Source organism: Lolium perenne, chromosome 1, assembly GCF_019359855.2.
Source record: "Lolium perenne isolate Kyuss_39 chromosome 1, Kyuss_2.0, whole genome shotgun sequence".
Classification (NCBI taxonomy): Eukaryota; Viridiplantae; Streptophyta; class Magnoliopsida; order Poales; family Poaceae; genus Lolium; species Lolium perenne.
The window spans coordinates 210228906-210373084 of NC_067244.2; the positions used below are offsets into that span (position 1 = coordinate 210228906).

Sequence of the window (144179 nt, forward strand, 5' to 3'; positions counted from 1 at the left end):
AAAAATCAAGGCACATAGTCTTCTTATGTCATATAGTAAGCATTCAATTAAGTTGATAAACAAGGTATAGACATATTCAAACGAGAGAAATCATGTATCTACCCCCTAACCCTAAACTCTGTCTTATGAAGTCAAGCATGCATGAAGAGAAGTGGTTTTTGGTTTCAAGCATGGAAATTTCAAAAACCCTCCCAAGGGCTTCATTTTGGAGTGACTAAGAAGCATACGTACGTGCTTACTTTTTCATATTCATGTTTTTAACTTGTTCAAATCTTGGTCAAACCTATGATTTGACCAAGATTCAAATGGGTATAAAAAATGAAAACCAAGGTCTTCTTATGTCATATAGTAAGCATTCAATTAAGTTGATAAATAAGGTCTAGACATATTCAAACCAGAAAAATCATGTATCAAGCTACCCCTAACCCCTAATTAACTCTGTCTTATGAAGTCAAGCATGAAGATAAGTATGTGGTTTTTTGGTTTCAAACATGGAAATTTCAAAAACCCTCTCAAGATCGAGCTTCATTTTGGAGTGACTACGAAGGATACATGCTTACTTTTTCATATTCATGTTTTAAACTTGTTTAAATCATGGTCAAACCTAGGATTTGACCAAGATTCAAATGGGCATAATTTAAAAAAAACAAAAAATGAAAAACCAAGGCACATAGTCTTCTTATGTTATATTGTAAGCATTCAATTAAGTTGATAAACAAGGTCTAGACATATTCAAACCAGAGAAATCATGTATCTACCCCCTAACCTAAACTCTGTCTCATGAATTCAAGCATGATGATATGTGGTTTTTGGTTTCAAACATGGAAATTTCAAAAACCCTCCCAAGAGCTTCATTTTGAAGTGATTAATTATGAAGCATACATGCATGCTTACTTTTTCATATTCATGTTTTAAACTTATTCAAATCTTGGTGAAACCTAGGATTTGACCAAGATTCAAATCCGTATAAAAATTAAAAAACAAAATAAAAAAACAAGGTCTTCTTATGTTATATAGTAAGCATTCAATTAAGTTGATAAATAAGGTCTAGACATATTCAAACCAGAAAAATCATGTATCTACCCCTAACCCTAAGCATGTATCTCGTTGTTTGCTCTATGATACAATATCTACCTATGTTACACTAATCTCCTCTCTCCTACTTAATTAGCTGCTACATCAGCAGTTTTGTGGGACCAATGTGTATGATACTAGCTATGATACTAGCACTATCATGTGGGTACCTAAATCTCGAGTCAAAGTTTGACACGAGACCGATGTGGACTTTATTAATGGTGGATGGGAGTAACAATCATAAGCACATTATTATTATTGATTGAACAACATTTTATTTGATGTGCCATAAGAAGTTTAGAAACTCCTAGCCCCTGGAGGTGGCGTTTTGGCACACACGTGCATATGCACCGATTATTGGAAATAATAAAAAAACAATTATATAAATGTTAAAAAAATCTGATATAAATTTTTTTGTATACATTGTGACATCCTATGTTCGTTCATAAGTTTTCGTGGAAAAACAACATTTTGTGTGGTGTGTACAAAAAAGGCAAAAAATGTACGTAGTCGTGTTACAGCATCAAAATTTGTCTTTTTTTACAGGAGCCACATATTTTTTTAAAAAACTTATGTACCAACATAAAATGTCTAGATATACATGTAAAATTTCAGTTTAGAATTTTTGGACACTTTGAAATGTGGATTCACATAATGGATTCCTCTACCTCGCCCCCTTGGATTACTGAACAGACTTACAGTACTACTAGTAGGGCCTACTATTTATTATTATTACCTACTGTAAGCAAAATTTAATCTCATCGAGCGGTAAAATTCCCCGCCAACGCCCAAATATCTCGCGCCGCAAAGTTTCAGATCTGCGAATATTTTTTTTTCCCTCAAAAGAAGGACTGCGAAATTCCCTTTTTCTCCTCTATCGCCCAGCTTCGCCCTAGTTTCGCCCGCAAGCCCTCAGAGAAACCGCTCCTCTTACCTACCTCCCACCTTCACGGCCGCCGCACCGGAAAATCACCGCCGCACTTCGCCGTTCAAGCTGCCACGGCTTCAAACCTCGAGGCTGCCCTATCCGCTTGATCTGCACCTACTCCGGCGTCCACCGCACCGTATCTCGTTCGCCGACTCTATCGACCACCGCACCTGACCAGCTTCGCCGACACCGACGTCCCCGTGCACTGCACATCATCTGCTTCACCGACCTTCTACTTCGTCCGGCGCGCTGAACACTTCATCGACCGCCCAGCATGTCCTTCTCCGACCCCCCAAGATCTGCTTCCCCGGCACCCACCGCAACAGCAGTCCCCTCGCCGACCTCCACGTCACCCGTAAGAACGCGGAACACGTCTAAACGCCGCCCAGAAATAGGTAATCAGACATCCCTGCGCGTTTTGTTCTGTTAGGAGTATTGCAGCTGACTGTATTTCTGAATTCGTGCTAGTATATTTTTAACTTACAAGTGCTTTCGTTTGTAACCACCTCATCCTTTAGATTTAAACACGACGCATAAGTATTTTTTTTCCGTGACCTAACCCACCCATTTGCTGAAACTCTACATGGTATCAGAGCCTAGGTTTCCTTCCCGCTAGTGCTAGCCGCCCCAAACAAGTACCATACAAGTTCTTCCTTTGACCACAAAAACCACCGTTGAGATGTAGAAATCCAGGCGGCGGGAGGCCGCATCGTGTGCTCGCGTGGGTTGCGGCTATCACACACAGCGATGCGAGTTGTGTGAGATCGGCGGCTGCTCGCGCGGGGACAAAGAAGAGGGTCAAGATCGTTTTGGTTTAGAAAGGAGAGAAGAGGAAGTGAATCCGTGGCAGAGAGATCTGGATCCGTGCGAGGGGGAGATGTTGGAGGCGTGCGGAGTGGGCCGAGCCTTTGAGCGCAGGACGGAGCCGGAGGTTGGTGCTGGACGTTGACCAGCGCGAGCCAGTCGATGTGGCCAGGTGCGGTCTGCCAAGTTGGCCAGGGCGCGCAGACGAGGCGCCATCCGAGTGGAAGTGAGGAGAAAATGGAGATGTGAGGCTGTGAGGATATGTTGTGATGGAGTTGATGAGGCTGCGATTGAGTCGTGATGGAGTTGATGAGGCTGCGGTTTAGTGGTGATGGTGATGGTTGTGGATATGTCCAGGGGAAAGGCATGCGTGCCTGAGGTGAGGCTGGTTGAGGCCTGACCGGGGGATAGGCATGGGTGCTTGAGGAGTGGATGGTTGAGGCAGGAGTTGGCTGGGGGTTTGTGGGAGAGACGGAAGAGGTCAGTGGCTGGCAGAGTGGAGAAGAGAGGCTGAGGACATTGAGGCGAGTGTGGATGGTTCTGCGGAACTTGTGTGGTGAGGCAGCCGGGGTTGTTGAGGATGTGTATGGTTAGGAGTTGTGCGTATCCCAGATGGTTGAAGCTGGATGTCTTCGCTGCTGATGAAGAGATGAATCGAGATGACAAGATGATGGAAAGTGCAATGCTGTCATGTATCCTAGGAGTTATGCTGAAAGTTCATTACTTGTAGTTGTCATATGTGTCATGTTGTTGCAAGATGGCCATGGTGGTTTACCCATGATCATCTTGAGGGGGTGTGTTGGACCATGAGTGAGTTTAGTAGTAGCGCTGTAGTAATATTGTATCCAGTGTGAGGCCCATAGAGGCCCATGTCCAGTGGTATTGTAACCCTAACTCAGATGATATAAATACAGAGTGTCGTGGTCTGAGTGACCTAACCCACCCATTCGCTGAAACTCTACAAAATATGAGCCACCAATCATGAGCCGTTGAATGCTCTACATGTCCACGATTGACAACAACAACAACACCACCAACAACAAAGCTTTATTCCCAAACAAGTTGGGGTAGGCTATACAAGTCCACCATTGACACGATTACAATTTCTCACTATTTGGCCGTAGGCTACTGCTCTAGTTACATCATGTTTGATATCTTTCTGCGATCCTGTATTACATGTTTATGCATGTCATAATGTTTCTACTACTGTTTGGTGTCAATTTAATTATAGCAAATCCTTGACTCGTAACTGTTTGTTGTTATTACACGTGCAGCAGGCACATCTTACACTCAGAAACGTAGAGTAAAGCTCGCCTATAATCATGTAAGTACCTGCTGTTTTTTTTTTATATTGCTTAATGCAAACTTCTATATCTTGGATCCTGTTTCTGTTTACAATTGGCCTCTCCTTCATGCAGAGGAGAAACAGTGTGGCACCAGGTTCTTCTGCCCAAGTACCTGATGAGGTCCGTGTGACTCAAAAAAAAAAGCTCACGTAAGTTCCCTGTTTTTTTTTGGAATGTTAATTTACCTCCTGTGCGTAGTTCAATTGCATCATTTTCTGTATGTTGCACTACCTAAGTTGCCAAATGGAATCTAATAAAATATAAACAATGACCATATGGAACATTGCACACTGCCTTTGACCCATCTGGCATCCGGCATGCCTGGGTATAAGTTACATGATTTGGCTATGTTAAACAAGTCCTAAAATTCTATTATGTTAATTTTTTGCCTGTTGCTTCATTGAGTTTGCCTGTTGTTCCATGGCTAGTGCATGAAGTTTGATAGAAATGATCCTAGCTGAAATGATGCACTTCGTGTTTTTTTATTGCTTTATTCCTAACCTAGCTTCCTATTCTACTTGAAACATGATTGCTTTATTCCTAACCTAGCTTCCTATTCTACTTGAAACATGATTGCTTTATTCCTAACCTAGCTTCCTATTCTACTTGAAACATTGTGAAAAAATAGTTATATTACTTGTTTAAATGTCTAGCTTTGTTTTTCTGAGTCCCATTGACATGATGTGGTATATCCATATTCAAATGATCTGGCTGTTTATATAATACGCTCCATGTTCAATTGCTTCATTCATTTTCTAGTAATCTACTAGTAAGTAGCACGTTTTGACTGTATTTGGCTATTTGCTAGATTTCTTCTGTGCAGTGACCTGGCTTCGTTATTGGGCACATGATGTCTAGTTGCTTGGTTCATTGTATACATCATCGCCATGATCTAGTTTGGTTTGTTCTAAGAGGCATGTGGCTTAACTGGTTTCTTTGTTATATCTGCCCATGGTTCTTTCAAAATTATGTCAACAGTGTTGTTTGTTTGCCGTGTATTGTATTGCATTTGAACTTGTTTTGTCTTAGTTTCAGCCTGCAAACAAAGCTGTAATGTCAGTAGGGACAATCCATTTATCAAGTGTTGCGGTCATTTCACAGAGCAACAGTGACAGTGGCACGTGCTCTCATTGGTCCACTGAGTCCAGTACACCAACCGTTCTAGAAGAAATAGATGTACGAGTCTCTATTTTGGATTGCTTGCTATGTTATATCAGCTCAATGATGCTCTTGAAATTGGAGGTCTTTTATTGCATCATATGATGTTGTAACTTGTTTTATCTAAATTTCAGGCTTCAAATAAAGCTACAAAGCCAGAAGCAAGGGCCAATGCCTCAAGTATTGATGTTTCACAAAGCAGCAGTGAGAGTGCATATTGCTCGCATAGGCCCATGGTATCTATTGCTCAACTTAATCCGGCACAAAGAGATTTGGGGGATGCACTCCAAGAGGCGATTGATATATTTGGGCGGGAAAACAAAGATGCTGATGAAATAATTGCCAACACACGCCAAGAGATACATGAATTGAAAAATAGGCAAACTTTGACAGAAAATGTTCTAAAGAATCTCCTATGCACTTGTCATGGTAAGCCAGTTGTGATGTGTCTGGGAATTGAAGGTGTCTAAATAAACTTTGATTAGTTGTTCACCAAGTGGACTCGATGCCAATGCTGTAATTAATTACTGCTCAAAATTTCGTTCAAAATTTCCTGGTCTATAATAATTGCAAATTTTGTTGTTGTACTAAAATTAGATATGTTCCATGTGGCTGCTGTATTTTGTGTGAAATAATATAATGATGTGTACTTCAATTGAACCATAAATCGGCTGCATGCTGAAAATTTGAATCTGAGCGCACGTGTGAACTGTTTTCTGCTCGTAATGCAATAAAGGCTGTTTCTTCGAAGACTATGAACATGGTAGCCCATTAATAATACCTTAATAATTATGCCTGCTAGCAAGATAGACGGTCCTTATTATAGTCAGGCATGCCAACTTGTATGATTAAAAGTAGTTCGTACACATTAAATCTACCATCTGCATTTTTCTTTGTAATAACTTTTCTTTTTACACAACTCAAAACTTGTCATGCTAATATGAAATTCGAGATGGCAAAACATGGGAAAGATAAAGATATCTCTTTCCTGCGAAATGCTGGGTTTTGAAGCCCAAGTCCAAGTCTTTCTCTGCTCAAGTTTTGGAGGAACAACTCCAAGTAGAACGAGTTGCAACAGCTATGCTAAGAACAAAAGTTAACATGTTGAGATCGAGATTAGAAGCATGTGATGCCCTATTGCACGAGGCCAATCAAGTTCGTTATAATCCTCCAAAGACTTAGAAAATGCCATAGATAATTGGAGATGAACACTACATAGTGAGTACATTGGTCTTGTGAAATGTTTCCTTAGAATAAGGCACCGTTCCTACTATTGTTGGTGGATGCATTTATCTGCGGTTGGGATCAACTTGGTAGTTGTTCCTGTGGATGTTATATAAATTAATTGCATAGCCTTTTTCAATCAGTTCGAACTTAAATGGTATCATAGCCTTGGTCTCAAGTTTGAATTGTCGAACGCGTGGTTTAATTTAATCTCAGTCGGGCGGCAAAATCTCCCACCAATCCTGAAATATTTCAAACACATTTTTGATTGGGATTAAGAAGATAGGGACATAGATCCAGTGCCCCCACGTTCATAGGGCACATCAAACTTGAGATTAAATTATGCGTTCTAGTTCTATACAAAACCCAGTAGGAGGTTGAGCGGCAGCGGCTAGGGTTTAGTGTGGGAGGAGATGATATGCGTACGCTCCTGTTTATATAGGTCGGAGGCACGCGACGGCCGCTGCACGCGTGGCATTGCCATTCGCAGAGGTAGGTGACGACGCGTGCCACCCGAGGCATCGCCATTTTACGCGACCGCAGACTGCCGAAGTGGCGCCGCTGAGAAGACGCATCGACGCTGGGTCACTGCCAAGCGGGCCCGACGAAACGTTCTCCAGACGCGAGCGGACACTTTACGCGTCCACGCAGCGTCCGCGCAACGGATCCGAGACACATATTTGGGCATGTTTGCGTCGCTGCGAACGGCCCAGTCACTATGCGTCGTCCCGCTGGAGTTTGTACCAGATACATTTTTGGCCCGGACAGATGCGCTCGGAACCGAAATCATCTTCTGTTCCCTTCTCTATTTCTTCAGGTTCGAGAGAACACAGCAGCTCTTCAGCTCAGCAGAAATTAATCGGGTCACGCTATTGCTTTCCTTGCCGTTGGATTGAAACGAATGGTGGATGGGAAGCCTCAGGTCACGTTGTGCCCTGTGAACGTGGGGGCACTGGATCTCTGTCCAGAAGATAGATCATGATCATGGTAGTGACCTATATTCAACGTGATGATGATTTGATTTTGCACTCGGCCTTGAACAGAGGTACTAGTACGGTGTCATAATTTTTTATCATTATACTTGGACGGTGGCCAAATTCAAAATCTCATAGCGGCAAAACTTCCCGCCCACAAAATACAAAAATTTCACACGCTTCCAAATTCCTATTCTACCCCTGTGGAGATGGCAAAGAAAGTCGGTTGGTGGGGGTCTGCTCGTCATTTTTTGGATCACCACCTCCCTAGCCCAGGAAACCCTCCCAAAAAAAATACATTTCCTTCAGACCACCCACCGGAACTTCCAAGTCCCTCTCTCCCACCTCCACGACCACCGCACCGGAACATCCCCGCCGGACTTCCCTGGCCTACCCGAGCCCTCGCGATCCTCGTCATCCGCTGCTGCCGGAGCCGCTTCATCGACGCCGTCATCAACCGGACCGGATCATCCCCGCCGAACCTCGAAACCATATGCTCATCCAGCAGTCTACCGCAGTCGCTTCAGCTGCGGTATCGTCCACCCCACCGGAGCCGCTTCGCCGGATCCGTCGTCCACCGCATCGTATCTTGCTCACCGACACCGCTGTGCATGAACCGGATCTGCTTCACCGGCGCCGTGCATGATCTAAACTCTTAATCTTGGGGGAACCTGTTTGTGCTAACGACGCGCCGTTACGTTTTTGCAGATGAGATGAGTAACCATGAAGTGTAATGGCCGTCTCTCCAACCCCAAGTAGCACATGTAGCGTACTTCATCACCGGATCTATCAACCCTGTGAAGATCTGCTGTGACTCCCACAGAGTGCTTCTCCTAATGTACGTCCCTTGTTTTAGCGCCATGTTCTGGGTTCAGATGCTTGTTTGTCCGAAGCTCTTTTAGTTCATTCCTAGCTATGACCGTAACACGTTGCTATTTTCTACTTCATTGCTAACTTTAAGCGATTGAACATTTTGGTTTGCATTCCCTCGCTTCGTAGATGTAGCCATCATAACTTCTATCTTGCTCGATCGTTGTTACAAAAATTATAGGTATTATAGTAACATCCTCGCTATTATTTAGTTCACGTCCAATTTTAAGTAATTGCACATGTTGGTTCGCATTCCCTGCTCTATAGCTTTTGGCATCGTAACTTCTATATTTGGTTTACATTCCCCGCTCTGTAGATCTAGCCATCATAACTTTATCTTACTCGATCGTTGTTACAAAAATTATGGCCTGCTACTATGTTGTTTGTGCCAATTTTTTACTCCATGAACATGTTGGCTTGCATTCCCTGTACTACAGGTGATGCCATTGTTTTGTATCTAGTTCATTGTAAGCTAACAAAGTAAGGACTTAGTTTGGCATGCTATCACTGCTATCTAGCCCGTAGTACAAATAAACTTGTCATACTACTAGATAATAATTTTGCGTGCCATCTTGTTCTTCAAAAGCTGCATTATTGACTTGTTTCTCGACTTGGCATGACGCTCACATATGGAAAGCTGAACATATTGGTTTGCATTCCCTCTTATACAAGTTCACGTGTGATCCCACTATATTCTCAGATCTGGTCCATCCTAAGCTCCAAAGATTAACTATCCTCTATGTGTTGCTCATTACAAGTTTATATCCCGAAACATCTTGATTTGCATCCCCTTCACTATAAGTTCAGGAGTATTATTTAGTTCACGGCCAAAATGAAGTAATTGCACTTGGCACATGTTGGTTCACATTCCCTCCTCTTTAGCTTTTGCCATCGTAATTTCTATTTTTGGTTTACATTCCCTGCTCTGTAGATGTAGCCATCATAACTTCATCTTGCTCGATCGTTGTTACAAAATTTATAGCTTTGCTACTATGTTGTTCATGCCAATTTTGTACTCCCTGAACATGTTCGTTTGCATGGGACTCGACAGTAGTAAGTCTGCTGTTTCATTCTAACATGCTCTGTTATATTGGCTGTTGGTATGCGGCATGCACTCTTTGTTTGCTTATTGTGCGCATTACAATGATCTTGTTATAACGACGAAATGATGAGTTCCAAATTCTTTGGCAAACAATATTGTAGTGTCTTTGCCTTTCCATTGTTGCTGTCTTAACTTGTAATGTCTTTGTTTCGATATAGGTGCTGCATGGACAACTTAAAAGATTGCCGGATCCCTTCATTGTATTGCTAGGTTTAATTACCATTCAATTTCTCTGGGTTCTGTAATATTTTTTTCAATGCCTTGCAGCTGATGTAATATTTAGTTAGTTTTTATAGTTCTTTCGCGCATTTTTTCTTTGGTGCTTGTGGTAAGTGAGGCTATCCGACAGAAATCAATGCTGCGTAAATATTCTCAATATCTAAATCACGAATTCCCATCCCTTAAACGGCCCAATTAAGCGAAATCACATATGTGCCGGCCCGCAAAATCCTAAAGCGCCTATTACGCCGGCATATAAACAGCAACTAAACGGTCTGGCCCACTTACTTATTGGGCCAGCCCACTTGATTTACTGTGGACCCCACACTTTTATTGGGCCGGCCCACTTGCTTTAAGGCGGACCCCACCCACTACTGGGCCGGCCCACTAACTAGTTGGGCCAGCCCAATTGCTTTTGTGGTGGCCCCCACATACTAAATGGGCCGGCCCTTTAAGACGAAAGTGGGACCCACCTGTGTTTTTGGCCCGCCCACTATCTTGTTGGGCCGCCCACTTGCTATATGGTGGACCCCACATACTAAATGGGCCGGCCCTTTAACCGAAAAAGTGGGACCCACTGTGTTTACGGCCCGGCCCACTAGCGTGTTGGGCCGCCCACTTGCTATATGGTGGACCCCACATACTAAATGGGCCGCCTTTACAGGAAAGTGGGACCCACTGCTGTTTTGGCCCGCCCACTATCTTGTTGGGCCGCCACTTGCTATATGGTGGACCCCACATACTAAATGGGCCAGCCCTTTAACCGGAAAGTGGGACCCACTCGTGTTTTTGGCCCGCCCACTATCTTGTTGGGCCGCCCACTTGCTATATGGTGGACCCCACATACTAAATGGGCGGCCCTTTAACAGAAAGTGGGACCCACCGGTGCTTTTGGCCCGCCCATCGGCTTGTTGGGCCACCCATTCGATCAAATGTGGACCCCACGTACTAAATGGGCACTGATAGCAGGAAAGTGGGACCCACATGCTTATTGGGCCCCAATAACTTCTTGGGCCGCCTGTGTTCTTTAATGTGGACCCCACTTTTTGTAAATGGGCCGCCCGATAGCGAGAAAGTGGGTCCCACATGTCTTGTGGGCCGGCCCTTTTGCCTCGTTGACCGGTCAAACGAGTGCATTCGGCCCGCCCATATACTTAGTGGGTCGGCCCTTTAAAGTTTTGACCGACCAACCTTAGAGGTTAGGCCCGGCCCACGTAACTAATTGACCAGCCTATATAGTTGACCGTCAAACTAAGTCACCGGCCCGGCCCGCAAACTTAATGGGCCGGCCCGCTTAAGACGTGGCAGGCCTCGTGTGGGCCTACCATCTACCACGGGTTTCAGCTGGTTAACGCCGTTAATCGCGCCGATTAACGGCGTCTGCCACGTGTCAGTTTGCATGACGTCAGCAGTCAACGGGCTCCCGGAAACACTTGGGCAACGGTCCGATTTTCCGTGGCGGAAGGGCGCCCAAATGCGACGGACCGAAAAAATCGTCGTAGGACTTTGCCTGACGCAGTTTCCACAACAGAACCCATATCGTCGGGTTAGGCCCATAGGCGACGAAAAATACCCCTTAGCGGACGATTTTGAGACGTTGTCTATCAGAACTTTTCTTGTAGTGCATGCATGCAGAACTTTCCCTCAATAGCCTGCACCAGGTTGATAATTTTATACATTCACCGTTGATCACTTAAGTACGGAGGGGTTGATTATTCAAACAGAGAGGGTTGATAACTTTTAGCTCAAAAAAAAGTTTCTCGAAACATATCAACATGGGTGCTAGTTTTGAAGATCTCGTCGAGACGGATTATTGGTGAAAGCGAATCTTAATTTGGAGTTGTCGTTTGAAAGTTAAAATATTTTGAATTTTCAAATTTGGAAAAGATTCCACTGACATCAGCAGATTCGTCTTTTTGTGCATGCATGCAGAACTTTCCCTCAATAGTCTGCACCAGGTTGATAATTTTATACATTCACCGTTGATCACTTAAGTACGGACGGGTTGATTATTCAAACAGAGAGGGTTGATAACTTTTAGCCCGAAAAAAAGTTTCTCAAAATATATCAACATGGGTGCTAGTTTTGAAGATCTCGTCGAGACGGATTTATTGGTGAAAACGGATCTTAATTTAGAGTTGTCGTTTGAAAGTTAAAATGTTTTGAATTTTCAAATTTGGAAAAGATTTCGCTGACATCAGCAGATTCTTCTATTTGTGTATGCATGCAGAACTTTTCCCTCAATAGCCTGCACCAGGTTGATAATTTTATACATTTACCATTGATCACTCAAGTACGGAGGGGTTGATTATTTAAATATAGAGGGTGTGGTGACCCGACATACCACTGCATGGTGTAGTATGCAAGTCTGATATAACACCAATGAAACACCGTTCCACTAGTATTATATCGCTCAGAGTGGTACAACAGAAACATATGCGGGTCCAAGGCATGTCTATAGAATTACATACAGACTCTGTTACATAAGATCAGCATAGCCTCCTACTTTACAATGAGGTAAATCTGCAATAAACTCCAGAAGAACGACTCGTAGTCTAATCCTATCACGAACTCTATTTGTAGAGTATTTTACTAGCTATAGGGCTATGAATAGATTCTAGCTAAATAGGAGCTAGGTTTAGGAAGCTAGTTCCCTTCTATGGCTAAACTAGGTTTTCTCCTTGTTGGATGTGGTGTCTGACTCCTCTGACAGGGTCCTGTCTCTTGAAGTAGTTGTTGACTCCTCGGTCTTCGAGTTGCACTGTAGATCCTCCTTCGATGCCTCCATATCTAAGCAGGGGATTTAAGAGTGGGATGAGTACGAGCGTACTCAACAAGTTCATTATAGGAAAGAGGTGTTTAATGCACTAGCTACGGCATTAGACCAGAAAGTCTAATACCAATGCAAGTTTTCATAACCATTTCTTCAAAAGGTTGCTTTTATTCAGAAGAACTATGTCCGTCAGCCTTCACCGGTTTACTAGAACTTCATGGAGCTCCTTTCCGTCCGCGTTCGCAGTTCCATATCCCGGAACAGGGAGTGACAGGTCACGGTTCTTTACACTCTGCAGAGGTGTGTTGCTTTACCCATAAGAGATCTTAACCTTGGTGCCAACCGAGCAATAGTTCTCGTCCACACTTCCTTTGGTGTGAGGCCCGGTATAAGGTCTAGCCAATCATGTTCCTCCGCTACCTCGAACACCCACCCTTTGTTGCATGCCCCAACCCCGGGTCCTCGCCGGTCCCATTATTCCCACTCACGGGTGGACCCCGACCACGACGACAGTCTGGGATCGAACCAAACTCCTTCGCCGGTAGCTGCAACCCATCATAGACCGCAATACCGTGGGGACTTAAGGCTTCCCCAGCCAACCGCTTGTTCTTCGAGCGACAAGTGTCTACGGACTATGCCGTGGGGACTTAAGGCTTCCCCAGCCAACCGCTTGCCCTGACAGTTACAAGTGTCTACGGTAAAGCGCATCCGTTGATGAACGAGAGGTGGAAACACTTTTGACTACTCCGTCCCACTCCGGATCTTATGGTTAACACTGGTATTACGACACAAGAATCACTGGACGACATTTGTTGTTTAATCCTAGATGGATATAAACCCTTGCAATGGAACCTCCACCATATCAACACAATCCATGGTTCCATTGCCCACCACATAGTCATATTCATAGTTATGAAAATAGTGGTTTTGGTTTTTATGCAATAGTGATAATCATAGTACTTTGCAAGTAATTTGATAAAGATACTCAAATGACATGAGCAAGTGATGAACTTGCCTTTCTTGACTGCAAGATTATGCAGGCAAGGTCTTCGATACGCAATAACTCCAAATTCTGAAATAGCATCATCGTCCGGTAAGGACGATGTTTAAAAGATTGGCAAGGATGCAATAATGCATAAGAATGAGATGCAATCGCTCTAAGCGTGACCTAACCCCGATGATTTAGGATCAGTGAGTTGGAATGATTGGTTTAGGGTGTGTTGCACTTTTAGAGTGATTTACATACAAGGTTCTTATTCAGGTGTGATTACTTGGTATTCTAAACAGGTAGATACTAAAGCATAATAATCAATTGAGCACACAAAGAATGATAATTGGCATAATGTTAACAAGTAAAGAACAGTGGTCAGTTTTAGACTATATGGCATGGTTAATGATTGATTATCATATACTTTAAAAGAATAACTTTTGAAGAACATGTTCTTTGATAAAGAACAAGTATGGTAATTAGGTTGGTGGGGTTCTATGGTTAACTAGGGTTCTCATTAGTTTCTAGAGTAAGTAGTAGATGGATCACAACATAGTTGGATTCATCAAAGGCTAGAATTTGTAAGGTGGAGCTAAGCTTAAGCCTCTCAAGCCATTAATTATACATGGTTGCTATTAAGGTTGATTCATCTTGTTGGTGATTGCTAGCTAGGGTTTATAGGTTCTTATAAGCAGGGTTGATGATGATTCTTTATTACTTCAAAAGAATAACTTTTGAAGAACATACTTCTTAAGTAATAAGAAGTGTATCAATTAGGTTGAGGTTGTTTAGGTTTGTTATTAAATTCCCTAAGTAAAGAATGATTGGTTCCTAAATAGGATGTTTCATAAGTATCTAACACTAGTAGGGTTTTAGTGGAACAGGGTATGTAGTGCAAAATAATAGGTATGGTTGCTATTAGGGTTCATCACAATGGTGTGATGTTAAATAGGTAGGAGTAAGGTTGATAATTTTGATGATAGGAACTAGGGTTTAGACTTGGTTGATCCTACTTGATCATCTTGGTTTAAGTACTAGGTTTGATTAGGATAAACACATGGGATGCTAATTAGTAGTGTTAGGGTCCCCATATTTTATGTGGATTCGAATGAGCATTGAGTTGCTAAAGATGAATCTATGATTACTAATGAAGTAACATGATCACATGTGACTTGGGTTTTAGGTTTAGGAACAATTTAAGGTTCACAGGTAATAATGGAACTAGGGTTCCTAATTAATTTAGGGTTTTAGGAGTCACATGAAATGATGAGTTCCTAGTTTTCTACCATATGGAATTAGGGTTGCATAATTACTATTTAGTTCATAAGTTAATAACTTCATTAATAAAGTTGAAGTTATTAATAACTTCAAAAAAAATTAATATTCAATTTGGCTTTTTATTATTTTTAAATAATTTAATTATTAGGGTAATTATTAATTAGGGTTTAAATCCTCCTATTAAGGATTTAATAAGTAATAAGTAAAGGAAAATTAGTTTTAATATTTACCTGATTTACTTACTGGTTTTTGTTAAATTTAGAAGTTTTTCTTAATTATTGAATTTTATTTGAATTTAGAATTAAAATTAAAGGCTTAAATAACAAGTATTAAATAATTGAATTTTTATTAAAAGTAAAAACTCCATTTTATATTTTTATTGGATAGAGTTTTCTTTTCTAAGAATTTTAATATCTTATTTGCATTTTTCTGACTTAAATTGAATTTTCTAGATTTGTTTGAAGTTGCAGCAATTTTCTGATTTAAATTTAAACAGGAAATGACTAAATGTACCGGTTAGGCTACCCGCAGGGGCACTTACCAGTGGGCCTGTGGCCAGGTCAGACGCCACGTCGGCGTGGACTGGGTCAAAATCGAAGAAATGGCGCGGGAGCTCACTGCCGGCGGGGATTTGACGACGGCGGCGAGTCTCCAGACGATCTACGGGCGCGAGTGGATGCTCTTGCTACTCTACACGTCACGGGGAAGCTAACGGTGGTGGTGCCGCCCATTATTGGTCGCCGGTGTTTGCCCGACGGTGATGCCGAGTGGCGGAGCTTGCAGGTCTACGGCGACGGCATGATACAGAGAGCTAGGGAGGGTGCGAAGTGGTCCACGAGGAGCAGAAGCTCACCCTGATCGCGTAGGAAGGCTCAGGCGCTGCAGAGGTGGCCGGACGGCGACTCCACCGTCGACGAAGACGATGGCCGGGAGCGGAGAAGAAATGGTCGGGGCTGTCGATTCCGAGCTTCCGCCGATGATTCCTTGGTTGAGGATGATCACGGCATCGAGGCGAAGCTACAGAGACTCTCGCCGGAGCCAGGGGTGGCGGGGAACGGTGAGGCGAGGCGGGCACCGGCGAGCTAGGGTTTCCTAAATTCGTGCGATTGGAACAAAGAGGGGTCAAGTTGAGAGCTTCTATGCGTTTTATAGCCTCGCCGGCGTGTGCTGGCAGTCAACTTCGGCGGCGGCGACCGCGGGACGTGGAGGTTGGCCGGCGCCGTGGCGCTCTCCCGTGCGTGCAGAGACGAAGACGAAGATGGCGTCCTCGTCCTTGGTCTTATCCAGTGAAGCGGTAAGTGGGCTGGGTTGGGCTGCTGCTGGGCTGCGCTGTTGGGCCGCATTGGTGGACTCCTGCTGGGCTTCTTCGGCTGGCAAGGTCCAGGTAAGTCCTTCTCCTCTCCTTTTCTATTTTCTTTTTATTTTCTGTTTTCATTTTGCCCATTTGAATTCATATTTGAATTCTGTTATATTTGCAGGTGTTTTATATGTTAATTCCATTTTGATGTTGTGTGGTGAATACCACATTATTATTCTATTTGAAACAAGTATTTCACATTGGATTATATTACATACTAATGGGTGATTCAAAATAGCCATTAGGCATGATGTTATGTGATGTTATATCCCCATTTTAAATGTTATTTTCTTCTTTTGTATCCATCTGTTTGTATTGTTAGGTTTTGGTACTTTTTAACTCAAGGTATTTTAGGGGTTGTTCATAAGGCTTGGTTTCTATTTAAGATGGAATGACTTACATATAATTTATGTGTGCCCAACTTATTAGGGTTTAATAGTTTCTATTTTAACCCCCCTCCGAGATTAACATTATCCTTATCCTTGAAAGTATCTGATATGAGTATTGTTTCAATCATGATTTTGTATTACTTATATAAGGATAAGTGGTTGATATCCACACATGGTTTTAATTATATTCACCTTCTGGCAACTGGTTTGGAACTCAAATGTGAACTATGTTTATAGTGGTGATCACCCAAGTGATGCACAACTAGTGTTAGGATATAGATTAGGGTTTTACTTGTGATCACCAAGTAATTCACAAGTTAATTTGAGACATGGAGATAGGTTCTATGTGGGGTTCAACACCACCTTACCTTGGCTAGGATTGCTCTTCCCTACCACACCTAGGATGATGCAATCCAAGATCATTTGGATTAAGTTAGGGCTGGACTAGACAAATGTTTGTTACTATTCAGTTGTCTCTCTAATTATCAGATGAGAAATAGTTTTAGGGTTACTAGTTCCCCTATGATTGTATGTGTAGGATAAAATCTGTTTAACCCCTAGGATTTAACTGATAAATATTTATTTCCAAGGTATGATCATGGATTAGACATGATCAACTTGTTCTTAATATCTTCTATCCCAAGTTCTTAGGTTTATGATCATTACTCAATTTATAATGGTCAAGGTTTGGCTTCCTAGGTTATCTCTTATGAAATGAGGTTCTCACTTCTATGATCAAACATTGTCTTGATCAATTATGGTATAGTAACTTCTATTTTATTTTCTAGGATGGACATGGTCAGGATTGTCTTAATGGTTTTATATCCCAGGGAAATGCCTGAGATATTCTATTAGGGTTTTACTTAAGTAATGTTGATATACTCATCTGGGTACATGGATAGTTCTCTCCCTCTAATTCAAGTGTTGCCTCAACTAACTTGAGTGTAATACCATAGCTTGGGATCTCTTATAAAGGAATGGTTATTCTAGGGTTTATGGTGTATGATACGTCTCCGACGTATCGATAATTTCTTATGTTCCATGCCACATTATTGATGATATCTACATGTTTTATGCATACTTTATGTCATATTTATGCATTTTCCGGCACTAACCTATTAACGAGATGCCGAAGAGCCAGTTGTTGTTTTCTGCTGTTTTTGGTTTCAGATATCCTAGTAAGGAAATATTCTCGGAATTGGACGAAATCAACGCCCAGGGGCCTATTTTCACACGAAGCTTCCAGAAGACCGAAGAGAAGACGAAGTGGGGCCACGAGGCGGCGCCACAGTAGGGCGGCGCGGCCCAAGCCCTGGCCGCGCCACCCTAGCGTGTGGGCCCCTCGTGACTCTCCCGACTCTGCCCTTCCGCCTACAAATAGCCTTCGTCGCGAAACCCCCAGTACCGAGAGCCACGATACGGAAAACCTTCCAGAGACGCCGCCGCCGCCAATCCCATCTCGGGGGATTCAGGAGATCGCCTCCGGCACCCTGCCGAAGAGGGGATTCATCTCCCGGAGGACTCTACACCGCCATGGTCGCCTCCGGAGTGATGAGTGAGTAGTTCACCCCTGGACTATGGGTCCATAGCAGTAGCTAGATGGTTGTCTTCTCCTTATGTGTTTCATTGTCGGATCTTGTGAGCTGCCTAAGATGATCAAGATCATCTATCTGTAATGCTATATGTTGTGTTTGTTGGGATCCGATGAATAGTGAATACTATGTTATGTTGATTATCAATCTATGTGTTGTTTATGATCTTGCATGCTCTCCGTTACTAGTAGATGCTTTGGCCAAGTTGATGCTTGTAACTCCAAGAGGGAGTATTTATGCTCGATAGTGGGTTCATGTCTCCGTGAATCTGGGGGAGTGAGAGAAACCTCTAAGGTTATGGATGTGCTGTTGCCACTAGGTATAAAACATTGATGCTATGTCCGAGGATGTAGTTATTGATTACATTACGCACCATACTTAATGCAATTGTCTGTTGTTTGCAACTTAATACTGGAAGGGGTTCGGATGATAACCTGAAGGTGGACTTTTTAGGCATAGATGCATGCTGGATAGCGGTCTATGTACTTTGTCATAATGCCCAATTAAATCTCACAATACTCATCATATCGTGTATGTGCATGGTCATGCCCTCTCTATTTGTCAATTGCCCAACTGTAATTTGTTCACCCAACATGCTATTTATCTTATGGGAGAGACACCACTAGTGAACTGTGGACCCCGGTCCATTCTTTTACATTGATACAATCCATTGCAATACTTGTTCTACTGTTCTCTGCAAACAATCATCATCCACACTATACATCTAATCCTTTGTTACAGCAAGCCGGTGAGATTGACAACCTCACTGTTTCGTTGGGGCAAAGTACTTTGGTTGTGTTGTGCAGTTTCCACGTTGGCGCCGGAATCCCTGGTGTTGCACCGCACTACATCTCGCCGCTATCGACCTTCAACGTGCTTCTTGGCTCCTACTGGTTCGATAAACCTTGGTTTCTTACTGAGGGAAAACTTGCCGCTGTACGCATCACACCTTCCTCTTGGGGTTCCCAACGGAAGCGTGCTGTACGCGTATCAAGCAGATTTTCTGGCGCCGTTGCCGGGGAGATCAAGACACGCTGCAAGGGGAGTCTCCACAATCCAATCTCTTTACTTTGTTTTTGTCTTGCTTTATTTTATTTAGTACTTTGTTTGCTGCACTAAAACAAAACACGAAAAAATTAGTTGCTAGTTTTACTTTATTTGCTATCTTGTTTGCTATATCAAAAACACAAAAAAAAATTAGTTACTTGCATTTACTTTATCTAGTTTGCTTCATTTACTATTGCTAAAATGGGTACTCCTGAAAATACTAAGTTGTGTTACTTCACAACCACAAATAATAATGATTTCTTATGCACACCTATTGCTCCACCTGCTACTACAGCGGAATTCTTTGAAATTAAACCTGCTTTACTAAATCTTGTTATGCGAGAGCAATTTTCTGGTGTTAGTTCTGATGATGCTGCTTCCCATCTCAATAACTTTGTTGAACTATGTGAAATGCAAAAGTATAAAGATGTAGATGGTGACATAATAAAATTAAAATTGTTCCCTTTCTCATTAAGAGGAAGAGCTAAAGATTGGTTGCTATCTCTGCCTAAGAATAGTATTGATTCATGGACTAAATGCAAGGATGCTTTTATTGGTAGATATTATCCCCCTGCTAAAATTATATCTTTGAGGAGTAGCATAATGTATTTTAAACAATTGGATACTGAGCATGTTGCACAAGCATGGGAAAGAATGAAATCTTTGGTTAAAAATTGCCAAACCCATGGACTGACTACTTGGATGATCATCCAAACCTTTTATGCAGGACTGAATTTTTCTTCACGGAACCTATTGGATTCAGCTGCTGGAGGTACTTTTATGTCCATCACTCTTGGTGAAGCAACAAAGCTTCTTGATAATATGATGATTAATTACTCTGAATGGCACACGGAAAGAGCTCCACAAGGTAAGAAGGTAAATTCTGTCGAAGAAACCTCTTCCTTGAATGATAAGATTGATGCTATTATGTCTATGCTTGTGAATGATAGGACAAATATTGATCCTAATAATGTTCCGTTAGCTTCATTGGTTGCTCAAGAAGAACATGTTGATGTAAACTACATTAAAAATAATAATTTCAACAACAATGCTTACCGGAACAATTCTAGTAACAACTATAGGCCATATCCTTATAATAATGGCAACGGCTATGGTAATTCTTATGGGAATTCTTACAACAGTAATAGGAATTCACCCCCTGGACTTGAAGCCATGCTTAAAGAATTTATTAGTACACAAACTGCTTTTAACAAATCTGTTGAAGAAAAGCTTGGAAAAATTGATATACTTGCTTCTAAAGTCGATAGTCTTGCTGCTGATGTTGATCTTTTGAAATCGAAAGTTATGCCTCATGAGAATCATAATAATAAAATTGTTACTACAGCAAATGCCATCCAAGTTAGAATTAATGAGAATATAAGATTGATGGCCGAATTGCGTGCTAGGTGGGAGAAAGAAGAAAATGAAAAAGAAGATAATATAGCTAAAGTCTGGACTATTACCACCACTAGTAATGCTAATGCTACACATGTTGCTGCACCTCCTACTAATAATGGTAAAAGAATTGGTGTTGGCAATTGAAAGAACATCTCTCACATTATGTTTTGTGTGTTTGATGTCAATATATATGATACACTAATGTTTGTTTAAGTGGTACAGAGATTACATAGATATTTATTCATGTGTGTTGGATTTGATCGTCTGTCAAAAGGATTCAGAAAAAGTTGGCCAGGCCGGATAATCCGGGCCGGATATTGTTGAAATATCCGGCCCCCTGGTTTTGGCTAAGTCTTCGAGGAAATGCGGCTCTGTATGGGGGCCGGACATTTGCCCGGATAATGTCCCGGTATTGTACCAGGGCCGGATTATCCGGGCCGGATATTTTGGAAATATCCGGCCCCCCCGTTTTTGGCTAAGGACTGGAAGAAAAGCTTCTCTGGCTATGGGCCGGACATTTGGCCAGAGAATGTCACTCTTTTGCCCCGAAGACCGGATTATCCGGGGGGGGGGGCGGATTATCCGGCCCTTACTTAGGCCGGATTATCCAGCCCCCCGGAAACAGCAACGGCTCCTTTTTGAGAGGGGGTATAAATACCCCCCTTCTTCCTCCTTGGTTGCTTGCTCAATCATTACACAAGAATTCTGCCAAGCCACCTCCATTAGAGCCACCTCAAGAAAGTCAAGATTTACAAGATCTCCTTCCTCCCCCAACCAAATCTCTTGATCTTTGGAGATTCGAAGGAGAAGACACCAATCTACATCCTCACCGAAGCGTTCTTCATTTCCCCCTCTCTTGTTTGAGGGATCTCATGCTAGTGTTCCTATTTGGTTCCCTAGTTGATTTGTGTTGATGTATTGTTGTTGATTGTTGTGTTGTAACAGATTTGGGAGCCTCCAATTAGGTTGTGGATGTGTGCCCCAAGAACCTTGTAAAGGCCCGGTTTTCGCCTCGAGGAAATCCCTTAGTGGAAGTGGGCTAGGCCTTCGTGGCGTTGCTCACCGGAGATCTGAGTGAAGCCTTCGTGGCTGTTGGTTTGGCTTTCGTAGCAACCACACTCTTCCAAACGTAGACGTACCTTCTTGCAAAGGAAGGGAACTACGGGAATCATCTCCGTGTCATCGCGTGCTCCACTCTCGGTTACCTCTATCCTATTCTATCTCTATATCTTGCTTAGTTGTTATCCTTGTCATATAGGTAAATTCACTTAGTTGCATATCTAGAGAATTTACCTTTTGTGTCAAGCCTAAATTGAAAAAGGACTAAAAATTGGTTAGCACCTATTCACCCCCCCTCTAGGTGCGGCATACGATCCTTTCAATTGGTATCAGAGCCTCGGCTCTTATTTCGGGCTTAACCGCCTAAGAGTATGCCGGACGAGGAGTCCTCGGAAGGGGCCGCCAAGATGGTCTCCGTGGAAGACTTCAATTCGTTGAAGTCCTCCGTGGAAGCCCAAATGGAAAGCATGAAAAAGATGATTGCCGAGCTTTTGGCTCCGGCCCTTCCCAAGGCTCCTAGTGTAGAGGTAAAAGACACGGGTGTGTTAGATGAGGGAGAGGCTTCGGACTTACCCTCATCTACCAAACCCGTGGAAGGTGATAACTTAAACACTATCAAATCCCCCATTGCATCTCCCAAGGGAACTATTGAAAGTGAGAGCTACAATCGAGTACCTCCACCTTTCCAATCACCCGATATACCGGTTCCCCATCCCCATTTGAACATTCGGGGCGACCCACCTAAGTTTTCTATTGAAAATTTCGATACTTGGCGATTTGAGTTCCGCTCTCATGTTTGTAGTGCCTCCAATGAATTATGGAGAATCATCATGGAGGGCTTCAAGCCATACAACCCCGACAAGTTGACTAGAAGAGAAGCGGTTGATAGTCAACTCAACGTCACCGCCTTGTACATGATTCAAACTAGTGTGGGGACAAAGGAATTGCATCGTGTCCGGAACTACACCACCGCCAAGGAAGCTTGGGATGGTTTGACCTCGAGTTGCATTGGAAGTGAGAGCACAAGGAGGAACAAGTATAATGCTCTCAAGAATAAAGCCAAAGGGTTCATGAGGCTACCGGATGAAGATCATGAAGACATGTATGGAAGACTTCTCACCGTTGCCGATGCCTTCCGGCTTGTTGGTGCCACCCACATCAATGATTCTTGGATCAAGGAGAAGTACATTGAATGCATGATGCCATTTGTACCCATTGATGTCAAGACTCTTGTGAGAAGGGAATGCTATTCCTCTTTCACCTCTCAACAAGTCGTGCACGAGTTGCAAGCTCTCAAGGTGCTTGAGGAAACCTCTCATGATTCTCGCAATCGTGCTATTGGGATGGCAAAAGGTTCCAACCTTGCCTTGGTGGTCAACTCCGTTGAAGAAGTGGTTCCTCAAGAATCTTATAGAGCATCTTGGAGTATGACCTATCCGGAAGATTTGCAATGCCACTACCATGATCACATGGCCTTCCATGCAAAATCCTTTTGGGTTGATCCCTCCAAGGCCAAGGAAGACAACATCAAGAGGAACAACAAAAATGGGTTCACTAGCTTTGGTCCAAAGACAAGATCATGCTACAATTGTGATGACAAGCGCCACTTCATTGCCGAATGCCCCTATGAGAATAGAGAGCTTCATAATGGGAGGCTCATTCCCAAGGACAAGAGCAAAGACTCAAAGGGCAAATATTCAAAGCCCCTCAACAAGAAGTTCTACAACAACAAGACCAAGAAGGGCAAGAGGCCCTCAAGAGTTGTGCTAGTAACAAGGGAAGAATATTCTACCGATGAAGTTGAAAGTTCTAGTGGTGATGAAGATGAAGAAAGCTCAAAGGAATTAGCCACCATCGTCACCACCAACACACCCTCTTCATCTCTCTTTGAATCTCCCAATGAGAACCCTCAAATCAAGAATGCACATTGCTTCATGGCAAGGTCCTCCTTGGACACACCTATTGTGCTATCAACTCAAGAAGAGTATACCTCCGGAGATGATGATGTTGATGATGAAGAAGATGCAACCTCTAATGGATTGGTCGCTCTTGCCTCCCTCTCCACCAACGCTTCATCACCAAGTGAATCCCCCAATGAGGTCATTCATGTGGAGGAAGAAAGTTGCCTTATGGCTAAATCCTCCGAGGTATCATCCCCTAACCCCTCTATGCCTAACTTATCTAGTGATCTAGGGGTTGATGATGCTAGTCTAAAAGTGAAACAAGAAATGCTAGAGTTTGATGATTTCATTCTTAACCTACAAGGTAACACTAAGAAGCATGTTTCTAGCCTCATGGTTCGTATAGCTCAACAAAGTGATATGCTTGAGAAAAAGGGTCAAATAGAGAGAGAAGACTCTCTTGAAATCCATGCTCTTAAAAATGCACTTGAGGAAAGTCAAGAAACTATAGCTTCTCTTGAGGAGAGGCTAGAAAATCTTGAAGAGCCTCAAGATAAAATTAACAAGCTCACTAAAGCTAGAGATCTTGCTAGGGCTAAGTATAAAGTGCTTAAAAAGGAAAAGGCCCAATTTGAGGTTGATCATGAGAAACTTGTGAAAGATCTAGATGAACTAGACAAAGCTCACAAAGCTTTGAAGAGTGAATACACTCTCTTATCCAAGTCTTATGAGCAACTTCAAATTAGGCTTGCCTCTTATGATGTGCCTAGCTCCTCTACTCCTTCATGTGATCATGCAAATGTTATTGAGGAAAATGCTAGGTTGAAAGATGAACTTGCTAGGACCTCCTCTCCCCAAAGTAAACTTTCCTTGGATGATCTTTTGAGTAAGCAAAGGTCAAACAATGGGAAGGAGGGACTTGGTTTTAATTCCAAGGCTAAAAAGGCAAACAAGAAAAAGACCAAGCCCGCACATGAGAAAGCTAATGGTGAACCCCGAAAGGGCAACACCATTAATGATGATGGTGCGGGAATAGATAATCCTCACTATGTTCTCTTTAAAGATTATTATGGTGATGTTTATGCTAAATATGTTGGTCCATATGATGGTTATGTTGCTTGGTCTATTTGGGTTCCAAAGACCCTTGTTGCTAACAAAAGAGGACCCATTGAAAAATGGGTACCTAAATCCAAGAATTGATCTCATGTAGGACTATGCCGCCGGAGGTTCAAAATGGGTACTTGATAGTGGATGTACAAGTCATATGACCGGCGGCAAGAACCTCGTCAAGGAGTTGAGGCCTAACATAAATGATATCACCGTCTCCTTTGGCGATAATTCTACATCCGAGGTATTGGGTTTTGGCAAGGTTGTGGTTGCACACAACATTACGCTTGTGGATGTCATGCTTGTCAAAACCCTTGGTTACAATTTGCTTTCCGTTTCCGCCCTTGGCAAGATGGGTTTCGCCGTCTTTATTGATAATGATATTGTGGTCCTCTTGTGGACAAGACTCTAAAAGTCGCATTCGTTGGGTATCGCGAACACAACTTGTATGTGGTGGACTTTTCAGGGACCACCACGTCAAGTGCGATGTGCCTATTCGGAAAGGCGGACGTGGGTTGGTTGTGGCATCGCCGCCTAGCCCATGTCAACATGAGAACTTTGCAAAGTCTTCACAAGGGGAACCATATTGTGGGACTAATGGAAAATGTGTCTTTTGCCAAAGATCGTGTTTGTAGGGCTTGTGTTGAAGGCAAAATGCATGACTCTCCGCATCCAAGCAAGACCATCATCTCTTCCAAGAGGATCTTGGAGCTCCTTCATGTGGATCTCTTTGGTCCCGTTACTCATGCAAGTCTTGGTGCGAAGAAACATTGCTTGGTGATTGTCGATGACTACTCAAGATACACTTGGGTTTACTTTCTCAAGACGAAAGATGAGACTCAACAAGTATTCATTGATTTTGCTACCGAGGTGCAACGCCAACACAACCTCCTCATTATGGCAATAAGAAGTGACAACGGCTCCGAGTTCAAGAACTACACACTCAATGATTTTCTTAGTGATGAGGGGATTCGTCATCAATATTCCGCTGCTTACACCCCTCAACAAAATGGTGTTGCGGAGAGGAAGAACCGGACTCTTATGGATATGGCAAGGTCTATGATGGCGGAGTATAAATCCCGCTATAACTTTTGGGCCGAAGCCATCTCCACCGCTTGTCACTCCTCCAACCGGCTCTATCTCCGCAAGGGCTTGAACAAGACTCCATATGAAATACTCACCGGGAACAAGCCTAATATCTCATACTTCAAGGTGTTCGGGTGTAAGTGTTTCTACAAAATCAAAGGGGTTCGTTTGTCTAAATTTGCTCCTAAAGCTTTGGAGGGTATATTTGTTGGTTACGGTGCCGAATCTCACACTTATAGAATCTTTGATGTATCCTCCGGGATTATCATTGAATCTTGTAGTGTGAAGTTCGAAGAAAATGATGGCTCCCAAGTGGGGCAAGTTGATGTTTGTGCAGGTGGTGAAATACCTCAAGATGCCATAGTAAGAATGGGTGTGGGATTTTTCCGCCCCATTGAGGGACACGGTGTGGCGTCTCGGGAAGGACTATGCTCTACCACGGTGGAGCCCTCATCTTCTCAACATCAACAAACCCCATCAAGTGAAGCAAATGATGCACCAACCCAAGAACAAGAACAAAACCCTCCCCCTTGTGTGCAAGATCAAGGACAAGATCAAGGACAAGATCAACCACGGATTCATGATGGATCCGATGAATATCCTTTCAACATTCTACTCTCACCGGATAATATCCAAGATCAAGCACATGAGGATGAGCGACCTCAAGTACTTGAGGAAGCTCAAGTTGAAGGTCAAGACGGGGACCCAAATGATCAAGTTGATCAAGTGACACCTCCAAGGCCAAGAAGAACCAAGGAGGAGATCGAGGCCCGTCGTTTAGCAAGAAGAGAAAGGACCCTTGAAATTCGTGGACACACTCATGACAAGGTCCTTGGTGATGTTCGAGCAAAAGTCTCCACAAGAAGGCAATTGGCTAACTTTAGCAATCATCATGCCTATATCTCCGTAGTGGAACCCAAGAAAGTATTTGAAGCCCTTGAAGATTCGGATTGGGTGGAAGCTATGCATGAGGAACTCAACAACTTCAAGCGCAACAAAGTGTGGACCTTAGTAGAGAAGCCAAAGGAGTGCCGCAATGTTATAGGCACTAAATGGATATTCAAGAACAAGCAAGATGAGTTTGGAAATATTGTGAGGAACAAGGCAAGATTGGTGGCTCAAGGTTTCTCTCAAGTTGAAGGGATTGACTTTGGAGAGACCTATGCTCCCGTGGCTCGTCTTGAGTCCATCCGTATCCTTCTTGCTTATGCATCGCATCATAACTTTAAGCTACAACAAATGGATGTGAAAAGTGCTTTTCTTAATGGTCCTTTGCATGAAGAGGTGTATGTTAAGCAACCCCCGGGGTTCGAGGATCTCAACTTTCCTAACCATGTCTACAAGCTTGATAAAGCACTTTATGGTCTCAAACAAGCTCCTAGAGCTTGGTATGAGCACCTTAAGGAATTGTTGGTAGACCGTGGGTTTGATGTTGGGCTAATCGACCCCACTCTTTTTACTAAGAGGGTCAATGGGGAGCTTTTCGTTTGCCAATTATATGTTGATGATATTATATTTGGCTCTACTAACAAAGCTTTCAATGATGAATTCTCAAAGCTTATGACCGATAGGTTTGAGATGTCTATGATGGGAGAGATGAAGTTTTTCCTTGGTTTTGAGATCAAGCAATTGAGAGAAGGAACCTTCATCAATCAAGCAAAATATCTCCAAGACATGCTCAAGAGGTTCAAGATGACCGAGTTGAAGGGTGTGGCCACTCCTATGGTTACCAAATGTCATCTTGCTCTAGATCCCAATGGTAAAGAGGTGGATCAAAAGGTATATCGCTCCATGATTGGATCCTTGCTTTACCTTTGTGCATCTAGACCGGACATAGTGTTGAGTGTTGGTGTGTGTGCAAGGTATCAAGCTTCTCCTAAGGAGAGCCACATGATAGCTCTCAAGAGAATCTTTCGATATTTGGTTGATACCCCAAGATATGGTATTTGGTACCCCAAAGGCTCAAGTTTTAATCTCAATGGGTACACCGATGCGGATTGGGCGGGTGACAAGGATGATAGGAAATCAACTTCCGGGGCTTGCCAATTTCTTGGTAGGTCCTTGGTGTGTTGGTCTTCTAAGAAGCAAAATTGCATATCTCTCTCCACCGCCGAAGCCGAATATGTTGCCGCCGCAAATGGATGCACTCAATTGTTATGGATGAGGCAAACTTTAAAGGAATACGGTGTCATTTGTGACAAAGTGCCTCTATTATGTGACAATGAAAGTGCTATCAAGATTGCCTATAATCCGGTGCAACATTCAAGAACGAAGCATATTGAGATCCGGAATCACTTCATTAGGGATCATGTTGCCCGTGGTGATATTGAGCTTATCTATGTTCCTACCAAAGATCAACTTGCCGATATATTCACGAAGCCTCTTGATGAAGCAAGGTTTTCTTATTTGAGGAATGAGCTAAATATCATCGATTCAAGGAGTATAGCTTGACCATCTTGCAAACACACCTTCGTCTCAAAACTTGATTTGGTTTAGATGTGGGCATGGAAATAGGGGGAGTGCGGTTTAAATTATTGAGCTATCCCTCCCCCCATAATGCCAACATTAAAGATTTCATTCTCGTTATATCATATGTTGATATGTGAGCTTAAATGATGAGTATTGGTTTGGACCCAAGATATATCTTCGCGGTGCCATACCATAACACTCATATATGGTGGCCTAGGCCACCACACTCTTCTTCGTGAAGAGTTGGAGTTGTTTGGTTTTTCATTGGATTTTATTGACATCTCCATGTTCTTATGGGAAATCACTCTAGTTTGGCCTTATTTGCTCATATCTTGCAAACTTGAGTGACCATGTACCATTGACAGTTTGTATCTTCTAAAACCTAAGCCAACCCTCTCCTATAAGCCATTTCCATCTTGCTCATTTGTCATGTTTGGTAAAAACTTGGAGTTTGAGGTTTTTCGGTCGGATGATCTAGGGTGCTCCATCTTATTGGTAAATTTGCACCTTATATGTGACGTGATACTTTATTACATCATATATGGGTGTTGCAAATAACCAATGAAAGATGGGCCGGATTCCCGGTGATTCTGGAATTTTCCAGAACCCCGGATAATCCGGCCCCAGGCGACCCCGGAATATCCGGCCCGGCCGGATTATCCGCCCTAAGCTAGGGCCGGATTATCCGGCCTGGGCAGATCTTGAAAGGGTTGAGGTGGAGGCCGTGGGGGGCAAAACGGTTCATACCTTCCTCCCCCACGCGCCTCTCTCCTCTTTCTCCTTCCTAGACCGCCGGATCTCCTCCTCCTCGCCGGAGACGCTCCGTCCGCCCCCTCTCGGAGCTCTTGGGTGGATCGGGCGCATCTCCTCCCTAGCTACCTTCTCCTCCAAGCGGTTTCCACAATGGATGTGGGTATGATTCACAATCTCTAACCCTAGATGTTGTGTTTTATATGTACTATTTTCTTGGTGGAATTGGTGTCTAGTTGTTCCAAATCACGTGTAGTGTACTCCTCTTGCATGCTATGAGGCCGATCTAGTCTTAGACAAGTTTTTGATTGGAAATCTGCACATCTCGCAGGGCCGGATTATCCGCCCCCCGAGCAGGCCGGATTATCCGGCCGGGCCGGATTATCCGCCCCCAGGGAACACCAGATTATCCGGCCTGGAGCTTTATCGCCGCTGCAGTTTTGCTTCAATCTATCATGTCTAGATGTGTACCGACTTATAGCATGTTTCTCGAGTATATTACTATATCTTACATGACTTATGAGCATTACCTTCTCTTTGCTTCCCGCCTTTGCTTCTCACAGGTGGTGCTTCTCGGGGTGGTCGGAGACGCCAAAGGCATGACCGATCTAGTGACGAGTTTGCACCCAATGCACCTCGCAAGTCCGTCACCTCAAGGAGGAAGAACAAGGAAGTGAGGGAGAACTACAAGACCATGGATCCAGTGTCTTATTCTGCTATTCGCTTGAAGAACTGGTATGAAGATGTTCCAAGGGATGAAGAGATAGAGGGCAGGAGATTCTGGTGCATGGAGCAAGTGTTCATCTACAAGGACATCTATGAGCCTATGAAGAATCTGAGACCCATGCAAGCTATCAATGTGGACATCCTGGCTGAGAACAACCACTTTGAAGATGCTATCTGGGTTGCTGGAAGAATGGGCTTGAAAGATATCATGAAGATTCAATGTGACTATAGCCCAGAGTTGGTGAAGCAATTCTTTGCCACTTTGGCAATCAAGACCGATGAGGAACGCACTATGGAATGGATGTCTGGCTCCACTCACTGCACTGCCACTCTGCGCCGCTTTGCTGGTATTCTTGGAGTTCCTATTGATGAGGGTCGTCGTCTTCATGGACCACAACAGACTGACAAGAATGCTCTTGCGAATCTCTATACCTCAGCAGGAAGGATTGGTTATACTAAGGGGCTGCTCCTCATATACAGTCAGTTGCTCCGGTTCTTTCGGGCAACCATTTGCCCAAGTGGTGGTAATAATGATGCTATCCGGGGAGTCCTTGTGGATCTTATGCACCTCAGCTTTAAGTGTGCTCGTGATGGTAATGAGGTGCGGGACTACACTCTTGATATCATGGACTTTATCTTCCATGAGATCCGTGATGCCATGGTCTCCCGGACCACCATACCTTATGCCCCCTACATCCAGCTTCTCATCAACAACTCTGTGTCTGTGAGTGAAGATTTGAGTGGGTATCCGTTGGTGAAGCACCATGTCAAGAAGGCCTACAAGCTTAAGCCAGTCTCTTCAGCTGTACCTGCACCTGACTCTTTCATGCATGATGCTCGTTCTAGTGGTGTTGCTCCTGCTCGTCATCCTGATGTCCCGGCTATGAGGAAGGAAGTGACTCGGCTTAGTTGGTTTCAGCGTCACATCCTTTGCATGAACATTGAGATTCACAAGGAGAACTATGCAGCTAGCCGTGAGCGTTCTGAGATTAAGCATACTCAGGCGGTTATCCTACACAAGCTCAGTGGTGATCAAGGTCCCCCGCCTCAGCCTCCAGCTCACCAGGGTTACAGTGGATGGCACTCTGCATAGGTTCCATGGAGTGATCTTGATGATTGCCTTCACAGGTCCAACACCTCTCGTCGTTCTCCGGATGCTCCTGACACTGATGAAGAGGAAGAAGAAGAAGAAGAAGAAGAGGCGCAAGAGTCTGATGATGAATATGCCTCCGAGTGATTCCCATGGGACGTGTAGCATCGCGCTTGTCCCCTTTTTGGCGTCTCGATGCCAAAGGGGGAGAAGTGTTCTATTAGGATTCTCGGGGATTTGCATGGTTTGGGCACAAGCATATGCGTTTATCATTCTTATATTGCTTGTGTTCCCGCTTATTTGAACTATTTGGTTTGTTTGTGTGCCGTTCAAAACTATGTGCTATGTGGTGTGAGACATTGGTATGGTTTTCGGATTTCTATTAGTTGAGATCAAGGATATTACATTATGTGTGATGCTATATCTCCGTATTATATATCTACACATGGTTATGACTTCTTACATCCTATCTCAACTTCATATGTGTCAATGTCTTTTGTTAGAGCTCATGTTGGATATCACTTGTGTTGAGGCACCATACTCCTATGTGTTGTGTATTTGTATTCAAATGCAAATTACTTATATGCACACATGTAGGGGGAGTGCCTCTATGTTTTGCCATCATGCTTGTCTCTATAGTGATTCTCTTGCAAATCCGTATATTGTCATCAAACACCAAAAAGGGGGAGATTGAAAGAACATCTCTCACATTATGTTTTGTGTGTTTGATGTCAATATATATGATACACTAATGTTTGTTTAAGTGGTACAGAGATTACATAGATATTTATTCATGTGTGTTGGATTTGATCGTCTGTCAAAAGGATTCAGAAAAAGTTGGCCAGGCCGGATAATCCGGGCCGGATATTGTTGAAATATCCGGCCCCCTGGTTTTGGCTAAGTCTTCGAGGAAATGCGGCTCTGTATGGGGGCCGGACATTTGCCCGGATAATGTCCCGGTATTGTACCAGGGCCGGATTATCCGGGCCGGATATTTTGGAAATATCCGGCCCCCCCGTTTTTGACTAAGGACTGGAAGAAAAGCTTCTCTGGCTATGGGCCGGACATTTGGCCGGACAATGTCACTCTTTTGCCCCAAAGACCGGATTATCCGGGGGGGGGGGGCGGATTATCCGGCCCTTACTTAGGCCGGATTATCCGGCCCCCCGGAAACAGCAACGGCTCCTTTTTGAGAGGGGGTATAAATACCCCCCTTCTTCCTCCTTGGTTGCTTGCTCAATCATTACACAAGAATTCTGCCAAGCCACCTCCATTAGAGCCACCTCAAGAAAGTCAAGATTTACAAGATCTCCTTCCTCCCCCAACCAAATCTCTTGATCTTTGGAGATTCGAAGGAGAAGACACCGATCTACATCCTCACCGAAGCGTTCTTCATTTCCCTCTCTCTTGTTTGAGGGATCTCATGCTAGTGTTCCTATTTGGTTCCCTAGTTGATTTGTGTTGATGTATTGTTGTTGATTGTTGTGTTGTAACAGATTTGGGAGCCTCCAATTAGGTTGTGGATGTGTGCCCCAAGAACCTTGTAAAGGCCCGGTTTCCGCCTCGAGGAAATCCCTTAGTGGAAGTGGGCTAGGCCTTCGTGGCGTTGCTCACCGGAGATCTGAGTGAAGCCTTCGTGGCTGTTGGTTTGGCTTTCGTAGCAACCACACTCCTCCAAACGTAGACGTACCTTCTTGCAAAGGAAGGGAACTACGGGAATCATCTCCGTGTCATCGCGTGCTCCACTCTCGGTTACCTCTATCCTATTCTATCTCTATATCTTGCTTAGTTGTTATCCTTGTCATATAGGTAAATTCACTTAGTTGCATATCTAGAGAATTTACCTTTTGTGTCAAGCCTAAATTGAAAAAGGACTAAAAATTGGTTAGCACCTATTCACCCCCCCCTCTAGGTGCGGCATACGATCCTTTCAGCAATGTTCCCACTTCTAATGCAAAGCGCGAAAAACTGCCTGAAACTGCTAAAACTGCTGAAACTGCCTGTGATAAAACTGCTGAAATTTTTTCCAACATTGGGGATGATGATCCCATTGCTTTAGATTATAATGGTTTGGATTTTGATGATTGCCATATCTCTGAAGTTATAAAGTTCTTACAAAAACTTGCTAAGAGTCCTAATGCTAGTGCTATAAACTTGGCTTTCACGAAACATATTACAAATGCTCTCATAAAAGCTAGAGAAGAGAAACTAGAACGCGAAACTTCTATTCCTAGGAAGCTAGGGGATGGTTGGGAGCCCATCATTAAGATGAAGGTCAATGACTTTGATTGTAATGCTTTATGTGATCTTGGTGCAAGTACTTCCGTCATGCCTAAGAAAATCTATAATATGCTTGACTTGCCACCATTGAAAAATTGTTATTTGGATGTTAATCTTGCTGATAATTCTACAAAGAAACCTTTGGGGAGAGTTGATAATGTTCGCATTACCGTTAACAATAACCTTGTCCCCATTGATTTTGTTGTTTTGGATATTGAATGCAATGCATCTTGCCCCATTATATTGGGAAGACCTTTTCTTCGAACTGTTGGTGCTATCATTGATATGAAGGAAGGCAATATTAAATATCAATTTCCTCTCAAGAAAGGTATGGAACACTTCCCTAGAAAGAGAATGAAGTTACCTTTTGATTCTATTATTAGAACAAATTATGATGTTGACACATCGTCTCTTGATAACACTTGATATACACTTTCTGCGCCTAGCTGAAAGGCGTTAAAGAAAAGCGCTTATGGGAGACAACCCATGTTTTTACTACAGTACCTTTATTTTATATTTGAGTCTTGGAAGTTGTTACTACTGTAGCAACCTCTCCTTATCTTAGTTTTGTGCATTGTTGTGCCAAGTAAAGTCGTTGATAGTAAGGTTCATACTAGATTTGGATTACTGCGCAGAAACAGATTTCTTTGCTGTCACGAATCTGAGCCTAATTCTCTGTAGGTAACTCAGAAAATTATGCCAATTTATGTGAGTGATCCTAAGATATGTACGCAACTTTCATTCAATTCGAGAATTTTCATTTGAGCAAGTCTGGTGCCTCAATAAAATTCGTCTTTACGAACTGTTCTGTTTTGACAGATTCTGCCTTTTATTTCGCATTGCCTGTTTTGCTATGCTTGATGGATTTTTCGATTCCATTGACTTTCAGTAGCTTTCTGCAATGTCCAGAAGTGTTAAGAATGATCATGTCTCCTCTGAACATGTAAATTTTGATTGTGCACTTGTATGATAACGTTGCATAGAAAACAAAAAATTTCCTACCGCGAGAACGCAATCCAAGCCAAGATGCAATCTAGAAGACAGGAGCAACGAGGGGATGATCAAGACTAACCCTTGAAGATTTCCAAAGCCTATAAGAGTAGGCTCTTATTGCTGCGGTAGACGATCACTTGCCGCTTGCAAAAGCGCGTAGAAGATCTTGATCACGGTGCCACAATCGGGCAGCACCTCCGTACTCGGTCACACGTTCGGTGTTGATGAAGACGACGTCCTTCTTCCCGTTCCAGCGGGCAGCGGAAGTAGTAGCTCCTCCTTGAATCCGGCAGGACGACGGCGTGGTGGCGGTGGCGGTGGAGATCTCCGGCAGGGCTTCGCCTATGCGCTGCGGGAGTTTGTATGTGGAGGAGGGGAGGCTAGGGTTTGGGGAGAGGGGGCTATGGGCGCCGGCCTCAAGGGGGCAGGGGTGGTGCGGCCAAAGCCATGGGCTGCCCCCTCCCTCTCCTCCTCATTATATAGGTGGAACCCCAAGGGTTTGCCCAAAGTCTTCGAATAAGACTCCAACAGAAAAACTGCCTTATGGACGAAACCTAGAGGGACAGGGACTCTCCCCTTCCCCCTTTTCTTGGCCGGCCAAGGAGGTGGAGTCCACCATGGCCTCCACCCTCCCATTTGGTTGGCTGGTTAGGGTTTGTGGAGTCCCTCAGGGACTCCTCCTTCCATAGTGATTTATTCCGGATAATTCTAGAAACCACCTTCCGTAAATTCACCGGATCATTTCCAAACTTGGAAAGTGACTTCCTATATATGAATCTTATTCTCCGGACCATTCCGGAACTCCTCGTAATGTCCTGGATCCCATCCGAGATTCCGAACAAAACTTCGAACTCCATTCCATATTCCATATCTACTTAAACGACATCAAACCTTAAGTGTGTCACCCTACGGTTCGCGAACTATGTAGACATGGTTGAGACTTCTCTCCGACCAATAACCAATAGCGGGATCTGGAGATCCATAATGGCTCCCACATATTCAACGATAACTTTAGTGATCGAATGAACCATTCACATACGATACCAATTCCCTTTGTCACGCGATATTTTACTTGTCCGAGGTTTGATCATCGGTATCACTCTATACCTTGTTCAACCTCGTCTCCTGACAAGTACTCTTTACTCCTACTGTGGTATGTGGTCTCTTATGAACTTATTCATATGCTTGCAAGACTTTAGACGACATTCCACCAAGAGGGCTCAGAGTATATCTATCCGTCATCGGGATGGACAAATCCCACTGTTGATCCATATGCCTCAACTCATACTTTCCGGATACTTAATCCCACCTTTATAACTACCCATTTACGCAGTGGCGTTTGATGTAATCAAAGTACCTTTCCGGTATAAGTGATTTACATGATCTCATGGTCATAAGGACTGGGTAACTATGTATCGAAAGCTTATAGCAAATAACTTAATGACGTGATCTTATGCTACGCTTAATTGGGTGTGTCCATTACATCATTCATATAATGACATAACCTTGTTATTAATAACATCCAATGTTCATGATCACGAAACTATGATCATCTATTAATCAACAAACTATGATTACGAAAATTAGACGCCCTTGTTCTATCGCCATTTGGATCTGCTGACGCCACACCCTGCAGTCGTTGGTGGTATGGGTGAACGTGTTATGCCACTTGCAGTATGGCTTTCCGTTCAGTTCCTGTGCCGTGGGGGTCTTGTGGCCTTCGGGTAACTTTAGCTGCTTCTCCTTGAGTAAGAGGTCGAAAATTTGCTCAGCTTTGGTCACGTCGAAGTCAAACCCTCTTGGAGGACCTTGTGGCTTAACCCACTTGCAGGACACGGGGCTTGCCCCCCGAGCCCATTCAGCCACTGCTACCTCTTGATCTCCTGCAGAGCCTTCATCTTCCTCTGTCTCAACCAGGACTACCGCACGCTTGAACTTGTCCTGGTACAACTCTGGGTGGCGATGTTCATATAATGACAGTTTCTGAACCATATGCGCCAATGAAGCGTACTCTGCTTGGGAAGCCATATCCTTGATCGGCGATGCGAGACCCACCACCGCCAACTCGACTGCTTCTTTTTCAGTCAAACGAGCCGAATAGCATCGGTTCCTGATGGTCCTGAAGCGCTGGATGTATTCTGACACTGTTTCTCCACGCTTTTGTCGTACTTGTGCTAGATCGGCAATGCCAGCCTCGGAAGCCTCTGAGTGATACTGCATGTGGAACTGCTCTTCCATCTGCTTCCAAGTCCGGACTGAATACGTGGCAGCGAGGTGTACCACCCGAAAGCCGATCCTGTGAGGGACTGTGCGAAGAACCTCACGCGTAGTGCGTCTGATGCTGAGATCGTGCCCAACTGCACCAAATATCGGCTCACATGCTCGATTGAACTGGAGCCATCTGACCCACTAAACTTGGAGAATTCAGGGAGCCGATATTTGGGTGGTAGTGGGATCAAATCGTACTCGTTGGGGTACGGCTTGGAATAGCCGATTGCCCTCCTTTTCGGCACCATGCCGAACTGGTCTCTCAAGATTGTACTGATCTGATCCGCGGTGCTAGCTGCAGGAGTCGAGCTCTGAAGATTCGCTGGAGTGGCATACTTAACTAGCCACGCTTGCTTATCAAGATCTGAGCTAGCTGCAGGAGTTGAGCTTTGAAGATTTGTTGGAGTGGCATACTTAGCTAGCCACGCCTGCTTCTCAAGATCTGATCCAGAAGCCCCTCCTGCTGTTCCAGAAATCCTCGCTCGTTGCATCGGTTCGTGAGTGCCCAAGCCATCGCAGATCGGGCACATATGTGCACGTGTATCTGTGCGGGATCTCCTTAGGCGCCTCATACAAGAACTGGTAATCACTAGGATCGCCACCGATCTTGTAGACGATGAATGCCGGTGAACTCGGCACTTCTGGTGCTGCCAGCGCGAACGGCAGCGGTGGTCGGGTCTGGAGCTGTATCTCTCCTTGGTGAGTCCCTAGAGCAGGTCCTGACGGAGAGTACTGATGTCTCATGATTTCCTGGATCACCTGAAGCGCGACACGCTCCAAAGCGTTCACCAGGCTCTCAGAATGGCGGTGTAGCGAATGAGCTACCATGTGATTAACCTCCTGACGCAGAGACCTGGTGCGTTCTTCTGAAGGGGTAGATAGATCCACTCCATCGAGCGCGCCTTCAGGTGAGAACCCTTTCCACCTGATGCCGTGTGAGCGGGTCCTCTGGAAAGAGCCGATGAGGTCAGCTTCGAAGATAGCTTTGACATCGTCATACTTCTTCTTGAGCTCCTCAGTCAGATCTTCGTACGTGACTGGATCTTCCGCCATCTCAGATGCAGATGGCGATGCGGTTGATGTCGAAGACTGTCCCACCGGGCGTGCCAGAATGTGTTGGCGTCCGAAACCCACCGGCGAGTAGCGACGGGCAACACGTAGAGCCGGGAGGCTCCCAGAACTGCGGCTGGCCCTGGTCCCTCGAGCGACGGCCCGCAAAGCTCCGGCACGCACGTCCCGATGCTGGTGCAGGGCGTGCCACCTGACCTATACCTGGTCAGGAAGGTGATGGATTGCTTCGCTTAGTTTCCTGCATGGCATACACGTAAACATTAAATACGAGCCTCGATCGGCTCTCAGGTTGTCCTGTGAATCGGCTCAAGGAGCCGATCCACCCATGATTCGTATGAGGTCTACGATCACATGGTGGTCCTGCTTGATCAATATAAAGCTAAAACGACCTACGACGATTTAGGGTTTTCACCGCATAATCGGAACATCCTACACGTGATTGAGCCTGGCAGCCACGCAAGATGATAATAAACCAGTCCTAGATAAGGCCTAAAAACCAACATGGAGTTGATTTTCGGAACATCTTATCTAGGGCTAGCAAACTACACCCTACGTGCTATTGGATCCTTCAACCCGTTTGCAAGGCCTAACTATGCAGATATTAAACTAATCCTTGAAGAACAAGGAGCAATCATAACAGATCGGATCTACTAAACACGGATCAAGCAAGGTGCCGCCCTTACACCTAAGATATGTGTAAAGGCGGCTAGACGTCTAGGGATAGCATGGATAAAAGCATATATCGTGGTAAAGCAATGCTAACCCTAACACATCTATGATAACTACGTTGCTCGCCATCAACAAGGCTTCAGCACGAGCAACGCATGAACAACGAATAAACGTATACTGCCTAGATCGCAAGATGCGATCTAGGCAGCATGATGCTTACCCGGAAGAAACCCTCGAAACAAGGGGTTGGCGATGCGTCTAGATTGGTTTGTTGTGAACGTGATTGTTGTTTTTCTCAATAACCCTAGATACATATTTATAGTCCGTAGACTTTCTAACGTGGGAATAATCCCAACCGTGTACGAGCCAAATTCTACCTAACCGACACGTATCCTACTATATTTACAGATACACGGGCAAACTAGCCCAAACTTTGTGTACAAGGCCGATTCATGTATATCTTCCGTGTATATTCTTCAAGCCCATCTTAATCACGGCCCACCTCTGATCCGGTCAAATTCTGGTGATAACACATGCCCCCCTGGTTTTGGAAGTGATAATTCCAAAACCACTCTGCCTTTCCTTCGTTGGGTCACGTCGTGGCAGGGTAAAACCGCCGCAGTATCCTTCATCATGATGCCTTGCCTTCTCAACTTCTTCGCGTGATTTGACCGTTTTTTTTTTGGCACCACTTCCTCGGAAACTGCTGTGGCATTAAATCCACTATACCCCCTTTTATTTAACCGCGCCGAACAGTTCGCCTCTTCATCCCCTTGCTCTGTTCTAGCCATCGGCACCCAAAAATTCCCCATCTCGTGTAGCGATGTCTTCCTCTTCTTCCTCCTCCGCCTCGTCAGATCTTTCTTCCCAGTCCTTCTCCTCTTCGTCCTCCTCCACCTCATCGGATCTTTCCTCCCAATCTTCTTCATCTCGTGAGACGACGCCGGAGTGGGGCTCGCTAGCGGCGCACGACATCCTCGCCCCAACGGAGTGGAACAACGAGGACCACGAGCCCTTCGTCTGGTCCGAGGACGACAAGTCCTTGACCAGCGGCGACGATGACCTCCAGTTCCTTGCCGATGGGGAACTGGAAGTGACGAGTGAGGACGACTCGTTCTCCTGGGACGGCTACACTTCCTCCGAGGAGGAGGAAGAAGAAGACGACGACGACTCCCTCGAGGACTATCCACCGGCGAAGCGCTTCCGCGCCGGATCGGATGACGACGACGACGACGAGGAGGAGGAAGCTCCCATAGAGGGCTATGGGAGCAGCGACGAGGAGCCCGCCGGCAGCAGCGCCGACGAGAGCTCCGATGGCGACGACGAGGGCAGCGACGGCCCGTAGGGTAGCGTCTACTAGTATAGGTCTAGTAGTAATAGCAGATTGGTCAATAGACCTTTCTTTTGTTCTTCCTCCTTTGAGCAATCGGCTCTTTCTTTGTAAGAAATCTCCTTTATTAATGAAGAAAATATTCCCTTATTGATTTTGTTCTCTCGTCCAATTTGCCGATTGCCAAATGAAGTCAACGCTCAAAAAGCCGATGGCAAGGCATCGGCTTTTACTGAAAAACGCGATTTAAGGCCACAACAGGTCCAATCCGTGTCCACGCCATCCTCCAATCTCAAACGCACAGATTCAACTCCTCAGCAAATCCAATGGGAGAATCATCTCAAATGCCATGGACTCTGGCCTGAAACTGATTTGTTAACCTGCTCCATTGAGCTTATTCCTCTAGAGTCGATGGCTATGCATCGGCTTTTCATTATTCTAAAGTCGATGTCCGAGCATCGGCTGTACTGGTATCCATGTTCCTAAAGTCGATGTCTGTGCATCGGCTGTGATTTGCATATAAATTTTTTTTTACTGGCCGATTTTATACATCGGCCCCCATGTTTCACTGTCCATCGTCCCACATGCTTGGGAAATATTTCTTGAGGTGTTGACCATTGACGGCTACTGGGAATTTAACACCGTCCAGCTGCTCGAGCATGTATGCATTGCCCTTCAATACATGATCGACTTTGTACGGACCGTGCCAATTAGGCGACCATTTGCCATATGCTTTATCCTTAGTTCCCAATGGTAACACGGCTTCCCATACTAGGTCACCAACCTGAAACTCCTTTGGTCTCACCTTCTTATTGTATGCGCGAGCCACCCTGGCTTTGTTCTCTTTAATCTTCTCCAACGACCAAGTCTAAGTTCCGTTGCATCCTCAATAGTATCACTCATCAGGGCTGCATATTCTTCAGCTGTTAGATGATTCTGAAACATGACACGTCTCGATCCAGCCATAATTTCCCAAGGCAATACGGCTTCCTGCCCATAGACGAGCTGGTATGGCGAAGTTTTTATAGCTCCATGGCATGACATGCGATAGGCCCACAAAGCTTCTGACAATGTTTCATGCCAAACCCTAGGGTTCTCGTCAATTTTCCTCTTAATCAGCTTGATCAGGCTCTGATTGGACGCTTCAGCTTGCCCGTTGGCTTGAGCATAGTATGGAGATGATCGGATCAGCTTAATTCCCATGTCATCGCAGAACTTTCTAAATTCTTTAGAGATGAAGACCGAACCTCCATCGGTCGTGATGGTTTGAGGAATCCCGAACCTATGAATGACATGTTCTTTCACAAATTTGATAACATCTTCTGATTTTACCTTCTTCATAGGGACGGCCTCCACCCATTTAGTGAAGTAATCCGTAATGGCCAAAATCCACTCGTGGCCTTTGCTCGACGCAGGATGGATTTTACCGATCATATCCATGCCCCAACCTCGAAATGGCCAAGGCTTGATGATGGGGTTCATTGCTGATGCGGGTACCATCTGAATCTTCCCGAACATCTGACACGCTTGGCATCCTTTGTAGTACTTGAAGCAGTCCTCAAGCATGGTGGGCCAATAAAACCCTGATCGCCTGATCAGCCACTTCATCTTATGAGCCGATTGGTGAGTTCCACAGGCGCCTTCATGCACCTCATGTAAGAGCCGATTAGACTCAGTTGGTCCCAGACATTTGAGTAATAACCCTTCCAACGTCCTGTAGAACATGTCATCTCCTATAAGGACATATTTCATGGCCTTGTACCTTATCCGTTTAGGTGCCCCCCGAGCCGAATCCTTCAAGTAATTGAAGATATCGGCTCTCCAATCATCCTGTTCCAGGAACTGCACCTGAACTTCTGACCCATCTGGTATGTCTTTGTAGCCTGACGCCATCTGTGCGAGATCGTTGGCCTCGGTATTTTGAGATCTTGGGACCCAATTGAAGTTGATGTACCGAAATTGTGCCATCAACTCGCGGCATTCCATCCAATAAGGGAAGAGTGACTCACTCTCGCACTTGTATTCATCCGTGAGCTGGGAGATCACCAACTTCGAGTCTCCAAAAAGTTCCACCGCTTCTGCCCCGGCTTCCAAAAGCAACTCCATTCCCTTGCGTATCGCCTCATACTCAGCGACATTGTTGGTGCAAGGGGTAGATAGCCTGATGGAGAAGGAAAATGTTGCCCCCCGAGGCGACACGAGCAGAATGCCGATGCCACAACCATCGTCACAAGCCGATCCATCGAAGAACATAGCCCATGCACGTACAGATAGTGCTGCTATATTAGTATTGATCCGTTCAGCTATAAGATCGGCCAACGCTTGTCCCTTGACTGCTTTCGCAGGCTGATACCGGAGATCAAACTCCGATAACGCAAACATCCACTTACCAAGTCGGCCTTTCAAAACAGGGGCCGACAGCATGTGCTTGACAATGTCTGACTTGCATATGATGATGATTTCTGCCGTCAAAAGGATGTGATGAAGCTTGGTTCAGGTGAAGAATAGGCAGAGGCATAACTTCTCGACCTCAGGGTACCTTGTCTCTGCATCCAACATCCTTCTGCTGAGGTAGAAAACGACCTTTTCAACACCCTCATAGAGTTGCACCACCACTGAAGAAATGGACGTGTCAGCTACTGATAAGTAGATATAAAACGGCCTGTCTTGCTGAGGTGGAACTAGCACAGGCGGCGTTGTTAGATACCGCTTAATCTCGTCAAACGCTGCTTTCTGCTTCCCTTTGATGAAACTCGTCATCAGATTTGATCTTCACCAACGCCATGAACGGCTCGATTCGTCCTGATAGATTAGAGATGAACCGTCGGACGAAGTTGATCTTGCCGATAAGATGTTGGAGTTCCTTCTTCGTGGTAGGCGGCTGCATGGTACGTACTGCCTCCTGACTTTTCAGGCCGATCTCAATTCCTCGTTCATGAACCAAAAAACCTAGGAACTGACCGGCCGTCACACCAAAGGCACACTTCTTTGGATTCATTCTCAGCCCGAATTTTCGAGTTCGGTCTAGGATGCGTCGCAAATCATCCAAGTGTCCTTCCATGGAGACAGACTTAACCACCACATCGTCGATGTAAATTTCCACCAACTTGCCGATCAGATCATGAAAAATGTAATTCATGGCTCGTTGGTATGTTGCACCGGCATTCTTCAGCCCAAAAGTCATGACCACATATTCAAACAAGCCCACCGATCCTGGTACTCTGAATGCAGTCTTGTGTATATCTTCTGGAGCCATGAAGATTTGGTTGTAGCCGGCATTGCCATCCATGAAGCTTAACACCTTGTGGCCAGCAGCTGCATTGATCAATGTTTCTCGCCATGCATTGGATATTCATCCTTTGGAGTGGCTCTGTTGAGATCTCGGAAATCTATGGCCACACGCCATCGGCCGTCCTTTTTCTCTACAGTACGAGCATCGGGAGATCCATTCAGCGTACCTGCATGGCCTGATGAACCCGGCGGCTAACATTTTCTCGATCTCCTTCTTGACTTCTTCGAGAATTTCGGCCTTCATCTGACGTGCTCGTTGTTGGAATGGCCGAAATCCTTTCTTGAGAGGGAGCCGATGCTCAATGATGCTCCTGTCTAACCCAGGCATCTCTGTGTAATCCCACGCAAAGCAATCTGGGTATTCTTTTAACAGAGCTATCATCTGGCTCCTGAGATATGGATCTAACTTTTTGCTGATGAAAGTTGGTCGTGGCTTATCCCCAGGACCAATGTCGACTTCTTCTAGCTCATCAGCCGATGTAAACCCATACCCTAGCTTTCCGTCACCTGTTAGATCGACGCTGAACACAGGCAAAACGTATGGCGAGGATAATAATATGGGCCGATTGCTGGAATCGGCCCCCATTTTGATTGCATTTCTCAATGAAGGTTTACATCTTGTTCGTGCGTCACTACGACTACGTGGCATGCTTGAGACAAGATCATCACTTTTCATTTTTTTGGGGCCGATCGCTGGGATCGGCCTTGCCACGTACGTCCATAGCCTTTGCTCTTGTTACACGGTCAGGCCGGTGGATAAGACCAGCCTCACCCCGTTTTTTGTCACGTCGATGCGCTCACAGTCGTCCAAAGTGATGCCGGAGAGTGGTTCTTGGCCTGCCGTCTCCCAAACGTTCATGCCAGCCGTTGAGATCTCGGCTGAGTCATCTGCGTGGACGATTTCTACTTCATCTCCATCCCACTGTATTAAGCATTGATGCATCGTGGATGGAATGCAACAGTTGGCGTGGATCCAATCTCTCCCTAGCAGGACAGCGTAGGTGCTCTTGCTATCGACAATGAAGAATGTCGTAGGGATGGTTTTCCTTCCTACGGTCAGATCCACATTCAGAACGCCTTGTGCCTCTGATGCTTGGCCGTTGAAGTCGCTCAATGTGACGTTGGTCTTGATCAGATCCGAGCTAGAGCGTCCCAGACGACGTAGCATGGAGTATGGCATGATGTTGACTGCCGCTCCGGTGTCGACCAGCATCTTGTTGACCGGCTGCCCATTGATATAACCTCGTAAGTACAGGGCCTTCAGGTGTCTGTAACTTCTTTCTCGCGGCTTCTCAAAGATAACCGGCCTTGGGCCGCAGTCAAGTTGTGCCACAGGTGCCTCTTCGGTTCCAGGAGCACAAAACTCCGCTGGAAGGATGAACACCATGTTTGTGCCAGTCGATGTCTCATCATCGGCTTTCTTCTGTTTGGGGCGCCACTCTTTCTTCTGTGGTCGACCCTCCTCGTCCAGAGTTCGCTGAATTTTCGCGGCCAGATCAGGCCGCGCTTTCCTCAACGTATGCAGGTATAACCTTTCGGCTTCCTCCAAGCAACGTAGTCGCTGAACCCTACGTTTTTGGGAGTGGCTGAGTCCATCAGGGAACCACCTTGGACGGTGGTATTTATCTTCTTCTTCTTCTTCTTCGTCTTCTAATTCCTCGAGATCTTCCACCCGAGAGGACTCAGCTTGCTTGTTCCGAGATGGGAGAGGTCCTAGACGCTCGAACACTGACACGTCTCCTGTGCCCTTCTTCTTCTGCCTACATTCTGGGCAGTTGCCGATTGTGGGCAATCGGCTCATTCCTGAATCCCAGCAGTGTTTGAAGAAGGGATGCCCTGCTCGCCCACGTCATCTTGCTCTCTTGGCCTTTCCTTGGCATGGCGCTCATATCCTTCATCGTCCCGATCATGCCGACGGTTTTTCCTGGCGTCCCTGCTAGCCCGATGATCTCTTTCGTCGTCGTCGTTGTATCGCCGGCGTTGGTCGTACTGACGCTCATATTTGTTGAGGAGATGATCAGAGAGAGGTCGCTGATATCGCACATTCTTCACTTCTCCCTCTGTGATGTAGCGCTTGCCATCGTGTCGGGACCGATCGCGTGGAACGGCCTCCTCTTTGTCCTTACCACGAGAGCGGCTGTCCTTGTCTCTGTCCTTACCAGGGTGGTGCACAGGCCCGACCATATTAATGCTGAACGAGAAACCTGGCTGGCACCTCTCGGGGTAAGCGAACTCCACCATGTTAACGGCGGGGAAGGGGTGCGTGTCGACTTTCATGGCGTACTGGCTGAAAATTAGACGCCCTTGTTCTATCGCCATTTGGATCTGCTGACGCCACACCCTGCAGTCGTTGGTGGTATGGGTGAACGTGTTATGCCACTTGCAGTATGGCTTTCCGTTCAGTTCCTGTGCCGTGGGGGTCTTGTGGCCTTCGGGTAACTTTAGCTGCTTCTCCTTGAGTAAGAGGTCGAAAATTTGCTCAGCTTTGGTCACGTCGAAGTCAAACCCTCTTGGAGGACCTTGTGGCTTAACCCACTTGCAGGACACGGGGCTTGCCCCCCGAGCCCATTCAGCCACTGCTACCTCTTGATCTCCTACAGAGCCTTCATCTTCCTCTGTCTCAACCAGGACTACCGCACGCTTGAACTTGTCCTGGTACAACTCTGGGTGGCAATGTTCATATAATGACAGTTTCTGAACCATATGCGCCAATGAAGCGTACTCTGCTTGGGAAGCCATATCCTTGATCGGCGATGCGAGACCCACCACCGCCAACTCGACTGCTTCTTTTTTAGTCAAACGAGCCGAATAGCATCGGTTCCTGATGGTCCTGAAGCGCTGGATGTATTCTGACACTGTTTCTCCGCGCTTTTGTCGTACTTGTGCTAGATCGGCAATGCCAGCCTCGGAAGCCTCTGAGTGATACTGCATGTGGAACTGCTCTTCCATCTTCTTCCAAGTCCGGACTGAATCTGGTGGCAGCGAGGTGTACCACCCGAAAGCCGATCCTGTGAGGGACTGTGCGAAGAACCTCACGCGTAGTGCGTCTGATGCTGAGATCGTGCCCAACTGCACCAAATATCGGCTCACATGCTCGATTGAACTGGAGCCATCTGACCCACTAAACTTGGAGAATTCAGGGAGCCGATATTTGGGTGGTAGTGGGATCAAATCGTACTCGTTGGGGTACGGCTTGGAATAGCCGATTGCCCTCCTTTTCGGCACCATGCCGAACTGGTCTCTCAAGATTGTGCTGATCTGATCCGCGATGCTAGCTGCAGGAGTCGAGCTCTGAAGATTCGCTGGAGTGGCATACTTAACTAGCCATGCTTGCTTATCAAGATCTGAGCTAGCTGCAGGAGTTGAGCTTTGAAGATTTGTTGGAGTGGCATACTTAGCTAGCCACGCCTGCTTCTCAAGATCTGATCCAGAAGCCCCTCCTGCTATTCCAGAAATCCCTGCTGTTGCAGACTGGTTCGTGAGTGCCCAGTTACTGCAGTCTGGCACATATGTGCACGTGTATCCGTGCGGGATCTCCTTAGGCGCCTCATACAAGAACTGGTAATCACTAGGATCGCCACCGATCTTGTAGACGATGAATGCCGGTGAACTCGGCACTTCTGGTGCTGCCAGCGCGAACGGCAGTGGTGGTCGGGTCTGGAGCGGTATCTCTCCTTGGTGAGTCCCTAGAGCAGGTCCTGACGGAGAGTACTGATGTCTCATGATTTCCTGGATCACCCGAAGCGCGACACGCTCAAAAGCGTTCACCAGGCTCTCAGACTGGCGGTGTAGCGAATGAGCTACCATGTGATTAACCTCCTGACGCAGAGACCTGGTGCGTTCTTCTGAAGGGGTAGACAGATCCACTCCATCGAGCGCGCCTTCAGGTGAGAACCCTTTCCACCTGATGTCGTGTGAGCGGGTCCTCTGGAAAGAGCCGATGAGGTCGGCTTCGAAGATAGCTTTGACATCGTCATACTTCTTCTTGAGCTCCTCAGTCAGATCTTCGTACGTGACTGGATCTTCCGCCATCTCAGATGCAGATGGCGATGCGGTTGATGTCGAAGACTGTCCCACCGGGCGTGCCAGAATGTGTTGGCGTCCGAAACCCACCGGCGAGTAGCGACGGGCAACACGTAGAGCTGGGAGGCTCCCAGAACTGCGGCTGGCCCTGGTCCCTCGAGCGACGGCCCGCAAAGCTCCGGCACGCACGTCCCGATGCTGGTGCAGGGCGTGCCACCTGACCTATACCTGGTCAGGAAGGTGATGGATTGCTTCGCTTAGTTTCCTGCATGGCATACACGTAAACATTAAATATGAGCCTCGATCGGCTCTCAGGTTGTCCTGTGAATCGGCTCAAGGAGCCGATCCACCCATGATTCGTATGAGGTCTACGATCACATGGTGGTCCTGCTTGATCAATATAAAGCTAAAACGACCTACGACGATTTAGGGTTTTCACCGCATAATCGGAACATCCTACACGTGATTGAGCCTGGCAGCCACGCAAGATGATAATAAACCAACCCTAGATAAGGCCTAAAAACCAACATGGAGTTGATTCCCGGAACATCTTATCTAGGGCTAGCAAACTACACCCTACGTGCTACTGGATCCTTCAACCCGTTTGCAAGGCCTAACTATGCAGATATTAAACTAATCCTTGAAGAACAAGGAGCAATCATAACAGATCGGATCTACTAAACACGGATCAAGCAAGGTGCCGCCCTTACACCTAAGATAGGTGTAAAGGCGGCTAGACGTCTAGGGATAGCATGGATAAAAGCATATATCGTGGTAAAGCAATGCTAACCCTAACACATCTATGATAACTACGTTGCTCGCCATCAACAAGGCTTCAGCACGAGCAACGCATGAACAACGAATAAACGTATACTGCCTAGATCGCAAGATGCGATCTAGGCAGCATGATGCTTACCCGGAAGAAACCCTCGAAACAAGGGGTTGGCGATGCGCCTAGATTGGTTTGTTGTGAACGTGATTGTTGTTTTTCTCAATAACCCTAGATACATATTTATAGTCCGTAGACTTTCTAACGTGGGAATAATCCCAACCGTGTACGAGCCAAATTCTACCTAACCGACACGTATCCTACTATATTTACAGATACACGGGCAAACTAGCCCAAACTTCGTGTACAAGGCCGATTCATGTATATCTTCCGTGTATATTCTTCAAGCCCATCTTAATCACGGCCAACCTCTGATCCGGTCAAATTCTGGTGATAACAGTAATCAAAGTACCTTTCCGGTATAAGTGATTTACATGATCTCGTGGTCATAAGGACTAGGTAACTATGTATCGAAAGCTTATAGCAAATAACTTAATGACGTGATCTTATGCTACGCTTAATTGGGTGTGTCCATTACATCATTCATATAATGACATAACCTTGTTATTAATAACATCCAATGTTCATGATCACGAAACTATGATCATCTATTAATCAACAAGCTAGTTATACAAGAGGCTTACTAGGGACTCCTTGTTGTTCACATAACATACATGTATCAATGTTTCGGTTAATACAATTATAGCATGGTATGTAAACATTATCATAAACACAAAGATATATAATAACCATTTATTATTGCCTCTTGGGCATATCTCCAACAGTCTCCCACTTGCACTAGAGTCAATAATCTAGTTTACATTTGTAAAGATATAACACCTTGGCCTTCCGGTGTTTAATCATGTATTGCTCACGGGAGAGGTTTTAGTCAACGGATCTGACACGCTCAGAAAACGTATGTATTTTGTAATTCATTTGCGTCTCAACGCATCACTTATTTTACAAATGAGTTGGCATTAAATATGGTTGGTCTTTCGGTGGAACCTTAATTCCGCGGTCTGAAATATGTCACTAATATTGTCACACACAATATAGCTTCAAAGTTCTGACACTATCGGAAGTACACCAAGTTCTTAAAGAACCTCTTGACTTAACATCCTCAGTCATTGTCAAAACAATGACATACTCTGCCTTCATTTGTAGAATCCATCACAATATTTAGAACTCTTCTAAATCTAGCATAGACAACTTCTAGCTCATTGTGCTACCTTTTAAATAACATTTAGTCAAATTTGAGATTGAATGTGTATTTTATATGTGACAAAACCAATATCGGTGCAACACCTTACAACGATTTGTTTGTCATTTCTCCATACAAAATTATATATGTATCCTTGGTTCTTCTAAAGTACTCAAGGATATTCTTACTGTTGTCCAATACTCATCACATGAATCATTCTGGTATATGCTCCTAATCTTTTAGAGCACAAGATATCTGATTTTGTACATATTATTCGTGATCTAAAATCACTCATGTGTTTTTACTCATCGAGTGTGAGATACACTCAAATCTTGTTAAACCTTCACATGAGAAGAACATTTTCTTAATATTTCTATATTGAACTACTTCAATATCCATTCTATGTACTTTGACTTAAACTTATTATGTGTTTCATTCTATCTTCATAGATCTTGACACTAAATATGTTTCAGTCCATATCTTTTCATTGAAGTTTAATTTTCAATGAAACCTTTTAATCAAGTATATAATTACATAATTTATAACCAACTATATGTCATCTACATAAGTATTATAAATATGTCTCAGCGCTCCCACTTAATTTCTTGAAAATGCAAGCCTCTTCATCGTCTCTGATGAAATCAAAAACTCTTTGACTATTTCATCTGGTGAAGATTCCAACTCCGTGATACTCACTTCATCCAATTGAAGTTTGTATACCTATCTAGTATTCCACGGACCAGCAAAACTCTTGGTTGTATCTTGTATACACCTTTAATACACACTTCTGATAAGTAATGTATTTTGCCATCCTACTAACATATCTCATAAAATAAATATGTAGTGATTACTAGAATAATCCACATGGACTATAAGCATTGCTACGGAAGATCTAATCTTATCGTAGTCAACTCTTTGAACTTTGTCGTAAACAACTTTTCGACAAGTCAAGCTTCTTCAAGGATATTTCATCCAAGTCCATCAATTTTATAGATCCATTTACTTTCAAAAAGTATTCATCTATCTTGGATTTAATGGCGTATAGCCATTTTAACGGAGTCAGGGCCCATCATAACTTCTTTGTTTGTAGTTGGTTTATCATTGTTCAAAATCAATCCTTTGTCCACAAATCATTTATTTGATCACAAAGTAAACCATACCTAGAAGGTTCAATATATACTTCGATCTCCATGGCTAAAACACTTTGTAGTCATGGGAGCCATGATCGTCGTGGCCGCTTCCGGAACCAATTCCGATGCTGCGCTACTCTGATCATTATGCTCAGGTTCATAAACCTTATCAAGTTCTATTGTCCTCCCACTCAAATACTTCGCTAGAAACAATTTCTTGGAAATAAATAAGAAACATCGACAAACACTTTTGTCTTTGTATCCATAGTGGAAAGAATTCCCAATCAACACTTTGGGATAACCAACAAAGACATTCATCCGATTTTGGTTGTAAACTCTTAGACCAAAATTTTAAAGAAAAGGACTATTAGGGTTTATACACATGCCATAACTCGTATGGTGTCATTTCAACGGATCATGATGATGCTCTATTTAGTGTAAAAAGCGGTAGTCTCTAAAGCATAATCCACAAAAATATAATGGCGTCACAATATTTTATCTCATCATTAATCCAACAAGGTTTGGATACATCTCTTGGATACTTCATCATCACTAGGATACTCCAAGAAACGTGAGTTGTAGAACAATTTCATAACTCTCTTAGATGTTCGCTAAAACTCGTAATTCAAATATTTCCACCATGATCCAATCATAGATATTTGACTTTTCTATTACGATGATTTCCATTTCATGCTGAAAATTATTTGAATCCATTCAAATGTTTCAAACTTCTTCCTTATCGAATATATCCACATATATATACTCAATTCATTGTTGGAAATTTTCATGAAGTAGAAGAATCTCCCGCACACAACTATGCCCAGTGAACCACATATATCATCATGTATTTTTCCACTAAGTTTGTTGCCCGTTCAACTCTTGGCCTATGAACGGTATTTTAATCATTCTCTTTAGAAAAGATTTGCAAGCGCCAAATGATTTAAAAATCAAATGACTCCAAAAATCCATTTGCATGGAGTTCCTTCATGCGTTCCTTTCTAACATGACCTAAATGGCGGTTCCACAAATACGTGGAATTCAAATCATTTGCCTTATGGCATTTTAACGTCAGTGTTATGTATGTGTGTTTCACCATTAAGATTTATAATAAATTATCCATCGTACATGGAGTAATGTCATAATTTGAACAACTCATTGTTTTCATTTGACCAGAGCAAAATAACAATTATTAAGTTCTTTATTATAAATTCTAAGGGCTAGATAGAATGCCAACGACAAACATAATAACACTTTATTATGTTCTAGACGTGCATTATTACCATATTCCTTATCAGTCACTTAGGCCATTGTATTCTTGTATTGTGTTGTATTGTATGACACTTCATACCAACCAATATGGTACAAATACCCAAGAATTTCATTGTGTGACCAAACTAGGAATACAACCATAACATGTATATCATTTATATACACCTGAGCTGAACTTTCTAGTCTTTTATTTTCTTTCTGCCAAAATATCTTTTGTAGTTTCTCTTTTAGTTTTCCTCATTATTGAGAAAAACACTTCAACATCATTAACTTCTAGGTTTGTTGGTCAAATACCAATAACCTTGAGGTTCTTACTTTAAGTTTGATCATCATATGACAAGTGTTTCAGATTTCACTATTAGTAACTTTGTAATATGATGAACAATTTCACTCATAATTTTATCCATCATATTATGACGACTTTCCGAGACCATGTCTGTACATGCTAGGCTCGTAAAGTTTTAACCTTGGTATTTGCATGTGCAAATCTGGCTTGCACCCGTTGTATGCACACGTAGAATCTATAACATCCGATCATCACGTGATGCTTCGAAACGAGGAGTCATAGCAACGATGCATACTAAGGACGATCACTTCATGGATATGCGAATATCGTTAGTGCCCCAATAGTTGGAGGATTGGGACGCTTTGCGTCTTCAACCTTCGTACATTCCCATAAAACTTATGAGTTTATGTAGTCTCACCAAATTATATTCTATCATCTTGCAATAAGGTCTTAGATATCACATATATCTCATACCTTGATTATTTCTGAAAACTAAATTTTCAGCTCCTTACTTTTCAAACAGATTTGAACTTCAAGTTTCACGGAGACAAGATAACTTTAGGTACTAATTGAAACCATAGCTCTTTGAATCAACAATGTGAGGTTTACTAAAAGTTTGCAATAGAACTTAATCATTTCTTGATTCATTAACAATACGGCACCAGTCCGTAAAGTTATTTGTCAGATTTAACAGTATTTCTATCTCAATTACAAGACTAACGCATAGTAGTAAACGGATGCCAATTCTATAAATTAATTCAAAATACTACTCAGACTATGTTTATGATAATTAGTTCATGTTTTAATCTAATTACTAATGAACTCCCACTTAATACAACATCCCTCATAGTTGTTAAGTGGTACACGATCCAAATCCACTACACCAAAACCGATCATCACATGAGATGATGTAGCTTCAATGGTGAACATCAACATGTTGATCATATCATCCATATGACTCGTGTTCAACCTTTCGGTTTCCGTTGTCCCGAGGCCATGTCTGTACATGCTAGGCTCGTCAAGCAAACCCAAGTATTCCGCGTGTGCAACATGGCTTACACCCGTTGTATATGAACGTTGAATCTATCACATCCGATCATCACGAGATGCTTTGAAACGACGAACTTTGGCAACGGTGCATACGAGGGGAGAACACTTTATTATCTTGATATTAATGTGAGGGATCATCTTATAATGCTACCGCCGCGTTCTAAGCAAAATAAGATGCATAAAGGATTAACATCACAAGCAATTCATATGTGATATGATATGGCCCTTTTGTCTTTGCGCCTTCTATCTTCATCTCCAAAGCACGGACATGACCTCCATCATCAACGGGCATGATCTCCATCATCGTCGGCGTAGCGTCAAGGTTCATGGCGCCGTCTTCATGGTTGTTCACCTCATGTAGCAACTATTACAACTACTTTGAAAAACTAGTCAACATGAAATTTAAAGACAACCATAAGGCTCCTGCCGGTTGCCACAATACAATAATGATCATCTCATACATATTCATCGTCACATTATGGCCATATCACATCACCAAACCCTGCAAAAACAAGTTAGACGTCTCTAATTTGGTTTGCATATTTTACGTGGTTTAGGGTTTTCGAGAGAGATCTAATCTACCTACGAACATGAACCACAACGGTGATACTAATGTTGTCAATATAAGAGTAAATTGAATCTTCACTATAGTAGGAGAGACAGACACCCGCAAAGCCTCTTATGCAATACAAGTTGCATGTCGAACGAGGAACAAGTCTCATGAACGCGGTCATGTAAAGTTAGTCCGAGCCGCTTCATCCCACTATGCCACAAAGATGCAAAGTACTCAAACTAAAGATAACAAGAGCATCAACGCCCACAAAACCATTGTGTTCTACTCGTGCAACCATCTATGCATAGACAAGGCTCTGATACCACTGTATGATAACGTTGCATAGAAAACAATAATTTTCCTACCGCGAGAACGCAATCCAAGCCAAGATGCAATCTAGAAGACAGGAGCAACGAGGGGATGATCAAGACTAACCCTTGAAGATTTCCAAAGCCTATAAGAGTAGGCTCTTATTGCTGCGGTAGACGATCACTTGCCGCTTGCAAAAGCGCGTAGAAGATCTTGATCACGGTGCCACAATCGGGCAGCACCTCCGTACTCGGTCACACGTTCGGTGTTGATGAAGACGATGTCCTTCTCCCCGTTCCAGTGGGCAGCGAAAGTAGTAGCTCCTCCTTGAATCCGGCAGCACGACGGCGTGGTGGCGGTGGCGGTGGAGATCTCCAGCAGGGCTTCGCCTATGCGCTGCGGGAGTTTGTATGTGGAGGAGGGGAGGCTAGGGTTTGGGGAGAGGGGGCTATGGGCGCCGGCCTCAAGGGGGCAGGGGTGGTGCGGCCAAAGCCATGGGCTGCCCCCTCCCTCTCCTCCTCATTATATAGGTGGAACCCCAAGGGTTTGCCCAAAGTCTTCGAATAAGACCCCAACAGAAAAACTGCCTTATGGACGAAACCTAGAGGGACAGGGACTCTCCCCTTCCCCCTTTTCTTGGCCGGCCAAGGAGGTGGAGTCCACCATGGACCATGGACTCCACCCTCCCATTTGGTTGGCTGGTTAGGGTTTGTGGAGTCCCTCAGGGACTCCTCCTTCCATAGTGATTTATTCCGGATAATTCTAGAAACCACCTTCCGTAAATTCACCGGATCATTTCCAAACTTGGAAAGTGACTTCCTATATATGAATCTTATTCTCCGGACCATTCCGGAACTCCTCGTGATGTCCTGGATCCCATCCGAGATTTCGAACAAAACTTCGAACTCCATTCCATATTCCATATCTACTTAAACGACATCAAACCTTAAGTGTGTCACCCTACGGTTCGCGAACTATGTAGACATGGTTGAGACTTCTCTCCGACCAATAACCAATAGCGGGATCTGGAGATCCATAATGGCTCCCACATATTCAACGATAACTTTAGTGATCGAATGAACCATTCACATACGATACCAATTCCCTTTGTCACGCGATATTTTACTTGTCCGAGGTTTGATCATCGGTATCACTCTATACCTTGTTCAACCTCGTCTCCTGACAAGTACTCTTTACTCGTACTGTGGTATGTGGTCTCTTATGAACTTATTCATATGCTTGCAAGACTTTAGACGACATTCCACCGAGAGGGCCCAGAGTATATCTATCCGTCATCGGGATGGACAAATCCCACTGTTGATCCATATGCCTCAACTCATACTTTCCGGATACTTAATCCCACCTTTATAACCACCCATTTACGCAGTGGCGTTTGATGTAATCAAAGTACCTTTCCGGTATAAGTGATTTACATGATCTCATGGTCATAAGGACTAGGTAACTATGTATCGAAAGGTTATAGCAAATAACTTAATGACGTGATCTTATGCTACGCTTAATTGGGTGTGTCCATTACATCATTCATATAATGACATAACCTTGTTATTAATAACATCCAATGTTCATGATCACGAAACTATGATCATCTATTAATCAACAAGCTAGTTATACAAGAGGCTTACTATGGACTCCTTGTTGTTCACATAGCACACATGTATCAATGTTTCGGTTAATACAATTATAGCATGGTATGTAAACATTATCATAAACACAAAGATATATAATAACCATTTATTATTGCCTCTTGGGCATATCTCCAACAGCACTAACCCTCTAATGAGTTGTTTTGAGTTTGGTGTGGAGGAAGTTTTCAAGGATCAAGAGAGGGAGATGATACAACATGATCAAGGAGAGTGAAAGCTCTAAGCTTGGGGATGCCCCGGTGGTTCACCCCTGCATATATCAAGAAGACTCAAGCGTCTAAGCTTGGGGATGCCCAAGGCATCCCCTTCTTCATCGACAACATTATCAGGTTCCTCCCCTGAAACTATATTTTTATTCCATCACATCTTATGTGCTTTGCTTGGAGCGTCGGTTTGTTTTTGTTTTTGTTTTGTTTGAATAAAATGGATCCTAGCATTCTTTGTGTGGGAGAGAGACACGCTCCGCTGTTGCATATGGACAAGTATGTCCTTAGGCTTTACTCATAGTATTCATGGCGAAGTTTCTTCTTCGTTAAATTGTTATATGGTTGGAATTGGAAAATGATACATATAGTAATTGCTATAATGTCTTGGATAATGTGATACTTGGCAATTGTTGTGCTCATGTTTAAGCTCTTGCATCATATACTTTGCACCCATTAATGAAGAAATACATAGAGCATGCTAAAATTTGGTTTGCATAATTGGTCTCTCTAAGGTCTAGATAATTTCTAGTATTGAGTTTGAACAACAAGGAAGACGGTGTAGAGTCTTATAATGTTTACAATATGTCTTTTATGTGAGTTTTGCTGCACCGCATCATCCTTGTATTTGTTTCAAATAAACCTTGCTAGCCTAAACCTTGTATCGAGAGGGAATACTTCTCATGCATCCAAAATCCTTGAGCCAACCACTATGCCATTTGTGTCCACCATACCTACCTACTACATGGTATTTCTCTGCCATTCCAAAGTAAATTGCTTGAGTGCTACCTTTAAAATTTCCATTCTTCACCTTTACAATATATAGCTCATGGGACAAATAGCCTAAAAACTATTGTGGTATTGAATATGTACTTATGCACTTTATTTCTTATTAAGTTGCTTGTTGTGCGATAACCATGTTCCTGGGGACGCCATCAACTACTCTTTATTGAATATCATGTGAGTTGCTATGCATGTTCGTCTTGTCTGAAGTAAGGGAGATTTACCGCTAGAATGGTTAGAGCATTGCATAATGTTAGAGAAGAACATTGTGCCGCTAACTAAAGCCATGATCCATGGTGGAAGTTTCAGTTTTGGACAAATATCCTCAAGCTCATATGAGAAAATTAATTGTTGCTACATGCTTATGCATATAAGAGGAGCCCATTATCTGTTGTCTATGTTGTCCCGGTATGGATGTCTAAGTTGAGAATAATCAATAGCGAGAAATCCGATGCGAGCTTTCTCCTTAGACCTTTGTACAGGCGGCATAGAGGTACCCCTTTGTGACACTTGGTTAAAACATGTGCATTGCGATGATAATCCAGGTAATCCGAGCTAATTAGGACAAGGTGTGGGCACTATTAGTATACTATGCATGAGGCTTGCAACTTGTAAGATATAATTTACATAACACATATGCTTTATTACTACCGTTGACAAAATTGTTTCTTGTTTTCAAAATCAAAGCTCTAGCACAAATATAGCAATCGATGCTTTCCTCTTTGAAGGACCTTTCTTCTACTTTTATTGTTGAGTCAGTTCACCTATTTCTCTCCATCTCAAGAAGCAAACACTTGTGTGAACTGTGCATTGATTCCTACATACTTGCATATTGCACTTGTTATATTACTTTACATTGACAACTATCCATGAGATATACATGTTACAAGTTGAAAGCAACCGCTGAAACTTAATCTTCCTTTGTGTTGCTTCAATACCTCTACTTTGAATTATTGCTTTATGAGTTAACTCTTATGCAAGACTTATTGATGCTTGTCTTGAAGTACTATTCATGAAAAGTCTTTGCTATATGATTCATTTGTTTACTCATTGCATTACCATTGTTTTGATCGCTGCATTCACTACATATGCTTACAATAGTATGATCAAGGTTATGATGGCATGTCACTCCAGAAATTATCTTTGTTATCGTTTACCTGCTCGGGACGAGCAGAAACTAAGCTTGGGGATGCTGATACGTCTCCGACGTATCGATAATTTCTTATGTTCCATGCCATATTATTGATGATATCTACATGTTTTATGCATACTTTATGTCATATTTATGCATTTTCCGGCACTAACCTATTAACGAGATGCCGAAGAGCGAGTTGCTGTTTTCTGCTGTTTTTGGTTTCAGAAATCCTTGTAAGGAAATATTCTCGGAATTGGACGAAATCAACGCCCAGGGGCCTATTTTCACACGAAGCTTCCAGAAGACCGAAGAGAAGACGAAGTGGGGCCACGAGGCGGCGCCACAGTAGGGCGGCGCGGCCCAAGCCCTGGCCGCGCCACCCTAGCGTGTGGGCCCCTCGTGACTCTCCCAACTCTGCCCTTCCGCCTACAAATAGCCTTCATCGCGAAACCCCTAGTACCGAGAGCCACGATACGGAAAACCTTCCAGAGACGCCGCCGCCGCCAATCCCATCTCGGGGGATTCAGGAGATCGCCTCCGGCACCCTGCCGGAGAGGAGATTCATCTCCCGGAGGACTCTACACCGCCATGGTCGCCTCCGGAGTGATGAGTGAGTAGTTCACCCCTGGACTATGGGTCCATAGCAGTAGCTAGATGGTTGTCTTCTCCTTATGTGCTTCATTGTCGGATCTTGTGAGCTGCCTAACATGATCAAGATCATCTATCTGTAATGCTATATGTTGTGTTTGTTGGGATCCGATGAATAGTGAATACTATGTTATGTTGATTATCAATCTATGTGTTGTTTATGATCTTGCATGCTCTCCGTTACTAGTAGATGCTTTGGCCAAGTTGATGCTTGTAACTCCAAGAGGGAGTATTTATGCTCGATAGTGGGTTCATGTCTCCGTGAATCTGGGGGAGTGAGAGAAACCTCTAAGGTTATGGATGTGCTGTTGCCACTAGGGATAAAACATTGATGCTATGTCCGAGGATGTAGTTATTGATTACATTACGCACCATACTTAATGCAATTGTCTGTTGTTTGCAACTTAATACTGGAAGGGGTTCGAATGATAACCTGAAGGTGGACTTTTTAGGCATAGATGCATGCTGGATAGCGGTCTATGTACTTTGTCGTAATGCCCAATTAAATCTCACAATACTCATCATATCATGTATGTGCATGGTCATGTCCTCTCTATTTGTCAATTGCCCAACTGTAATTTGTTCACCCAACATGCTATTTATCTTATGGGAGAGACACCACTAGTGAACTGTGGACCCCGGTCCATTCTTTTACATCGATACAATCCACTGCAATACTTGTTCTACTGTTCTCTGCAAACAATCATCATCCACACTATACATCTAATCCTTTGTTACAGCAAGCCGGTGAGATTGACAACCTCACTGTTTCGTTGGGGCAAAGTACTTTGGTTGTGTTGTGCAGGTTCCACGTTGGCGCCGGAATCCCTGGTGTTGCGCCGCACTACATCTCGCCGCCATCAACCTTCAACGTGCTTCTTGGCTCCTACTGGTTCGATAAACCTTGGTTTCTTACTGAGGGAAAACTTGCCGATGTACGCATCACACCTTCCTCTTGTGGTTCCCAACGGACGCGTGCTGTACGCGTATCAGTGTACTCATAATATCTCAATAGGTATTAAATCTAAAACTCCACTTGGCTATCTTGATTGAGTTAATCTCCTCCTTACTTTATCAATTCATGGATATGGTATTATTCCATGTGATATTAGGTTGTCTCACCACTCCAAGATGAAATGGTTAATCTCCTAATACTTTAGTTCAAGGGTTGTCCTTTATTCTTAAATAGGTAAAGCTAAGTTTGGTATGAGTGGTTTCTCTCTCATTTGGGGAAGGGCTTTAATACTAACCTAAGGTTAGGCTCCATAGAGAATGATGTGGTCACCAATATCTATGGTTAACATAAATGGATTCCCTCTCTAGGAAATATCTTGAATAAGATCCTAAGGTTCCTCTTAAAGATGATGATTTGAATACTTGGATGTATATCCAAGGTTTAACTCAAGGTTTGTTAATGATTCTCTAATATTTATATTAGAACTCTCACCTCTCTAGGTTTGATGCTTAATAATTTGGAATAGAGAAGAATATATATTTCTAGAGTTGATCTCCTTGTTATTTTTCCATGAATGGAGTAAAAGGATTACCATGAGGTTCATGGTAGGATCAAGGATTAGTTTAGAACATGGAAAAGATAAGTGAAGAATGGTTTCTCCATTTGTTGTTACTTGATTTCCAAATAGATGTATGTTCATATGTTATGGCAAGGAATTCCATGTTATTTCCTTTATAATATCAAGCAATTGATCATTGAGTAAAGTGTTGTTGTGTTGATTATTAGTTCCATTTGATCTAACCCCTTAGATCAAATTATCTTTACCCAAAACAAGGTTTTAAACAAAGTCACATTGAGGTTTATAGCGCTTGACTTGATGAGCTACTTCAGTTCCACCAAGGTCAAGTGAAACTTCAGTTACTGTGACTGTTTTACTTTAAAGCGCGAAAATTCCCCAGATTTTCTATGCATGAATGCAATGCACACATCTGTTTCCTCTATTTTTTGTAACCCCAATACCTGGGATATTACAGAGGGTTGATAACTTTTAGCCAGAAAAAAAGTTTGTCGAAACATATTAACATGGGTGCCAGTTTTGAAGATCTCGTCGAGACAAATTTATTGGTGAAAACAGATCTTAATTTGGAGTTGTCGTTTAAAAGTTAAAACGTTTTGAATTTTTGAATTTGGAAAAGATTCCGCTGACATCAGCGAATCTGTCACTAGCGCTTGCATGCAGATCTTTTCCTATATAGTATATTTCGTCAGATTTTTTTTGCCAAATAAGGAAACCTCTGTGGTCCACAACGCGCAAATTACTTCCCTAATTGGGCTGTCAGAAACCGATCGCGCAATATGAACCTGGCGATCGAGCGCCAGCTAGGGGAGTCCCTTTTTAGGGATGGTCTTAGATGGAAACTTTTACGCTTCCTCAACCACCCCCAAACTTACAAGTGTTAAGTTCAACCACGAAAAAAAATCAGATTTTAAGTTCCCCTCCCTCCCTAAAGAATTCGTGTCTAGCTCCGACACTTGTGTGATTTGTGCTGCTTTCTCCTCAACTCCCTCACAAATGGAGCAACTCTAGGAGGTTTTCTCATAGACCGGACCAAGTCACCTCTTAAGGAAAAGCCTAAGTTCTAACTGGTTTCCAAAATAAACTTGGTGATAGATTGGGGCTAACATACTGCTCCCTTCGTTCCAATGAAGAAGACCTAATTTATTTTTTGAAAAGTAAAGCTAAATAAATTTGACCAAACTTTTTTAAAAAATATCAAGAACCACAATATTAAACGAATTGAGCTAGTTCCAATTTTAATAAACAAACTACTTTTTCATGGCTCGAATCACACTCTAACCATTAAATTATACCCGGTTAAAGAGGGTCTTTCTCCTCGTTGAATCCTCTTGATTCTTCAAAGAATATTTTCCTTCTTATATGCCAGTTTTATGGTCTAAACCTGGCCATTTCTCAAGAACACTATCTAAGGGCCTTGATACTATCACTTGGATCTGGAACGACCAATCCTGAAAGGACACTGTTTTGTCTAAGGATGCCTGGGGTGATCAAGGTACTGCTGCAAGACAAGATATAGAAGGTATTGCACGACAGATAGAAGCAGAAGGTAACATACGAAGTACTTTATTGCTTTGTCTAATTTGTATAGAAGTTTTAACAATTTATCAACTAGTTGTGGCACTAGCCCATTTTGTAATAACCCAATCGAATCTATCTATATAAGAGGCAATCGTGTTAGGAAGCGGGTTTTTCTTTGGCCAAAAGAAAATGTACTTCGAACTTCGAACGAGCATGAAGAGATTAACATTATATTCTGATATTGCTGACAAATATATTTCATGATGTGTCTAACAGTGTTAATTTTGTATTGTACATATTAATGATCTTTTATTATATACTAAAAGCCATATAAGAGCTTTTAACGGAGACACTAGGTTAATCCATTTATGCTTAAAATATATACTCCATTTATCTACATTTTAATGGTTCAGATTTAAAGCTTATACGTGTTATGTAAAAAATTCACATAGAACATGTGCCGGAAATACACACCGGCGTACATGGACACATCCCTCTTGCACTTCTAAATCACGTGATAATATTGCAATGGTGTCAATATGATTAGAGATCAACACATTGTTGTTTTATAGCTAGACAATATCACATCAATCTGTATAGATTATATATCATCGTCTTGATCTAAAATTCATTTACACTCAACATAATACCGGAAATAAGAGATATACAAAAATATTCTACTTCCTGCGTCTCACTTTACTAGTCTTCCCCGTATCCCTATGTCGCTAATTTGACCTATATAATTTAAATTATATAATACAAAAATTATAGCATTAGAAAATAGAATATCTAAACTTTCTAGTGATATAATTTTTATAACATATAACTAATGATAACTTGATCAAATTTGCGACTTGGGGGTACGTGCACGTCTAATAAACTGTGAGAGAGGGAGTACTATGAAACATCAAATTAAGAGCCGCCCCCCCCCCCAACCCTAACCCGCCCCCGCGCGGCGGCGCCGCGCCGCCGGGGCGCCCACCTCCGCCCGTCCACTCCAGCCCTCCCCCGGCGTTGCTCCTCTCCGCCGCCGCTGCCGGGAGCGCCGCCAGGCAAAGCCTGGTCGGTGTGGTGGCGGTGGCAGGCATCCTCCTGGCGCCGGGTTGCGATGACGACAGCGCTCGTTGTCCTCTCCCGCGGCGTTGGTGCAGCGAAGTGACGGCGGCCACGGCGGATCCGGGGACCGCAAGATGCAGCGGCGCCTCCTTCCAATCTGATCCGGTCCCCATGGGGATTGAGCGGAAGGGATGGGCGGGCTCCTGCGGGCAGCGGCGTGCGTGTAGGGATTCGTTGCATAGAAAACAAAAATTTTCCTACCGCGAGAACGCAATCCAAGCCAAGATGCAATCTAGAAGACGGGAGCAACGAGGGGATGATCAAGACTAACCCTTGAAGATTTCCAAAGCCTATAAGAGTAGGCTCTTATTGCTGCGGTAGACGATCACTTGCCGCTTGCAAAAGCGCGTAGAAGATCTTGATCACGGTGTCACAATCGGGCAGCACCTCCGTACTCGGTCACACGTTCGGTGTTGATGCAGACGGCGTCCTTCTCCCCGTTCCAGCGGGCAGCGGAAGTAGTAGCTCCTCCTTGAATTCGGCAGCACGACGGCGTGGTGGCGGTGGCGGTGGAGATCTCCGGCGGAGCTTCGCTAAGCGTGCGGGAGAAGAGGAGGAGAGAGGGGGCGGCTAGGGTTTGGGAGAGGGGGTGGCCGGCCACCTATGGGTGCGGCCAAGCTATGGGCTTGTGGTGGTCAGACCCCTCTCCTATGCCCCTCATTATATAGGTGGAAGCCCCAAGTGTTGGACTACAAGTCTTCGAATAAGACCCGAACCAAAAAACCTTCCATGTTTAGGGAAACCTACCCAAGGTGGGAATCCCACTTGGGGTGGGATTCCCCCCTTCCATGAGGGGGATTGGCCGGCCACCCTTGGGGAGTCCAAGGTGGACTCCTCCCCTTTAGGGTTGGCTGGCCATGCAAGGTGGAGTCCCTCCGGGACTCTACTTTCCATGGTGATTTCTTCCGGACTTTTCTAGAACCTTCTAGAACCTGCCATAAATGCACCGGATCATTTCCAAACTTGGAATATGACTTCCTATATATGAATCTTATTCTCCGGACCATTCCGGAGCTCCTCGTGATGTCCGGGATCTCATCCGGGACTCCGAACAAATATTCGAACTCCATTCCATATTCAAGTTCTACCATTTCAACATCAAACCTTAAGTGTGTCACCCTACGGTTCGCGAACTATGTGGACATGGTTAAGTACTTACTCCGACCAATAACCAATAGCGGGATCTGGAGATCCATAATGGCTCCCACATATTCAACGATGACTTCAGTGATCGAATGAACCATTCACATACGATACCAATTCCCTTTGTCACGCGATATTTTACTTGTCCGAGGTTTGATCTTCGGTATCACTCTATACCTTGTTCAACCTCGTCTCCTGACAAGTACTCTTTACTCGTACCGTGGTATGTGGTATCTTATGAACTTATTCATATGCTTGCAAGACATTAGACGACATTCCACCGAGAGGGCCCAGAGTATATCTATCCGTCATCCGGATGGACAAATCCCACTGTTGATCTATATGCCTCAACTCATACTTTCCGGATACTTAATCCCACCTTTATAACCACCCATTTACGCAGTGGCGTTTGGTGTAATCAAAGTACCTTTCCGGTATAAGTGATTTACATGATCTCATGGTCATAAGGACTAGGTAACTATGTATCGAAAGCTTATAGCAAATAACTTAATGACGAGATCTTATGCTACGCTTAATTGGGTGTGTCCATTACATCATTCATATAATGATATAACCTTGTTATTAATAACATCCAATGTTCATGATTATGAAACTAATCATCCATTAATCAACAAGCTAGTTAAGAGGCATACTAGGGACTTCTTTGTTGTTCACATATCACACATGTACTAATGTTTCGGTTAATACAATTATAGCATGATATATAAACATTTATCATAAACATAAAGATATAAATAATAACCACTTTATTATTGCCTCTATGGCATATCTCCTTCAGTCTCCCACTTGCACTAGAGTCAATAATCTAGTTTACATTTGTAAAGATATAACATCTTGGCCTTCTGGTGCTTTATTATGTTTTGCTCACGGGAGAGGTTTTAGTCAACGGATCTGACATGCTCAGAACCGTATGTATTTTGTAATTCATTTGCGTCTCAACGCATCACTCATTTCCAAATGAGTCGGCATTAAATATGTTTGGTCTTCTGGTGGAACCTTAATTTCGCGGTCTGAAATATGTCACTAATATTGTCACACACAATATAGCTTCAAAGTTCTGACACTATCGGAACTACACCAAGTTCTCAAAGAACTTCTTGACTTAACATCCTCAGTCATTGTCAAAACAATGACATACTCTGCCTTTCGTTTGTAGAATCCGTCACAATATTTAGAACTCTTCTAAATCTAGCATAGACAACTTCTAACTCATTGTGCTACCTTTTAAACAACACTTAGTCAAATTTGAGATTGAAATTATATTTTATATGTGACAAAATAAATATCGGTGTAATCACCTTACGGCGATTTGTTTTTCATTTCTCCATACAAAACTATATATATATATCCTTGGTTCTTCTAAAGTACTCAAGAATACTTTTACTGTCGTCCAATGATCATCTCATGAATCATTCTGATATATGCTCATAACATTTTAGAGCACAGGACATCTGATTGTGTACATATTATTCGTGATCTATAATCACTCATGTGTTTTTACTCATTGAGTATCAGATACACTCAAGTCTTGTTAAAACTTCACATGACAATAACATTTTCTTAATTGAACTATTTCAATATCCATTCTATGTACTTTGACTTAAACTTATTTTGTGTTTCAATCTATCTTCATAGATCTTGACACTAGATATGTTTCAGTCCATATCCTTTCATTGACATTAATTTCTCAATGAAACCTTTTAATCAAGTATATAATTACATCATTTATAACCAACTATATGTCACCTACATAAAGTATTATAAATATGTCTTAGCGCTCCCACTTAATTTCTTGCAAATGCAAGCCTCTTCATCGTCTCTGATGAAATCAAAAACTCTTTGACTATTTCATCTGGTGAAGATTCCAACTCCGCGATACTCACTTCATCCAATTGAAGTTTGTATACCTATCTAGTATTCCATGGATCAGCAAAACTCTTGGTTGTATCTTGTATACACCTTTAGTACACACTTTTGATAAGTAATGTATTTTGCCATCCTACTAACATATCTCATAAAAGAAATATGTAGTGATTACTAGAATAATCCACATAGACTATAAGCATTGCTACGGAAGATCTAATCTTATCATAGTCAACTCTTTGAACTTTGTCGTAAATGACTTTTCGACAAGTCAAGCTTTTTGAAGGATATTCCATCCATGTCCATCAATTTTATAGATCCATTTACTTTCAATAAATATTTATCTATCTTGGATTTCATGGCATATAGCCATTTTAACAGAGTCAGGGCCCATCATAACTTCTTTGTTTGTAGTTGGTTTATCATTGTTCAAAATCAATCATTTGTCCACAAATCATTTATTTGATCACAAAGTAAACCATACCTATAAGGTTCAATATGTACTTCGATCTCCATGGCTAAAACACTTTGTAGTCATGGGAGCCATGATCGTTGTGGCCGCTTCCGAAACCAATTCCGATGCTGCGCTACTCTGATCATTATGCTCAGGTTCATAAACCTTATCAAATTATATTGTCCTCCCACTCAAATACTTCACTAGAAACAATTTCTCGGAAATAAGAAACATTGACAAACACTTTTGTCTTTGTCTCGTGGGATGAATTCCCAATTAAATCTCTGGGATAACCAACAAAGACATTCATCCGATTTTGGTTAGACCAAAATTTAAAGAAAAGACTATTAGGGTTTATACCCATACCATAACTTGTATGGTGTCATTTCAACAGATCATGATGATGCTTATTCAGTGTAAAAGCGGTAGTCACTAAAGCATAATTCACAAAAATATAATGGCGTCATAATATTTTATCTCATCATTAATCCAACAAGGTTTGGATACATCTCTCGGATACTATATCATCATTATGATACTCCAAGAAATGTGATTTGTAGAACAATTTCATGACTCTCTTAGATGTTCGCTAAAACTCGTAATTCAAATATTTTCACCATGATCCAATCATAGATATTTGATTTTTCTATTACGATGATTTCCACTTCATGCTGAAATTTATTTGAATCCATTCAAATGTTTCAAACTTCTTCCTTATTGAATATATCCACATATATACTCAATTCATTGTTGAAAGTTTTCATGAAGTAGAAGAATCTCCCGCACACAACTATTCTCAGTGAACCACATACATCATTATGTAGTTTTCCACTAAGTTTGTTGCCCGTTCAACTCTTGGCCTATGAACGGTATTTTAATCATTCTCTTTAGAAAAGATTTGCAAGCGCCAAATGATTCAAAAATCAAATGACTCCAAAAATCCATTTGCATGGAGTTCCTTTATGCGTTCCTTTCTAACATGACCTAAATGGCGGTTCCACAAATAAGTGGAATTCAAATCATTTGCCTTATGGCATTTTAGCGTCAGTGTTATGTATGTGTGTTTCACCATTAAGATTTATAATAACTTATCCATCGTACATGGAGTAATGTCATAATTTGAACAACTCATTGTTTTCATTTGACCAGAGCAAAATAACAATTATTAAGTTCTTTATTATAAATTCTAAGGTCTAGATAGAATGCCAACGATGAACATAATAACACTTTATTTTGTTCCAGACGTGCATTCCTATCATATTCCTTGTCAGTCACTTAGGCCATTGTATTCTTGTATTGCGTTGTTTTGTATGACACTTCATACCAACCAATATAGTACTAATACCCAAGAATTTCATAGTGTGACTTAACTAGGAATACAACCATAACATGTATATCATTTATATACACCTGAGCTAGACTTTCTAGTCTTTTCTTTTCTTTCTGCCAAAATATCTTTTGCAGTTTCTCTTTTAGCTTTCCTCATTATTCAGAAAAACACTTCAACATCAATAACTTCTAGGTTTGTTGGTCAAATACCAATAACCTTGAGGTTCTTACTTTGAAGTTGATCATCATATAACAAGTGTTCCAGATTTCACTATTAGTAACTTTGTAATATGATGAACAATTTCACTCATAATTTTATCCATCATATCATGAAGACTTTCCGAGACCATGTCTGTACATGCTAGGCTCGTAAAGTTTAACCTTAGTATTCGCATGTGCAAATCTGGCTTGTACCCGTTGTAAGCACACGTAGAATCTATAACACCCGATCATCACGTGATGCTTCGAAACGACGAGTCTTAGCAACGGTGCATACTAAGGACAATCACTTCATGGATATGCGAATATCGTTAGTGCCCCAATAGTTGGAGGATTGGGACGCCTTGCGTCTTCAACCTTCGTACATTCCCATAAAACTTATGAGTTTATGTAGTCTCACCAAAATATATTCTATCATCTTGCAATAAGGTCTTAGATATCACATATATCTCATACCTTGATTATTTCTGAAAACTAAATTTTCAGCTCCTTATTTTTCAAACAGATTTGAACTTCAAGTTTTACGGAGACAAGATAACTTTTAGGTACTAATTGAAACCACAACTCTTTGAATCAACAATGTGAGGTTTACTAAAAGTTTGCAATAGGACTTAATTATTTCTTGATTCTTTAACAACATGGTACCAGTCCGTAAAGTTTCTTATCAGACTTAACAGTATTTCTATCTCAATTACAAGACTAGCGCATGGTAGAAAACGGATGCCAATACTACAAAATTAATTCAAAATACTACTCAGACTATGTTTATGATAATTAGTTCATGTTTTAATCTAATTACTAATGAACTCCCACTTAATACAACATCCCTCATAGTTGTTAAGTGGTACACGATCCAAATCCACTACACCAAAACCGATCATCACGTGAGATGATGTAGCTTCAATGGTGAATATCAACATGTTGATCATATCATCCATATGACTCATGTTCAACCTTTCGGTTTCCGTTGTCCTGAGGCCATGTCTGTACATGCTAGGCTCGTCAAGCAAACCCAAGTATTCCGCGTGTGCAACATGGCTTACACCCGTTGTATGTTGAGTTTATCACACCCGATCATCACGAGATGCTTCAAAACGTCAAACAATGCAACGGTGCATACGAGGGGAGAACACTTTATTATCTTGATATTAATGTGAGGGATCATCTTATAATGCTACCGTCACGTTCTAAGCAAAATAAGATGCATAAAAGGATTAACATCACATGCAGTTCATATGTGATATGATATGGCCCTTTTGTCTTTGCGCCTTTGATCTTCATCTCCAAAGCACGGACATGATCTCCATCATCTTCGGGCATGATCTCCATCATCGTCGGCGTAGCGTCAAGGTTCATGGCGCCGTCTTCATGGTTGTTCACCTCATGTAGCAACTATTACAACTACTTTGAAATACTACTCAACATGAAATTTAAAGACAACCATAAGGCTCCTGCCGGTTGCCACAATACAATAATGATCATCACATTATGGCCATATCACATCACCAAACCCTGCAAAAACAAGTTAGACGTCTCTAATTTGGTTTGCATATTTTACGTGGTTTAGGGTTTTCAAGTAAGATCTAATCTACCTACGAACATGAACCACAACGGTGATACTAGTGTTGTCAATAGAAGAGTAAATTGAATCTTCACTATAGTAGGAGAGACAGACACCCGCAAAGCCTCTTATGCAATACAAGTTGCATGTCGAACGGGGAACAAGTCTCATGAACGCGGTCATGTAAAGTTAATCCGAGCCGCTTCATCCCACTATGCCACAAAGATGCAAAGTACTCAAACTAAAGATAACAAGAGCATCAACGCCCACAAAACCATTGTGTTCTACTCGTGCAATCATCTATGCATAGACACGGCCCTGATACCACTGTAGGGATTCGTTGCATAGAAAACAAAAATTTTCCTACCGCAAGAACGCAATCCAAGCCAAGAGGCAATCTAGAAGACGGGAGCAACGAGGGGATGATCAAGACTAACCCTTGAAGATTTCCAAAGCCTATAAGAGTAGGCTCTTATTGCTGCGGTAGACGATCACTTGCCGCTTGCAAAAGCGCGTAGAAGATCTTGATCACGGTGCCACAATCGGGCAGCACCTCCGTAGTCGGTCACACGTTCGGTGTTGATGAAGACGACGTCCTTCTCCCCGTTCCAGCAGGCAGTAGAAGTAGTAGCTCCTCCTTGAATCCGGCAGCACGACGGCGTGGTGGCGGTGGCGGTGGAGATCTCCGGCGGAGCTTCGCTAAGCGTGCGGGAGAAGAGGAGGAGAGAGGGGGCGGCTAGGGTTTGGGAGAGGGGGTGGCCGGCCACCTATGGGTGCGGCCAAGCTATGGGCTTGTGGTGGTCAGACCCCTCTCCTATGCCCCTCATTATATAGGTGGAAGCCCCAAGTGTTGGACTACAAGTCTTCGAATAAGACCCGAACCAAAAAACCTTCCATGTGTAGGGAAACCTACCCAAGGTGGGAATCCCACTTGGGGTGGGATTCCCCCCTTCCATGAGGGGGATTGGCCGGCCACCCTTGGGGAGTCCAAGGTGGACTCCTCCCCTTTAGGGTTGGCTGGCCATGCAAGGTGGAGTCCCTCCGGGACTCTACTTTCCATGGTGATTTCTTCCGGACTTTTCTAGAACCTGCCATAAATGCACCGGATCATTTCCAAACTTGGAATATGACTTCCTATATATGAATCTTATTCTCCGGACCATTCCGAAACTCCTCGTGATGTCCGGGATCTCATCCGGGACTCCGAACAAATATTCGAACTCCATTCCATATTCAAGTTCTACCATTTCAACATCAAACCTTAAGTGTGTCACCCTACGGTTCGCGAACTATGTGGACATGGTTGAGTACTTACTCCGACCAATAACCAATAGCGGGATCTGGAGATCCATAATGGCTCCCACATATTCAACGATGACTTCAGTGATCGAATGAACCATTCACATACGATACCAATTCCCTTTGTCACACGATATTTTACTTGTCCGAGGTTTGATCTTCGGTATCACTCTATACCTTGTTCAACCTCGTCTCCTGACAAGTACTCTTTACTCGTACCGTGGTATGTGGTCTCTTATAAACTTATTCATATGCTTGCAAGACATTAGACGACATTCCACCGAGAGGGCCCAGAGTATATCTATCCGTCATCGGGATGGACAAATCCCACTGTTGATCCATATGCCTCAACTCATACTTTCCGGATACTTAATCCCACCTTTATAACCACCCATTTACGCAGTGGCGTTTGGTGTAATCAAAGTACCTTTCCGGTATAAGTGATTTACATGATCTCATGGTCATAAGGACTAGGTAACTATGTATCGAAAGCTTATAGCAAATAACTTAATGACGAGATCTTATGCTACGCTTAATTGGGTGTGTCCATTACATCATTCATATAATGATATAACCTTGTTATTAATAACATCCAATGTTCATGATTATGAAACTAATCATCCATTAATCAACAAGCTAGTTAAGAGGCTGATACGTCTCCGACGTATCGATAATTTCTTATGTTCCATGCCACATTATTGATGATATCTACATGTTTTATGCATACTTTATGTCATATTTATGCATTTTCTGGAACTAACCTATTAACGAGATGCCGAAGAGCCAGTTGCTGTTTTCTGCTGTTTTTGGTTTCAGAAATCCTAGTAAGGAAATATTCTCGGAATTGGACGAAATCAACGCCCAGGGTCCTATTTTGCCACGAAGCTTCCAGAAGACCGAAGAGTCAACGAAGTGGGGCCACGAGGTGGCCAGGAGGGTGGCCGGCACGGCCCCACCCTTGGCCGCGCCGACCTGTCTCCTGGGCCCCTCGCGACGCCCCCTGACCTACCCTTCCGCCTACAAATAGCCTTCGTCGCGAAACCCCCAGTACCGAGAGCCACGATACGGGAAACCTTCCAGAGACGCCGCCGCCGCCAATCCCATCTCGGGGGATTCAGGAGATCGCCTCCGGCACCCTGCCGGAGAGGGGAATCATCTCTCGGAGGACTCTACGCCGCCATGGTCGCCTCCGGAGTGATGTGTGAGTAGTCTACCCCTGGACTATGGGTCCATAGCAGTAGCTAGATGGTTGTCTTCTCCTCATTGTGCTTAATTGTCGGGTCTTGTGAGCTGCCGAACATGATCAAGATCATCTATCTGTAATTCTATATGTTGTGTTTGTTGGGATCCGATGAATAGAGAATACCATGTTATGTTGATTATCAATTTATGTCTATGTGTTGTTTATGATCTTGCATGCTCTCCGTTATTAGTAGATGCTCTGGCCAAGTTGATGCTAGTAACTCCAAGAGGGAGTATTTATGCTCGATAGTGGGTTCATGTCTCCGTGAATCTGGGGGAGTGAGAGAAACCTCTAAGGTTATGGATGTGCTGTTGCCACTAGGGATAAAACATTGATGCTATGTCCGAGGATGTAGTTATTGATTACATTACGCGCAATACTTAATGCAATTGTCTGTTGTTAGCAACTTAATACTGGAGGGGGTTCGGATGATAACCTGAAGGTGGACTTTTTAGGCATAGATGCATGCTGGATAGCGGTCTATGTACTTTGTCGTAATGCCCAATTAAATCTCACAATACTCATCATAATATGTATGTGCATGGTCATGCCCTCTCTATTTGTCAATTGCCCAACTGTAATTTGTTCACCCAACATGCTATTTATCTTATGGGAGAGACACCTCTAGTGAACTGTGGACCCCGGTCCAATTCTCTATACCGAAATACAATCTACTGCAATACTTGTTCTACTGTTTTCTGCAAACAATCATCATCCACACTATACATCTAATCCTTTGTTACAGCAAGCCGGTGAGATTGACAACCTCACTGTTTCGTTGGGGCAAAGTACTTGGTTTGTGTTGTGCAGGTTCCACGTTGGCGCCGGAATCCCTGGTGTTGCGCCGCACTACATCTCGCCGCCATCAACCTTCAACGTGCTTCTTGGCTCCTACTGGTTCGATTAAACCTTGGTTTCATACTGAGGGAAAACTTGCCGCTGTACGCATCACACCTTCCTCTTGGGGTTCCCAACGGACGCGTGCTGTACGCGTATCAAGCTCTTTTTCTGGCGCCGTTGCCGGGGAGATCAAGACACGCTGCAAGGGGAGTCTCCACATCCCAATCTCTTTACTTTGTTTTTGTCTTGCTTAGTTTTATTTACTACTTTGTTTGCTGCACTAAATCAAAATACAAAAAAATTAGTTGCTAGTTTTACTTTATTTACTATCTTGTTTGCTATATCAAAAACACAAAAAAATTAGTTACTTGTTTTACTTTACTTAATTCCATGCATGCTTTTATTTCACTAGTTAGGCTTAATGGAAAACAACAAAAATATTAGAGATCTTTATAGTATTTATCTTGAGTTAGGACATGAGGTGTTTGAAGAGAAAATTAAAAAACCCATGGAACTTTGTTTGCAAAATAGTTGTAGCAATGTTATCAGCATGAACTCTTTGAACACTATTATTGCTAATGCTATGGAAGAATTTAAGCGTGGGGAAGCTGGTTTTGATGAGCATGATATTTTTAGTCCCCCAAGCATGGAGGAGAAAATTTAATTTGATGACACTTTGCCTCCCATTTATGATGATAGTGGTATTTTGGTGCCACATACTATTGATGATAAAGTTTATTATGATTATACTATGCCTCCTACATTTGATGATTATGGTGATGAGAATAATAATGATAGCTACTTTGTTGAATTTGCTCCCACTACAATTAATAAGAATGACTATGCTTATGTTGGGAGTAGTAATTATTTTATGCATGAGACTCATGATAAGAATGCTTTATGTGATAGTTATATTGTTGAGTTTGTTCATGATGCTACTGGAAATTATTATGAGAGAGGAAAATATGGTTGTAGAAATTTTCATGTTACTAAAATACCTCTCTATATGCTGAAATTTTTGAAGTTACACTTGTTTTGTCTTCCTATGCTATTCACTTTGTTCTTCATTGACTTGTTTATTTACAAGATTCCTTTTCATAGGAAGTGGGTTAGGTTTAAAATTGTTTTGAATTTGTTTTTCGATGCTCTCTTTGCTTCAACTCTCATCCTTATACGAGTACATCATTAAAACTGTTGAGCCCATCTTAATGGCTATAAAGAAAGCGCTTATGGGAGACAACCCATGTTTTTACTACAGTATTTTGTTTTATATTTGTGTCTTGGAAGTTGTTTACTACTGTAGCAACCTCTCCTTATCTTAGTTTAGTGTTTTGTTGTGCCAAGTAAAGTCGTTGATAGTAAGGTTCATACTAGATTTGGATTACTGCACAGAAACAGATTTCTTTGCTGTCACAAATCTGGGCAAAATGCTCTGTAGGTAACTCAGAAAATTATGCCAATTTACGTGAGTGATCCTCAGATATGTACGCAACTTTCATTCAATTTGAGCATTTTCATTTGAGCAAGTCTGGTGCCTCAATAAAATTCGTCATTACGAACTGTTCTGTTTTGACAGATTCTGCCTTTTTATTTCGCATTGCCTGTTTTGTTATGTTCGATGGATTTTTCGATTCCATTGACTTTCAGTAGCTTTGTGCAATGTCCAGAAGTGTTAAGAATGATTATGTCACCTCTGAACATGTATATTTTTATTGTGCACTAACCCTCTAATGAGTTGTTTTGAGTTTGGTGTGGAGGAAGTTTTCAAGGATCAAGAGAGGGAGATGATACAACATGATCAAGGAGAGTGAAAGCTCTAAGCTTGGGGATGCCCCGGCGGTTCACCCCTGCATATATCAAGAATACTCAAGCGTCTAAGCTTGGGGATGCCCAAGGCATCCCCTTCTTCATCGACAACATTATCAGGTTCCTCCCCTGAAACTATATTTTTATTCCGTCACATCTTATGTGCTTTGCTTGGAGCGTCGGTTTGTTTTTGTTTTTGTTTTGTTTGAATAAAATGGATCCTAGCATTCTTTGTGTGGGAGAGAGACACGCTCCGCTGTTGCATATGGACAAGTATGTTCTTAGGCTTTACTCATAATATTCATGGCGAAGTTTCTTCTTCGTTAAATTGTTATATGGTTGGAATTGGAAAATGCTACATGTAGTAATTGCTATAATGTTTTGGATAATGTGATACTTGGCAATTGTTGTGCTCATGTTTAAGCTCTTGTATCATATACTTTGCACCTATTAATGAAGAAATACATAGAGCATGCTAAAATTTGGTTTGCATATTTGGTCTCTCTAAAGTCTAGATAATTTCTAGTATTGAGTTTGAACAACAAGGAATACGGTGTAGAGTCTTATAATGTTTACAATATGTCTTTTATGTGAGCTTTGCTGCACCGCTTCATCCTTGTGTTTGTTTCAAATAGCCTTGCTAGCCTAAACCTTTTATCGAGAGGGAATACTTCTCATGCATCCAAAATCCTTGAGCCAACCACTATGCCATTTGTGTCCACCATACCTACCTACTACATGGTATTTCTCCGCCATTCCAAAGTAAATTGCTTGAGTGCTACCTTTAAAATTTCTATCCTCTACCTTTACAATATATAGCTCATGGGACAAATAGCTTTAAAACTATTGTGGTATTGAATATGTACTTATGCACTTTATCTCTTATTAAGTTGCTTGTTGTGCGATAACCATGTTCCTGGGGACGCCATCAACTACTCTTTGTTGAATATCATGTGAGTTGCTATGCATGTTCGTCTTGTCTGAAGTAAGGGAGATTTACCACCAAAATGGTTAGAGCATTGCATAATGTTAGAGAAGAACATTGGGCCGCTAACTAAAGCCATGATCCATGGTGGAAGTTTCAGTTTTGGACAAATATCCTCAATCTCATATGAGAAAATTAATTGTTGCTACATGCTTATGCATAAAAGAGGAGTCCATTATCTGTTGTCTATGTTGTCCCGGTATGGATGTCTAAGTTGAGAATAATCAATAGCGAGAAATCCAATGCGAGCTTTCTCCTTAGACCTTTGTACAGGCGGCATAGAGGTACCCCTTTGTGACACTTGGTTAAAACATGTGCATTGCGATGATAATCCAGGTAATCCGAGCTAATTAGGACAAGGTGCGGGCACTATTAGTATACTATGCATGAGGCTTGCAACTTGTAAGATATAATTTACATAACACATATGCTTTATTACTACCGTTGACAAAATTGTTTCTTGTTTTCAAAATCAAAGCTCTAGCACAAATATAGCAATCGATGCTTGATGACCCACAAGTATAGGGGATCGCAACAGTCTTCGAGGGAAGTAAAACCCAATTTATTGATTCGACACAAGGGGAGACAAAGAACACTTGGAAGCCTTAACAGCGGAGTTGTCAATTTAGCTGCACCTGGAAACAGACTTGCTCGCAAGAGTTTATCAGTAGTAACAGTTTTATGGCAGTAGCTTGATAGTGAAATAACAAAGCAGAGTAACAGAGACAGCAGTAGTGATTTTAGTAAACAGCAGGATTAAAATACTGTAGGCACGGGGACGGATAACGGGCGTTGCATGGATGAGAGAAACTCATGTAACAATCATAGCAGGGCATTTGCAGATAATAATAAAACGGTGTCCAAGTACAAAGCAATCAATAGGCATGTGTTCCATATGTAGTCGTGTGTGCTCGCAATGAGAAACTTGCACAACATCTTTTGTCCTACCAGCCGGTGGCAGCCGGGCCTCAAGGGAAACTACTGGATATTAAGGTACTCCTTTTAATAGAGTACCGGAGCAAAGCATTAACACTCCGTGAACACATGTGATCCTCACATCGCTACCATCCCCTCCGGTTGTCCCAATTCTTGTCACTTCGGGGCCATTGGTTTCGGACAGCGACATGTGTATACAACTTATAGGTAAGACCATAAACAATGAATATCTTGATGAAACAATAACATGTTCAGATCTGAGATCATGGCACTCGGGCCCTAGTGACAAGCATTAAGCATAACAAGTTGCAACAATATCATCAAAGTACCAATTACAGACACTAGGCACTATGCCCTAACAATCTTATGCTATTACATGACCAATCTCATCCAATCCCTACCATCCCCTTCGGCCTACAGCGGGGGAATTACTCACACATGGATGGGGGAAACATGGCTGGTTGATGTAGAGGCGTTGGCGATGATGGCGGCGATGATCTCCTCCAATTCCCCGTCCCGGCGAAGTGCCAGAACGGAGACTTCTGGCTCCCGCGACGGAGTTTCGCGATGTGGCGGCGTTCTGGAGGGTTTCTGGCGACTTCGACTTCTCTCCGTGCGTTTTTTGGTCGAGGCCGATAAATAGTCCGAAGGAGGGCGTCGGAGGCCGACCGAGGGGGCCACACCACAGGGCCGCGCGGGCCCCCCCTGGGCCGCGCCGCCCTATGGTGTGGGGCCCTCGGGCCTCCACCTCAATTGTCCTTCTGGCTCCGTTAGTTTCCTGGGAAAATAGGGCCTTCTGCATAAATTCCGAGGATTTTCCCAAAAGTTGGATTTCTGCACAAAAACGAGACACCAGAGCAGTTCTGCTGAAAACAGCGTTAGTCCGTGTTAGTTGCATCCAAAATACACAAATTAGAGGCAAAACAATAGCAAAAGTGTTCGGGAAAGTAGATACGTTTTGGACGTATCAACTCCCCCCAAGCTTAGCTTATTGCTTGTCCTCAAGCAATTCAGTTAACAACTGAGCGATAAAAGAACTTTCACGAACATATTTGCTCATATGATGTATATATTCTCATGCTATGGCTAATACTTAAGCAATTCATAATGAGACATATGCAAATAAGATCATCTAACAGCCATGTCAATCATGGAGAGGTACCAACAATTAATAGTAAGCATCATGAATCATGTATATAAGCAGGATTGCAATGTTCATAAGAGAGTATGATAAAGTGGTATCTCGCTTGCCTATATTTGATTGGCAAAACATAAATGCCCGGGCACCTCTGGAGTTCATAGAAAGACTAGAAGTAGTGATTGTCAAAAGATAAATGCATCAAAGTTATACCACAATCAATCATATTTTGAGACAAGCATATTGTACTAAGAATGACAGTTGTGCTCTCAAGATAGTGCTCAAAGAAATAATGGAGACACAACATAAAAGTAAAAGATTGACCCTTCGCAGAGGGAAGCAGGGATTAACATGCGCTAGAGCTTTTCATTTTTATAAAGACAGGAGTAAAATTATTTTGAGAGGTGTTTGTTGTTGTCAACGAATGGTAATGGGTACACTAACTACCTCGCCAACCGGACTTCCAAGAGCGGCTCCCATGAATTATTGCATATTTATTTGGCACTCCTTCCAACCTTTCTTTCACAAACCATGGCTAACCGAATCCTCGGGTGCCTGCCAACAATCTCATACCATGAAGGAGTGCCTTTTTATTTTATTTTTATTATGATGATGACACTCCCCCCAACCTTTGCTTACACAAGCCATGGCTAACCGAATCCTCGGGTGCCGTCCAACAATCACAAACCATGGAGGAGTGTCTATTTAAGTTAATTAATTCGGGACTGGGAATCCCATTGCCAGCTCTTTTTGCAAAATTATTGGATAAGCGGATGTGCCACTAGTCCATATGAGAGTCCGTCAAAAGTAAATGACAAGGTTGAAAGCTAAACACCACATACTTCCTCATGAGCTATGAAACATAAACACAAATTGAGAAACATTTTGAAGGTTTTAAAGGTAGCGCACGAGAATTTACTTGGAATGGTTTGAAATGCCATGCATAGGTATTTATGGTGGACACTTTGGAACAACTTGGTTTTCAGGTGTTTGGAAGCACGAGCAGCGTTCCCGCTCAGTACAAGTGAAGGCTAGCAATAGACTAGGGAGCGACAAATCAAGAGGAAGAATGCTTGTCATAATCATGCTTGCGGCAAAATAAATTAACGGAGGCATAAAAGTGATACAAGAACTCTGAAGCAATATAGATCATCGAGGCTTAATTGACTTTTTGTTCAGTCATATGCATGCGTGAGCATGTGCCAAGTCAATATAAATGAATTATTCAGAGGAGGATACCACAATGCCATACTTACTTACGAATAAAACAATGCAAGCAAACATCCATGACATGCTACTCATATTAATAGATTGGAGCTAAACATGAGAGATCATAAACTACCAGACTTTCTCAAATAACATATACCTCACATGAACCAACTAAGCATGCTCACATGGATGAGTATATGTACAAAAATGAAAACAAATAGAGTTCATACCAGCCTCTCACCACAATCAGATTGTCGTAGATCGTCATTATTGCCCTTTTCACTTGTGTAGCTTGGATAATATGAAATGAAAACCACGCTCCAGCCACCGAAGACCATTGAACTCATAAAGAACTTTACAAAACCAAAGAAGAACAGCAAATATTTTTGGTGTTTTCGAATTAGAAACAAGAGCAAGAGGAAACAAACAAACAAAGCAAAATCTTTTTGGGTTTTCTTGTAGCAAACTAGCAACAGTAAATAAAGCGAAACAAATGCAAGAAACCAAAGCAAACAAATGGTGAAGAGAAACAACAGAAATTTTTTTTTTGTCTTTTTGTGTTTTGGGAAGGAAACAAAGCAAAAACAAGAAATAGCAAACTAGAAGAAACACAGAAAAGCGAGATGGCAGAAATCTGCCAAAACCTGACAGCAGTACAGAAATCGATTTTTACAAAAATCTTACGTTGCTCAGATCGAAAAGTGTTCAACTAATGAAAGTTAGATAACAACCTGGGGAACCTGCACAAAAATTGGCAGCTCAAAATGACGCTCTGGATATTTTTGAGAATTTTTACGGTAACGTTCCAGAATCTGTTTTCAGGCAGCACTTCCCCAAATATCATCTTCCTCTCATTAGAAAACCACTCAAACGAACAAAACAAGTATGTGCAAGTATCCAGCAACCATAATATGCAAAGAATGAGTGATGCCGGTATACCTCCCCCCAAGCTTAGGCTTTTGGCCTAAGTGGAGTTCAATCCCATCGATCCCATGAAGTAGTGTCTCCGTAGTATGACGAAGATGGATCGTATTCTGGGTATGTGCTAGAAGAAGCACCCGGATACGTGACGGTGTGGTCGTAGGAGGCCCCGGCGTCCTCGGAGTCATGTTGCTGGTGGAAGTCTTTTATCTTCAAATGCTCATCCACTTCCTCCTTAGTGCACGACCATGATTGCCTGTCAATACTTAACAAACCTAGTTGGGGAAGAGGAATTTCTTTCTCATCCCCGTCAGAAAACAACATTCTATACACCATATTATCTAAAGTAGAATCAGTGGTAACAAAATGATGACTCTTCATAGCAACAATATCAAGTTTCCTAGGGGCCAATGGTACATCATTAGGATCAATAGGAAGATTTAGATATGTTAAAACACGCAGTGCGATAGTTCCCCCAAAAATAGGCCCCCTGGTAGTCAGGCGGCGAGCAATAAGAGCACCAAGGTGATAGGATGTCTGACCAGTAAGTGCAATATTCAAGAAAGCAAGATGGTAACTAGAAATGTTGCTAGTGTTCTCCCTACCAAGAATGCTAGTAGCAATGTAGTATGCAAAATACTTAATAGCGGGGAGTTGAATGTTCCTTATCTTGCCCCGCTGAATGGTGCGACAATCATCATCGGTGATCCCTCGGTAGAGCTCCAACAAGTCCCGGGGGTTGTCATCAATCCTACTCGATGTACCTACAGGGGCAATATCCAATGCACGACAAAAATCCTTCAACTGCATAGTAACAGGATTACCATAGATCCTGAATGCAACCGTCGGCTCATATTGTTTGTTGTTGAAATGGAAACTCTCGACGAAGATTTTGGTGAGCATATAGTATTGCTCCCTTTCATCTCCCATATAGGTGGTTAACCCTGCCCTGTTGACAAGGGTTAAGAAATCCTCCAATATCCCTGCATTCCTTAGAAAATCATAGCATGGAAAAGTAGAAGCATTAGGAGGCCCGTTGTCCTCTTCGGGCGCGAAGCTAGGCGCGATGATGTCTTCATTGTATGATCGCCTAATCCGGGTGGCGGCCCTAGAAGGCCTCCCGGTGCTGGTTGTCCCTTTCTTGAACAACTCTCCAAAGTTGAACTTCTTCATAGCTTCTCTGAAATTTTCAACAAATGATATAAAAATTTGATTTGGTGACATATAATCAAGGGGAACTACCATAGGAACTTGCGAGAATACTAATCATGCATCAAAACTAGTTTCTACCACTTAGAACAAGCATGCAAACTCACTAAACATGTTACCTACAGCAGCAAAATAATCAAGATATACTCAACCAAACAAAATTCTACTTGGATGGGTGGAGGAGTCACATACCAAGGAGCAAATGTGCCAAATTTCAGCAGGAAATCTGGGCTGAGCAAAGAGATAGAGAAATCTGGAGCTCTGGAGCAAAAACGCGAGAGAGAGGAACCTGGTACGAGTTTTTTCGGGAGAGAGAAGGTGCTGGGAGGAAGAGATGGCAAAGTGGGGCAAAGGGGGGGCCACACCACATGGTGGCGCGGCCACCTCCTTGGCCGCGCCGGCCTGTGGTTTGGCGCCCTCTGGTGCCCCACGGGTCATCCTCTGGTGCTCCCAGGTGCCTCGTCGAAAAATAGGACCAACGGTATAATTTTTGTGAATTTTTGAAAACTTTGAAAAATGCACATTTCTGGGTATTTAGTTTATTATTACTGGCCAGGAAAAATTTCGAAATCTCCAAATAACTAAGGAACTTTGCAAACTAAAAGTGCTACAGCAACTAGAGCAAGTGGAGGAAGAAAGATATGTTGTTTACCTCCTCTATGCATATAAAAAGTATTTGTTAACAAGGTTGATCAAGTCTTGTCATCAAATAACTTTTTCATAGCATAAGAAGAAATAAACCTCAAATCAATCATGTTACCTTGAATTGTATTGATATGGATCCAATCACGAGAGTTTGATATTCTTCCTTAGGCTCATATATAGGACAATCAATAGTTCCCACTTTGATAGTTCTCACATTAGAAATAGTATTAACTCCACACGCTTTCTCAATCCTCTTGGGAAAATAAACGGTATGCTCCCTATCATCAACATTGAAAGTAACCTTTCCTTTATTGCAATCAATAACAGCCCCTGCGGTGTTAAGAAAAGGTCTCCCAAGAATAATAGACATATTATCATCTTCAGGCATTTCCAACACAACAAAATCAGTTAATATCAAGCAGTTAGTAGTAACTTGAACAGGAACATTCTCACATATACCAACAGGAATAGCAGTAGATTTATCAGCCATTTGCAAAGATATATCAGTAGGTATCAACTTATCTAAGTAAAGTCTCTTATAAAGAGAAAAAGGCATAACACTAACACCGGCTCCCAAGTCACATAGAGCAGTTTTAACATAATTATTCTTAATAGAACAAGGAATAGTAGGTATACCTGGGTCGCCCAACTTCTTTGGAACTTTGCCATTGAAAGAGTAATTAGCAAGCATAGTGGAAATTTCCTCATTTGGGATTTTCCTTTTGTTAGTAACAATATCTTTCATATACTTTGAATAAGGAGGCAATTTAATAGCATCAGTCAAAGGGATTTGCAAGAATAGAGGTTTCATCCAATCACAAAATTTATTATAGTGTTCTTCTTCCTTTGATTTTAGTTTCTTAGCAGGAAAAGGCATTTGCTTTTGCACCCAAGGTTCTCTTTCATTACCATGTTTCTCAGCAATAAAGTCTTCTTTAGTGTACTTTTTATTTTTAGCATGCTTTTCAGGTTCTTCTTCAATCTCTTCTTTATCAGGAGTATCATTCTTATCATTATCATTATTATTATCATGTTCATTACCACTTTCAGTTTCAGCATCAGAAATAGAAATACTATTAGGATCATTAACAGGTTCAGAGGATTCTACAACATTTTTATGTTTCTTCTTCTTTTTCTTCCTAGAATGAGCACTAGGTTCAATGTGTTGAGAATCTTGTTCAATTCTTTTGGGATGCCCTTCAGGATATAGAGGATCCTGGGTAGAGACACCACCTCTAGTTGTTACTTCATAAGCATGTTTCTCTTTAGAATTATTCCCTAACAGGTCATTTTGCACTTTAGTGAGTTGATCAATTTGAGTTTGAATCATATGAAAATGTTTAACAAGCATCTTAACATCATTGGAGGTTCTCTCCACAATATCATGCAATTCACTAATAGCTCGAGAATTTTCCATTAAATGATTCTCTACTCTCATATTAAAATTTTCTTGCTTAACAATATAATTATCAAACTCATCTAAGCATTGTGCAGGAGGTTTCGAATACGGAATATCTTCCCTAGTAAAGCGTTGAAGGGAGTTTACCTCAATCATGGATGAAGGGGGAATTATCTCACATATATCTTCTATAGGAGGTAAATTCTTCACATCTTCAGATTTAATACCTTTCTCCTTGAGAGACTTCTTGGCTTCCCTCATATCTTCATCATTCAATTTAATTAAACCCCTCTTCTTCAATATTGGCGTTGGAGTTGGTTCAGGCGTAGTCCAATCATCATGATTCCAGCTTATTTTAGCCAATAATTCTTCAACGTCGTCTAGAGTTCTTTTCCTGAAAACACAACCAGCACAACTATCCAGGTATGCCCTAGACTCAATGGTTAGTCCACTATAAAATATATCAAGTAAATCATGCTTTTCCAGATCATGCTCAGGCCGAGCTCTAATAAGAGAGCAAAATCTCGCCCAAGCCTCAGGCAATTTCTCTTCATCTCCCTGGTCAAAATTATAAATTCTCTGCAAGGCAATATGTTGAGCACTAGCAGGAAAGTATTTGCGGAAGAAAACATCAAGCAATTCTTTCGGACTTTTAATAGAATTAGGTGGCAAATCATTATACCAAGTTTTAGCGTCATCCTTTAATGAGAATGGAAAAATTTTAGCAACAAAGTAAGTACGCATCTTGACATCATCAGAAAACAAGCTACTCAAAGTAGATAACTCAGTCATGTGTTCAACAGCACTTTCTTTTTCAGTACCACAAAAGGGGGTTTTCTCAACAATAGCTATATGAGATAGATCAAGAGAAAAATCATAATCTTTATCCCTAATGTTTACGGGAGATGTGGCAAACTTAGGATCAGGAGACAGTTTATATCTAACAGCATGTTCTGCAAGCAACTTTTTAATTTTTCTTGCATCAGTAGTAGCATTGCATTTTTCAATAAAATCATCATTAAGCTCCACATAATCTTCATCAGGATCATCACTAAAATAATCAAGTTCAGGTGAATTAACAGGTGTAGTAGCATTAGGAGTTTCAGTATTTTCTATTTGTCTAGACCTAGCAATTGTAGCATCTAGAAAGGATCCCAATGAACCACTATCATCAAGCACAGCGGAAACATTATCAATATTATGAGAGTTTTCAGATTCAGCAGAAGTACCCGCATTTGAAGCATGCGGCGGTGAAACAAGTTTATCAATCACAGATGGTGAATCAAGAGCAGCAGAGGTATTCAGAATTGTACCTTTTCTTGTAGTGGATGGTAATATGGCGATCTTAGTATCGCGAGGTTTACCCATGATGGAGAATTTGCAGCGAACAATATTAATCCAAGTGAACTTCCAAATAAAGCTATGCTCCTGCAAGAACGGCGCTTTAAAATAGTCTTGATGACCCACAAGTATAGGGGATCGCAACAGTCTTCGAGGGAAGTAAAACCCAATTTATTGATTCGACACAAGGGGAGACAAAGAACACTTGGAAGCCTTAACAGCGGAGTTGTCAATTCAGCTGCACTGAAACAGACTTGCTCGCAAGAGTTTATCAAGAGTAACAGCTTTTATAGCGATAGCAGTAGTGAAATAACAGCAGACGAGTAATGAGAGACAGCAGTAGTGATTTTAGTAAACAGCAGGATTAAAATACTGTAGGCACGGGGACGGATAACGGGCGTTGCATGGATGAGAGAAACTCATGTAACAATCATAGCAGGGCATTTGCAGATAATAATAAAACGGTGTCCAAGTACAAAGCAATCAATAGGCATGTGTTCCATATGTAGTCGTGCGTGCTCGCAATGAGAAACTTGCACAACATCTTTTGTCCTACCAGCCGGTGGCAGCCGGGCCTCAAGGGAAACTACTGGATATTAAGGTACTCCTTTTAATAGAGTACCGGAGCAAAGCATTAACACTCCGTGAACACATGTGATCCTCACATCGCTACCATCCCCTCCGGTTGTCCCAATTCTTGTCACTTCGGGGCCATTGGTTCCGGACAGCGACATGTGTATACAACTTATAGGTAAGACCATAAACAATGAATATCTTGATGAAACAATAACATGTTCAGATCTGAGATCATGGCACTCGGGCCCTAGTGACAAGCATTAAGCATAACAAGTTGCAACAATATCATCAAAGTACCAATTACAGACACTAGGCACTATGCCCTAACAATCTTATGCTATTACATGACCAATCTCATCCAATCCCTACCATCCCCTTCGGCCTACAGCGGGGGAATTACTCACACATGGATGGGGGAAACATGGCTGGTTGATGTAGAGGCGTTGGCGGTGATGGCGGCGATGATCTCCTCCAATTCCCCGTCCCGGCGAAGTGCCAGAACGGAGACTTCTGGCTCCCGCGACGGAGTTTCGCGATGTGGCAGCGTTCTGGAGGGTTTCTGGCGACTTCGACTTCTCTCCGTGCGTTTTTAGGTCGAGGCCGATAAATAGTCCGAAGGAGGGCGTCGGAGGCCGACCGAGGGGGCCACACCACAGGGCCGCGCGGGCCCCCCCTGGGCCGCGCCGCCCTATGGTGTGGGGCCCTCGGGCCTCCACCTCAATTGTCCTTCTGGCTCCGTTAGTTTCCTGGGAAAATAGGGCCTTCTGCATAAATTCCGAGGATTTTCCCGAAAGTTGGATTTCTGCACAAAAACGAGACACCAGAGCAGTTCTGCTGAAAACAGCGTTAGTCCGTGTTAGTTGCATCCAAAATACACAAATTAGAGGCAAAACAATAGCAAAAGTGTTCGGGAAAGTAGATACGTTTTGGACGTATCAATGCTTTCCTCTTTGAAGGACCATTCTTTTACTTTTATGTTGAGTCAGTTCACCTATCTCTCTCCACCTCAAGAAGCAAACACTTGTGTGAACTGTGCATTGATTCCTACATACTTGCATATTGCACTTGTTATATTACTCTATGTTGACAATATCCATAAGATACACATGTTACAAGTTGAAAGCAACCGCTGAAACTTCATCTTCCTTTGTGTTGCTTCAATACCTTTACTATGAATTATTACTTTGTGAGTTAACTCTTATGCAAGACTTATTGATGCTTGTCTTGAAGTACTATTTATGAAAAGTATTTGCTATATGATTCATTTGTTTACTCATGTCATTTACATTGTTTTGATCGCTGCATTCATTACATATGCTTACAATAGTATGATCAAGGTTATGATGGCATGTCACTCCAGAAATTATCTTTGTTATCGTTTACCTGCTCGGGACGAGCAGAAACTAAGCTTGGGGATGCTGATACGTCTCCGACGTATCAATAATTTCTTATGTTCAATGCCACATTATTGATGATATCTACATGTTTTATGCATACTTTATGTCATATTTATGCATTTTCTGGAACTAACCTATTAACGAGATGCCGAAGAGCCAGTTGTTGTTTTCTGCTGTTTTTGGTTTCAGAAATTCTAGTAAGGAAATATTCTCGGAATTGGACAAAATCAACGCCCAGGGTCCTATTTTGCCACGAAGCTTCCAGAAGACCGAAGAGTCAACGAAGTGGGGCCACGAGGTGGCCAGGAAGGTGGCCGGCGCGGCCCCACCCTTGGCCGCGCCGACCTGTCTCCTGGGCCCCTCGCGACGCCCCCTGACCTACCCTTCCGCCTACAAATAGCCTTCGTCGCGAAACCCCCAGTACCGAGAGCCACGATACGGGAAAGCTTCCAGAGACGCCGCCGCCGCCAATCCCATCTCGGGGGATTCAGGAGATCGCCTCCGGCACCCTGCCGGAGAGGGGAATCATCTCCCGGAAGACTCTACGCCGCCATGGTCGCCTCCGGAGTGATGTGTGAGTAGTCTACCCCTGGACTATGGGTCCATAGCAGTAGCTAGATGGTTGTCTTCTCCTCATTGTGCTTAATTGTCGGGTCTTGTAAGCTGCCGAACATGATCAAGATCATCTATCTGTAATTCTATATGTTGTGTTTGTTGGGATCCGATGAATAGAGAATACCATGTTATGTTGATTATCAATTTATGTCTATGTGTTGTTTATGATCTTGCATGCTCTCCGTTATTAGTAGATGCTCTGGCCAAGTTGATGCTAGTAACTCCAAGAGGGAGTATTTATGCTCGATAGTGGGTTCATGTCTCCGTGAATCTGGGGGAGTGAGAGAAACCTCTGAGGTTATGGATGTGATGTTGCCACTAGGGATAAAACATTGATGCTATGTCCGAGGATGTAGTTATTGATTACATTACGCGCAATACTTAATGCAATTGTCTGTTGTTAGCAACTTAATACTGGAGGGGGTTCGGATGATAACCTGAAGGTGGACTTTTTAGGCATAGATGCATGCTGGATAGCGGTCTATGTACTTTGTCGTAATGCCCAATTAAATCTCACAATACTCATCATAATATGTATGTGCATGGTCATGCCCTCTCTATTTGTCAATTGCCCAACTGTAATTTGTTCACCCAACATGCTATTTATCTTATGGGAGAGACACCTCTAGTGAACTGTGGACCCCGGTCCAATTCTCTATACTGAAATACAATCTACTGCAATACTTGTTCTACTGTTTTCTGCAAACAATCATCATCCACACTATACATCTAATCCTTTGTTACGGCAAGCCGATGAGATTGACAACCTCACTGTTTCGTTGGGGCAAAGTACTTGGTTTGTGTTGTGCAGGTTCCACGTTGGCGCCGGAATCCCTGGTGTTGCGCGGCACTACATCTCGCCGCCATCAACCTTCAACGTGCTTCTTGGCTCCTACTGGTTCGATTAAACCATGGTTTCATACTGAGGGAAAACTTGCCGCTGTACGCATCACACCTTCCTCTTGGGGTTCCCAACGGACGCGTGCTGTACGCGTATCAGAGGCATACTAGGGACTTCTTTGTTGTTCACATATCACACATGTACTAATGTTTCGGTTAATACAATTATAGCATGCAAGGTGGAGTCCCTCCGGGACTCTACTTTCCATGGAGATTTCTTCCGGACTTTTCTAGAACCTTCTAGAACCTGCCATAAATGCACCGGATCATTTCCAAACTTGGAATATGACTTCCTATATATGAATCTTATTCTCCGGACCATTCCGGAACTCCTCGTGATGTCCGGGATCTCATCCGGGACTCCGAACAAATATTCGAACTCCATTCCATATTCAAGTTCTACCATTTCAACATCAAACCTTAAGTGTGTCACCCTACGGTTCGCGAACTATGTGGACATGGTTGAGTACTTACTCCGACCAATAACCAATAGCGGGATCTGGAGATCCATAATGGCTCCCACATATTAAACGATGACTTCAGTGATCGAATGAACCATTCACATACGATACCAATTCCCTTTGTCACGCGATATTTTACTTGTCCGAGGTTTGATCTTCGGTATCACTCTATACCTTGTTCAACCTCGTCTCCTGACAAGTACTCTTTACTCGTACCGTGGTATGTGGTCTCTTATGAACTTATTCATATGCTTGCAAGACATTAGATGACATTCCACCGAGAGGGCCCAGAGTATATCTATCCATCATCGGGATGGACAAATCCCACTGTTGATCCATATGCCTCAACTCATACTTTCCGGATACTTAATCCCACCTTTATAACTACCCATTTACGCAGTGGCGTTTGGTGTAATCAAAGTACCTTTCCGGTATAAGTGATTTACATGATCTCATGGTCATAAGGACTAGGTAACTATGTATCGAAAGCTTATAGCAAATAACTTAATGACGAGATCTTATGCTACGCTTAATTGGGTGTGTCCATTACATCATTCATATAATGATATAACCTTGTTATTAATAACATCCAATGTTCATGATTATGAAACTAATCATCCATTAATCAACACGCTAGTTAAGAGGCATACTAGGGACTTCTTTGTTGTTCACATATCACACATGTACTAATGTTTCGGTTAATACAATTATAGCATGATATATAAACATTTATCATAAACATAAAGATATAAATAATAACCACTTTATTATTGCCTCTATGGCATATCTCCTTCAGTCTCCCACTTGCACTAGAGTTAATAATCTAGTTTACATTTGTAAAGATATAACACCTTGGCCTTCTGGTGCTTTATCATGTTTTGCTCACGGGAGAGGTTTTAGTCAACGGATCTGACATGCTCAGAACCGTATGTATTTTGTAATTCATTTGCGTCTCAACGCATCACTCATTTCCAAATGAGTCGGCATTAAATATGTTTGGTCTTCTGGTGGAACCTTAATTCCGCGGTCTGAAATATGTCACTAATATTGTCACACACAATATAGCTTCAAAGTTCTGACACTATCGGAACTACACCAAGTTCTCAAAGAACTTCTTGACTTAACATCCTCAGTCATTGTCAAAACAATGACATACTCTGCCTTTCGTTTGTAGAATCCGTCACAATATTTAGAACTCTTCTAAATCTAGCATAGACAACTTCTAACTCATTGTGCTACCTTTTAAACAACACTTAGTCAAATTTGAGATTGAAATTATATTTTATATGTGACAAAACAAATATCGGTGTAATCACCTTACAGCGATTTGTTTGTCATTTCTCCATACAAAACTATATATATATCCTTGGTTCTTCTAAAGTACTCAAGAATACTTTTACTGTCGTCCAATGATCATCTCATGAATCATTTTGATATATGCTCATAACATTTTAGAGCACAGGACATCTGATTGTGTACATATTATTCGTGATCTATAATCACTCATGTGTTTTTACTCATTGAGTATCAGATACACTCAAGTCTTGTTAAAACTTCACATGACAATAACATTTTCTTAATTGAACTATTTCAATATCCATTCTATGTACTTTGACTTAAACTTATTTTGTGTTTCAATCTATCTTCATAGATCTTGACACTAGATATGTTTCAGTCCATATCCTTTCATTGAAATTAATTTCTCAATGAAACCTTTTAATCAAGTATATAATTACATCATTTATAACCAACTATATGTCACCTACATAAAGTATTATAAATATGTCTTAGCGCTCCCACTTAATTTCTTGCAAATGCAAGCCTCTTCATCGTCTCTGATGAAATCAAAAACTCTTTGACTATTTCATCTGGTGAAGATTCCAACTCCGCGATACTCACTTCATCCAATTGAAGTTTGTATACCTATCTAGTATTCCATGGATCAGCAAAACTCTTGGTTGTATCTTGTATACACCTTTAGTACACACTTTTGATAAGTAATGTATTTTGCCATCCTACTAACATATCTCATAAAAGAAATATGTAGTGATTACTAGAATAATCCACATAGACTATAAGCATTGCTACGGAAGATCTAATCTTATCATAGTCAACTCTTTGAACTTTGTCGTAAACGACTTTTCGACAAGTCAAGCTTTTTCAAGGATATTCCATCCATGTCCATCAATTTTATAGATCCATTTACTTTCAATAAATATTTATCTATCTTGGATTTCATGGCATATAGCCATTTTAACAGAGTCAGGGCCCATCATAACTTCTTTGTTTGTAGTTGGTTTATCATTGTTCAAAATCAATCCTTTGTCCACAAATCATTTATTTGATCACAAAGTAAACCATACCTACAAGGTTCAATATGTACTTCGATCTCCATGGCTAAAACACTTTGTAGTCATGGGAGCCATGATCGTTGTGGCCGCTTCCGAAACCAATTCCGATGCTGCGCTACTCTGATCATTATGCTCAGGTTCATAAACCTTATCAAATTATATTGTCCTCCCACTCAAATACTTCACTAGAAACAATTTCTCGGAAATAAGAAACATTGACAAACACTTTTGTCTTTGTCTCGTGGGATGAATTCCCAATTAAATCTCTGGGATAACCAACAAAGACATTCATCCGATTTTGGTTAGACCAAAATTTAAAGAAAAGACTATTAGGGTTTATACCCATACCATAACTTGTATGGTGTCATTTCAACAGATCATGATGATGCTTATTCAGTGTAAAAGAGCTTGTCACTAAAGCATAATTCACAAAAATATAATGGCGTCATAATATTTTATCTCATCATTAATCCAACAAGGTTTGGATACATCTCTCGGATACTATATCATCATTATGATACTCCAAGAAATGTGAGTTGTAGAACAATTTCATGACTCTCTTAGATGTTCGCTAAAACTCGTAATTCAAATATTTTCACCATGATCCAATCATAGATATTTGATTTTTCTATTACGATGATTTCCACTTCATGCTGAAATTTATTTGAATCCATTCAAATGTTTCAAACTTCTTCCTTATTGAATATATCCACATATATACTCAATTCATTGTTGAAAGTTTTCATGAAGTAGAAGAATCTCCCGCACACAACTATGCTCAGTGAACCACATACATCATTATGTATTTTTCCACTAAGTTTGTTGCCCGTTCAACTCTTGGCCTATGAACGGTATTTTAATCATTCTCTTTAGAAAAGATTTGCAAGCGCCAAATGATTCAAAAATCAAATGACTCCAAAAATCCATTTGCATGGAGTTCCTTTATGCGTTCCTTTCTAACATGACCTAAATGGCGGTTCCACAAATAAGTGGAATTCAAATCATTTGCCTTATGGCATTTTAGCGTCAGTGTTATGTATGTGTGTTTCACCATTAAGATTTATAATAACTTATCCATCGTACATGGAGTAATGTCATAATTTGAACAACTCATTGTTTTCATTTGACCAGAGCAAAATAACAATTATTAAGTTCTTTATTATAAATTCTAAGGGCTAGATAGAATGCCAACGATGAACATAATAACACTTTACTTTGTTCCAGACGTGCATTCCTATCATATTCCTTGTCAGTCACTTAGGCCATTGTATTCTTGTATTGCGTTGTTTTGTATGACACTTCATACCAACCAATATAGTACTAATACCCAAGAATTTCATAGTGTGACTTAACTAGGAATACAACCATAACATGTATATCATTTATATACACCTGAGCTAGACTTTCTAGTCTTTTCTTTTCTTTCTGCCAAAATATCTTTTGCAGTTTCTCTTTTAGCTTTCCTCATTATTCAGAAAAACACTTCAACATCAATAACTTCTAGGTTTGTTGGTCAAATACCAATAACCTTGAGGTTCTTACTTTGAAGTTGATCATCATATAACAAGTGTTCCAGATTTCACTATTAGTAACTTTGTAATATGATGAACAATTTCACTCATAATTTTATCCATCATATCATGATGATTTTCCGAGACCATGTCTGTACATGCTAGGCTCGTAAAGTTTAACCTTAGTATTCGCATGTGCAAATCTGGCTTGTACCCGTTGTAAGCACACGTAGAATCTATAACACCCGATCATCACGTGATGCTTCGAAACGACGAGTCTTAGCAACGGTGCATACTAAGGACAATCACTTCATGGATATGCGAATATCGTTAGTGCCCCAATAGTTGGAGGATTGGGACGCCTTGCGTCTTCAACCTTCGTACATTCCCATAAAACTTATGAGTTTATGTAGTCTCACCAAAATATATTCTATCATCTTGCAATAAGGTCTTAGATATCACATATATCTCATACCTTGATTATTTCTGAAAACTAAATTTTCAGCTCCTTATTTTTCAAACAGATTTGAACTTCAAGTTTTACGGAGACAAGATAACTTTTAGGTACTAATTGAAACCACAACTCTTTGAATCAACAATGTGAGGTTTACTAAAAGTTTGCAATAGAACTTAATCATTTCTTGATTCTTTAACAACACGGTACCAGTCCGTAAAGTTTCTTATCAGACTTAACAGTATTTCTATCTCAATTACAAGACTAGCGCATGGTAGAAAACGGATGCCAATACTACAAAATTAATTCAAATTACTACTCAGACTATGTTTATGATAATTAGTTCATGTTTTAATCTAATTACTAATGAACTCCCACTTAATACAACATCCCTCATAGTTGTTAAGTGGTACACGATCCAAATCCACTACACCAAAACCGATCATCACGTGAGATGATGTAGCTTCAATGGTGAACATCAACATGTTGATCATATCATCCATATGACTCATGTTCAACCTTTCGGTTTCCGTTGTCCCGAGGCCATGTCTGTACATGCTAGGCTCGTCAAGCAAACCCAAGTATTCCGCGTGTGCAACATGGCTTACACCCGTTGTATGTTGAGTTTATCACACCCGATCATCACGAGATGCTTCAAAACGTCAAACAATGCAACGGTGCATACGAGGGGAGAACACTTTATTATCTTGATATTAATGTGAGGGATCATCTTATAATGCTACCGTCGCGTTCTAAGCAAAATAAGATGCATAAAAGGATTAACATCACATGCAGTTCATATGTGATATGATATGGCCCTTTTGTCTTTGCGCCTTTGATCTTCATCTCCAAAGCACGGACATGATCTCCATCATCTTCGGGCATGATCTCCATCATCGTCGGCGTAGCGTCAAGGTTCATGGCGCCGTCTTCATGGTTGTTCACCTCATGTAGCAACTATTACAACTACTTTGAAATACTACTCAACATGAAATTTAAAGACAACCATAAGGCTCCTGCCGGTTGCCACAATACAATAATGATCATCACATTATGGCCATATCACATCACCAAACCCTGCAAAAACAAGTTAGACGTCTCTAATTTGGTTTGCATATTTTACGTGGTTTAGGGTTTTCGAGTAAGATCTAATCTACCTACGAACATGAACCACAACGGTGATACTAGTGTTGTCAATAGAAGAGTAAATTGAATCTTCACTATAGTAGGAGAGACAGACACCCGCAAAGCCTCTTATGCAATACAAGTTGCATGTCGAACGAGGAACAAGTCTCATGAACGCGGTCATGTAAAGTTAGTCCGAGCCGCTTCATCCCACTATGCCACAAAGATGCAAAGTACTCAAACTAAAGATAACAAGAGCATCAACGCCCACAAAACCATTGTGTTCTACTCGTGCAATCATCTATGCATAGACACGGCTCTGATACCACTGTAGGGATTCGTTGCATAGAAAACAAAAATTTTCCTACCGCGAGAACGCAATCCAAGCCAAGATGCAATCTAGAAGACGGGAGCAACGAGGGGATGATCAAGACTAACCCTTGAAGATTTCCAAAGACTATAAGAGTAGGCTCTTATTGCTGCGGTAGACGATCACTTGCCGCTTGCAAAAGCGCGTAGAAGATCTTGATCACGGTGCCACAATCGGGCAGCACCTCCGTACTCGGTCACACGTTCGGTGTTGATGAAGACGACATCCTTCTCCCCGTTCCAGCGGGCAGCGGAAGTAGTAGCTCCTCCTTGAATCCGGCAGCACGACGGCGTGGTGGCGGTGGCGGTGGAGATCTCCGGCGGAGCTTTGCTAAGCGTGCGGGAGAAGAGGAGGAGAGAGGGGCAGCTAGGGTTTGGGAGAGGGGGTGGCCGGCCACCTATGGGTGCGGCCAAGCTATGGGCTTGTGGTGGTCAGCCACCTATCCTATGCCCCTCATTATATAGGTGGAAGCCCCAAGTGTTGGACTACAAGTCTTCGAATAAGACCCGAACCAAAAAACCTTCCATGTGTAGGTAAACCTACCCAAGGTGGGAATCCCACTTGGGGTGGGATTCCCCCCTTCCATGAGGGGGATTGGCCGGCCACCCTTGGGGAGTCCAAGGTGGACTCCTCCCCTTTAGGGTTGGCTGGCCATGCAAGGTGGAGTCCCTCCGGGACTCTACTTTCCATGGTGATTTCTTCCGGACTTTTCTAGAACCTTCTAGAACCTGCCATAAATGCACCGGATCATTTCCAAACTTGGAATATGACTTCCTATATATGAATCTTATTCTCCGGACCATTCCGGAACTCCTCGTGATGTCCGGGATCTCATCCGGCACTCCGAACAAATATTCGAACTCCATTCCATATTCAAGTTCTACCATTTCAACATCAAACCTTAAGTGTGTCACCCTACGGTTCGCGAACTATGTGGACATGGTTGAGTACTTACTCCGACCAATAACCAATAGCGGGATCTGGAGATCCATAATGGCTCCCACATATTCAACGATGACTTCAGTGATCGAATGAACCATTCACATACGATACCAATTCCCTTTGTCACGCGATATTTTACTTGTCCGAGGTTTGATCTTCGGTATCACTCTATACCTTGTTCAACCTCGTCTCCTGACAAGTACTCTTTACTCGTACCGTGGTATGTGGTCTCTTATGAACTTATTCATATGCTTACAAGACATTAGACGACATTCCACCGAGAGGGCCCAGAGTATATCTATCCGTCATCGGGATGGACAAATCCCACTGTTGATCCATATGCCTCAACTCATACTTTCCGGATACTTAATCCCACCTTTATAACCACCCATTTACACAGTGGCGTTTGGTGTAATCAAAGTACCTTTCCGGTATAAGTGATTTACATGATCTCATGGTCATAAGGACTAGGTAACTATGTATCGAAAGCTTATAGCAAATAACTTAATGACGAGATCTTATGCTACGCTTAATTGGGTGTGTCCATTACATCATTCATATAATGATATAACCTTGTTATTAATAACATCCAATGTTCATGATTATGAAACTAATCATCCATTAATCAACAAGCTAGTTAAGAGGCATACTAGGGACTTCTTTGTTGTTCACATATCACACATGTACTAATGTTTCGGTTAATACAATTATAGCATGATATATAAACATTTATCATAAACATAAAGATATAAATAATAACCACTTTATTATTGCCTCTAGGGCATATCTCCTTCAGTGCGGGCTTCGTTTGTGTCCCTTCCGCTTCACGAGGGCGCCTGGAGTTTCTGCTCTAGGCATGGCGGTGGTGGTCTTCTCTTCCGCCAGAGGAGATCGGCTAGTTGTGTGGCTAGCCGTGGCGGATCTCGCGATCTGTCGCCTAGCTCCCGATGGCGAGGCGCAGCTGCCGGTGAAAGCCGGCCCGGACTTCAGTCATGGCGGATGATGGCGGCGTGTTTCGTCGTTACCTTGTTGAAGGCATTGTCTCTGCAGCCTGCGTTCTTCGCCTGGGCTGCTCCGGGGGAAATCCTAGACCCGGGTCTCCCGGATCGGACGATGGCGGCGTGCAACGCCGTTCTCCCTGTTGGGGGCATCTTTTTTGGAGCAGACAACGGATGGCGGTGGTGCTGAGGTGGAGCGGTGTGCTTTCGCTGTGTCGGCGTCGTCGAGTCGCCGCAGCATGGTGCAGTGGTGTCTCGGGACGGATGTAGTGTGATGGACTCGCGCAGGATGGTGGAGTCGTCTGGCGCCGTGGCGACATCGATGGCAGGCCTGGCATGGTCAATGCGATGATCTCTCTTGAAGATGGAGTCGAGGAAGACGGCGGTAGCAACTTCTATGGCATAGGCGTTGACGTATGCTGGGAGTCTGCTTGACTGGATGTGCTTCCCATCTGCTATTGGGCGGCCTGGGAAGGCATTTGGTTTTTGGTTGATGTGAGTTGGTGAATTGTCACCCCTTCTCTGTAGGTTTAGCGAGATGGCTTCGAGTTTCATTTTTTGTATTGCTCTTGTAAGGTGTTGTGAATAATCTAATAAAAAAAGTCGTGTGCATCCTTTGGATGCAGAAGCTGGGGCGATTTCTCCCCCATTTCGAAAAAAAACACACCATCTGAACTATTGTGATAGCTAAAATTAGTGGCTAAAACTTAATTAAAAATGATTAATTATGTAAGATTGTAGCTTCCTTTTGACAAGTTCAAGATTATATAGTTTTGATACGTGCCCATAGGTTTTCATTTAGACGCGGACTATATAATTGTTTAAACGTGCAAAGAACAAACTCATGCGTGGCAAGATTTCTTTTGGCCGCTGACTCCTATTCCACGGAGAAGAAGATGAAATACAGAGACGGGGCGTAGAATAGAAACCCTTGCTTTTCCGCCTCCTCACTCTTTCTCGATGGGGCGTGGATCCTCTACAGTTATTCAATTACTGTACCGGTACAGTAATTGAGATATCTAACGTCCATTTACATCTGACGTCCATCAGTTGGTGTCCAGTATCTCCACGCCTCCTTAAACATAGGGAATTTGTTCCTAATTATTTCCATCACAAAACGCTGCCGGTTATGGTTAGTACTGAGCCCCGTTAGATCTAAATAGACGTGAGATCTCTACACTACTGTACCCGGTACAGTAATTGAAGAACTGTAGAGGATCCACGCCCGATGGTCAGAAGATTCTTGCCGTTGTTGTCCAGGGCCGAGGAGATACCGCGGCCGCCATGGCGCGGCGTGATCCACCAACGGGACTCCCAAAGTGGATCCGCCCACGGGAATGTCTGTTGCCGTCCCCGCGAAAACGAAGTGGATCCGATCCAGCCAGCGGCAGCGAGCAGCGCTGTTGCGCTGCGGCTCGCGTAGCCCACACCTTTGGGCGTGTGGCGCTGCGGCTCTTCCGACCGGAGGAGGAGGCCCTGCTTTTCGACGGAAAAGGAAGAGCACGACCGCACGAGGAGAGGAGAAGGGCATGTGATGCTGCTCCCTGTTCTCTTCTCATTTTCCTACTTGGGTGGAGGGTGGACCTCCAACTCATTCTGCGCGACTGTTGCCGGCCTGCCTGTGTGCCAGCCACGCCGCCACCGCCATCGGTTGCAAAGTCAGTATAACCTCCGTTCGGACATCGACGTATTTTGGATGTAAATTTTTTTTGTTTAGATTCGTTTTGCAAAATCAGCCGTCTCGCTACCTTTGTCACTTAAGGTCCGGGTTAGCTCAGCGACTCAACGCAATTTTCCGGATAAATTCTTACATTCCAAATTTAATTTACATAGTAGAGAAGGAAATAAAAAAAAAAACAATAGAAGATAAAAGTTAAATTGCCCGAAACCCTAGGCCAAGCTGCTGCTCATCGTCGTTGCCATGTTAAGTCCACGACCACCGGCATTTTCCATGGTCAATTGGGTATCGGTAGAGGAAATGTTGGTGCTGGAGGGGCATGTGCAGCCTCTGGGCACAACTTCCATGGCGACCTTGGCGCAGGGGGTGAGGGGGAACCGGTGCGGGCGCTCGGGGAGCTGGTGCAGTTAGTGCCTGGCTCTATGCGGCGACGAATCATGTAGTTACGTGCCGAGGCCCTGCAACCTGGACACCTCCAGCAGTTTGGAGGCCTTCGCGGCGAGCCTGGACACCTCCTACAGTCCTACTCGTCCAGGTCGGATGGCTTGTGGGGCAACTAGTCCACCATGCCATCTTCTTTGGTCTTCTCCGCCAAGTAGGCGAGGTAGCCCAGGTAATCGACGGTGTCGCCCCGGACCTCCTCGGTGAAGACGAGTTTTCTCTCGATCATCAGCTCTTCCTCCTCGTCCTCCATCTATACGTCCACGGGAGGGACATCGTCGTATTCGTACTGGTAACCGATAGTCGGCTTTTTTCTTTATCGAGATTCTACGAACAAGAATCTTTTTTTTTTACGAATTAAATGGGAAATCCAGGATCTTTATGTTTTCTATCTTACAATTTTGCTAGATACAAAACAATAAAATAAATAATATATATAAAAAAAATACAGATTTTGATGAAATTCCATTTTTTGTGGTACTCAAAGGAACCTAATTCGGCTTCGCGGATCCTACTCCCTGCTGTCGTATGTGTCCCACATCCACGAGTAGAGGCCGTATGTGTGGTCCCCAAGGAGATCATGAGGAAAGATGGCTTTGTGGCGTCTGATCTCCTCGGGCCACACTGAAACCTGCCACGGCACCGGCTGCATAGGAACCCTCCATGCACTGAGGTGCCAGTCGACGGGAAGGTGGATGTCGTCCCAACCTGCCTCATCCAGGAGCGGTGGAGCGCCCACCTCACATTCATGTTGACGCGACTTCTTCGGTTTCGCCCCAAAGAGGACCCAGTCTCGTGGTCGTTCTTGGAATTACTCCACGGCTAGGAACCCTTGCCCATTGTCGTCTAGAGGGGGTGTTGCCGGTGCTATGGGGACAGGAGGGGGTGAGGATGGCAATGGTGGGGGCAGTGTGGCTGTGGGCAGGCGAGGCCGCTCGGCTTAAATAAGAAGTGGACGTGGCCGCCATTAATGTTATCATAGGACTCCAAGCGCTTATGGGTAAAACAAATCACTGTTTTTCTTCCATCTAGGGAGTGAGCCTAGCTTAACTGGTTGGGGGAGTGGATGTACAAACCCAGCACCTGAGTTCAAATCCCCACGGACGCGAATTAAGGTTCCTATTTATACTTAAGGCCCAGGCTGGTCCTGGTACTCATGCAATTTATCTTGAGGACTATGCTTTAATCTTAACCAAGATTAAAAATCTTAGTACTCATGCCAAATGGCTGTGTGCATCCCTGGTTGGTGCAGAGGCCGGGAAGTGAAATTCTCCCCATTTTAAAGTTGGCGAGCGCGGCGTACTCGTGGAGGAGCCGGACTCCTCCACGGGTTCCGAGTTCTATGGGACCACCTATATTGATGACTGAGGCGACGACTGAGGCGACGCCTTGGTCGACATCTCAGGCGCAGGATCCATGGCTGATGCTGGGCAGTTCTTCCCGCCGGCGGTTCCGCCTGCCGCCAATCTCCTCTCAGTCCGTATCATCCTCGTGCTCGGGGAGCCGTTTTGATTCCCTAGTGGATTCGGCGGCGGACGAGGAGCTGTCGGTGGCGGAGGATGTGGCGTGGGAAGGGCTAGGCGACGAGCCGAGGGTTTTGCCGATCGCCAAGGATGGTTCTCAAGATCGGGCAGCGGTGTTGGCAGATTTTTGGGGGAAGATCGGCTACCCTGGAGCGGAAGCCAGGACATGGGAACGGAGGTCTCCGGTGGCGTCGGTCGGGACGAGAGCTCGCTCGGCCTCTCCTTCGCGAATACGTGCGGAGGCGGTTGCCAGAGCTAGCTCCAGCTCGCCGCCGAGGCGGAGGCTCCATCGTCAGCCCGTGAGGATCAAAGGGTGGAAGGGTCCTCTTCCTCCCAAGAGGTTTACGCCGCCGGCGGTGTTCGGCGACTTCATCGGCATCGCGAAGGTGGTTTCGGCTCGGGCGGGCGGCGGATCTTCCTCGCCGGCGAAGGAGGCGCAGGAGGCGGATCCTCCTCGTTTCGAACCTGCAGAGGCGGGATCGTCGGCGCCGGGCGTTGGTGGGCCGCGGAAGTGCTGGGCCGTCCTTTGTAGGGCGTTGGTGGGCTTGCAGAAGGACGATAGGCGGAAGAGATATCCTGCCCTGTTTGATCGACATACGATCATACGATCGTACTCGCCGAAGAACCACGTCGTCGCCGCCTCGCACCCATCTGTGCCGCTGCGACCTCTCCTTCCTTCGATCTCGGCACCTCCCTCCAGCGCCCCTCTCAGCCGATCTTTCGTCGACGTGGTTGCTAGGGGAGCCTCGGCTGGAGGCATGGCCGGGCCGCCTCGTGCCGTGCCGCCAGGGGCACAGCAGCCTCAGGCAGAGCCGCCTCGCGCCGTGCCGCCGTGGGGACCGCAAGCTCCGGCAGTGCCGCCTCCCGTGCGGCCGTTTGATGTGGCGGGCAATGCCACGTACCAGGGTCCGCCGGGATTCCAGGGGTGGCCGGCAGGGGCCCTTATGCCGCCCGCGCCTTCGGTTCCGCCCCGGCCTCAGGTGGGGTTCCGCCCTCCTCCACCGCGGATTCCGGCTGCGCAATTCATGCCGCAGCAGCAGCAGCCGTTTCCGCCGCCACAGCAGTACCCGCCTTACAAGGGGCAATATCTTCAGTATCCTCCTATGCAGCAACCGGTCGCACCTCAGCAGCCGGTTATTCAGCAGCAGCCGGCACAGCCGGGGCAAGCGAAGAAGAGAAGAAAGAAGAAGACCGTGGGCGCGGCTGCAGCGGCGGGAGTAGTGGTTGCCGTGCCGCCGACCGCAGCTCAGGGTGTGGTGCAGCAGCCGCCACCTCCAGGGGGTATGCCGGCCCCCATGCCCATGATGGAGGCGCCTCCTGTACCGCAGCCGATGCCTATAGCTGCTCCTGTCGCCGCAACCCCGCTTGTGAAGCCGAAGAAAGTGGGTCGCTGCTGGAAGTGCGCGGACAATTCTCATGCGACAAAGAACTGCAAGGTGCTTCATTATTGTTTGGTCTGTGACTCCGGGGCACACCCGACCATTCGGTGCCCTGTTCTAAAGATTCCGAGGCCCATGAGTTCTTTTGTTGGATGTGGTAATGATGCTACGCTTGACCTTCAGATCCCTGATTCGCTGTATAAGCCGCAGTTGTCTTACTCTGGAGCACCTACAGCCTTGGTACAAGTGTCAGGGGAGGGGACTGTCGCTGCAGCAGATGTCCAGAGCCTCATGGCTCGCATGTGTCCGGGTAATCCTACTTGGAAGTGGGAGGCGGTGCCTCATGGTAACAACGCTTTCTTGATTGCGCTCCCTACAGCTGAGGACTTGTTGAGGATTGATGGTATGCAGATGAGTGTACCTAAGATTAATGCACAGGTTATTGTATCTTCTTGGGTTCATCAGGATGTTACACCCGAGTTTATCATGGAGCCTGTGTGGGTGCATGTCGAAGGTGTACCAGATTCGCTCCGTCACTTCCTGGGTCTATGGGCTGTTGGTACTTTTATTGGTTCTACTCTTGATGTGGACTTGTATACCCTTCGGAGTCAGGGGATAGTTCGGATTCAGGTGGCCATGAGGAATTTTTCTGTATTGGAGAAGGATAAGTCTCACGACAGACCTCCATGCTTAGAGGTCTTGGCTCGGCTTCAGCTTAATGGTTATAGATTTCGGTTTCGTCGTGAGGCCACGGGGTATAAGCCAGATCCTCGGTTTAGACCTTTCTTCTGGAAGGGTGATGATGATGATGATGCGTCTCATGGATTTGAGGATGAGGGGCTTGATGATCCCGCGGCGGATATGGCACCAGGGTCATCACATATGGAGGTCGATGGTCATGCGCCTAGGCATTCATCTGGCACAGCTTCGGTACCGGTTACTCAGGTGGCTTTGACCCCGTTTAACCACTCGCCGAGGACGGACAGGGGCCGGGAGATTGTGGCTCGAGCCTTGACGGTGTCTCCACATTTGGTGGCCACTCCGCCATCTACGACCAGGGCGTCTTCTCCGTCTCGTGTTCGGTCTTTTATGCAGGGGAGGACTCGTCCCGCTTCGTCGTCTTCACCGATGGTTGCTTCCTCGGTAGTTCCCGCTCCGTCTTCTACATCACCTCAGACGGAGAGGGTACAGCCGAGGACTCCTCTTTCTTCGGCGGTGCACACGGCGGCCCCGGGGCAGCAGCCGGCCGAGGCTGCTTCGGCGAGGCTGCAGGTGCGTGACGCCGCGGAGGAGTAGCTGCAGCCGACCGGAGGCTCCGAGCCATCGGAGGAGCTGGCCTCCAGGCTGGCGGCTCAGCTGCAGCCGGCGACCAGTGGCGGGGGGCAGCAGGGGCCGGCACAGGGCCGGGCGTTACAGCAGCCGCCCCCTGGTCGAGGCGATGAGAGGAAGGGGCAGAGCCGGCCCAACCTCTCTCTCCGGCGGTGGTGCAGGCCGGGTTGGGGAGGAGCCCCAGCCCATCCTTCGCGCCTCCTTCGCCTGGAGGGGCAGTGGCGTCGCGGCTCTCTCCGGCGGTGGTGCAGGTCGGGTTGGGGAGGAGCCCCAGCCCATCCATCGCGCCTCCTTCGCCTGGAGGGGCAGCGGCGTCGCGACCGGGCTCGGTGCAGGGTGCTTCCTCGCCATCTACCCCTGTACCGGCTACTTCACCTTCGATGTCGGCACCGGTACCTGCTTCACCACGTTCGAGTCCGTCTCCGCCACCTGCCGCACCGCAGCCTCAGCCCACGGGTCCTCCACCGGCTATGCAGCCGACGGTGAGGAGGAGTGGGAGGTACGCGGTGGCGGAGGATGGTGCGGGTGTCACGGATGAAGATGTGATGCAGAGAGCTATGCGGCACAAGGCGGAGCTGAACCTCGACACGGCAGGTACTAAACATACAGCCAAGTCGTTTACCTCTTTTTCGGATACTCGGATTTCATCTTATTTATTTAGAGTAAGGGTTTCGTTGGGTAGTCGGTCTGATGAGATTGTAGCTTCGGCTAATGTGTTGAGACAAATGGAGCTTGACCGTTTAACGGTTGCTTCAAATGGATCAACTGAGCCTGCCACCTCTATTATAGACGATGATGAAGATGATGACATCCTAGATGGTCATCTTCTCTCGGCTATAGTTGGGAGTGTTACGGAGGTCGATTTAGAACACTCAGAGCTCAGTTCAGTTTATGATCTAGATGCTTCTGCTCGTGGTTCTCGATCGTCCGCTGGTAAGAAGTCTCGTAGATATGGCAAAAATACTAAATCTAAAATAGTTTCTCGATGAATGGCATGTTTCGGAATAGCAGAGGTCTTGGTGACTTGGCTAAACATTCTCACATTGCTGATGGTTGTAGAGATTATGATTTAGATTTTATTGCTATATCTGAGACGGGTAGGCGAAAATTCTCACAGAGTTTCCTCGACCGTTTATCAGGCGGGATTAACTTTCAGTGGTATTCTCGCCCGCCTCGTGGCAGATCTGGGGGTATTTTACTGGGCGTCCGTATAGACACCATGACCGTCTTAGCTAGTTCTGATGGCGAGTATCATATTAAACTCGATATTCAGAACAAAGCAGATGGTTTCATCTGGAGTCTGGTCGCTGTGTATGGTGCTGCCCAAGACGCCTTTAAGGCTGACTTTTTACGTGAGTTGGTAAATCTTGCAAAAGATAATCCGCACCCGATTTTAATCGGAGGGGATTTTAATTTGCTGAGATTCCCTCATGAGAAAAGCAAAGGCTTTTTCGATGGACATTGGCCATTCTTGTTTAATGCTGTCATTGATAGCTTAGACTTAAGAGAGGTTTTCATGTCCGGTCGACAGTTTACTTGGGCCAACAGTTTACCTGAACCCACATACGAGAAACTAGATCGCGTGTTGATGGATACCGAATGGGAACACAAATATCCTATGGTGTCCGTCCGTGCACTAGAACGTATTGAAAAACTATCTGACCATGCTCCTATCCTGTTAACCACTGGGAATCCTCGATCTATTTGTAAGCGGCCGTTCAAATTTGAACTTGGCTGGTTACATCGTGAGGGTTTTCATGAGATGGTTAAGACGGTTTGGGAAAGACCAGTTCGGGGTGGCTCGCCAATATTGAGATGGAATAATAAGATGCGTGCTATGCGCAAGCATCTCTCTGGTTGGGCTGCTCATATGGCTGGTATTCTGAAAAAAGAGAAGGCTCGCTTGTCTAAAGAGATTGATGATCTTGAGGCCATAGCGGAAGTGAGATCGCTGTCCACGCAAGAGATTGATCTTAAGAATCAATCCAATGCAGAAATGGCGAGTCTTCTTCGTGAAGAGGAACTCAAATGGTATCAAAGATCCAAAGCCCAATTCATTATGGAAGGTGATTCGAATACGCGATATTTTCATGGATTAGCCAATGGCAGACATCGGAAAAAGCGTATTCACTCTCTTATCCAAGATGAAGGGGTGATTGAAGGCCACGAGCAACTCAAATCTTACATTACTAATTATTATAAAGACCTGTTCGGTCCTCCGGAGGAAAGCTCTTTTTCTCTTAACGAGGACTTAACGGATGACATACCCCAAGTTTCTATGGAAGAAAATGGCCTACTAACCGCACCTTATTCTGAGGAGGAGGTTAAGAAGGCGATTTTCCAAATGGAATGTAATAAAGCACCGGGTCCAGATGGTTTTCCAGCGGAGTTTTATCAAACCTTTTGGGATACTATTAAATCGGACCTTCTAGAATTGTTCAGTGATCTCCACACAGGACAACTAGAATTATTTCGTCTAAATTTTGGTGAAGTAATTTTGTTACCGAAGGTTAATGAGGCAGAAAGGATTCAGCAATATAGACCTATCTGCCTATTAAACGTCAGTTTCAAGATTTTCACGAAAGTGGCCACCATTAGACTTAATATGGTTGCGGATCATGTCGTTCAACCATCACAGACCGCTTTTATGCAAGGAAGGAATATCCTTGATGGAGTGGCAGTGTTGCACGAGACGGTACATGAGATGCATTCTAAGAAATTAAACGGGGTTATTTTAAAATTAGATTTCGAAAAGGCGTATGACAAGGTCAAGTGGTCTTTTCTGCAGCAGACACTTAGGATGAAAGGTTTTCTCTTGAGTGGCGCGCTCTAATATACGATTTTGTGTATGGAGGTAGTGTGGCTATCCGGGTTAATGATGACACCGGCCACTATTTCCAAACACGAAAAGGGTTACGCCAAGGGGATCCGTTATCACCGATGTTGTTTAACATCGTAGCGGATATGTTGGCAATACTCATAGAGCGAGCTAAGTCTGATGGCCAGATTGAAGGTGTGATCCCACATTTGGTTGATGGGGGTTTATCTATCCTTCAATATGCCGACGATACAATTCTTTGTATGGATCATGATCTCGAAAAAGCTCGCAATCTCAAATTAATTTTGGCGGCGTTTGAGCAGTTGTCGGGATTGAAAATTAATTTCCATAAAAGTGAATTGTTCTGTTTCGGTGATGCCCAAAACGATATGACTCTATATACAGAGTTGTTTGGTTGTGGGCAAGGCCAATTTCCTATTCGCTATTTGGGTATTCCGATTCATTATCGGAGACTTACAATTGCTGAATGGAAAATTGTGGAAGAAAGATTACAAAAACACCTTAGTAGTTGGAAGGGTAAATTGCTGTCCCTCGGAGGGAGATTGGTTCTCATTAATTCAGTACTGACAAATATGGTACTGTATATGTTATCATTCTTCCTGCTGCCAAAAGGAATTCTGCATAAACTCGATTATTATCGATCCAGATTCTTTTGGCAAGGGGACAGCGAGAAAAAGAAATATCGACTGGTTAAATGGAGTGTAGTCTGTAGTCCCAAAGATCAAGGCGGACTGGGAGTTCATGACCTAGAGGTCAAGAACTCAGCTCTGCTAGGTAAATGGCTTTTTAAGCTTCTTACTGAGGATGGGATTTGGCAAACTATTCTTCGTAGAAAGTATATTGGCTCGAAGGCGCTATCCCAAGTGGTTTGGAAACCTGGGGATTCCCACTTCTGGGCTGGTCTCATGGCGTCTAAGAATGTTTTCTTTCGCCATGGTACTTTCTCTATTAAGAATGGAGAACAGATACGCTTCTGGGAAGATGTTTGGTTAGACAATGCTTCCTTGAGTGAGCAGTATCCTGCCTTGTATAGTATTGTTCGTCGCAAAGGTGATACCATTGCCACAGTAATGGCTACCTCACCTCCAAATGTGACGTTCAGACGGGTTTTTTTACTTGGACAAAGGCTTGTGGCATGGAATGATTTAATTCAACGGTTGGGAGATATTCAATTATCAACTGAACCGGATGAGTTTAGATGGAATCTTCATGTAGATGGCACTTTCTCAGTCAAATCTTTATTCAATGCGATTCTTCATTCTGATATACCGGTTGATAATAATAAGAAAATCTGGAAGATGAAAATACCGTTAAAAATAAAAAATTTCGGATGGTATCTTCGTCGCGGAGTTATTCTTACCAAAGATAATCTTGTCAAGCGGAATCGGCATGGAAGTGCTAGGTGTGCTTTTTGTCAACAAGACGAAACTATTAAACACCTTTTTTTCCAGTGCCATTTTGCGAGATCTATTTGGTCAGTCATCCAAGTCGCATCTACCCTGTATCCCCCGACTAGTGTAGCCAATGTCTTTTGCAACTGGCTCCACGGTATCGATTCAAGGTTTAAGTTGCTTCTTAGGGTGGGGGCGCTAGCAGTTATCTGGGCACTCTGGCTAAGTAGAAATGACAAGATTTTTAACGATAAAAATTGTTCTTTGTTGCAGGTCATCTACAGATGTACAGGTATTCTCCGTTTGTGGTTACCTCTTCAGCGGATGGAGAACCGAGACCTATTTACGAAGGTCTGTACACGGTTGGAGGCTACGGCGAGGGATACTTTTTCCCTACATGGGTGGCAGCATAGTCTACGGATTGCAGCACCACCCACACCATAGGCGATTTATGATTCATCGTTCCGATATGTATTTCGCCTAGTTTTCTATATCTTTTCATATTTTTGGTTACAGACTTTTTGAATGGCTGTGTGCATCCTGGTTATGCAGAGGCTGGATGTAATTGCTTGCCAAAAGTAATAAAGCATCCTTTATCGAAAAAAGATCATTGGAGATGCCCTAACGGCTAAACAAATCAGCAACTAGCTCTTAGTATGGTCCAAGCCAACCCTCCTCTCCTATTGGCCATGAAGAATCGATGGGCTTAGAGCATCTCCAGTCGCGTCCCCCAAAGCGTCCCCCAAAGGGATTTGGGGCGCGCCGGACAGAAAATGCGTTCCAGCCGCGTCCCCCAAAGCCCATTTTTGTCCGGCGCGCCCCCATACGGTGTCCGGCGCCCCGAGCCCGTCCCCGTCCCACAGGGGACGCACCGGGCACGCCGGACACAACGAAAAGCGAGGCGGGGAGTGGCGGGGCCGACCCGTCAGCGGCACAGTTAATTTTAACCTAACCGTCGCCTACCTCGCGACGGAAGTTATTCGCGCGCAGTGACACACGGAGGCATCTTTGCCTTAATGGCGACAGAGGGGCAGGCGAGACGTCTCGTCGGTGCTGCGCAGCCTCCACGCGTCGCCGGCGTTCGCACGCCACCGCCCGTTCCCGCGCGATCTTCCCGCCTCTTCTCGCCTGTTCCCGCGCTTTCTTCCCGACGCCGGCGTCTATAAAAGGTCTCCTGGCTCAACGGTAGCCACCACACCCCGCCGGCAACAAACACAGCCCTCGTCGCTCCACCGCCGTCTCCTACACCACCAGTAGCAATGGCGAACCACCCCGGCGCTGGCCACTTCCCTCCACCGCCGTCCCCATGTGGTGACCCGGCATACCACTGCATGGTGTAGTATGCAAGTCTGATATAACACTAATGAAACAACGTTCCACTAGTATTATATCGCTCAGAGTGGTACAACAGAAACATATGCGGGTCCAAGGTATGTCTATAGAATTACATCATCGACTCTATTACATAAGATCATCACAGCCTCCTACTTTACAATGAGGTAAATCTGCAAATAAACTCCAGAAGAACGACTCGTAGTCTAATTCTATCACGAACTCTATTTGTAGAGTATTTGACTAGCTATAGGGGCTATGAATAGATTCTAGCTAAATAGGAGCTAGGTTTAGGAAGCTAGTTCCCTTCTATGGCTAAACTAGGTTTTCTCCTTGTTGGATGTGGTATCTGACTCCTCTGACAGGGTACTGTCTCTTGAAGTAGTTGCTGACTCCTCGGTCTTCGAGTTGCACTGTAGATCCTCCTTTGATGCCTCCATATCTAAGCAGGGGATTTAAGAGTGGGATGAGTACGAGCGTACTCAACAAGTTCATTATAGGAAAGAGGTGTTTAATGCACTAGTTACGGCATTAGACCAGAAAGTCTAATACCAATGCAGGTTTTCATAATCATTTCTTCAAAAGGTTGCTTTTATTCAGAAGAACTATGTCCGTCAGCCTTCACCGGTTTACTAGAACTTCATGGAGCTCCTTTCCGGCCGCGTTCGCAGTTCCATATCCCGGAACAGGGAGTGACAGGTCACGGTTCTTTACACTCTGCAGAGGTGTGTTGCTTTACCCATAAGAGATCTTAACCTTGGTGCCAACCGGGCAATTTCCCCGTCCACACTTCCTATGGTGTGAGGCCCGGTATAAGGTCTAGCCAATCATGTTCCTCCGCTACCTCGAACACCCACCCTTTGTTGCATGCCCCGACCCTGGGTCCTCGCCGGTCCCATTATTCCCGTAATTTCAGGGTGGACCCCGACCACGACGACAGTCTGGGATCGAACCAAACTCCTTCGCCGGTAGCTGCAACCCATCATAGACCGCAATACCGTGGGGACTTAGAATGGGTTCCCCACCCACAAGTTGTTCCGCAAGCCGCAACCGCTACGGTATGCACAGCATAACCGTGGGGACTTAGAATGGGTTCCCCACCCACAAGTTGCTCCGCAAGATACAACCGCTACGGTAAGCGCATCCGTTGATGAACGAGAGGTGGAAACACTTTTGACTACTCCGTCCCACTCCGGATCTTATGGTTAACACGGATATTACGGCACAAGAATCACTGGCGACATTTGTTGTTTAATCCTAGATGGATATAAACCCGTGCAATGGAACCTCCACCATATCAACACAATCCATGGTTCCATTGCCCACCACATAGTCATATTCATAGTTATGAAAGTAGTGGTTTTGATTTTTATGCAATAGTGATAACCATAATACTTTGCAAGTAATTTGATAGAAATACTCAAATGACATGAGCAAGTGATGAACTTGCCTTTCTTGACTGCAAGATTATGCAGGCAAGGTCTTCGATACGTAGTAACTCCAAATTCTGAAATAGCATCATCGTCCGGTAAGGACGATGTTTAAAAGATTGGCAAGGATGCAATAATGCATAAGTATGAGATGCAATCGTTCTAAGCGTGTCCTAACCCCGATGATTTAGGATTAGTGAGTGGTAATGATTGGTTTAGGGTGTGTTGCACTTTTAGAGTGATTCACAAACAAGGTTCTTATTCAGGGTGGTGTTGTTTTAGAATCATAAGCAGGTGGTAAAATGCATAGTAACAATTATACACAACCAGGAATAGTAGATGTTTAATAATTAAAGAGCAGTTGTCAGTTTTAAGTTCTCTAATTCATGGTTGATGATTACTTATTATATAATTCAAAAGAATAACTTTTGAAGAACATGTTCTTTAATAAAGAACAAGTAGGATAATTAGGTTGGTGGGGTTCTATGGTTGACTAGGGTTTCATTTAGTTTCTGGAGTAAATATTAGATGGATCACAACATAGTTGGATTCATCAGCAACTAGGGCTTGTAAGGTTGAGATAAGCCTAGACATCCTAAGCAATTCATTATACATGGTTGTTGTCAAGGTTGGTTTATCTTGCTAGTGATAGCTGGCTAGGGTTTATAGGTCTTTATAAGCAGGGTTGGTGATGATTCCCTATTTTCTTCAAAAGAATAACTTTTGAAGAACATACTTCTTAAATAATAAGAAGTATATCAATTAGGGTTGAAGTGATCTAGGTTTTACTGTTGGTTCTATTAAGTAAGGAGTAATTGACTCCTGAATAGGATGGTTGATAAATATCCAATACTAGTAGGGTTTAATGGAATAGGGTTAGGTAATGCTCAGATTTTGGCACAGTTGCTCCTGAGGTTCATCACATTGGTGTGATGCTAAGTAGGAATGAATATGGATGATGGCTTTGGTAATAGGATCTAGGGTTTACACTTGGTTCACCCTACTTTGATTATCTAGGTTTGATGAAGATGAACACATGGGATATCCATATATTAGTGATAGGTCTTCTACATTTTATGTGGTCAGGACAGGTATTTACTTGGTACTAGGGTTCTATGCTTTGAACGAAGGTACCATGATCACATGTTCTAACCTAGGGTTTAGGTTAGAAGTAATTTAGGTTCATATGTAATAATGGATTTTAGGGTTCCTAATTAATTTAGGGTTTTAGAGTTCAACATGAAATGATAGGGTTGTAATATTATTCCATATGGAATTAGGGTTTGCTAATAACCCTATAATTATTGGATTAATAACTTCATTGATAAAGTTGAAGTTATTAATAAATTTGAAATAAAAATTATATTAGATTTGATATTTTATTATTTTTAAATAATTAATAATTAAGGTATTTATTAATCATGGTTTTAAATCCTCCTAATAAGGATTTTATAAGTTAATAGAAAAGGAAAACTAATTTTAATGTTTTCCTTATTTACTTACTGGTTTTTTTTTTATGAGATTTTTACTAATTATTGAATTTTAATTGAATTTGGAATTAAAATTAAAGGCTTAATTAACAAGTATTAATAATTGAATTTTTATTAAAAATATAATTTTCATTTTATATTTTTATTGGATAGATTTTTCTTTTATAAGAATTTTGATATCTTATTTGTATTTTTCTGAGTTTTTATGAATTTTCTACAAATTTACAAAGTTTCAGTAATTAAATAGGATTTGAAATTAAACAGCGAATTACTAAATGCACCCGGGCTATTCTACTCTCTGCCACTGATAGGTGGGCCTTGGCCACGTCAACTGCCACGTTGGCGGTTGGCTGGGTCAAAATCTTCGACGTGGCCGGGAAGCTCCTGGCCGGCGGCCAGTTCCCGACGACGACGGCGATTCGGGGCTCCCGCGAGGCTGTGCGTGGGCTCGTTGGGAAGAGGACGCCGAGGCGAACCTCATGGTGGTGGCGCCGCTCCGGTGTGGTCACCGGAGCTTGGCCGGCGGCGACGTGCCGCGGCGGCGGTCTCGGATGAACGGCGAGACGCTGCTACGAGGCGCTACAGAGCAAAGCGGGCATGTTGGGCGGTAGAGAGGCTCACCAGGAGCACGATGAGCTTGACGGCGAGGTCAATGGGGGCCTGTGTCGCCGGATTTCATGGAGTTGGCCGATGGAGAGAGGTGGTCGCTGACGATGCTACAGAGCGCCCTGACTCGATTCCTTTTGCACGAAGACCATGTCGAGTATGGCGGTGATGATGGTGGTCGCGGCTTGGTCTGGGGGTGTCTCTACCGGCGGCGGTGGTCGGAGGCAGGGTCGGCTAGGGTTTCGGAATTGGGGAAATTTGGAACAGAGAGAGAGGAAAACTTGGTCCAGTGTCGTTATGGTGCTTTTATACGGCGCCTCTCGGTCGTCGGTGTTCGGGGGAGTCCACTTTGGCGGCCGGGACGTGGAGCTCGTCGTCGCCGTGGCACCCTCCCGTGCTCGCGGAGACGAAGGAGACGAAGATCTCCTCGTCCACTCCATGTTTATCCGAAAGGGTACTGGGCTGGGTTAGTTCTGGTGGGCTTGGCCTTTGGTGGTTGCTCCACGGGCTGCTGCTGGGCTCGGTTCTGGGCTGCTGCGGTCTGGTAGGTCCAGGTAAGCCTTTTTTTCTCCTCTTTTCTGTTTTCTATTTTCAGCTTTCTATTTTCTATTCGAATCTGATTTGAGTTCAAATTTTATTTGCAGGTTTCTTTTTAGGTTAACTGAATTAAGACATAGTGCAATGACTATTACACTATTCTTTATTTTAAACAAACATTTTATATTTGATTTTATTTCATACTTGTGGGTTTATTCAAAATAGCAAATAGGTATGAGTTTATATCCTTTTATTTTAATTTCCTTTTTCTTGTGAATCAATTCTGTTATGATTTATTAGAGTTGATAATTTCAACTCAAGGTATTTCTGAAGTTGTTGTTATATCTTAGTTCCTATTTGACTAATTAATCACTTGCATGTTATTTTATGTGAGCAATTTCTATTAAGGTTTTGTAGGTTTGTTGATAACCCATATTAAAATTAACATTAGTGTTATGGTCTATTAACATTTTGAAATACCTAGAGTAGATATTACTCTCCTCAAGGTTGGGTCTTAATTAAATAGATAAGTGGTTGATAATTACACTTATGGTTTTAATTATAAGATGTATCACAATGGTTTTTCTCAGGTTTAATAATTGAAGCATAAGATTTTATTAATATGCCACACTAGGGTTCTAGTGATATTTACCTAATGGCCATTGATTTAATTCTCAATTATGGTCTAGGTTTATATGGTAATCACCATAGTGATACCATAACTAGGGTTGAGATATAATTCTGGATTGTAGAGATGAGATGACACCATATTGTATGTGCTAGGGTTTAATCTCCCCTAACCATGATAAGGTGGTTACTTGCTTAATATTTCATGTGCTTCTCTAATTACTAAGGATTTGAGAATTGGTTTTATCTTGTACCAATTAACTCCTATTATTATCCCCAACTTATCATTAAAGTAACTACATTGATTATAGTTCTTTTTTTTTAGTTAACTTTGGTCATATGGATGTATGGTTACTCACTACATAAAGTATAGTGTTTAACTCTAAGGTTCTCTTGGGTTCTTTAATTTAGGAAATATAGATATGGTAGGATTCTAATTGTGAGCACCAAGTGGTTCACAAGTAAGGTTGGGATATAAGCCTAGGATTGCTTACTATTGATCTCCCTATAATTTCATGTGGTGAATGATATCTACTTATCCTATTAGGGTTTATCTTATCCTCACATATCTCAAGAGCATGATCATGGTTAGACATGATCAACTTGTTCTTGATATCATTTCCTCAAGTTCTTAGGGTTTATGATCATCACTTAATTTATAGTGTTCAAGGTTTGGCTTCCTAAAGTATTTCTAATGGAATGGTTTATTCTAGGGTTTATGGTGTATTCACCATATCTTAATAGATATCAAGTCTAAATCTCCACTTGGCTATCTTGGTTGAATTAATCTCCTCCTTACTTAATCAATTCATGGATATGTTATTATTCCATGTGATATTAGGTTATCACACCACTCCAAGGGAAATGGTTTTCAACCTAATACTTTAATTCAAAGGTTGTCCTTTATTCTTAAATAGGTAAAGCTAAGATTGGTATGAGTGGTCTCTCTCTCATCTAGGAAAGGACTTTTAATACCATCTTAAGATTTTGTTCCATAGATAATGATGTGATCATCAATATCTATGTTTAACAATAAAGGTTCTCTTTCTAGGGATGGTCTTGATTAGTATCCTAAGGTTATGTTCTTAAGATGAGGTTTTGTTTACATGGATGTATATCCAGGGTTTAACTCAAGGTTTGTTATTGCTTCTCTAATAATTAATAGAACTCTCACTTCTCTAGGTTTGATGCTTAATAATTTGGAATGTAGAAGAATATATACTTCTTGAGTTGAATCTCCTTGTCTGGTTTCCAAGGATAAAATAGAATGGATATCAAAGGTTTGATGATAAGAGCATGGATTAATTTGAGACATGGAGAAGATAAGTGAATAGTAGTTTCTCCAATTATTGTTACTTGATTTGCAATTGAATTGATGTTCATATATAATGACAAGGATTACCTTATTATGATCTTTTATAAGATCAAGTAGTTGATCATTGAGTAAGGTATTGTTGTGTTGATTTTTTTTAGTTCCATTTGATCTAACCCCTTAGATCAAATCATAACTACCCAAAACAAAGTTTTGGCAAAGTCACATTGAGGTTTATAGCGCTTGACTTGATGAGCTACTTCAATTCCACCAAGGTCAAGTGAAACTTCAGTTACTGTGACTGTTTTACTTTAAAGCGCAAAAATTCCCCAGATTTTCTATGCATGAATGCAATGCACACATCTGTTTCCTCTATTTTTGTAACCCCAATACCTGGGATATTACAGTCTCTACCCCTTAAACTAAACTTCGTCCTCGAAGTTTGATCTCTCTCACGTTTCGGAGTGTGGATCTGTCTTGTGCAGACTACATCTTTTCTCAAACTCCTTGGTGATCTCACTGGATATAAATGAATATATCCCTTGTCCAGATTCTTCCTGGAATTCATTAGTGTTTGACATCAAACAACTATTACTTCCTTTACTTCCATGATTTCCTCCAATATTATAAGCTTGTTTCCTTTCTCATTGAATATTCACTGATTGGGACTTCTTCTTGTCCTGACAGTCTTAATTGAGGACTAATTGGATGAAATTCTCCTATTTGATAAAATAGGTCTTGGTTTTTCCCTTACTACCAAAACTGCAATAATGATACTTGGTAAGGTACTGACCACAGAAAGGGTCGTGATGGTTTATTTTCCTAAGAATGGATTAGACTCATTTCGTCCATCCAATCATGGTTTATAGTTGATACCTACAACTATTTTGGTTATTTAGGTTCCATGAAAGGAATCTTTCAAATAGTCTTTAGTTTTGGTATAGTCAATCTCCTTCAGTCTTAGACCTTCTTGAGCTGTATTTGGTCTATGGTATTTCTTTCATCCAACTTCATTAACCTTGTCTTACTTGAGATTTTATACTTCTGAGTAAATATTACTCACTTTCTCAAGTTATAGTCCACTTCTTACTTCCTCGAGGTATGAACCTCGGCTTCTGGTCTGACCTCCTTCTGAAGGTATTGTTCAACAATCTTATGAAAATAAGATCGAACATCCTCTCAGTTCAGACCTTCTTCTTCTATCTTGCTTAAAGTATTGAGTCATTGTACAGTCAACTCAATCTTTACTCTACCCCTTAGAGTTTTCTTATGGTCTTCAATTCCTTTTCCTTCCAACTATTGAACTTATGGTTGGATTATTGGTCTTGTTCTAACTTATGGGTTTTACTTCTCCTAAGGTCTCGCGAAGAATGTTTGTGGTGTATCCACTCAATTGTGGACATCCAATGTGAATCCTTCGACTAAATGATTATAGATCTAGTTATTTGGCTGACAAGATTTTTATTTGTTCACAAACTTTTGTTACAAATAATTAAATCGTGGACTATTCGTAATACCAACTGATACCAGCTGTGGTTATTATACCAACTGTGGCTATTTGATATCTAAAAATGAATTCTATTATAGGTTCTGATCAACTGGACGAGACATCTTCTGCTTTATCTCGCAGTATTTATCCTATACCAATTGTGGTCTTCTGATATCAATTATGGTCTTCTTATATCTGCTATGGTTTTATAGGTCATCTTCCTCTCTTCAGGGTTTATTTTGCAAGAAAACCACTATGAATATAGTATCCAAGGTGATTTCCCATGCATTCCCTCTTCTATATTAATTATGGATCTGCTTGAGCTTCACCATAATCATTATGTTTCTCACCTTCATGCTTCTTTCGTACTAAAGTACTCCTCTATTGAGGTAAGCATGAGTTTCTGATTGTACTTCCTTCAGAGTATTGTGGTTACTTCCCACAACTTTGCTTCCTTTCTCTGATGAACCTTCATCTTGTCTTCGGAATCTTCCCGAATTCGTCGCTTCCTCACACGAATACTATTACCCTCTAGATCTATAGCATCAAGTAAGAACTTGATATTGCAACATGCATTTGCATACCAAGGTCAAACTTCATGTATGGATCTAGTCAAACAATGAAAATCCAACAAAATCCAAGAAGATTCAGCTTTGTGTTTATAATACACACCATCATAAGCCTGAATAAAATAGTTGAGTAAGACATCTCTAAACATCAGGCTCTGATGTGTAGTATATAACACCACATAAGATAGGTTTATATCGTGATACTTAGCACGAGTATATGGGATTCTACTATTTGTCTCAACATTTATCTTAATTGCACAATTGCAATGAGATAAACTTGACACAAAGTGGTCTGGAATAGTTCAAGTTAAGCTAGTTTTGTTTGGAAGTACTAACAAAGTATTATACCATCTATAAGTGCTACTGAGGACTATTTTGTATGATACCACTAGTTCTAATATGGTTACTTGAACACATATTTATTAGGATATAGTTCCTATACTTCTAAGCTTTTCTACCATAAGCATATGGTCATGATGTGGTTGGCACACTTCCCATTGTTTTGAAGCACAATTCTTACACTATTGTTTTGCACTTGGCTTCTTATTGTACTCCTCTTAATTAATTATGAGGTTCTAGTCCATCACATAATGATTCTCAGGTGAATCATATATGATTTCTATCTCTACCATGTAAGTAGGCATATTTTATTCCTATCTCTCTTCCTTACCTCCCATGATTGACTCATCATGGTCTATACTACCTCACATAACTCAGAGTTATCACTTACTATCAATTGTTTCACACGTCTAGATAATTTACTTACTCATTATTTAACTTGATCTACATTTTCTATTAGGATATCTTAATTATCTTCATCACTTGATATCACTCCTATTACAGGTCTGGATAATTCTTACTTAACCATAACATGTGTTGGTACACATCTTCCAATAGGATATCTTCCTTATGGTTGTATCCTCTCTTTGGACTACCAAGTATTGTATACCAACCGTGATCTACTCATCTATTGTTTAAGGACTTCATGGTGTACTACATATTTGGGATTAGCTGACTAACTTTACTTTATCTTGGTAAGCTAGGTAAGAAATGTTGACTCAAGTGTGTCAGGATTATTCTCAAGTGAATATCCATCTCAAGTCATATGTAGTATTTGGTTTGACTTAGACAACTTCCTATAAACACTACCAATCCTATAGGTCTCCTTTAAAGGGTTTTAATCCTAGGGTCAAAGCATTTGCTCTGATACCAACTGTGGTGACCCGGCATACCACTGCATGGTGTAGTATGCAAGTCTGATATAACACTAATGAAACAACGTTCCACTAGTATTATATCGCTCAGAGTGGTACAACAGAAACATATGCGGGTCCAAGGTATGTCTATAGAATTACATCATCGACTCTGTTACATAAGATCATCACAGCCTCCTACTTTACAATGAGGTAAATCTGCAAATAAACTCCAGAAGAACGACTCGTAGTCTAATTCTATCACGAACTCTATTTGTAGAGTATTTGACTAGCTATAGGGGCTATGAATAGATTCTAGCTGAATAGGAGCAAGGTTTAGGAAGCTAGTTTCCTTCTATGGCTAAACTAGGTTTTCTCCTTGTTGGATGTGGTATCTGACTCCTCTGACAGGGTACTGTCTCTTGAAGTAGTTGCTGACTCCTCGGTCTTCGAGTTGCACTGTAGATCCTCCTTTGATGCCTCCATATCTAAGCAGGGGATTTAAGAGTGGGATGAGTACGAGCGTACTCAACAAGTTCATTATAGGAAAGAGGTGTTTAATGCACTAGTTACGGCATTAGACCAGAAAGTCTAATACCAATGCAGGTTTTCATAATCATTTCTTCAAAAGGTTGCTTTTATTCAGAAGAACTATGTCCGTCAGCCTTCACCGGTTTACTAGAACTTCATGGAGCTCCTTTCCGGCCGCGTTCGCAGTTCCATATCCCGGAACAGGGAGTGACATGTCACGGTTCTTTACACTCTGCAGAGGTGTGTTGCTTTACCCATAAGAGATCTTAACCTTGGTGCCAACCGAGCAATTTCCCCGTCCACACTTCCTATGGTGTGAGGCCCGGTATAAGGTCTAGCCAATCATGTTCCTCCGCTACCTCGAACACCCACCCTTTGTTGCATGCCCCGACCCTGGGTCCTCGCCGGTCCCATTATTCCCGTAATTTCAGGGTGGACCCCGACCACGACGACAGCCTGGGATCGAACCAAACTCCTTCGCCGGTAGCTGCAACCCATCATAGACCGCAATACCGTGGGGACTTAGAATGGGTTCCCCACCCACAAGTTGTTCCGCAAGCCGCAACTGCTACGGTATGCACAGCATAACCGTGGGGACTTAGAATGGGTTCCCCACCCACAAGTTGCTCCGCAAGATACAACCGCTACGGTAAGCGCATCCGTTGATGAACGAGAGGTGGAAACACTTTTGACTACTCCGTCCCACTCCGGATCTTATGGTTAACACGGATATTACGGCACAAGAATCACTGGCGACATTTGTTGTTTAATCCTAGATGGATATAAACCCGTGCAATGGAACCTCCACCATATCAACACAATCCATGGTTCCATTGCCCACCACATAGTCATATTCATAGTTATGAAAGTAATGGTTTTGATTTTTATGCAATAGTGATAACCATAATACTTTGCAAGTAATTTGATAGAAATACTCAAATGACATGAGCAAGTGATGAACTTGCCTTTCTTGACTGCAAGATTATGCAGGCAAGGTCTTCGATACGTAGTAACTCCAAATTCTGAAATAGCATCATCGTCCGGTAAGGACGATGTTTAAAAGATTGGCAAGGATGCAATAATGCATAAGTATGAGATGCAATCGTTCTAAGCGTGTCCTAACCCCGATGATTTAGGATTAGTGAGTGGTAATGATTGGTTTAGGGTGTGTTGCACTTTTAGAGTGATTCACAAACAAGGTTCTTATTCAGGGTGGTGTTGTTTTAGAATCATAAGCAGGTGGTAAAATGCATAGTAACAATTATACACAACCAGGAATAGTAGATGTTTAATAATTAAAGAGCAGTTGTCAGTTTTAAGTTCTCTAATTCATGGTTGATGATTACTTATTATATAATTCAAAAGAATAACTTTTGAAGAACATGTTCTTTAATAAAGAACAAGTAGGATAATTAGGTTGGTGGGGTTCTATGGTTGACTAGGGTTTCATTTAGTTTCTGGAGTAAATATTAGATGGATCACAACATAGTTGGATTCATCAGCAACTAGGGCTTGTAAGGTTGAGATAAGCCTAGACATCCTAAGCAATTCATTATACATGGTTGTTGTCAAGGTTGGTTTATCTTGCTAGTGATAGCTGGCTAGGGTTTATAGGTCTTTATAAGCAGGGTTGGTGATGATTCCCTATTTTCTTCAAAAGAATAACTTTTGAAGAACATACTTCTTAAATAATAAGAAGTATATCAATTAGGGTTGAAGTGATCTAGGTTTTACTGTTGGTTCTATTAAGTAAGGAGTAATTGACTCCTGAATAGGATGGTTGATAAATATCCAATACTAGTAGGGTTTAATGGAATAGGGTTAGGTAATGCTCGGATTTTGGCATGTTGCTACGAGGTTCATCACATTGGTGTGATGCTAAGTAGGAATGAATATGGATGATGGCTTTGGTAATAGGATCTAGGGTTTACACTTGGTTCACCCTACTTTGATTATCTAGGTTTGATGAAGATGAACACATGGGATATCCATATATTAGTGATAGGTCTTCTACATTTTATGTGGTCAGGACAGGTATTTACTTGGTACTAGGGTTCTATGCTTTGAACGAAGGTACCATGATCACATGTTCTAACCTAGGGTTTAGGTTAGAAGTAATTTAGGTTCATATGTAATAATGGATTTTAGGGTTCCTAATTAATTTAGGGTTTTAGAGTTCAACATGAAATGATAGGGTTGTAATATTATTCCATATGGAATTAGGGTTTGCTAATAACCCTATAATTATTGGATTAATAACTTCATTGATAAAGTTGAAGTTATTAATAAATTTGAAATAAAAATGATATTAGATTTGATATTTTATTATTTTTAAATAATTAATAATTAAGGTATTTATTAATCATGGCTTTAAATCCTCCTAATAAGGATTTTATAAGTTAATAGAAAAGGAAAACTAATTTTAATGTTTTCCTTATTTACTTACTGGTTTTTTTTAATTTTATGAGATTTTTACTAATTATTGAATTTTAATTGAATTTGGAATTAAAATTAAAGGCTTAATTAACAAGTATTAATAATTGAATTTTTATTAAAAATATAATTTTCATTTTATATTTTTATTGGATAGATTTTTCTTTTATAACAATTTTGATATCTTATTTGTATTTTTCTGAGTTTTTATGAATTTTCTACAAATTTACAAAGTTTCAGTAATTAAATAGGATTTGAAATTAAACAGCGAATTACTAAATGCACCCGGGCTATTCTACTCTCTGCCACTGATAGGTGGGCCTTGGCCACGTCAACTGCCATGTTGGCGGTTGGCTGGGTCAAAATCTTCGACGTGGCCGGGAAGCTCCTGGCCGGCGGCCAGTTCCCGACGACGACGGCGATTCGGGGCTCCCGCGAGGCTGTGCGTGGGCTCGTTGGGAAGAGGACGCCGAGGCGAACCTCATGGTGGTGGCGCCGCTCCGGTGTGGTCACCGGAGCTTGGCCGGCGGCGACGTGCCGCGGCGGCGGTCTCGGATGAACGGCGAGACGCTGCTACGAGGCGCTACAGAGCAAAGCGGGCATGTTGGGCGGTAGAGAGGCTCACCAGGAGCACGATGAGCTTGACGGCGAGGTCAATGGGGGCCTGTGTCGCCGGATTTCATGGAGTTGGCCGACGGAGAGAGGTGGTCGCTGACGATGCTACAGAGCGCCCTGACTCGATTCCTTTTGCACGAAGACCATGTCGAGTATGGCGGTGATGATGGTGGTCGCGGCTTGGTCTGGGGGTGTCTCTACCGGCGGCGGTGGTCGGAGGCAGGGTCGGCTAGGGTTTCAGAATTGGGGAAATTTGGAACAGAGAGAGAGGAAAACTTGGTCCAGTGTCGTTATGGTGCTTTTATACGGCGCCTCTCGGTCGTCGGTGTTCGGGGGAGTCCACTTTGGCGGCCGGGACGTGGAGCTCGTCGTCGCCGTGGCACCCTCCCGTGCTCGCGGAGACGAAGGAGACGAAGATCTCCTCGTCCACTCCATGTTTATCCGAAAGGGTACTGGGCTGGGTTAGTTCTGGTGGGCTTGGCCTTGGGTGGTTGCTCCACGGGCCTTCTTGGGCTCGGTTACGAGGCTGCTGCGATGCTGGTAGGTCCAGGTAAGCCTTTTTTTCTCCTCTTTTCTGTTTTCTATTTTCAGCTTTCTATTTTCTATTCGAATCTGATTTGAGTTCAAATTTTATTTGCAGGTTTCTTTTTAGGTTAACTGAATTAAGACATAGTGCAATGACTATTACACTATTCTTTATTTTAAACAAACATTTTATATTTGATTTTATTTCATACTTGTGGGTTTATTCAAAATAGCAAATAGGTATGAGTTTATATCCTTTTATTTTAATTTCCTTTTTCTTGTGAATCAATTCTGTTATGATTTATTAGAGTTGATAATTTCAACTCAAGGTATTTCTGAAGTTGTTGTTATATCTTAGTTCCTATTTGACTAATTAATCACTTGCATGTTATTTTATGTGAGCAATTTCTATTAAGGTTTTGTAGGTTTGTTGATAACCCATATTAAAATTAACATTAGTGTTATGGTCTATTAACATTTTGAAATACCTAGAGTAGATATTACTCTCCTCAAGGTTGGGTCTTAATTAAATAGATAAGTGGTTGATAATTACACTTATGGTTTTAATTATAAGATGTATCACAATGGTTTTTCTCAGGTTTAATAATTGAAGCATAAGATTTTATTAATATGCCACACTAGGGTTCTAGTGATATTTACCTAATGGCCATTGATTTAATTCTCAATTATGGTCTAGGTTTATATGGTAATCACCATAGTGATACCATAACTAGGGTTGAGATATAATTCTGGATTGTAGAGATGAGATGACACCATATTGTATGTGCTAGGGTTTAATCTCCCCTAACCATGATAAGGTGGTTACTTGCTTAATATTTCCTGTGCTTCTCTAATTACTAAGGATTTGAGAATTGGTTTTATCTTGTACCAATTAACTCCTATTATTATCCCCAACTTATCATTAAAGTAACTACATTGATTATAGTTCTTTTTTTAGTTAACTTTGGTCATATGGATGTATGGTTACTCACTACATAAAGTATAGTGTTTAACTCTAAGGTTCTCTTGGGTTCTTTAATTTAGGAAATATAGATATGGTAGGATTCTAATTGTGAGCACCAAGTGGTTCACAAGTAAGGTTGGGATATAAGCCTAGGATTGCTTACTATTGATCTCCCTATAATTTCATGTGGTGAATGATATCTACTTATCCTATTAGGGTTTATCTTATCCTCACATATCTCAAGAGCATGATCATGGTTAGACATGATCAACTTGTTCTTGATATCATTTCCTCAAGTTCTTAGGGTTTATGATCATCACTTAATTTATAGTGTTCAAGGTTTGGCTTCCTAAAGTATTTCTAATGGAATGGTTTATTCTAGGGTTTATGGTGTATTCACCATATCTTAATAGATATCAAGTCTAAATCTCCACTTGGCTATCTTGGTTGAATTAATCTCCTCCTTACTTAATCAATTCATGGATATGTTATTATTCCATGTGATATTAGGTTATCACACCACTCCAAGGGAAATGGTTTTCAACCTAATACTTTAATTCAAAGGTTGTCCTTTATTCTTAAATAGGTAAAGCTAAGATTGGTATGAGTGGTCTCTCTCTCATCTAGGAAAGGACTTTTAATACCATCTTAAGATTTTGTTCCATAGATAATGATGTGATCATCAATATCTATGTTTAACAATAAAGGTTCTCTTTCTAGGGATGGTCTTGATTAGTATCCTAAGGTTATGTTCTTAAGATGAGGTTTTGTTTACATGGATGTATATCCAGGGTTTAACTCAAGGTTTGTTATTGCTTCTCTAATAATTAATAGAACTCTCACTTCTCTAGGTTTGATGCTTAATAATTTGGAATGTAGAAGAATATATACTTCTTGAGTTGAATCTCCTTGTCTGGTTTCCAAGGATAAAATAGAATGGATATCAAAGGTTTGATGATAAGAGCATGGATTAATTTGAGACATGGAGAAGATAAGTGAATAGTAGTTTCTCCAATTATTGTTACTTGATTTGCAATTGAATTGATGTTCATATATAATGACAAGGATTACCTTATTATGATCTTTTATAAGATCAAGTAGTTGATCATTGAGTAAGGTATTGTTGTGTTGATTTTTTTAGTTCCATTTGATCTAACCCCTTAGATCAAATCATAACTACCCAAAACAAAGTTTTGGCAAAGTCACATTGAGGTTTATAGCGCTTGACTTGATGAGCTACTTCAATTCCACCAAGGTCAAGTGAAACTTCAGTTACTGTGACTGTTTTACTTTAAAGCGCAAAAATTCCCCAGATTTTCTATGCATGAATGCAATGCACACATCTGTTTCCTCTATTTTTGTAACCCCAATACCTGGGATATTACACCCCACCACTTGCAGTCCCGGAATCGCAGGTCGACACCGACCCCTCAGCAGCGGCCCGGGAAGAGCGATGGCGTGCACACCGTTAGCAGCGGCAGGAGGCAATGCGGCCCGAACTGCCAGCGACGGGAGGCGGCGCAGCGGCGGATCCGCGGCGTTCTGCGCCCATGGCCCCGCCGGCGAGCCCGCGCGGCAGCCAGCGTGGCGAGGAGCGACGAGACGCCACCGTTGCGGCGTCGACGCCTCGACGAGACAGAGGCGCGACGGTGCCGTGCACCGGGCGGAGATGGAGCAGCGGTGGGGCAGCGACGAGCGCGCGCCAGCGCGGTGAGCGGGAGGCGTTACTGCGTGAACGGCGGGAGTCGATCGAGCGCCGGCGGCGGGAGTCGATCGAGCGCCAGCGGCAGCTGGCGGTTGAGGAGCGTCATCAGCGGGAGGCGGCGCTGAGGGCGTTATGGGGGAGGCGGGCGGACCAGTTGGCGGCGGAGGACGCCGTGTTGGCGGCGGCGATGATGGAGGCACCAACAGATGTGGAGGACGATGCTCCAATGGAGGAGGAGGAGGCAGAGGCGGAGGAGACCGAGGTGGAGGACGACGACGACGACGAGTTCGAGTGGTCCGACGACGACGGGCCGCACCCGGACGAGTCCTTCGAGTCGGCGAAGAAGCTCCAGGACGACGCCCGTGCCCGCGAAGAGGCGCAGATTCGTCGCGCCGTCGAGCTCTCCCTCCGAGCGGCCCGGCGGGGAGGCGGAGGAGGACGCGCGGCGGGAGCGGCACCGTCTGGCCACCGCCGAACGCAAGGAGAGGAGGCGCGCGCAGGAGGAGCTGCGGCGTAGGGGAGGCGACGACGGGGCGGGGTCGTCGAACGCACCGCCGGGCGGTCAGTATTCTAGGTTTAGATGAAATCTAGCCATTTTCATTCAAACTTTGTAATATATAATCAAAATTGAATGAAAACCTTTATTTTCGTGCACCAAAATTTATTTGGGGCGGCGTTTGGGGGACGCGGCTGGGGAGCGACGTCCCCCAAAGGCGGCACGAACAAAACACGTCCCCCAAACGCTCAATCCAGCACGCTTTGGGGGACGGTTTGGGGGACGCGGCTGGAGATGCTCTTAGCTTCTCGAGAAGAGATCATGAGCAAGGTGAGCCACTATATTTTAGTTTGTTAGTTTTGATCTCTGACACGGCTCAAGTCTTAAAGTTCTGAATTTGCGTAGTAGCAGGTCGCTTGAAATTCTTAAGGCTAAATTGGCAGCCCAATAGAAGTTGAAGAAATGGCATTTCCTTCAGAAACTCAATTTAGCTCCCAGGTGCGTATGATCCCTCTATCATAAAAACATATTTTTAATTGTTAAAAAAATTGACAAAATTTTTGCACGTACATCTACATAATATATGCATGTTCGTCAAGTTTCACGAAAAATAATATTTTTTGTAGTCTACGTGAAAAAGAGAAAATTTATCTTGTGACAAGTCTTTGTTTCAGCACCGAATTTTATCCTTTTTACACACACCACACGATAAGTTGATTTTTCATGAAATGACTTTGTGAGCGTGTAGCACATGAAGACGTACGTGCGGAATTTTTGTGTCAATTTTTTTGACATTTCAAAATGTGTCTAACATGCATTTCAAAATAAAGGAAGCATGCGCTCCCATGTGCCAAAACATCACTCCCGTATTTTCTTACATTATTTAATTTTTGTCATGATTTTAGTTTAGATTTACTACTAATAATATATAGGTAGAGTCCTATAATAGCGATCTGCTTCAATCTTCGCTCCCTCAAAAACGACAGGAAAGAGCACAAGAAAATGATACTAATCATCATCAAGTCCATGATTATTTAAGCAAGGGTCAATGAGAGGGTGACCAATGCTAATGCCCTCAACTGGAAGATAAAAATTACAACAGGGAGAAAAGAAACACCAAGAGGAGGCAATATGCTGCTACTGCTGCTATCCAAAATACATGCACGACACTAACAGCTGACCAATGTTACAACAAAAGGAAATGAAGAAAAAAAAGATTCACAGCGTCTAGCTAGCTGGCAGTGGTACGCTAGTGTGCTTCCGAAGCTCAAGTAGTAGGCCTCCCATGGCTGGGGAGATTAATCAAACAGCAAACAGAATATTAATTATTTTTTCACCGTGGGCGTGGTCTTATGTACAGGGAGACCAAACCCGGAAATGCTTGCCGTACCCAGCTGCTCCTCATGCTTCATCTCCATTCCTGCTTGCGTGTGCTGCTCCTGCAGGTCTGATCCATTTCGTTCTCGCTCTCTCCGTTGCAGCTGGGTGGAAGGAACCGAGAGCACGCGCAGAGCTGGGTGCTTCTTCCTCCGAGTCCGGGCGGGCGGGCGGGCGAGCAGCTTCAAGAAAGGAGCTTGGGTCAACCGAGAGGCTGGAGCTGGCCGCATTGCATCTGCATCAGAACAGAGTCGTCGATGCAACCGCCGTGGTACCCGCCGCCGCTGGCCTCGAGCTTGACGCCGCCGTAGAGATGATGGGGCACGAATTGGTGGTGGTTGTGGTGCCCGCCGGCAGGGGCCAGAGGCGTCGGCTTGCTGTCGACGAGCGCGCCGCCGAACTGGTCCGGGACGGCGGCGGAGGCGGAGGCGTGGGTGAGCACGGAGGACGGCGGCGACGGCGAGGGGTTGTGGTCGTCGTCGGGGATGTTGACGGTGGTGATGTCGTGGATGCTTGAGCGCCGCTTGTCCTTGCCGCCGGAGTTGAGGCGGATGAAGTACTTCTGCGCGTGGCTGGCGACCTGCGTGGGCGTCCGCGTGGTGACGAAATTGCGGGAGATGTTCCGCCAGTCCCCGCGCCCGTACTTCTTCAGGCCCATCAGGAACAGCCTGGTTGGTAATAAAACGAGAGGGAAACAACAGATTCATCAGCGCCCAGTTAGGAACGCGCGGATGATCCATGGATTATAAGCATGTCGATTTCAGGGAGGATGAGGCTTACTTGTGCTCCTCCTCCGTCCAGGGCACGCCCTTCTTGCGCTCGTTGTCGGAGCCGCGCCCGCGCTTGCCGCCGACCAGGTAGCAGGAGCGCTTGAAGGCGAGGGCGTCGTCCCCGCCGCCACCGTCCCAGTCCAGCGTGAACCCGGAGGCCGGGGAGCCGCCGTTGGCGTCGTAGCGCGGGAAGGGCACGAGGCCGGCCTCGATGAAGCAGACGTCGTTCTCGAGGTCGTCGTAGTGCGCCACGACGTCGGCGACGGACTTGCCGGGCAGCAGCGAGGCGACCCGCTCCCAGCGGTCGGGCGCGTCGCCGTCGACCCGCGCGAGCGCCTCCTCGAAGAGCTTGTTCTCCTCCTGCGACCAGGCCCCGGCGCCGTGCTGCGTGTCCTGCAGGAACCAGCCGCCCGCCTGGCCGGGGAAGTAGGGCGCCGGCGGGCGCGGCAGCACCTCCATCCAAGACTCCTTCATCATCTCTCGACCGAGCAAGGCAAGGCAAGATTCGGCCTTTCTGTGTCAGGGCAAGGGTGCGAGGTCGTGGGTGGAGGAGGGGAAGTGGCAGTGGCAGGGGGAGGCGGTATATATGGCGCCGCGGTGGTGGTGGTATCGATTCCGGCAGATGCCAAAGTGGCGAGCGATGATTCGGCGTCCACCGTGGGAGCGCGGTTAAAGAAAGCGGGTGCTCTGTGATTGGGCCGTGGAGTTTGTTTGTGGTGTCTCAACCAAACAAAAGCCTCCTGATCTCCCTCGTCGTCGATGTGCAGGGAGCTGGGAGAAGAAAGAGAGCAGAGGAGCAGCGGGCGTGTGCGCGTGTTGGTCCAGTCCAGTCCAGTCCGGCAGTCCGGCCAGGCTGGAGGAGAGGAGAAATGATACTAGCAGAGGAGAAGTGGGCGCCTTTGCTGTGCGGGTGCGGGTGCAGGCGACGTCGCCTTTCTTTATTGGCCGTTGCTTGCCGCTTTTCCCAAGGCCATTTATTATTCCGCCTTCCCCCGGTTGTGTCCTCGTCTTCTTCCATTTTCGGTAGGTCCACGCCATTCATTTCTGTTGCGCTCAACAACTCTCTTCTGCTCAACGAGAAACCAAAAATGAACATTACACTAAGTCGATTCACCTGCTCTATTTTTTTTTTTGAACTGCGATTCCCCTTCTCTACACACACCTAGATCGAGGTCCCCAAAAATAGGGTGGTCGACAAATTCGTCGGCGAGACGAGCGGAGGCTCTCATTTCTCCCCATATCCCACTCCCTCTCCTCCCTCCACTTTAGAGTCTCCTTTGCCACCCCGACTCTTCTCCCCGCAACTACGGCGGCTTTGCCTGCCGAAGTAGGTGGGGGAGAGGAGGACGGCCTCCTCCTTCTCTTTATATGCACGGTTCTCTTTCTAGGTCTAGGGTTAGGTTGGATATAGGCCCATGTTTTAGTTTTTACCCATGTGGGGTATGGCGAAATGCCCTGGGCAATTTCGCTACCGGTGAGGTCGAGTTGCTCCTGGTGGTGCTTGAAGGTGGTGCGGCTGCTTGCAGAGCTCCGACGGAAGGAGCCGGAGGCGGGTGGAGGCACTGCATCAACATCCCTCCCAATAGAGCTCGTTTCGCATAGCAGAACTAAGGTCAGCATCCACGATTCTTGTCCCCTTCTTCTTGCTCGTCATGGTGGCGAGAAAAGGAAGGGTTTCCAGGACTATCGTTGATGGGCGTTGGATCTGCAACAGGGGACGAGCTATGATTCTCTAGGGAGAGTCATCACGGCGGCGCTCTCGCCGTCGCTCTTTAGAGCCGAATGGCGGCCGCTCCCACATTCCGCGCTGGCTACGGTGTGCTCCGGCCAACGCCCAAAGGACATCAAGCTCGAGGCTTTCAAGTCGCATCGAAGGCCCTCAAGGGAAGACGTTGTTGGCTCTCGCCTCTACGCACCAAATGGTCACGTCCCCGGTGGCGCAGAGGTTGGCAGCGGCGAGCTCATCGGTGGTGGTCATGGAGCTGGACCTGATTGATTTTATGTTGTTCTTCTTAGGGTCCTTTGTGCAAATTGTATGAGCTTGTTTTTAGTTTCCACTTTTTCTAGGGCCCTTTATGTAGAACGTATTGTTGCCACTGTTATGAATGGATAGCTCCCGGCCCTTCGAGGCCGATCCCTTGTTAGTGTTAGACAGTTAGGATTGTGTATTCAGTTAGCGCTGTTGAGATAGATGTTGAGGTTGTTAGCTAGATAAGAACGCCAGCTGTAGATGCTAACCGTGTAATCCCTTGTACAAGTAATCAGCATATATATACAGGTCGAGGATGAGCCTGATGGCCATCTCGCCTCCTTCCAATCTTCTTCTTTCATATACTTTTACATGGTATCAGAGCCATCACAGCTAATGGCTTCGTCTTCCTCTGCCCCGGCGCCTTCCGTCCTCTCTTCGGTCACCGTCAAGCTGAGCAACTCGAACTTCATGCTCTGGCAGGCACAGATGCTCACCCATCTGCGTGGGCACAGCCTGCTTGGCTACATCGACGGCTCGATCGAGGCGCCAGCAGAGACGATCTTCACCACCACTGATGCTGGGCGCTCTGAGGTCGTGAACCCGGAGTACGCCACCTGGTACATCCGCGACCAGACCGTGAAGGGTGGTTTCTTCTCCATCGTGACGGAGGAGGTGCTCGCGCACATCATGAACGCGCAGACGGCGCGTGAGGCCTGGGTGATCCTGGAGCGCATGTTTGCGTCCAGATCGCGAGCTCGGGTCATTCAGATCCGATCTCAGCTCACGTCGGCGAAGAAGAAAGGGGTTGCTGCGGCCGACTACTTCCGCAACATGAAGACCCTCGCCGACACCCTTGCTGCCATTGGGCAGCCACTGCGTGAGGAGGAGGTCATCTCCTACGTCCTCGCTGGACTCGGCCCCAACTACGACGCGCTGGTCACCTCCCTCAGCGTCAAGGATGATCTCACTCTTGATGAGGTCTACTCCCACCTCCTCGCATACGAGCATCGCCACGAGATCCAGGACGCCGACTACAGCATCGGCGGTGGCTCCTCCGCCAACTTCATCAACCGCAACCAGGGACGTGGCGGTGGCCAAGGAGCGCATGGTGGACATCCTGGAGGCCGCGGTGGAGGCAACGGCGCTCGTGGCCGTGGCCAGGGCCGCGGTGGCGGCAATGGAGGTGGCAACGCCCACGGCAATGGAGGCCGGGGCAATGCTCACGGCAATGGAGGCCGTGGCCAAGGGCGTGGCGGCGGCAACAACAATGGTGCACCACGCCCCGTCTGCCAGATCTGCAACAAGGTAGGGCACATTGCCCTACGCTGCTACAGCCGCTTCGACCACGCATACGGCGGCGAGGAGGAGCACTCCACCAACCATGCAGCTGCCTACCAGGTTGACACCAACTGGTACATGGACTCTGGGGCTACCGACCACATCACCGGCGACCTAGATCGCCTCCACATTCGCGACGGCTACAATGGCACCGATCGCGTGCAAGTCGGCAACGGCGCAGGTTTGCACATTACCCATACTGGTCAAAGTTCAATTAGCACTGCTGCCAATTCTCTTGTTCTTAAGAATGTCCTTCGTGTTCCCCAAATCTCCAAAAATCTCCTCTCTGTCCATAAACTTGCAAAGGATAATGGTGTGTTTATTGAATTTCACCCTTACTATTTTCTTATCAAGGATCTGGTGTCGAGGAGAACGCTGCTTCGCGGCAGGTGTAGGGGAGGCCTCTATCCGATTGAGGCACAAGAAATAAGCGCCCTCAAGTGTGCCATGTTCACCGCTAGGATTAGCAAAGAGCAATGGCATCGGCGCCTAGGACATCCATCATCTCAAGTAGTTCAATCCATTTTGAGACTTTACAATTTATCGTTTTGTAATAATTCTGAGCATGCAAATATTTGCAATGCCTGTCAACTTGCTAAGAGCCATCAGCTTTCTTATTCTCTTTCGAGACATGTGTCCACTTCTCCCCTTGAGCTCATTTACACTGATGTTTGGGGACCAGCTATTTCATCTGTTGGGGGTTTCAAATACTATGTGAGCTTCATAGACGACTTTAGTAAATTTACATGGGTCTATCTCATTCATGCCAAATCTGAAGTTGAAGAGATATTTTATAAATTTCAGAAACACGTTGAACTCCTTCTCAATCATAAAATTAAGGGTGTCCAATCTGACTGGGGAGGAGAATATCGTCGTCTTCATAAGTATTTTGATTCTATGGGAATTTCTCACACAATTTCATGTCCCCACACCCACCAACAGAATGGATCAGCCGAGAGAAAGCATAGGCACATAGTTGAGACGGGTCTCTCCCTTTTAGCACAAGCCTCCATGCCCATGAAATTTTGGGATGAAGCTTTCTCCACAGCCACATACCTCATTAATCGCCTGCCAACTCGTGTTATTGACAATGCAACACCTCTTGAGCGTCTTCTTGGTGCTAAGGCTAAACCAAACTACAATATGCTTAAAACCTTTAGATGTGCTTGTTGGCCTCTTCTTCGCCCTTACAATGCTCGGAAACTCTCCTTCAGATCCAAAGAGTGTGTTTTCATCGGGTATAGTGGTCATCACAAAGGGTATAAGTGCTTGGACGTGGCAACTGGGCGAGTTTATATTTCTCGTGACGTCATCTTTGACGAAAGTGTCTTCCCATTCTCTCGGCTTAATCCCTCTGAAAAACCCATTGTCTACACATACGAGTCTCTCCTTGATCTTGGCAGTACTGCTTTTTGTACTAATGACCGTATAGATGTGCAATTGCCTGTTGTTTTTCCTGCTGCAGGAACAGCGCCGATCGACGCCCGTGCTGCTCACGTCGATCAGGCACCTCGCCATGATGGGCCTCATGTTGGGCCTACTGGGCCAACTACGAATGATTCAGCCCATGCAGATCCCGCAGCAGACACGCCTCCTGCCTCGCCTGCACCATCATCGACGACTTCGTCGCTGGTTGTTCCAGTACCGCCTGCACCTGATCGCGTGCACCAGATGCAAACTCGCCTCCGAGCTGGTAAATCTGTGCCAAAACGACGGACTGATGGCACCGTCACCTACACAGCAGCCCGTGCATCCGATACTGAGCCTACTTCTGTCAGTGCCGCACTTCTGAATCCCAAGTGGAAGGAAGCAATGGATGCCGAGTTCTCAGCACTTCAGCGCAATCAAACTTGGAGGCTTGTTCCTGCACAGAAAGGGCTCAACATCATTGACAGTCGGTGGGTTTACAAGGTAAAACGCAAGCCAGATGGGTCGGTGGATAGATTCAAGGCACGCCTTGTCGCCAAAGGATTTAAACAGCGTCACGGCATCGACTATGATGACACTTATAGCCCAGTGATCAAGCCAACCACCATTCGTGTCATTCTATCTCTCGCTGTGATGCAGGGGTGGCAAATGCGGCAATTGGATGTCGACAATGCTTTTCTTCATGGTCATCTGGAGGAAGATGTCTATATGGTTCAGCCCGCTGGTTATGTTGACAGTCGTTTTCCTCACCATGTCTGCAAGTTGGAGAAGTCACTTTATGGCTTGAAGCAAGCACCCAGAGCTTGGTTTGCTAGACTAAGCAGCAGATTGCAGGAGCTCGGATTTATTCCATCAAAGGCAGATGTGTCACTGTTCGTTTACAAACATGACAGTATTACCATATATATGCTAGTCTATGTTGACGATATCATTGTCGTTAGCTCAACTGCCAAAGCTGCTGATCATCTTCTTGCTAAGCTGCGTCAGACTTTTCCTGTTAAGGATCTTGGCCACCTTGGTTATTTCTTGGGCATTGAGGTTAAGCATCAGCGTAGCAGTCTGCATCTTTCTCAGCAAAAGTATATTTCAGATCTTCTAGCAAGGACGAATATGACTGAAGCCAAGACAGTGAGTACTCCTATGGCAGTAAGTGACAAGCTGTCACGATATGTTGGAGTTCCTCTTTCTTCTGAAGATGTGACGAGATACAGAAGTGTCGTGGGAGCTCTTCAGTACTTAACCTTGACCAGACCGGATATTTCCTTCAGTGTTAACAAGGTCTGCCAATTTCTACAGGCACCTACAGATGCACATTGGTCAGCGGTCAAACGTATTCTTCGATATCTCAAGCATACACTGTCATTTGGTCTCACTCTTCATGGCTCGTCCTCAACTTTGCTGAGTGGTTTTTCCGACGCTGATTGGGCCGGCTGCCCAGATGATCGCCGATCAACAGGAGGGCATGCTGTATTTCTTGGAGGCAATCTCGTTGCATGGAGCTCTAGAAAACAGCCCACTGTCTCACGCTCAAGCACCGAGGCGGAGTATAAATCTGTTGCGAATGCAACGGCTGAAATCATTTGGATACAGGGGTTGCTGCAGGAACTGGGGATATATTTGAGTCGTGCGCCTACACTTTGGTGTGATAATTTAGGCGCCACATACTTGTCAGTAAATCCCGTATTCCATGCACGCACGAAGCACATCGAGGTGGACTACCATTTTGTTCGAGAGAGAGTTGCACGCAAAGCTCTTGACATCAGGTTCATTTCCACCCATGATCAGCTGGCGGATGTTCTAACTAAACCTCTTGCTACACAATCATTTGTAAAGTTCAGAGACAATCTTAACATGAGCTTACCATGCTCAGATTGAGGGGGCGTGTTAGACAGTTAGGATTGTGTATTCAGTTAGCGCTGTTGAGATAGATGTTGAGGTTGTTAGCTAGATAAGAACGCCAGCTGTAGATGCTAACCGTGTAATCCCTTGTACAAGTAATCAGCATATATATACAGGTCGAGGATGAGCCTGATGGCCATCTCGCCTCCTTCCAATCTTCTTCTTTCATATACTTTTACAGTTAGGAAAAAAGACAACTCCGTCGGCCAAACACAATTGGGCTTGCCGGTGTAGGTCTGTGCCGTGTCGGCGGTTCTCATTGGTGTCCTTGATAAATTACGGACCGAAGGGAGTATTTGTTACACATTTGTTTGTTTTTTTAAGCCCGAGAATTATTTGGACCAGTTTGCACGTGCATCACAAATTAGTGTACGTGCTCAGCTCAATCGTTAAATTCTTAGCATTTTGCAATTTGCATCACCTTGCAAGTTGTTGTACGTCCCATGCTACTACCTCATCTTTTATCTCTCCTGTCAGATGCTTAAATACCAGAGTGGCATCTCACGTGGTGGAGGCCTTTTTACTCCGAATCCTTTGTGGTGCACGCACTGTAAGTACGTGATGCTTGTACAGTGCACTAAAGGGAAAGAAAACGAAAGAGAATACAAGGCAGCCAATTGGGTCTAGCTACGCATTCTCCAAATACTTTACGAATATATATACGAAGCGTGAATACTGTGCAATGTACTCTGTCTACTCACAGGACCACACGGGAGTAGCCAGAGCACTATAAAAGCCTATGTCTATGCGAAAACCTTTCAACCCTTTTTTTTAGAAATACATGCATAAAGACATTTCTAATATACTTCCTCCCATTCACGAAGGTTCTCTGAGATTTATCAAAAAAATGAATGTATCTACATATTATTTAGTGCATAGATGCACTAAATTTTAATAAATCTCAGATAACTTTCGTAGAACCGAGGAAGAACATGTAGATGGCTAAACTTGTGCATAATACATGTCTCATGAATAGCAGACTACAAGCCAACTAAGTACATATCAATAAGTGTTCTAAAATACTTTGTGGTATGTGTTGTACCCTCTTTTGATTATTATAAAATTTATACCCTAGGAGTTTTTCCCCTGCGGTAAAGGTTCAAAAAGAAAAACTGAAGTAGGTTGACTAAATTTGTAGATAAGTACATCAACATCTATCACACTAGTTTAGTGCTATATTAGATTTATCACACAATATACTTATGTATTGTAAGATTTAATGTTATATATAGATTGACATATTCTTGAATTAGAAAAGTCTAAAACGTTAATTGTTTTGATACTCTCGGTGAGTACTCCCTCTGTACAGTTTATTAGGATAATACGTACATCTAGAAATAAATTAACCATTAATTTGGTCAAAACAATATGATACACTCCCTCCGTTCCTTTCTATAATGCCTATTGTTTTTTCGCTTTTGTTTCAAAATATAAAAGTAAAGCTATGTTTTTTTGCAAAGAACCCCTTCCACCGATCTGTTCCCGTCTAGAAAATCTGGAAACGAATCTGTTCCTGTCCAGAAAATCTGGAAATCAATCTGTTCCCGTCCAGAAAATCTGGAAACCAATCTGTTCCCGTCCAGAAAATATGGAAACCAATCTGATTATGGAAAGAATAGCGGGAGAGAGGGAGTACATGACGCGATCTGTTATGGAAACATGATTATTTTCTGAGATCTGATTTCCATTTCCTATTTTGTCTCTAAGATAGCTAGGGGGTTTTGTGTCAAAAAATAGCTTGCGCTAATTTTCGTGCCAAAATACAATAGGCACTATAGAAAGGAACGGAGGGAGTATCTGGCACAAAATTAAAAAAATGGATTTTTAAAATATGAATCTCATGTATTTTTTTGGAAAATATCTTATATTTTGTTCACCAAATTGGTTACTTTTTTTTCATAAATGTGTATTACCCTAATAAACCGGTATGGAGGGAGTATATGCACATGGTCCATGTTTTTTGCATGTTAGTGATCAGTCCATACTGGTTTATTAGGATAATACACGCTTCGAGAAAAAAATTTAGCTACTCATTTAGTCGAAATGCAAATTACCTTGATAAACCGGTATGGGTGGATCATTTAATTTGTCTATTTTGTACCAAATGGGCGTTGCACTCAAGTCACCCTCTCGATCATCGTTGCATCGAGATTTTTCACATGCATAAAATTCATCGTTAGCTACGCCAAATATCTTTGTTCTTAAACTTCAAAATGTTATTTCCAATTTCTCCGAAGTAAAATGTCACCCGTAGCCCAAGCTCAAACCCTGTACAATGACCCCCATCTCCTCTCTGGAGCATGTCATCAGGGTTGGGGCTGCTTACCCCTAAGCGAGGAACCACATGTTTGGCATAGGGTGGCTTGAGCTTCATGATGCCACTATGGTGAGGTTGTCTTTGTTGGTCGTTTCTTCGGGGAAGACAGAGTCTTTGCGGAACGGTAACGATGACACTGATAGGCAACCTCGACGACGATCCTCACTTCAGTTGTATGTGCAGCTTCTATGGTAGCCAGGGTGGTTGCGTCCGCCCTTGCGACGGTTTTGTTCGACGATAGTCGGCGAGGGTGTTTGTAATGGTGTTTTTGCCGGTTTTCCGCCAATAAACCAACCACTGTAATTTTTTTTTCTTTATTATAACGAAAACTGCAAGTTTTTTCCTCATTTAAAAAAAGAAGAAGCTCTAAACCGATCATTGCCTCTCATCTATCCAGACCGAAAGTTTGAGCAGTGGCATGCGTAAACCCTTTCTGAGCCCGACATCTATTCTTGGTCTTCCACCTTTCGACCACCCCTCATCTCGAGGCGTCCATGCGCCATGCTCTGCCACCGACGCTTGTCACGTCCGTAAACAAAGGTGATCCAGCGACAGGTGCTAACAAAAGCAGGTTAAACTAAGCGGCAGAGGTTAACAACTAACGACTGTGTTTAGTAGTGGTGCCACTTGGTGGTTAGCAACTGGATGGAGCCAGCATTTCGAGCGTGGAAATTAAGAACGAGGGATCGGCTGAGTGAAGCGTCGCCTCGGGGGGTTTTGGAGCCTCTTTTTGGTGGGGGCTTTTGCGGTGGATGCATCCGGCGTGCTGATGGACGGGAACGGAATTGCGGTGGAGACGTTGGATGGAAGCCCGCGCTGTCACGCCCATGCCTCAGCTTGCGGTCCCGTACGTACGACGTGACCAATCACCACCCACCTTCGGTAATAGCTACCCCTAGCTGACGGACTTTCCTCATTAGACCTTGTTTGGTACTACAGTGTTTTAGTAGGGATTAGTGGAGATAATACTCTAAAATATGGGTGAATCACTGCTATCACCCAATCTCCATAAAATCTCATCCCCAATCCGCTAGGTAGGGGTAAACTATTGGGGATTGAAAAAAATTACACTAAAATTTAGGAAAAAATGGGGATTAATTAAACTCGCTCATACTCTAGCACCAAACATGTATTGGGAATAAGTGGGGATTTAAAGTTTGGAGCAATTATCCCCGTTAATCCTCACTAAAACTCTAGTACCAAACAAGCCCTTTTAGGATGGAAAATCGCAGCGGATAATCTGAATTATCCGAAATCCGTTTTGAGAGAATTGGCTCATAGTTTATTAGGCGTGCCCGTACCCCTAGGTCGTAAATTTGATCAAGTTAGGATTAGTTATATGTTATAAAAATTATATCATTAGAAAGTTTAAATGTTCTATTTTCTAATGATATAATTTTGACATTATATAATTTAAATTATATACGCCAAATTGGCGACTTATGGATACAAAGAAGACTAGTAAACTGAGACGGAGTGAGTATATTCAAATTAGATCGTCTCCACCGGTCTCTTAAATAGGCGTCGACACACCATCCTCCGTGTGGGGAACGGGCTTGCACACAGGCGGCCCCAGTAGATTTTCTGAATAAAAACTCAGAAAGATGGATACAAAACCAGCTCCTATTCAAGTTTGATTATATTCTACAAGTTTAAATGAGAAAAGCTAGGATCATTTATACCTTAACCTACTGGTCGGCCGGCGGTGCGTTCGACGGCCTCGCCCCGTCGTCGCCTCCATCCTCCGCCGCACATTTTCCGCGCGCCGCCTCTCCCTCCGGAGCGTGACAAGAACACACCGTTTCGCCACGTCTTTGAGGAGTTGCCGCCGCTCCGTCCGCGAAGAAGACACAGCCCGCCTGTCAACTGTCGCCATTAAGGCAAAGCTGTAGGCGCGAAATCCGCCGTGGCGGGAGAAATGAGTGGCGGACGGGAAGGGGAATACCCTAAAATAATTGTAGGATTTTGTTTTCTGAGGCTGACAGGCGGATCCCACGCATGAGATCCGTCGTGGCGCGAGGCGCCGGCACGCCTGATTCGTACCCTTTGCGAAGGGGGCCATCATGGCGTTGCCGATGCTTCTGTTGTGCTTGACACCGCGCAGGCGTATTATTGGGTGCGCCGGTGTGAGCCCAAAAATAGCGCCGACCCCCAAAGCGCTATCGGGGCGGCTATGGGGGTGCCGGTGGAGATGCTCTTAGATATGGTAAAAATATTTGGTGTCGTTTTACTAAAACAGGTACCAATATGGTATTGCATTTTGTACCGAAGCCGATATAGAAATGGATATATTCGTATCGATATAGCCTATTTTAGTAATTCTATCCCGATATGTCAATTAGTCAACCAAATATCCTAACAGAGTGCTTAGTTTCTTTTGTGTGACTAAACTAGAAACTATTGCCATAATATAGTGTGCATTGCTTTTTTTTAAGAAAATCATACAACTTTGACCATGTTTTATTGAGAAAGATTGTCGATATCTACATTACCAAATGTATAACATATTAAAATGTACTCCATGATGAATCAAACGATATTGATTTGATATTTTAGATGTTAATTTTTTGCGTGTAAACTTGGTCAACAGTTCACACGGTTTGACTTTGAAAAACAAATCGTATGCACGCTATATTTTGGCATAGAGGGAGTACATCATTATATAGTTGACTCACTATAAGATAGAGTCTATTATGTTTGTTATTTGTCCCGTTCAATACGGAGAAAACATCCGGTCTGTATCCATATTTGGGCAACACCCTCTTCGTATTTATAATCGAAAACATCCGTCTATATTCGTTTGAAATTATGAAAACGGATAAGTAGGCGTTGTCCACCCCGCATTCGATCTGTTTCCACCCCTAATCGCGGTGGTTTGTATATATATGTAGGTACATCATGCTGAGCGCGCCGCTTAATTTAGGCTCCGTGTTTGTTACTTCCTACAGGATTTTGCGAAATTTCAGAATCAAATTCGAAGATGACCTAGTACGAGGTGAAAAGAGTTGGTGTTTTGGACCATTTTTTTGTTCTTGGAAGTGATGCGGGGTTTTCACCTGATGTTACCGGGGAAAAGAACGGCGGAGAAAGGCTCCCCGGAGATCAAGGTTCTTCACTCTTCGGCGGTCCGGCATGTGGTGATTGCATATGTGCAACTAGCACGCGCGTGTGGGGGTGCAGTTGGTGGAATCCTGATTTGTCTCGTTGGTCCGGAGTGGTATGCGGTGTCGAGCGGCGATTGAGGGCTGACGCGCGGTCACGCTCGCCCGAATAATTAAAGCGGGCGACTGACTATAGCTTGGAGGAGGAACAACAACTCGTGTACCTTTCAGATCGGTTCTTGTTCAAAGCCTCACACCGTCACTCAAACACGTACTAGCTCAGGATCTGCTGCGGCCAAAGAGCATGAAACCCAACAATGTCCATGAGTCCATCAGTCTGCAAGAAAAAGAACATCTCTATTGGCATATATCTCTAATTCTCTATATGGCCCAACCTCATGATCTACGAGACAAAGGTGCGTCTCAAGCTAAGAGCATCTTCAACAGATTTCCTATAATGGATTGCTAAAACCTTGATATACCAAGATTAGAGAGAAGATTTAGCAATCCTAGTTTTTTTTTTTTGCTTTTCTAGCCATGCTATAATGCAATCTAAAAGTAGCAATGTGCACATGTGGCCTACATGTTAGTGGGTTACACTTTTTTCCTTTCTTTTTTTTATCCATCGTTCTCTCTTTTCCTCTTCCTCCTCGCAGCTCTGGCGGTTGCGGGATATGGTGGACGGCGAGCGACCAGCAACTCTCAGGGCGTGCGTGAGGAACATCATGCTCGACGGCTAGGTGGCGGCCACCCCAAGCGCCCCACGCGGGCGCGCATGAACAAGTGAGCGACTCGGCGAGAGGTTGTGTGAGGGCGCAGAGGGAGGCCGGAAGGGCCGACAATGCCTGCTAAGAAGAAGACCGTAGAGACCTACATCACTGTTTGAGCAATATTTTTTGAACTAAATTGCTATATTTTCAATCTTTAAAAATTTTAGAAAAATATATGAAGGTTGTTGGAGATCCTACTTCTACCCAGCTGAGAGTAAGTGGATTAACTACTCCCGGCATATCATGAAACACCACCCATATCTCGGCATTGCTACCTGCGGCACAGAAGATCCATGCATCAAATGATGGATCCAGTTTAACTGGTAGTACGGCGTGCGATCTGCTCGTACTTGTGTTGCCAGCCAATGGCGAGGCCAGCTGACAGCTACGAAGCCCGTGGCGCCAATCATTAGGGCCAAATCATTTGATTAAGTACTCGTTTAAAACCTAAGCAGCCGCGACCGAATCGCGCGGAGCCACGTAAACACCGTACTCATCAACGCTCCAATAGCATCTGCGTACGCTTCTCCGAGACGTGCGGCTTAAACAATCGCCCGTCCGCCCAATCGCGCGCCCATGACGGCATAGCATCTCGCGATTTGCATTACGTTCTTTAGAGCATCTCCACTCGTCTCCCCACAGAGCCCCCCACGGCCACTTTTTTTCATCCGGACGGCGAAAAATGGCCCAGTCAGGCCCCCGGTTCCTCGTTTTGATCCGGATTTGAGCCTATTTTCGTCCGGACTCCCCATGCCATCCCCGGCCCCCCGGGGAGCGCTCGGGGACTCCGGATGAAGCTAAACCAACCGCCCACGCCCACGTGTCTCCTCTTTCGTCCGGATTCCCCGAGCCGTCCTCTTTTTCCCCGAGAAACGCCGCTTGGGGAGCACACGACTGGAAATATACTGCCCCCCACGCCAAATCTTCCTCCAATCCGGACAAAAATTTCGCCGGATTTGGGCGTGGGGAGCGCCAACGAGTGGGGATGCTCTTATGCTTTGATTATGCACCGTGACCCAAAATTGAGCTGAAATTGGGTCGCCGTAGACTTGTTGAGTCGCACCGCAAGGTTGCGTTCTCTGTTCGTGCGAACAAGTTCGTACATCTCGCTCCATTTGAATTGGCTTGCCAGAGATGCACTAAATATCTTGATCAGATATTGATCATGTTGCTGAAGAGATGGGATGTGTTAGGTATTAACTTGATATTAATAAGTTTTTCTTTTAGGGCTTGGTTGATTCGTAGCAAATAGGAGAAATATAAGAATAGGAAAAATATAAGATTGCATGTTATGCCCACTTTAATTCGACAATAATTCATACGACTCAAATTTATTTGATTTCACCATAAAAAAGCAAAGGATTCTACAAAAGATGTACGAGTAGATGTTTGATTTTCTACGAAATCTTGTGCACATGATTGTTTAGAATTTTTTATGAAAATCAAACAACCATCATAGAAAAAATTCTATGGAATTTAATCATACATATTTCGTATGTGAATCATTTGAATCAATCAGCCCTTATAAAGAATGCCCAAGCTCTTAGAAAATGGGGCTCCCTTATTTTTTTCAGCAGACCCTAGTCTTGTCACTTGTCAAGATGGCTTCCATACAGTAGCACAATAATGTGTCCAATTTGGAGTTGTCTACTCTTTGAGCTGTGAAATGGTCAGTAGACAGACAATTATTAGGTCTATTTATAAACTTATTGTTGACCCAGACAGAGTGTTAGACTGCTCATAGTGGGAGTAACTTAGGTAGTAACATCACATATTTCAAGGTGTTTTGGTGACATGGCATAGCAATAAATGAAGAAAGAGAGGGAGGTGGTAACTAGCTATGTTACCATAACATCACACACCCCAAGATAAAATGAGTCTACAAACTAATAAATGAGACTTTGCATGATATCATCTCTAAGTTATTTTCCACTATGAAGGTAGTAACATGAACTAGTAACTTATGCATGACACCACCTTATGTTACTCCCCACTATGAGCAGCCTTAGGTTCCTTGCAGCGCATGCGCCGTGGAGTGACCAGTGGAGTGGACGACCCCCAAATGGCCAAAATGTGTTTGTGCACAGGAACCTTTTCTTCTCGTCTCTTTTTGGCATGGATCCAAGAGCAAAGAGTTTGCTCTTTGGGGCAATGAAAGGATGCCTGCCTGCCAGCAAATAAACTAGCCCTCGTTCATTCATTCATTTGGCAATTGGCCTGTGCCTTCTGATGATGCCTCCATCACATGACCTCACATAAAACCAAACCAGTGTCTTGGAAGCTCACTCGACTGGCAGGGAGAAAGAGAAAGTACACCCAATGCTGACGAATAACTCGGCAGCAAGAGAAGATTCCCCTCTTTTTTATTCCGGGAAAGTGGCTTTGCAATTGCGAGGAGGAATAATAAGGAAAATGTGGCAATGGCGGCCCCGGTTCTTCTCCATTCCGGGGAGAAAGAACAAAATTAGGGGAATCTCGCGTGCGGTGGTTGCCATCGGCGACTGTTGATGCGGTTGGACGTTGCGAGGCTCAGGTGCAGAGCATCTCAAGCCGGCTATGGTAAAATGCGAGCAATCGGGCTAAAGAAATTCATCTCTATGTACACGAGAGAGGAAGGTAAATTTAGAAAACATCAGTCTAGGGTTTTGTCCCCTCGCTGGTGATCCCGCCTGTCTGTCCCATCTTCGGTGGCCTTTAAGAAGGCTTCAATATTTGGAGGTGCATCCGGCCATAGCCTCTCGTTGACGGTTGGTTTTTCTTAAACATATTTGCAGTGACTTCTTCAACTTAATGAGCTAGCGGCTACGTTATGAAGTTAAAATAAGGTCTTTCATGCCTAACTCCGTTCCAACGATGCATCTAGTGCTGGCGAAGGGCATGTGGAATTGTCTCTCTAACGGATCTCTTGTGATCCGGTCGGTGTTCATGTTAGTTGGTTTGGTTGCAAGTCTAGCTCTTCCATCTATGGTTCTCACCTTTGACGATGGTCGTTGTTTTTGTCATGTGTCTACTACAACAATTTCTAGTACAACAAGCTTTGTCTGGCTAGCGTGAGGGATAAGCAGGGCAGCGCGCTTTCTGCTCGCTCTAGTGCTTGTCGTGTTTGCTAGGTGGTCCAATCTATTTATGATTTATTTTACTTTTAAAGCTTTTTGCATTGCTGTTGATTATCATCTAGTGATTTTTTCGGAAAAAAATCATCTCGATCGTTGGAAGTTGGAAACGCATCTCAAGAAGAAAGACAAACAAGGCCCGAGGAAACAAAAAAAGTTGTGTACTTTCTCGAGTCCGAAAATAGACTTCATTACAAGCCCTAAGCTAGCCTCGAACTTCTATTCATGCGGGCGTATTAACCCCCCGCACGCGTGCGGCAGCTCACGAGCTGCGGCCCAATAGAGCGGCCTAGCTATGATTCACCCGGTTTACGAAGTTACAGTGCGGTTTTGCTCGTTTTTTCTATTTCGTCGGTTCTTTCCTGGTTTAGTCGGGGTTTTTTCTTTTCAATTTTTAATATTTTTGAATTTGAGAAAATTTCAAATTCGAGCAAATTTTGCGTAGATTCTAAATTTTTTCAAAATTATCTTTTGCTCAAATTCAAAATTTGTTTAAAATATTTTTGCTTAGATTTAAAATTATTCAAAATTATTTTTTTGCTCGAATTCGAATTTTGTTTAAATTCAAATTTTTCTGAGATTTAAAATTTGTTCAAAATTAAATTTTTCTTAGATTAAAATTTTGTTCAAAATAATTTTTGCTTAGTATAGGTTTTGCCGGGATTTCCGGTCGACCCGCTCCAGGCAACCAGCGCTCACAGTTGCTGTAGGTATTACAAGGCCATATGTGGGGCTTAGGAGCTCACAGTTGATGCAGGGGTTACAAGCCCATACGTGGAGCTCACAGTTGCTGCACGAGGCCGTTCCAAAGCGTCTGCAAGAGCCCATATGGCACCTCGTTCAACATCAGTCTAGTCTATTCCGGTAATTCTATTTGACGCTTCGTGCGAACCGCAGGAGCCGGCTTGTACCCCTCGTTCGGCTAGCGATTCAAAATGGGCTGGCCTAGTAAGAAACTGTGTGTTCTGGTTTTTCGGTTTTGGGAATAATGATCTGACCCACATACGAGTAGCTTCAGACTGTGCCGAAATCATTAACAGTTTGGAAGGAAACTATATGGGTAGTTTCAGTAGTGTGATTAGTGAAATAAAATCCAGATCGCTCCACTTCAATGCCATCTCTTTTGTGCATGAAGGGAGGTCGTCGAACATGGAGGCACATGGCCTAGTTAGAGCCACTGTCAACCATGATGTTGGTCACCATATCTGGCTAGCTCAGGCTCCAGATTTCTTTTGTATCCCTATGAACATTAATGTTGAATAAAAATGGCTGCTGTTTCCCTAAAAAAAAGCACTTGTTTCTCTGGTTTTCTGTTTTTTCGATCAGGTTTCCTTTCATATTTCCTGTTTCAGCTTCTTCTTTTCCTGTCTTTTTAAATCTAAACATTTTCATTTTTTTATTTGAACTGTTTTAAAAAATTAATATATTTGAATTCGAACAAATTTGATTTTTTTTCGAATATGCACATTTTTGAATCTGAATGTTTTCCAAATCCGCCTTTTAAAATGTGAACATTCTAAAAATTTATACATTTTCGAATTTCGATTTTTTTAAAAATTTAAATTTTTTTATTTTGAACATTATTTTTTTGGATTGTACAATTTTCAAATCTGAACGTGAATTTGAACATTTTCAAATTTTTATATATTTGAAAATTTTCAAATCATGAATATTCCTAAAACCGGTGCTAGTGATTGCCGAGTACAAAAACAAAAATCGAACCAAGAGTTGACGCACAAGTTTGAGTCGAGCGACGCGCTAAACGGAATTGGGCCAACCCATCAAGGATCTTTCGACGCGAAGGCGCGATCCCTTTCGCGTTAAGCGTGAAATAAGGGAACCCGTCTATTCCAACCGGCTCTGTTCGCCATCATCAGAACATGGTTATAACTCTAGGATGTCCTTTCAGCCGCAAATGATGATTGGAGACACTCGTTGATGGATTGTACAATTAGGAGGTGTGTTTGGGTCCTAGTTGATGAAGAAGTCGAGCATTTAATTTAAGTATGTTTATGTGGTAATGCCAAGGATTGGTTGTTCTTTCTGATTGATACACTACCACAGGAGAAGTTCACCAAAGTGATCGTCATGCTATGGGAAATTTGGAGTGCCAGAAGAAAACAAATACATGAAGAACTTTTTCAAAGTTCACTGACCATCTGGGTTTATTACAAACTATCTGTCCGAATTGAACTTGATGCACTCAATCAGAGTACCATGAGTGCGAGTAACAGCGGCTTCTCCGAGTGTCCCTAATTTTAACACGTCCAATACCATCATCCAAAGGAATAGGTGCATCTTGATGGACTCAATCTCGATCAAGAGTACACGGAATAGTTGCAAGACAAATTAGTTAAAGTGATATTATTGCGGTGCATTTGTAACATCATCCTCCAAGTTAGCATCGAAGTCTCCACGTGTTAGTGCCATGCTACGTTGAGCACGAACGCCATGATATCCATCTCCTTGTGGTTGTGCACCCCGTATTGGAGCAGCAGGTTGAAACTCCTGTGTCACTGATGTGTGCTTGGGGTTG

The 144179-nt window shown here is 43.6% G+C and overlaps 1 protein-coding gene across 1 annotated transcript; it reads right to left on the bottom strand.

Annotated features, from left to right (window-relative positions):
- Positions 1-124561: 124561 nt before the first annotated feature.
- LOC127322782 (transcription factor DIVARICATA) lies at positions 124562-126614 on the bottom strand. Its single transcript, XM_051351194.2, has 2 exons — positions 125716-126614; positions 124562-125603 (listed from the first exon to the last, which is right to left on the bottom strand). The coding sequence occupies exons 1-2, from the start codon at positions 126180-126182 to the stop codon at positions 125138-125140; spliced, it is 933 nt and encodes a 310-aa protein (XP_051207154.1). The 5' UTR covers positions 126183-126614; the 3' UTR covers positions 124562-125137.
- Between the last annotated feature and the right edge of the window lie 17565 nt (positions 126615-144179).

Bases quoted from the DNA above. Each gene is read 5' to 3' on its own strand.
- LOC127322782 (XM_051351194.2), bottom strand. From the start codon at position 126,182: ATGATGAAGGAGTCTTGGATGGAGGTGCTGCCGCGCCCGCCGGCGCCC. The intron at 125,604-125,715 runs GTAAGCCTCATC...ATTACCAACCAG, and splicing joins TGGACGGAGGAGGAGCACAA to GCTGTTCCTGATGGGCCTGA.